Below are 110680 nucleotides of genomic sequence, written 5' to 3'. Positions count from 1 at the left end.
TCTCACGTAAAACATGTTTGTACACGCAGTCTCTCTCTCTCTCACCCCGAGGTAGGACCCCTAGAGAGGCTGGCGGAGGCAGACATGAGAGGCTCATTGTGATGCATGGAATGGAATGAGGAATGGTATGAAACATGTATGTTATTCCATGCATCACAATGAGCCATTGTCATCCTCCGACAGCCTCCCCTGATAACGACACACCCTGGCGTAGTACCTAGTAGTGGTGGTACGCAGTTATACCCTACATAGTGTTAGAACACAACAGAGCCACGCACACACGCACGCACGCATGCACGCACGCACGCACGCACACACACACACACACACACACACACACAGGAACGCCTGCACGCACACACAGACACACATGCACACACGTACGCGCGCACACACACACACACACACAGGAACGCATGCACGCACACACAGACACACATGCACACACGTACGCACACACACACACACACACACACATACACTTCAATTCAGTCAACTCAGGAAGCTAGCTGAAATTCCAATTGAACAGTATTGAGCAAATGTGGAATTGGAATTGGAATTGGAAGTTCAGTTTACTTCCTGAATTGAAATGGAATTCGCCCCAAACCTGAGAGAGAGAGAGAGAGAGAGCGCAAGAGAGAGAGAAAAGGAGAAAGAGAAAGAGAAGATGGATGGATGAAAACAGAAAGAGGAGATACTTACAGGTATTTGTTATTCTCATAGACATCATGCAGCTTCAGAACGTGAGGGTGTTCTATTAGTTTAAGAATAGCTATCTCCCTCTCCACCTGGAGATAAAGAGAGAGGAGGAGAGAGAGAGAGGGCAGGGGGCAGGGAGGAGAGAGAGGGTGGGAGAGAGAGAGGGAGTAGGGGCAGGGAGGAGAGAGAGGGAGAGGGCAGGGGGCAGGGAGGAGAGAGAGGGTGGGAGAGAGAGAGGGAGTAGGGGCAGGGAGGAGAGAGAGGGAGAGGGCAGGGGGCAGGGAGGAGAGAGAGGGTGGGAGAGAGAGAGAGGGAGTAGGGGCAGGGAGGAGAGAGAGGGAGAGGGCAGGGGGCAGGGAGGAGAGAGAGGGTGGGAGAGAGAGAGGGAGTAGGGGCAGGGAGGAGAGAGAGAGAGAGACAGAGAGAGAGAAAGAGATAGGGAGAGGGCAAGGAGGAGAGAGAGAGAGAGGAGAGAGAATGAGAGGGCAGGGGCAGGAAAGAGAGAGGGTGGGAGAGAGAGAGAGAGAGAGACAGAGAGAGGAAGAGAGAGGAAGAGAGAGAGAGGGAGAGAGGGAGAGAGGGAGGTGGAACAACAGGGAGAAGGTGAGCGGTATGGCAAGGTGAAGTGAGAGAGATAGACAGAGGTCAGAAAAAGAGAAAGAAAGAGATAGCATGGGAAAAGGAGGGAGAGAAAGAGAGAAATCATGTTAAAGTGAGTGAGTGTTACATACAGAGAAGAGAAAGGCTGAAGAGTATCTAGGGACATACAGTAGGTTAGACTCCCAGACCCAGATCAAGACCAGGTTAGTCTCTCAGCCCCAGATTAAGACCATGTTAGTCCTCCAGACCCAGATTAAGACTATGTTAGTCCTCCAGACCCAGATTAAGACCAGGTTAGTCTCTCAGACCCAGATTAAGACCAGGTTAGTCTCTCAGACCCAGATTAAGACCAGGTTAGTCCCCCAGACCCAGATTAAGACCAGGTTAGTCCCCCAGACCCAGATTAAGACCAGGTTAGTCTACAGAGCCAGATTACGATCAATTTTTCCCCCAGACCCAGATTAAGACCAGGTTAGGCTCTCAGACCCAGATTAAGCCTAGTCCCAAACTAAAGACCAGGTTAGCTTGGGTCTTCACTAGGGGTGTAACGGTACACAAACATTCCGGTTCGGTACGTCCCCGCGGTTTTGAAGTCACGGTTCGGTTTGGTTTTCGGTACAGCAGGAGTAAAAAATTCACAATTTCACTACTTTCATTTCATTATTATTTAACAGTGGTTTACTGAACAAACAGTGGGTTTTCCCTTTCTTAATTAAGAAAGCAGGCGCCTTGGAAAAGACGTACAACCCGTATAAAGGGCTGGTATGATTTGCTGTATGAAATGAGGATGGGAGGGAACTACGGAATGAGGCTCGACTTACTTTCAACCTAATGTTTAAAACCTGTGTTCTCAAAAACAGAGTATGGTCCGCTGCTATAAAAAACACCTATGGCATTTGTTATTGCTTTGGCCCGGTCTGAATTGTTAGTGAGAGGCTGGGGAGCTGGGTTTGCACTTCACTGTTTCCTTCTTGTACCTGTAATGTTCACATTCGGGTGAAGCCGTCTCAAATGAGTGAGCAAGTTCGACGTACAGCCAGCCGCATACCCGATCGCAGTTGAACAACGCCGGCGTATAGTTTTGGTCCGATCCACCTGTCTTTGTCCATCGTCATTGTAGGTAACTGAGAAACCGTAATTTTCCCAAACAGGAGACTTAAGAGTAACTTCAAGCTCTAGTTTAAACTAAAAGCTAAACTACTGACAATCTCTCTGTGGCGTGTGCGCGCATGCGTACTGGCTGAGATTGCTTCAACACACAAAAAAGTTCTGCAGTCGTAAAAGAACGATGCATTCGTTCGATACACACGCGTACCGAACCGAAGGACCCGTACCGAACCCGTACCGGTTCGAATACATGTACTGTTACACCCCTAGTCTTCACACAAAGGGGACCTGACTTCAAACCACGCCCATAACACATTGCCTCACACTTTATAGATGCCTGTAGTGTGTTGATATGTACTGTTCAGTGGAGGCTAGTGGAGGTAGAAATTGGAGGACGGGGGGGCTCATTGTGATGCATGGAATAGAATGAGTGACGGTATCAAACACATGTTTTCTATGCATTTACAATGAGCCCCTCCCGACCTCCACCAGCCTCACGTGTATAGGGTTCTATGTAATACCTTCATGAGGACAGATTCAGACAGCTTCTCTCTGTTCACTATCTTGATGGCCACCTTCTGGCCAGTTATACAGTGGACGCCCAACTTCACCAAACCTGAGAGAGCGAGGAGAGAAATAGAGGGAGAGGGGAGAGGGGAGAGGGGAGAGGCGAGAGGGAGAGGGAGAGAGGAGGTAAGGGAGAGGGGAGAGGGAGGGTAGGAAGCAGGGGAGGAGAGAGGGAAGTGAAAGAGTGAGATGGAGGAGAGAGGGAGAGAAGTGGGAAGGGGAGAGAAGACAGGAGGGAGAGAGGGAAGGAAGGGAGGGAGAGGAGGGAAGCAGATGGGAACGGGGGGAAGCAAAACAGAGAGATGGAGGAGAGAGAGGGAGAAAAGGAGAGAGTGAGCAAAAAAACCACGAGTTTATTTTGCATTTTCAACACATCAGAGTTGATCAGGTGAAACCGACCCAAGCGTGACCACAGAGGTGACCACGGTGAACCATGACCACAGACATACCAGTTAGTGACCACAACCGTCCGACCCAAATGCAACCACTCAGCAACATACTGTACATCCGCCGTCTAGGTAAACGATGATTCTATATGAATTATAGATGATGTGAATACGTGATTCATTGATGTCATGCGTTGCCTGTATCAAAGGTTCTACTGCATATTGAAAAGGAATTCTAGTATTCTGGTATTCACTGCAGCGGTCTAGACACACAGGGATGCATGCACACACACACACACACACACACAGACACACACAGACACACACACACACACACAGTACCTGCTACTGTCATACACCCCAGCAGAGTACTATAGGCCAACTCTCACACACATATGCAATAACTGTGTGATCAACAGCTCAGGACACACACGAACATGTGCACGCGCACACACTCACACACTCTCTCTCACACACACACATACACACACACACACACACACACACACACACACACACACACACACTCAAATCTCAATATACCGGTACAGAGAATATGGCCATGGGACTGCTCAGCCCCATTAAATTAATCACACTGGATTATAAACATCACAATCTCTTTCAACAGCCAAAACACGAGGACCTCCTCATTTAATAAATGCACCTTTTCCACATTTATAATAGCCTCCCTAGGGCTTACAATAAACACCTCAAAACCAAACGCAGCAGTCAATCCAGATCCATGCATGCAGCCTCCTCCTCCTTTGCCCTCTTAATAAACCGCTGTACCGTTATATAGCCTAACATTAAATACTTAAGATGTTTCACATCCCTAGTAGGCCTACATTTTCTCCTTCTAATCATTTATTGCAGTGAAAGACAGGTCCGTAGAGCCTAGAGGCGTTGACATAACACAGTCTGTGCACCACATCGAGGGAGGGAGCGGTGTGTATCCGTACCTGTCTGGCCCTTTCCCAGCGTCTTCTCCAACCGGTACGGCCCGACGTACTGGGCCGGCTGGCCCGCCGACAGCTCCTTGCTACTCATGCTGTCCGTCCGTACGTGTGCGTGTGCGTGTGCGTGTGCGTGTGTGTGTGTGTGCGTGTGTGTGTGTTTCAAAGGCTCAATGTTGTATCACGATCAGGCGATCAGATCAAATGTTTTTTCAAAAGCGGTTGATAACGATCGGTCCTTCGGGCGGAATGGCACCGCCGTAACGACATTACAGACGCCTATCGATGCACACGGGGAGGGACGGAGGGATGGAGAGAGAGCGAGAGAGAGAGAGAGAGAGAGGGTGGTAGTCGTGATGGCAATTCCGAGGCCTACTCCCATGGACGTGTTTTCGATGCGGCTACACTGTGACTGCATAGATCTCCTCCGTATTTGAAATGCAAACTTCTCTTGGGGCTGCTTGGAGGCAAAATCGCACTAACAATAATTGACTAAAAGCAGAAATAAAAATATTGGGGGGGGTGATATATAGAGAGAGGAAGAGGGAGACGGTTGAGGAAATGTTGACAGGTGCAAATAGCCCGTCAGATTAACCCCAAATATTGGTGTAGCCTAACTAACCACAGACAAGCTAGAACAGCGGTTGAAATTGCTTGCTGCTGCACAAAAAACCCGATTAATAAATGTATCTTTAATATCGAGAGACACCAGCTGTATGCAGCTGGAATATCAACATCTATCACAGTCAAGAGACCGAAAACGCTACACATAACGGCTTGGTTGCACAGAAGAATCATGCATCTCAAATATCCCACAATATCATTAAGCCTACTAAATCAATAATAATAATAATAATAATAATAATAATAATAATAATAATAATAATAATAGGCTATTGAAAAGTTGTCCTGCTGAACGCTTTCATCCAAATCTTTCCCGATTCATCTCCCGTTTTTTTTCCTTTTTCTTTTTCTTCCTTTTGGTCTGTTATCTAGACTCTAGAGGTGTAACGGTTCCCTTTTCTATCATAATAATCTGTTATTACAAGCCAGAGAGGACTCTAGAAGAAGGATGGTTTTGCCAATATCCGGTGCACACTTTAGTTCCACCCCGGCCCTGCATCAGGAAACTGAGAGGGGCAGCGCGTCATCACAGCCACCCTACTGTCCGCACCCGTCCAGCGCCACTCTCGATCTCCACGTCCCCCCCTTATCAACAATGTGTCAACAATTTAACCTGGCGTTTCTTATTCGGACTTCAATGTAATTTTCTTTTCTTAATTTTTTTCTTTAACTGTAAAACGCTCGATCGGATGGAGTGTCATTAAAAAATCGTTCTTCTCGAAAAAAACAAGCATCGTTAACTGTCGTAGTATTCTCCCCCCCCCTCCCTCTCCGACGTCTCTCCCTTGCTCTCTCTCCCTCCCTCGCTCTCTATGGACATATCACGGCAGCAGCATCTCTCTCTCTCGCACTCCTCCCGCTGACATAAGACTCATCCTTCATCTGTGTCCTCCTCGTCGTGCAGAAATAAATAGACGTCGCCTCAGGACCCGATTCGAGAAATATCTGCCTGGTCTGTCGGAGTTCTTTGCATCCACAATCCGTCACGGGATAGCCTCCCTTCTTGGTCGCAAACCCCCGTTTCTTTTTTCTCTCTCTCTCTCCTCTCTTCCTTCTCCTCATCCGATACGGGCAGCATCAGCATCCGGGTTCCGCTTGTTCTCCCCCCTCCCTCTCCCTCCCCCGCCCCTCTCTCTCTCTCTCTCCTCCACCCCATCCTTTCTCCCCCCCCCCCCTCCCCCTCCCCCTTCCTCCCCCCCTCTCTCTCTCTCCTCCGCCCCATCCTTTCCCCGTCTGCCGCTCCTCAAATCGTGAGCTTAGAATGATAAGGTTCTATCTCCGTTTAGGGCAGTTCAGAGATATTGAGCGTCAAAGTGTTTACATTCCATTATGTTTTGTGAGATGGAACCTTTGTATTTTATTAATTACTAACCAAAAAATGTCAACATTTAAAAAAAATAACACCACACAGGCATTAATAAACACCTAATGGATCAGATTATGTAAAAAAAACTCGATTTTGACAAAAATGGAGATAGAACCATATAATTTTAACATCACGAAATAGGTTTTAGTATCCCTCTGCCTCCCGTCCCATCAGCTCGCCAGTCCCAGACAGACAGCTTCAGTTCAATATCTCAACTTCCGATACTGAAGGAAAGAAAAAGGTCCAAATGTATTTACATTATGTAAAATAAATAAAATAAAAAAAAACGTATAGGCCTATGTCAAATATAGAAAGAGGCGACACAACTAATGCGTAATAAGTGTATGTCTGTCAAACTAAAATATATTTTATGATATGAATGATATGAAACACAAGTTTAATCTCTAACCTTTGAAGTAATACACAATTAGAAAATGTTGTCAGATTCCCATTGTTTGAAATAATAGTGTCTTCCTTCTCTCTCTCTCTCTCTCTCTCTCTCTCTAATTTAGGTCAGTCATAAAATGTGTTCTGCAGAATATCTTGATATGACATTTGCCTCTAAATCTTAATCCCTTAATCTTAATCTGTATATACAGACAGGTTGATATCAAAGTCACGGATAATCTCTAATGGTGGGAAGGGTTTGATTCTGCATGCTCTCTCTCCCTCTCTTTCTCTCTCTCTCTCTCTCTCTCTCTCTCTCTCTCTCTCTCTGTCTCTCGCTCTCTCTCTCTCGCTCTCTCTCCCTCTCTCTCTCTCCCTCTCTCCCTCTCTCTCTCTCTCCCTCTCTCTCCCTCTCTCTCTCTCTCTCTCCCCATCTCTCTCTCTCTCTCTCTCTCTCTCCCTCTCTCTCTCTCTCTCTCTCCCTCTCTCTCTCTCTCTCGCTCTCTCTCGCGCTCTCTCTCTCTCTGTGAATGTATTTAATGTGTTAAGTGCATAGACGTATTAATAAAATAGTTCAGTGTAGTCTGGGTGTTGTTTAAGTCATTAAGTAAACCGTTATGGAGAATTGTGAAACCCCTCACATTAATGTGTAAGCTTATGCATCCTACAATTCTATAATGCCATGTTGTTGACTGCTGGTAATTGGTTACTTAATAAAAAAAACTATTATTTTATCAAACAATCCTTTTATTGTGAAAAAACGGAAACATATATTATAGACGGACAAAATTAAATAGGATATTTTTCTCATTCAAACAGTCCCATTCCCCACCGTCACTGAAACCAAAATGGGAAAACAAACAACAACAACAACAACAAAAGCAACAACCACCCTCACCCCTCCCCAACACCCTATTGTCTATCATCAGACTACAAAAGAGTTCACCACATATTAATCTGTGTAGATACAGACCAAAAGAAGACACAGAGAAAGAAGATAAAGATCTTATCAAGCAAACTTTTCAATAGGCTAATACTATTGATTAGTAGGCTAATGATATTGTGGGATATTTGAGATGCATGATTCTGTGCAACCAAGCCGTTACGTGTAGCGTTTCGGTCTCTGACTGTGATAGATTTCGATGTTAAAGATACATTTATTAATCGTTTTTTTTTGTTGCAGCAATTATACAGTAGGCTATATATGATGGAGAAGGGCGGGGACGCATCTATAAATAATGATCACAGTGCCGATCACCACAAGGAAACACATCTCATGCAGTTCCTCATGTGTCCACAGGAGTGCAGCACTCACCTACGATCCACTCACAGGAATTCAACGGCGTTTCTCTATCTCCTCGACACGTTATCTATGATTTCGTGGAAAATACAATATCAATAAAAATATAATTTACATTATGTATCTATTTCTATTTCTATTTCTACTCCATCTCTATATTGATACATTAAAGTGTCTGTCAATTAAATCAAAGTATGATAAGTCTGTTCCTTCATCGGAGCAGGTGTAGGCCTATATCATCACATGGTGTAAATTCTGTTCATGACCACCAGGGGTCAGACTGTCTGTAGACTGTGGAATCTATAGGCCTATGTCATAGACACTTCGATTCAAAACTACTTTAGAGTAGAGTCTATCTATCTATATAATTATCTCTATATCATTTTAATATATATATATATATATATATTAAAATATATATATATATTCCCGCCGTGAAAGTTGAACAGGGGGGAATCTCAACGGCCTAAACAGGCTTCCTCCCTCTGTGTCCTCTGCTGTACGGGAGGGTAGAAGGTCGGAGGTTAATAAGGTAGGTTCCCTCCCTAGTCTGCCTCCTTCCACTAGGGGAGGCTAGTGGAGGCAGAGATCAGAGGATGGGCTCATTGGAACGCATGGAATGAAATGAGGAATGGGATCAAAACACACGTCCGTTACAACAAGCCTGTACGGTTTCTCCCTTCACCAGCCACGTGTGTTTGGTACCATTCTTTATTCCCATCCATGTGTGACACTCAGCCTGAGCCTCCGATTTCTACCTCCAACAGCCTCTTCCTTCCACCGTACTGGTTTCACTTCTCTGACAGGTGCTCATGGGACAGGGACTTGTCCCCCCTCCTCCCTCCCTCCCCCACACATGTGGTCCTCATGTTCCCCTGTCTGTATGAATAGCTCTGGGGACGGACACCGAAATATCTCCTCCTCTCCTCAGCACAATTCCACTCCGGCATCTGTTTGGGCGCCCCACTGAAGTTCGGGGGTCCTGTGAGGTTAGGGTAGGTATGTCTGGATTGAATGCTGACTGGCGTGTGTGTCTGTACGTGTGTGTGTGTGTGTGTGTGTGTGTGTGTGTGTGTGTGTGTGTGTGTGTGTGTGTGTGTGTGTGTGTGTGTGTGTGTGTGTACAGTATGTGTCTCAGGAGGAGAGGGTTTAGGTCCATCATTTCACATGGTGATACAAGAACATTCTTGGAAACGTGTCGACCTGGTCACAGTTCAGTTACACACACACACTCCCAACCAGTGGTGTAGTCTACGTGATACGCAGGACTACACCGTATACCCACTAGGAAAGGCCAAGGATTTCCGTATACCCACTTAAAAATGTGCGAGGATACGTAACAGCGTTTTGTGACAGAATTAAAATGATTAAAACTATTTTATAATCAAAATTAACATATTTATTTACTGATATGCATTGGACTCTCCCTTAAATGGCTGAATACACTGTGTAGTGCCCTGCGAGGGGTATAACCACAATATAGGCCTATTCTAATAGCAGGATTGGAACACAGCCATAACCTTTCACTCGTCTCGTTCACAAAGCCCAAAGTGAAGTGTGACCCAGTCCCATCGGTCCGTGTTCTCTGAGCTCCAACAGTGGATCTCCGCCCACCTTCTTCCGCTCGATGCAAATGTTTGTCAGTGAAGATTTCATCAACATAAAAGCGCACACGTTAAACTTGTTTAAGCATTTAGAAATTCCAAATAAATGGATAAAGCAACGACACATACATTATAATTGGTTGGGTTTGTTTTGGACAAATCATGCCCCTCAGCTCAAGAGACCGGTCACGTGTCTTTGTGATGTCATACTGTATTATAATATTATTTTTAAAATTATCTTTATTACATTCTATTAATGTTTTATTCATATTTGATCAGTTCTCTTTTACCCTTCTAATTCCTACTTAGTTCCATAACTGCTTATGTTACCAGTGAAGACAAGAGCAGGTGATCTCCAATTGATGCGGGTTTTATTGTGTGGCTCTGTGCGTACAGACAGACACGCAAAATGAGAGAAAATCATTCCCCTTAGGGAGGGGGGAGGGAGGGTGAGGAAGGCCCCCTCCGTCCACTCTCCCCTCCATAAGGGATGAATGATTTAAAGTAACACCGGCTCCTCCGGCCTCCCCTACCGGCTCAGTCTTACCGCCTCCTCCGGCCTCCCCTCCTCCACCACCGGCTAACCCTGGGGCGCCGGCGGCGACGGACGGGGCGGGAGGTTCTGCGAGCTGGTCTGCGGCTCATCACTGTGACGCAATCGGCCCGTTTTATCAAAACCACTTTGATGTCTGTCACAACAGAGTTGATGGGTTGTTGCTGGGGTTTCACATTTGGGTATTTTCTCCCGACAAATATTTAAACAAATACAAATAAAAATATGTTTAAGTTGAAATAGGGTGATATTCTGGGCCAGATACTAACTACTTGTGATATTACGTGGTCTGGCCGTTATCGGGCTGGTCCGAATTCGTCCAGGTCCGTCGGTGCTTGCTGGGGTATACCTATATATAATATAAACATAATAATCATCTCAATGTATAATATGTGTTTTTAAGGGTTCGTAATATCAAAATTAACCTTGCTGTACTGTATAGCGGACACATAATGGACTGTACTCAATATATAACAGATTCGATTAGATTAGATTCACTTTATTGTCATTACATAGTAGGCTACAAGAAAATGCAACAACATTATTGTGTGTCTAATCAGAAGTGCAAAAATAGCAATTATATTGCAGTGATAAGTAGCAGTATTTACAGCAGTATTTATCTATACAGTTAAGTGCAAATGGTAGCATGATGTGCAATGACATACAATGGTGACTGGATGTATATTTGCAGTGGTATATATACATTGAGATTATATACAATGTGCAATTTTACAGGCTATGATAAATATGTTGTATATAGTGAAGTATACAAAAATACAAAAATACAGGGTGTGGGCTATGATACACAACTTATTGTGAGAGTCACCTTAAACCAGTGGTGTAGTCTACGTGATACGCAGGACTACACCGTATACCCACTAGGAAAGGCCAAGGATTTCCGTATACCCACTTAAAAATGTGCGAGGATACGTAACAGCGTTTTGTGACAGAACTTTCACACTTTCATTCATAAAATTCACCATGTCTGTGTTACGAAGCACTTGACTTTTGGACCATTGGGACTGACTATAGCGTTATACACCATCAACGGGGGGAAATGCGACATGAAATATGTCAAAATGCAGCACTATCATGCACAGATCAACCTTATAACCTTGTAATGTTATGTTATGTAATGTTAGATATATAACGTTAGACAGGGAGCGCAGATTTATTTTTATGGCGTTCCAAAATGAACGATATGAGGCTGGGAGGGAAAAATCACAATATACCCACTAGAAAAAACTAGACTACACCACTGCTCCCAACCCCTGCATGTGCACAGGTGTTCTCCCTCCCTACACACACACACACACTCTCGTGAGACTTTTCCTTTAGCGTCGTTGATGGAACACCCCCCAGATGTCACCCTAACATAACTATGGTGTTATAAGCCTTGTCAGTGTGAGAGTCAGTAGGCTCTCCTTCTGCCCCCCTCCCAGCTCTGTCATCTGGCCTGGTGGTACTTCAAGGTCACCCTGCTCATCTCTGACAGTTGCTGCATCCTCTCCTGTCAGCGTTCTGTGGCAGTTCAGTTCTGGCCAGAGGGGGCAGACTGTAAACACTCAGGACATGCCATCACACCACCAGATTGGCCTTGCAGTCCACGCTCACACCAGAGGCTGGCTGTGTGTGTGTGTGTCTGGGGACGGGGTGTGTGTGAGTCTGGATACGGTGTGTGTGTGTGTGTGTCTGGATACAGGGGGTGTGTGTCTGGATACAGGGTGTGTGTGTGTGTGTGTGTGTGTGTGTCTGAATACAGGGTGTGTGTGTGTGTGTCCGGATACAGGGGTGTGTGTGTGTCCACCGCTGGACTGGCCATACAATCTTTCTGCCCGCTGGCAGATGGGTCGCGCTAGTTTTGGGCCGGTCGGCCTGCCCCCCCCCCCCCCCCCCCAAAAAAAAAAAAACTAGCTCGGCCCAAAATAGCGCGGCATCAACTAGCGCTGAATCAAGCGGCGGCCCCCGTTTATACTAACACATGGGCTGGCCCAATCACATGCTTAGGCCCTGCTGTCCATCGGCCCCCTCCCCCACTCTGATCCCTCGGCCGACAACCCAAGTACAGTGTCATGTTCGTAGATAAGATAGTGAAAGGGGGTGCCCAGAAAATTAGGGAGAAAAAAAGTAAGAAGCTAGCAGAGGATGCCTCAAAATGTCAGAAACTGACAGTTCTCTGCATCGACTGTGGGGGCTAGGCCTACTACAGCTGCGGCTGCCACAGCAACATCTTTACCGCTAACTAACGTTAGCACTGATGTGCCGTTAGCAATTGAGGAGGAGACAGAGGACACAGCTAGAGAGGTAAGCAATGTTGTTACTTGGTTTTACAAAAGCAAAGTTATGTTAGTCGCTTGCATTGGCCAGATTAAGGGAGCAGCAGCAGAGAATGTCTTATGACTTATGCTAACCCGTACAGGCAGCATGATTGCATTGCGCTTCACCAGGACTTGGCTGGAATTCATGCACACACAGTGATCTCTCTCGTGGTGTAACGTTAGTGCTGCTTGGCTGTGGACTCTATAGCTAACGTTAGATGGGGGTGTTCTGCATTTTGTGACTTTCTATTTTGTTGCTAGCTAGCAAGTTGAGGTATCACTGTCACTGACATAAATGCAATACCAACAATGGGTGTTAATAATACTTTTTATTTGAAAATAAACATATTTTAAAAAAGAAATCTACACTAGCCTAGTTCAGAACTAATGAATGCTTTTTAGTGCATGGAGAAATAAAACTCATGCAGTCTGCAACCCAATAATGTTGTCTTGCAACCTTCCATTTGAAATGACTGGGCTTCTGGTGTAACATAATGCAATCATGCAGCCTGTGTGTACATGTAAATGAGAACTTTGCTGATTTTGACAACCAGTTAGTTTACTTCTCTGTCCATGTCTTGTTGAACCAGGTTGAGCTGCTGCTGCCCTCCCCAGAAAAGCAGAGTGTCAGGGAAAGAGAGGAAAAGGAGAGAGAAAAAGATGAAACAGAGGAAACAGAGTGCCACGTTCAGGACTTCAATTACTTTGCCTGTCCTGAGCCTTCCATGCTAGATCACTTTTTAGATTACCACCCTCAGCAGAGAACCAAAAATACAGCGGCACAAAAGTATTTCACATGTGCAGATGGCACCAGTAGGAAGTGGCTCACATATTGCGAAGAACAGCATACATTGTTTTGTTTTGTCTGTATGGCATTTGGCAATAGCACTGACCCCAGAAAATGTATTACTGGAATGACAGGATGGAGACGTGCGCAACAGAATGTGGAGGAGCATGAAAAGAGTGCTACACACCGAAAGTGTGCTGAAGCCTATTTTCTAAGAAGTAGAAAAGGAGATATCCAGAGCAAGTTTGCTGGCAGTCAGATGTCTGCTCATAGGCAGCAAGTAAGAAAGAAACGCCAGGTTTTGGAGTGTGTTGTGGATGTGGTGAAGGTGATAGGCAAGAGGGGCTTGAGCTACAGGCATGTGGAGAACGAGGCAGCATACAAGTGGGACGACAGTACCCTGGATCATGGCAACTTTTTGGAGCTCATCCTTATAATAGGAAAGTGCAATGTTAGCCTCAAAGAGCATCTTGAGGAGTGCATTAAAAAGAGCAAAGAATTGCATGCATCCAGTGGAACAAAAGGTAGAGGGTCCCTCACTTTTTTCCGTTTGTGTTGGTTGATCTGGAGTTCACAGGCAGCGTTTTGACTTGGTGAGTATACACTATATAGACATGCTGCAAATCAGTTTTTTGATTCCCAGAAGATTCTGATCTGAATCAGTTATGTAATCACTTATCATGTCTTCTCACTCCTTGTCTCTTTATCTCTGCCCCTCCCTCTACTCTGTTCCTCTCACTATCTTTTCGGATATGGCCATTAATTGTCCAGGTGGAGATTGAAAGGGCTGAGCCTTTCGGAACTGGGTGAGTATCCAATCTTTTCAGCTATAGCCATCTTTTACATGTGTTGCTGTACCATGTCTCACATTTCTCTTGTGTGTGTGTGTGTGTGTGTGTGTGTGTGTGTGTGTGTGTATATGTGTGTGTGTGTCTTTCTCTCTCTTCCCTATTGCATTGTCTGCAAATGTTTTACAGTGGTGTTATATTGAGTGATATTTGATATTGTTTGTATTTAAAATGTTAATAAATAATTGTACTACTTAACAGTATTAGAATGTTAATAAATAATTGTAATTATTCCTATGACTGCCGAGCTTTTTGTTATACAACTACTTAACAGTATTGAGTATGGGTATTGTTTGCTCAGCACAGCAGCCATGTCTCATCACCGTGGAGTACGTCAACAGTGAGTGAGTACACTGGTCCACACTTGCATTGGTATACTTGCTGTCCATGTCACTTACTCCGCTCTATAGGGGGTTTTACAAATGGTATATTCAACAGACTGCCAGCATGTTGATCGGCGGTGTCGGACCGATTGTGTTGGGCCGGTCTGAGCCACATGGCAGGGCCTAATTTTTGTCCCAGTCCAGCCCTGTGTGTGTCTGTCTGGATACGGGGGGGGGGGGGGGGGGTGTCTGGATAGGGTGTGTGTGTGTCTCTGGATAGGGTGTGTGTGTCTGGATAGGGGGGGGGGGGGTGTGTTTGGATACAGGGTGTGTGTGTGGGGAAGGTGTGTGGTCCAGAGCCTCCCTTAACACCACACTGCATGGTATGGCAGCTCACCTGCATCTGGGATTTCAACCAGTCACACACACATTAACCCAGTGTTGTCAGGTCTGATGGACCCTGTGTGGCGTGAGGTCTGTCCACCCTCCATACTAGAGCAATCATGGTGTCAGGTTGAGTAAGAGATCACAGATTAACCCTTAATCCCCCCCCCCCCCTCAGGAGGTGGTAAACCCAGTAGAAAAGACCACCAGTGACTTTAAACACAGCTGGATTAAGGGAGAGACTCTTACCTTTCTAAGGAGAGCACACAGAGAGAGGGTATTTGGTAGGAGTTCTGAAACCCACAGGTCTTCTAGACCTTGGAATAGGGAGACTACAGGGCCCATCCTGACTAGGCCAAAACCTCAAATTGAGCCCAATCTGTTGGGAAGTGCAACATTGTCAGCAACATTGTCAGCAGTGTCCTTGGGCTTCCCCACAACAGGTCCCTGAGGAGAACGTTCTAATACAGAGAACAATTCGGTTGTTAAGTCATGACGTGTTTCCGGGTCCAAAGTTGGCTGAGGCGCTCTCTTCGAAACGCCTCAGTAATAATAATAATTCATTATATTTATATAGCGCTTCTCCGAGGGTCAAAGACGCTGACAAATATGGGAAAGGGAAAGTGCTGTGTCCCCGTATGAATAGAACCGAGTCTAAAAAACGATTGAACTCATTCTACAGCTTTAGTACACTGGTACAGGGAATTTCTGGTTTGGACCCGGAAATTGCTAAACGTCACGTTTGACGTCAGACTTAACAACCGAATAAGGGAGTCAACCCAAATAAGGGTATTCTAAAACCCAAAGCATAAAAACACTTTAATATCAAACCGACAGTTTGAGTTAGGAAGCCAGAATGACATTTAACGGGTTTGCGATTTGCCCAAAAATAAATAAAACCTTGTTCAGAGAACTTGTAATGACAGTTGAAATTCAAATAAAGGGCAAAAGCAGCAGAGTCACGTTTTTATACCAATCCTTTTACTTTTTTATTCCATTTAAATGTAGGCATCTCACGTGGACAATTGACATACAACCCGTCGCTCTCCGGAATCGTCTCCACATCGATGTAATCAGTCACAGTGGGAGCAGGGGTACATATCGGAAGACAGCATTTAAACTTTTACAGAGGGGGGGAGGGGGAATAGGCTAGGGAGGAGAGTGGGGGGAGGGGGACAAATGTGGTTTCTGCCGCCGAACCCGAACCCCGCTCGAATCATCATCATCATCATCTTCATCTTCATAGTTCAGTCCAGTGCTGTTGTGCAGAAGGGAATGCTGGGAAACGTGGAGGACTCAGTGCAGTGGACCTGGAGGAGGAGAAGCAAGAACAGAGAAAAGAAAGGGGGGTGGAGGAAAAAAAAGGAGGGGGGACAGAGGTTGAGAGAATGAACGAGAGGAGGAGAGAAGGTGGAAGAGGAAGGGAGAGAGGAGAGACAAGATCAGCAAGTCAGTCAAGTCGTTTTGCATAAAGGCTTAACAAACAGACCTCTGCAGCTCTGGCATCCGTAGAGGGTGGCTGGCTTGTTTACGCCAGGCCCGGTCGCCGCGGGCTACGCACATTCCTGCACAGCTTAGTATTTCAGTTAGTCTGCAATTCCCCAAAGTGCATCACTGCACTGACAATAGTCATTCTATGCACGCACTGCAATGCAACTGGTTTTGGATAAAAACCCACCAGCTAAAATGGCGTATTATTAATTATGAAGTCATACCTTCATGACCGCTAACTGTTGACTAGATAGGATAGGCTGCATCAATATTGAGGCCCAGTCCAGACAACAACTCGTGGCCCTCCACCCTTGTGTAGATCTGTTAGGATTGGATGGGTTTGATCAAGATGGCAGTTGCTCCATTTCACCCATCTGTGTACTCCATCGTCTGAACCACCTGGGTTCCACCCATCAAATCCTCTCAGATCAACACTAAGCGTCCAGGTGTAGGGGAGGAGCTAGGGCTTGGGTGTTTCTGGACAGGGCCTGTTATGAGGCCTGGTTTGGGGCAGGATTGGGACGCATCCCCAGTGTGTGTGTGTGTGACTCTTACTTACATTTCCTGTGAGTCGAGGACCACTCCTCACGACGCCTCCGCTGCACTCTTCACACAGGCGGCGAACGCCTCGATCAGATCCTTACAACCCTCCGCGCCACTGGCAGACACACTGGGGGGGGGGGGAGAAAAAATCAGTACAAAAGGCAAGGACCAGACTGTATGGACATACTATGGGTGCGTTCATAAATTCGCTCTCGAGCGCACTCTGGGTTCAACGTGATAAAGGGACCAAGTTATTTGATCGGACAAGAGGCATTCCGTGAGTGCTGATCAGATTTCTAGGAGCGAATTTACGAACGCAGCCTATTCCCGTCACCCCAAACCATCAATGAAGGAGTGAACCGTGTGTGTGTGGGGAGGGGGGGTTTAGGATTTAGGCTGCCCCTGCCACAACCCAATGAAACACAAGACTTCATGATTCATCATAAACACGCAGTCGTTCGTCATCCAGACCCCTCCCTGACCGAGGTGGAGGGAGAGAGAGAACGAGGGGTGGGGGTGGGCGGGGAAAACCGCTTTTTTCTTCTCCAGAGATTATTTCAGGCCCTCTGCCCCCAAGCGGCAGACACTGCCAGAGTGCATTAGGGTGACGGGGCGAGAGGGAGCGAGGAAGAGAGAGAGAGGATGGGGATAAACCCCCCCCACCCCCTACTGTGAAAGTGGATGTCAGGGAGCGATTGCGTGACAACACAAGAGGACCCTCCCGCCCCACCCACCACTTCAGAGAGCATTTCCAGGTTTCCCCCGCCCTTGTAGGATATCCATCACTATCTACAGCCACCCCCACCCCACCACACCTTCTCAGGATATTTATTAATCTCCCCCACCACCACAAAGTGCTGCTACACACAGCTGGTCTCTCTGCAGATTAAAAGTGGTTCGTCATCCCTGCCGAGCTAGAGACAGGGTGTGTGTGCAGAGATGACCCCTGTTCGTCAGATAATCCTACCACAGCCTCCTCGAAACCCAACCCCCCCCCCTCTTCTTACGAGAGTGGAACGACCCACAGTGCTACAGACTAGATGACCGGACTGTACCACGAGGGGGGGCGGGGGTGGGCGTAACAGCGGAAATTAAAAGTAAAAAAAACCGGCAGCCATTTTAATAAACAAATTACACTGAACTGGGGGGGGGGGGGGGGAGGAGAAGAGGGATAGATTGTAATCTTCCACTCCATAGGACTCACTAGTGCATACAGTGTAGCTCTGGGGGCAGTGCCAAGTCAACCAATTAAATGTGATTATGCAACACGAACAATGGCAGCAATGACCACCAATAGCAGTTGGGAGAGAATTGGGGGGGAGGGGGCACTGGGTGGACAGGGATGGCCAACTGTAGGTCAGAAATAGTTCCACTAGGTTCATATTTGCATTAACAAATCACCCTTCAGCGCGTCAGGATAGACCAGCATGCAAGAGTGCTCTGCAGTGCGTGCGTGATGGGGACGGAGGGAGGCATCATGACATCACCACCCCGCACTCAGGGTTGCGTTACGGCATCGGCTTGGTTGCCATAGCGACCCGCCGCCTCTGAGGCCCGCATCACTGAGCAGGTTAGGGGGGACGCGGGGAGGAGGGGGGCAGGGTGGCACAGGGTGGCAGTACGGGGCGGGGCTGACCAACAGCTGGTCGAGGGGGGGTGGGAAAAAGAAAAAACTCTGAACAATCAGGAAACGAAGGCTGAATTATTTATTAATTGAGCTGGGGCCACTCGTCATGGAAGTTTATACATAATGTATCACACACACGCGGCCAATAAGCCTCCCCGCATTAGAGAGCAACATTAGTCAAGAGCTTTGTCGTAGTGAACAAAGTCAAATCCAAATGAATCAAAGACTAAAAACTACACGTGGAAGTTCCCTTAAAAAAAAAGGAACTCCCGAGTGAGTATGCGTAACATTAGATCAGGCTCGCTTTGAAGTCTGAAGGACCCCCATCAACATCACCTACGTAGGGCGTTAGCTAGCATGCCATTGTGTTTCTGGAGAGACCAGTTGTTCGCAGCTACGTCAACGGAAGGAGTACCTGCAGAGACAGGTGGATCGCTCGAGCGCCGACGCTCGCGTTCTCTACGGCGCAGGGGACGAGGAGATCAAAGCTACGTTAAAACAAACACACGAGCGCCATGAAAGACTAGTATGGCTGAGTCTGACTCCCTGGGCCTGTAGTGAGCAGGCAGGGATGTGGCACAAGGGGCTCCAATTGCAGAGACACAGCATTCCTGCCTCGACGTCAGAACAGCTTCCACGAGGAGGAGCGAGTACATGCATGTCGACATACAAGCCAGAGGGAGGGTTGTACCGAGGGAAAGAGACATCTCAAAGTACAACAGGCCCCAACACTGAACGGTGACGGTACAGCTCTGTAACATGCATGGTTAATATTAAACAGGCTGTTAGCCGTACAAGTCACACATTGACATGTATAATCTATACATTCGGGGGCCATCATGACTAGGACATACTAGCCTAATCTAGGTAACAGTGGCGTAAGGCACACACACACACTCTGAACCAAGGACAAAGACACTCAAAGAACTCCTGAGGCGACATCTTTCCCCCACGTCGACTCGTCTGCGGCGGCACCTCAGGTGACTTACTACCGGTACTTCCTGGAAGTAGCTGTGCAGGCCAAGTGTTGATTTATGTACAGGCACAACAGTTTGATAAAGTCAATTCGTGAGAGCTGTGAAGGTGACCTTGGTGGTGGGGGGGGGGGGGGGGGGGGGAGCCTACCATACTCAAAATAATACACAATCCATAATGTTCTGTTCCATTATGAATGGTCTTTATTGTCATTGATATAGTACAGGTACCAAACAATGAAATTTGGGAGGGGGGCTGGTGCTAGGAAAAAAAACTAAAAACAAGGGAAAAGAGCTGGTTTACATAAATAAAGGCTATGTACACTATACTATACAAATAAAACACTGTGCTGTACTCTATGCTATGCTATTCTAACATTTCCTATCTCTGAACCTTATGTACCCGAGGGTTGTCATATTGCACATAGTGTTATTGCACATTCATTTAAAGTGTCGCAGTTTGCAGGTTTGAAATGGTCACAGTTGTGTTTCAGTGTTGCACTTGATTTCAATCTAGTAGCTGCCATCAAATTGTCTAGATTGTCCAGGGCCTAGAACCTAGGTCTTTGCTGTGTTCAGGGGCCTGAATGGCCCTGGGGTAGAAGCTGAGCTTCAGTCTGTTTGTCCTTGCGAACATGGTCCTGAACCACACTCACACTAGAACACACTAACACACTATCCACACTAGAACACTAAGGTGTAAGCACACACACTGGTTCATTCTAAATGGGATACTAGTGTGACTATTGGAACAAGTTCCTCTTCAGTGGGTAACAACCAGGCCAGGCAAAATGGCCGCCGTCTCAAACAGCCACCTCTGCGTAAAGGTGACTATTTGAAGTCGGGTTGTCAGGAAAGGTTTCAGGTTCAGCAGCAACATGATCTATGGAACATGTTATCCAACACAGACCCACATGAGGCCGCTTGACACACACATCCTCCCCCCCCCATGGTTCATGCATGACTATTTAAGAGTGGGGGGGATCTATAAATACTCTGAGCCGGTGGTATACATTACCCAGAGTCAGCCTTCTTGTAAAACTACGCTAGCTTCAGCAGGTTAACGTCACATGGAGGTTGACAGCTACTGTAGTTAGCTACAGTGTGGTCCCCTCAATGAAAAGCTCTTAAGGACCATGTGGCTGGGGTGAACAGGCCTACAGGATCAACATTCACCATATTAGACCCAACTTTCACCACAGAAGCACCCTTGGCTAAACCTCAACGTGCATTTCACTGTACTAGTGTAGAATTCAGCCAAATACCATGTACTCAAAGACTAACTATAGGCCAGATAAGTTTGTGGTTTGGTCAATAGGTTTAAAAGTCCACTTGTCAATCACACCTAATTTAAAATGATAGGTGTAAAATGACTGCCATGTAGCCATCATAAAATGAAAGGCCCATTCTAAAGTGTCCCAAAGACAACATTTCAGGCAAAAGTAACCCTTGACCGAACTTCAAAGTGCCCTAGTCTGTAGCCACTGTGGCATTGACCAAAGGGCCATGTACTCAAACATCAACACAAGCTGTCATAAAACACCAGAGTTTACACTACACTTCAGAGTGCCCTACATTGCAAGTACAGTAGCAGCATTGAGCAACCGGTCAAGTACGCAAACATTAGCTGACAAGGCACCATAGAACACCTGAAGTCACCACAACAGGTAACACAACCCATGTCTCGCATAGGCAGTCTATACTCCTAAGTGCCCTTGACCTGTCTTACAGGACATTGAACTGCCTTACACCCGAAAAAGTACCACTCCATCAAACTCCATTCATTCAGACTACACAGTGCCCAGACTCAAAGACATTACGAACTTGCAAGACTGAAACCAAATGACTACTGTCACGTGTAAAAAAAACAAAAAAAAAACTCTTCCCTAGCCAGTGATCCTAACCCAACCCTACCAACGCCCCCCCCCCGCCCGCCTTATCTTCCTCCCACTCTGGTGGGCATAGTGATGAGGCCTAATCAGGGCCTGTGCAGCCTGCTAGCCATCGGGAAAGCCCCAGAAAACACCACAGGAAGGGTCTGAGCGTACTGGGTGGCAGGGTGGATGTAGAGCGAACATGGGGACTGACGACCTAAAAACGCAGACGGCGACAACAAACGCGTTACATCAGACATGGAACACGGCTGTGACATTGACCTGTCATTGAGCCATCGTCGCTAACACACCGCAACCCCTCAGCTGTGTTTTCTGTTGCCTGTCGCAGAGACCCACAACACTCAGCTAATCCTATGGTGGGGGGGAGGAGGATGGGGGGGCAGGGTGACGGTGAATGTGCACACAGGTCAGACAATACCGCGGTGAGTTAGCACACACGACGATGTTGACACAGCAAGGGCCGGGGACGCAGAGAGGACGGCCATGGCGAGCTAACGAGGGGCGGTGGGACAGGGCAACGTGACGTAGGCAAATTCCCTGCCTCCATTCAGGCGTGTGCAATAGCGTCCCCAACCCCACCGACCCCAACCTCGACCTGCACCCCATGCACCCACACTGAGGTGTCAAACGTGGTTACATTTTGAAAGCACTCAACTCAGTGCCCGCCGTGCTCTGCGCTAACCAACAGCCCCTCCATTTTAGCAACACGACGATGCCGCCGCAACCACCCAACGCCGCCACATCCTGCTGCGCAATAACCCCCGCCCCCCCCCCCCCCCCCCCCTCCGTCCCAACCCTGCAAAACAGGACAGCGGATGTCAAACGTCACAAATAAACGTTCTTGAACACCACTGACGCCTGCTTGGTTGCCTGGTGGCTCTCAAGTGTCGCCTCAGAAACTGTAACGCGACGCACAGAACGTGGCACAGCGGTTCTCTTGACCGTTGACCGTCTCGAGAGGAGGTGGTTGGGCATCCTACACTCGCCACGTTTGGGTAATGGCGAAAGCAGACACACTGTACAGTACACACACACACGCTGTACGTACCATTTGTCCAGGTCTGCCTTGATGCCGGCGCAGGCAGCGGGGACGGGGGCCTCAGCCGGGGCAGCAGCGGTCTCGGAGTCCGACATGTCTAAAGTGTTGCTGTGTGAGTGAGTGTGTGTCTGCCGTACGCCTGTGGGTCCGTGTGCCAGAGAGGGAGGGAGGAGAGAAGAGCGCGTTAGCGGGAGGGGAGGGAACACACATGGGAGGGAGGAGGGAGAGAAAATGTGAAAGGGCAGAACACATGTGTACATAAGGTAGGGTGGGGGTGAGGGACAGTGACCCAGACAAAGTTCATAGGGAAGATAAGTCAACTGGAAATACATGGGGGTTATAGAAGTCAAAGAGTAGTTGACAGTAGAGCAAAAATGTCACCTTAAAATACCATTAAATGCCAAGTGGATAGTGCACAGCTCTTTCACCATGCTGGAAACATGTGACAGACTAACTTAAGCGACCTCATTTCATTTAGGAAAATACATTTTTATTTGTACGGAAAAATTAGATGCGCATGTTTCGGTGGAATAACAGAGCAGAGCGTACATGTTGGATAAATTGAATGCATCCGTGGCAAAAAAAAAAGACGCCAGACACGACCTATGAAAGACTGCCTACTAGTGGTGGCATTGAGCATTACCTCACATCTACATCAGCGCACACTGGGTCACCCCTGCTAAGACCGATGTAAACTGGAGTGACACATTCCAAACTGGTCGAAACACTTTCAAACTGATCAGATCCAATACTAGTTTAGATATCATTTGAATGTAAAATACGTTATAGTTAATACTAGAAGTTGCGTGTCTACGCACATACACTTTTAGGGTAACCTGCTATGAACTCCTGAATGGATGAGGGGTGAGGCCCACCCGCGCGCCCTTGCGTGACCAAATCCATGGAGTTCAAGGGCACGGGTCAGCGCGATATTTATGTCATCTTCAAAGCCCATCAGCAGGCTGATAAAAAACGAGCCTCAGTAACCCGTAAACTATAAGTTACCATTATCTTTCTTAAGTCACTGTTGCAACGTAGATAAGCGATGACGAACACTTATGTAATATTATGTCGTACCCAAGTAACGTTGCGCAACTTGCCCAGTGCAGTTTGCAAAAGTATGCTAGGTGGAACTGGTCGGAGTTCAAAGAAGACATATGATATGGTCTTAATTTAGTTCACAGTAGTACGAATATTCATACCGAGAAAATATTAATCTTCTACAAATGCTGTCAACGAGTTCGAATAGACTACGCCAATGAAATAACTCCAGTTTAACCAATACAACTCGACTCTCAGGCAGCCAAAAACACACAGCTAAAGGCTATACAGATGCACTAAGCATGCGAGGGCACATCAGAACTTGAAGCCTGCCGCAATAATCGCTCCTCTAGCAGCACGAATAAAGAATGTGCATTCACTCCATTTCAGACACAGCAACTTATCTGAATACGCAATCACCCCCCAAACCGCTATAACCATAAACGGTGTCGGCTACAGTTGCAATTCTATAAAGGACTGTCGCATGATCTCACCTGGTCCCCGTGTAGTCAGTGTCAACAATGCGCTCTCAGCTACGCTTTATATCTGACGCGGGACCCTTGCATCCATAATACACCTGTAACCAATTGTAAGCAAATGCGATTTTACGACTGAAGGACTCTGGGAAATGAAGTCCTTCTGCCGTAGCCTGGTCGCATGGCAAATACCACAGTAACCCAACTTTCACTAAAGTCTACATTTTGCGCGGTGTTTTACTGAACCGCGATCAAACGAGACGTGTTCATCCCCCCCATCCAAACAAACACATCAAAGTACGATAGGTACGGAGGAAGAATTCGAGCCTACCTTGTATCCGTGCAGAACTAAATGTTCATGGAATAACGGTGCCACCGCCCCCTGTGCCCAACCCCCCCTCGCCTCTTCTCCAAGACACGGCGTTCAGTGCGCCCAAAATAGATGCGATTCCTCTCCATTCATATTCAGTTAAAACACTCGAGAGGCTGAAGTCGCCGTTTAATTACATTTCCATTAAAAGCCACCTAATTGCACTTTTCCTGTGTGGGGAGGACAGGATTATACCGGAACAAACCGGAGACTTCCATGCATAAGAAACTCTTTTTTTGAGAAGTCTCTTTTGTACAAAATGTTCTCTCCGGACAGAGAGTCTCGGCTTGAGCACATGTGCAAAACACCCGTTGAGACGCGTTATATGGGTTTGGATGAACGGAAGCCTTGACGAAACATAGCCACGAAGAAAAGTTAGTGCTTGTTTGGTGAAAAACACAATTTCTTTTCTACTCTGTTCTATTCTATCTATCTACCATCAACATGTCTTCTTTTTTGAGGGTGGGGGTTTGAGACTATTTTTGCCTTCCAACAGCCCCAACATTCAATGCATGTAGTGTTGTCTTCTCATTAAATCTCTCATTAAACCTCCTGTGTGAGACCGCAGCATAGCAGAGAGATCATTGTGGCTTGCAATTAAAAAGTGCCCCCGAAGACATGTGAAAACTGACTCCAGAGCAGATTTTCATTCCATGCATTAAATCCTATCTATCAGTGCAGGAGACTGACCTTAGTCCTGTATGAAGGAGAGTATGTCGAGGAATCGCAGAGGCTGTCGAAAACTGCACAGGGGGACTTGCAATTCTATGGACTGAGGGGGGCGTGTGAGTGTGTGTGTGTGTGTGTGTGTGTGTGTGTGTGTGTGTGTGTGTGTCTGTGTGTGCATGCGTGCATGTGTGTGTGTGTGTGCAGTAATGTATAGAGGCCCTAAGGGAGGGCGGCAGAGGAATTTCCTTTACACAAACTTGGCAGACATGCCGATCCAACCCTTTTCAACAGAGAGAGGGGGGCCATACCAACCCCTTTCAGATAGAGGGAGAGAGAGAGAGAGGGAGAGAGAGAAAGGGGGGAGGGGGAGAGCAAGAGAGACAAAGAAAGAGAGAGAGAGACAGTGCAGACAGGGAGAGATAGAGGCAGTGCCAACCGTTTTGCAGTTGGAGAGAGAGTGTTGTGGAAAAAGAGTGAGTAAATTAACGAGAAAAAAAACAACCTTGTAGAGGCAACTCTGACAGAGAGAGAGAAAGAGAGAGAGAATGGGGGGAGGAAGAGAGAGGCCCTATGGAAAGATTGTAAGCACACAGACGGGACATGACAAAGAACTGTTTCGTCATGGCAGGGGGGAGGGGAGGGGTGTTAACATGTGTGTGTGTGTGTGTGTGCATGTGTGTGTGTGTGTGCAAAGGGGGTGGGGTACACCGCCGTTGCGAGGTCAAAGTCCCACCCCTGCCTCTCCGAACATTCTATGTAACAAGTATGTTTTTTTTCAGGTCGCCTCTCTTTTTTGTTTTTTTCTTCTTTACTCGACCCCTCCCTCGTTTGTCCTCCTTTTATTTGCCGTTTCATCACCTGCTTGCATAACATGAGACAGGCCGACACTCCCTCGGGCTCTGCGCTCTGTGCTCTTCCTGACAGGGGAGGCTGGCGGAGGTAGAAATCGGAGGACGGGCCCATTGTAAGTCCCACTGGAAGGGAATGAGCGATGGTATCCAACACGCGTGTTTAAATGAACAATGGTATCATGGTATGATTCCGTTCCATGCATTACAATGAGCCCGTCCTCCGAGTTTTACCTTCACCAGCCCAACCGGCTTCTTTCCTGAGTAAATCCATCCACACCTCTGTTATGTATGCCCCCACATCTCTACTTCTACGCTTCCTCTAAAACAAGGCCAGCACAGCAGAAACACTGATGCACAACAACCACACACTCACACACAACCACACACTGACACACAACCACACACTGTTGTAGAGGCAACATACCAAGTGTGGAAACTTGCTGAGGGGGATGGAACATTTTGAAAGGAGAGAGAACTGGGAGTAGTTTATGTGCGTGTTTGTGTGTGTGTGTGGGTGTGTGTGTGTGTGGGTGTGTGTAGTGGGAGGGGGGGTGTTGCTAGCTTTGAAAGAGGCACCTCAGAGGGATAGGAAGTTAGATTCAATGTCAGATGTGTAGGTCATATGTATGTGTGTGTGTGGGTGTGTTTGTGGGTGTGTGTGTGTGTGTGTGTGTGTGTGTGTGTCTGCGTGCGTGTGAGACCCGGCATGGTGAAAGAAAGGAGGAAGTTGGGAGGAGGGCACCAGGAGCAAAGGCTTGTGGGTAATGTATAGGGTGAAGGTCCATGTGGTGAGACCGGTCGTACCAGACACTATCTGTGGACTGTATAGACGTGCTACAGCGCAGAGAACTCCATGTGTTTGTCTCGTAAACACGCCTGCCACAGGCAAGGAGAGCGACATGTGACATGTGTCACTTTGAGTTCTCTATCAGCACACACACACACACACACACACACACACATAAACCTTCCCTCCCACATGCACGCACGCACACACACCCACACACACACACACACACACACACACACACACACACCTTCCCTCCCACATGCACACACACACACACACACACACACACACACACACACACACACACACACACCTTCCCTCCCACATGCACACACACACACACACACACACACACACACCTTCCCTCCCACATGCACACACACACACACACACACACACACACACACATAAACCTTCCCTCCCACATGCACACACACACACACACACACACACACACACCTTCCCTCCCACATGCACACACACACACACACACACACACACACACACACAATGTACAAGAAGCAAGGAACAAAGTCACATGCATGTACACACTTCACATATGGTCACATACTCTCCTAGACCTTTCACACACATAACAGACAGAGCACAGGGATGGGATCAATGTCAAATACATACCATAGTCCAGGGGGCGGGGTATGGTTACCCAGGGAGACCAGACACCATTCCATGAGGACACCAAAGCCCTCGAGAAAAGTAACGCACGAGAACACCAAACATCGGAACGCTGTCTCACAGTGTGGAGAGATTACCACCATCTGCTGGCCAATGGAGGTATTACAGTCATATAGAATTCAGACAGAGCCTATGCAGGTTGTGTCTTACACTGAGGTCCGTTCATGTCTCATACACATTGTCATGATCACACACGCTCGCACACACATGCGCGCACACACACACACGCACACACACACACACACACACACCTCCCTCTCCCCTCCCTCATCCATCCCTCGACCCCTCCCTCCCTCCATCCCTCACCCTCCCTCTCTCACCCATCCCTCACCCCTTCCTCACTCATCCCTCACCCCTCCCTCCCTCCCTCACCCAGTCCTCACCCCTCTCTCTCTCCCTCCCTCACTCGACCCCTCCCTCACCTATTCCAAGTCCACCTACACCTCCCTGTGTGTATTGATGAGAATCCTGAACACAACCTTCAAACAATGTTTCTCATTACTGATGGACAGGACAGGAGAGAACTAGTTCCTAACAACACACACACACACACATACACACCAGGCTGATGCATACCCAAAGACAAAGACAAGGACACTATAAAGTGGAGAGGAGAGTGAAAGGGAGCCAAAGAGTCGAAGAAGAAGCAGAGGAGACAGGCAAAGACGACGAACGACAAGAAGAAAGAAAGAAAGAAAGAAAGACAGAAAGGAAGATAGAAAGAAAGGAAGATAGAAAGAAAGAAAGACAGATAGAATGATGGCTCGGAGATCCCAGGGTACCAAGCTCCACTTAGCAGGTGAGATGAGCCGAGTTTTACACACACACACACACACACACACACACACACACACACACACACACACACACTCACACTTGTCTGTTTGTGAATGTGTTAGACGCAGACGTGTGTGTGAGTTTGTCTGTTTGTGAATGTGTTAGATGCAAATGTGTGTGTGAGTTTGTCTGTTTGTGAGTGTGTTAGACGCAGATGTGTGCGTGTGAGTTTGTCTGTTTGTGAATGTGTTAGACGCAGACGTGTGTGTGAGTTTGTCTGTTTGTGAATGTGTTAGATGCAAATGTGTGTGTGAGTTTGTCTGTTTGTGAGTGTGTTAGACGCAGATGTGTGCGTGTGAGTTTGTCTGTTTGTGAGTGTGTTAGACGCAGATGTGTGCGTGTGAGCTTGTCTGTTTGTGAGTGTGTTAGACGCAGATGTGTGCGTGTGAACTTGTCTGTTTGTGAGTGTGTTAGACGCAGACGTGTGTGTGAGTTTGTCTGTTTGTGAATGTGTTAGATGCAAATGTGTGTGTGAGTTTGTCTGTTTGTGAGTGTGTTAGACGCAGATGTGTGTGTGTGAGTTTGTCTGTTTGTGAGTGTGTTAGACGCAGATGTGTGCGTGTGAGTTTGTCTGTTTGTGAGTGTGTTAGATGCAGATGTGTGCGTGTGAACTTGTCTGTTTGTGAGTGTGTTAGATGCAGATGTGTGCGTGTGAACTTGTCTGTTTGTGAGTGTGTTAGACGCAGACGTGTGTGTGAGTTTGTATGTTTGTGAGTGTGTTAGACGTAGGCGTGTGTGTGAGTTTGTCTGTTTGTGAATGTGTTAGACGCAGATGTGTTTGTGAGTTTGTCTGTTTGTGAGTGTGTTAGACGCAGATGTGTGCGTGTGAGTTTGTCTGTTTGTGAATGTGTTAGACGCAGATGTGTGTGTGAGTTTGTCTGTTTGTGAATGTGTTAGACGCAGATGTGTGTGTGAGTTTGTCTGTTTGTGAGTGTGTTAGACGCAGATGTGTGTGTGAGTTTTTCTGTTTGTGAGTGTGTTAGACGCAGATGTGTGTGTGTGAGTTTGTCTGTTTGTGAATGTGTGTTTGCTCTCTCCCCCATATCTCTCTCTGCCCCATCTCTCTCTCCCCCATCTCTCCTATGTCTCCCCATCTCCCCCCCCCCCCCTCTGCTGTAGTTCTATGTCTGGTAGTCTCCTGTCATGCCATTGGTCTGAGCGACCTCCTGGACAGAGCCTCCCAGCGCTCCGACAAGCTCCACTCCCTCAGTACCTCCCTCACCAGCGAACTGGTCAGTACCAACCACTGTGTGTGTGTGTGTGTGTGTGTGTGTGTGTGTCTGTGTGTGTGTGTGTGTGTGTGCGTGCGTAGGTGTGTGTCTGTGGGTGTGTGTGTGTGCACACGTGTGTGATGAATGTGTATGTTTAGCTTATAAAGATTGTGAGTATGCATTTGTCCGATTGTGTTCTGATTATGTTCAACCTCCATATCTCTCTCCCTCCCTCCCTCCCCCTCTCTCCCTCCCCCTCTCTCTCTCCCTCCCCCTCTCTCTCTCCCTCCCTCCCTCTCAGGACTCTCATTTCCCGCCCATGGGCAGGGTGTTGATGGCCCGCCCGTCCATGTGCCACACCTCCTCCCTCCAGACCCCCAAAGACAAGGAGCAAGCTCTGAGAGTCTCAGTCAGTACAGCCCCCTAACCTCCTCTGGGGAGGCTGGTGGAGGTAGGAATCGGAGGACGGGCTCATCGTAATGAATGGAAACTGAATGAGGAATGGTACCAACACACGTGTGTTTGAATGAGCAATGGTATCATGGTATGCCATGCCTAACCCATGCATTACAATGAGCCCGTCCTCCAATTTCTACCTCCCCCAGCCTCCCCTGTTTTCCTGCTTTGGGGCAGTTGTTCAAAACTTTTAATCTGGAACAGAATGATCCTGATTCTTTTTTTGCTATCCAGGATCAGATCTTATCTGGCTGATTTTGAGTCGTTTTGGGGAAATCAGCCAGGTCGATCTGATCCTGGATAGCAAAAAAAAGAATCAGGATCATTCTGATTCAGATTAAACGTTTTGAACAACTAGAACTATCGTCAGAAAGAATCAGTGATGCATGACCAAAAAGCAATTAATTAATCTGGACACATTTGAAAGATCTTAAAAGATCTTCTGGCTAAATAGGGATGCTGTACTTGCTATTCAGTTGTTAAGTCTGACGTCAGGCGTGACGTTTAGCAATTTCCGGGGCCAAATACAAAATTCCCCGCACCAGAGTACCAGTGTACTAACGCGGTAGAATGACAGTTCAATCGTTTTTTAGACTCGGATCCATTCATATAACAAGGGACACAGCACTGCGGCATTTCGAGCGCCTTAACTTAACAACCGAATACCTGTCTGGTCAATACATGTCTGGTCAATTAACCCCTGACCCCCGACCCAGCCTCTGACCCCTCTCTTCCCCAGGAGTACGAGCTGCTCTCTCTGGCTCGTTCCCTCCTGCATGCCTGGGTGGACCCCCTGGTGCTGCTCGCCTCAGAGGCCCCCTCCCTGCCACACCCGTCCCACAGCGCCATCTCCAGCAACATACAGGAACTGCAGGAGCACTCCAAGACTCTGAGGGATGGCCTGGACATACTGGTCAACAGGGTAGGTGACGGATACTGTGTGTGTGTGTGTGTGTGTGTGTGTGTGTGTACAAGCAAACATTTCAAGCAAACATTTTACTACTGTAAATTGCCCTTTCTCTGTATTCATTCTCTCTCTCTCCCTCTCTCTCCCTTCTCTCTCCCCCCCTCTCTCTCTGCCATTCTCTCTCTCTCCCTCTCTCGCCCTCTACCTCTCTCTCTCTCTCTCTCTCTAGATGGGCCCCTCCTCCCAGAGCATCTCCCCCCTTCCCTTCAGAGGGGGAGACCTGGGCCAGGACAAGACCTCCCGCCTCGTCAACTTCAACTTCCTCTTGTCCTGCTTGCGCAGGGACTCCCACAAGATCGACAGCTTCCTCAAGGTGCTCCGCTGCAGAGCTACCAAGACACGACAGGAGACGTGCTAAGTGTACAACGGCGGCCATTTTGGCTCTGAGATAATATGGTTGGAGTCAGAGCCCAAATGGTTGTAGAATCGATTTGCATTGTCTGATTTGGAATGTTTACTGTAGCTATGATGTCACACACCTTGACCGATAGGGTATTGCACAATTTGATATCTGACATTATGGCTTATGCTTTGTGTTATTAATATGATTTGTGTTTTTGGGCTATACTAAAATGAATATGCGTGAATATTTTGCACAAGTCCTGTATTGTTTAAGCTAAGGGACCTAATATTGGCAATTGAAAAAAAGAAAGAAAACAAAGCATCATTCAATTTAGATGATTTACAGGGCTATGTTTGACATTCCCAAGAGATGACTCCTGTATGATATTTGCACTTTAGAGGACTTCAAACTATCTCTCAAATTACTCATAGAACTTCGTTTACATAGATACAATATAATTGTTTCACAACAAAATCAATAAAAAAGATTTCTTGCATAACAATTCATTGTCAATTTCAATCATTTCACAAAACTGTCCAGGAATTATTTTCTGATCTCCAGTTCTATGATGTTGTTGTTGTTATGTCCACATTGTTGTCCACATGGCGCGAATTAATCATATCATTGATGATGTATGTGAGTATTACATTTTGATGTCACCTTTATTTATACACGGTAACACACTGAGACTGATGTCTCTTTTGCAGGTGCAATACATATATATAAATGCAATTTCTAAACAACACAGTAAAATACAGAAATCAATACATCGTATAAAACCACAGCATGATGTTATACCAAGAGAAACATTATTATATTATTTTAAAATTATCTGTATTACATTCTATTAATGTTTTATTCAGATTTTATCAGTTCTCTTTTACCCTTCTAATTCCTACTTAGTTCCATAACTGCTTATATTACCAGTGAAGACAATAGCAGGTGATCTCCAATTGATGCGGGTTTTATTGTGTGGCTCTGTGCGTACAGACAGACACGCAAAATGAGAGAAAATCATTCCTAAGGGGAATGATTTAAAGTAACACCGCCTGCCGCCTCCTCCGGCCTCCCCTCCTCCTCCTCCGGCTAACCCAAATAAAGTCCATTCCATTCCATTCCATTCCAACCCTGGGGCGCCGGCGGCGACGGACGGGGCGGGTGGCTCTGTGAGCTCGTCTGGGGGACCTCATCATGATAAATATATAATTTTAATGGGGTGGTATTGTGTCTAAATAAATGTAGATCTTGTAAAGATCAGTTGGCCATAATACTGTCAGGATACTGACTCAGCATTGCTTGTTTCACACGAAGACAAACGTGTCTTATACAAGAGGGAGCAACACAGACATGGTGCCAGCGAAATTGAATAGTGAAATGGGAAGATTTTTATTTTTACACTGCGGCAGTACTGTGGAATAGTATACCTGGAGAGCTAAAAACTATATCTAGCCTAATGCACAACGATTCAAGATAGGAGTAAAGAGATCAAATCAAATCAAAGCCTTCTTAGTAGCAAAATCTTTAATAAGATCCTTGAAATCTAGTGATGAAGCCAACTTGCTGTGCTGCTGTCATTGTCCTTTGTTACTTCTTGCTCTTCTTCTTCTGCCTCTTTACCTCTTATTTTTTTTAATTTTAATTAATTTTGCCATTTAGCAGACGCTTTTAATCCAAACAATTACGAATTACAGGGACATTCCCCCTGGAGTAACTGAAGGCTAAGTGCCTTACTCAAGGGCACACTAGTAGTGGTGTGGTTTCAGGCGGGATTTGAACTCGCAACCTTCCGATCACAAGTCCAACTCACTATCCACTAGAGTCTAGACCACCACTACCCCCCCACCTCTGCTCTCCTCTCTGGCTGCCTTGCTTGAAGAGGGCCCTGGCATGGAGTATCCATAGGTACATAATTCATAATATGTCCTATAATAGTATTAACATAATAATACATACATTACACCAGATTAGCTAACTTAAATGTTATCTAGCTAGCTAACAATATTATTAAGATGCCAGTGGTCAATGTTATTGCAATTACTGGAAGAACTATTTACTAAATATGAATATTAGCTAAAGTTGTATTCAATGCTTGCATGGTAATGCAGCATACATTAAAATATTCAAAATCTGTTTGTTAACCCCAAACTCCTACTGCTCACCTCCTTCTCCTTCAACTGGGAGGCTGCATCTGTGCATGACGTCATTAGCATGTAACATTATACTAGTTAGCTAGCTAGCTATAGCAAGAGTGCATAGCTGCTGGATACAAATTCACTGAGCTCTAATAACCTACAGTATATTTGGACCAAAATTTCACTCATCTCATACATTTAACTGAAATTATACTGACAGTGCACTGTAAGTTAACTATACTTGAAGTTAATGTTAATTAGCTATAGCGAGCTAACTAGATCATCCACGCAGTGATTAGATCACTAAACCACTGTTTTTAGTGATTTTTTTTACTTTTCTGTTTTGAGACCCTGACTTTGGCTTTGCCTTTCACGACATTCCACGCACGCACACGCACATTTGATGCATTTCCAATCTGGCTGTCCTCCATCTGTCCCACACACACACTACAGCAGGACGTGTTGGCCATGGAAACCTTGTCAGAATATTCGCGGTAACGTTCCTCTAGTGTCTAGTCTAGCACTAGTCTACCACTAGTCTACCACTCTCAAAAAAACATTTACAGGAGGCTGCAATCCGTAACTGGACCCTCTAAAACAACAAAAACCAAAACAAAAATCAGATTAAAAGACCCGAACTACCCACTGTACATACTTTGTGTTTTGTCCCCCGCCCCCACCTGTGGTGTATGTCCCCACCTGTCCTACCCGATACCTTATGTTTTGTTGTATTGTTCTTCCCATGATGGATGTACGTTTATATTGTAGATAGTAATAGTTATTTGTCTGTATTATCTTGTAGATAGTACTAGTTTTTTTTCTTATGTCTGTCTTACATGTAACGATGAATTGAAAATCAAGGACCCCAATTGAAATAAGCCAGTGGCTTTCTTGGGTTTTTATCCTTTTAGTTGACCTTGTATGTAATATGTACTTTCATGTACCTACTTCTGCAAACATTCTAATAAAGTTTTCAATCAATCAATCAAGCTCGCGCGCGGTGGACTGAACCATGCAGTGAATAAATAGAGGGGTAAATAATAAGGCTTAATTTTGTTAAACATAGAGAAACAAAACTCCAGTTTGTTTCTTTTGTGACTTTTTTTAATACATAGAATTAGAATTTGAATTCGGCTACATTAACGTCCTTATGATAATAATAATAATATTATTTATAAATATAATATAAAAAATAAAAAATAAATCCCATGGGCCCCTGTCAGTGCTGGGCCCTTAGAATCGTCCTAACTTACCACCCCCTAGCGGCGCCCACATGCAACTATGTTCAAACCTACTCTCTAATCCAAACACATGTTCAAACAAATTGCTTTCCATACGACAGGAATTCTGTCTCTGCTTACTGTTCCACCAGCAACTGTTTGATGTTTTAGTAGTTAGTATTGTCATGTAAAATCCATAAGATTACAATCTTATTATCACTCGATGGCATAACCCTGCTGCAGTATATGCAAATTTGGAGAAAACCACTCCACTAAATGAATTCGTCATTGTGATAGAGGAGAACAATGTAAACCTTATGAAATCAAATGTCTCTTGTGTATAACTGTTAAATCCAAACGAGTTCCATTCCTTTTGAACAAAAGTAAGGTGTAGACATTCTTCAACATCTTTATTAGCACATCTTGTTCTATGTCACGTGGGAAATGCTCTTTAGTAGTCCTTGTAAAAGTCAATCCCCACCAGTACACCTTTCCCTCCAGCATGGGAGCCCCTCGTACATAACAGAGGACCATACAAACACACTTCACTGGTTTCATACAGACCAAGCATCGTTCACAAAAGCACGTGTGTGACCAAGCTCTCTCTGTGTGGGGATTTCAATTAAGTTTTAGCGTTATAAAAAAAAAAAAAAACATAGGAGGAGGGTGGGCATGACACGCTATGAGTGGACATGTGCCGTATTCCAAATCCTCCCCTAGCTCCCCCTCCCCAGGCAATCCTACCTATCAGAGGAGTGGATAGATCAACGCCATATGGTGGTAATAATAACAATCACGCCCCCTGATTGGTTGCTTGGTCGGAAAATTTGGCCCTATCACCATACACCACCAATCCAATCCTCTTATACAGCGCCGACGTGAGTACATGAGGGGTTTGGGGGGGGTCAGGGGTCGATTTGGAATGCGGCAACAAACGCTTTGCGACGTTATATTATTATATACAAACAGGAAGGACAACAAATAGCGTTGAACGCTTCAGAACAGGATGGTGCTGTCCACTTCCTGTAGCGTGTTCCAAGGCGGACGTGGGTCAGGCGTTTCTTTGTTGCCACGCCGACGGACGCCGGCTGAACCCAGCACGGCGTCTGGGTGTGGTTGGGTCCGGGTGTGGTTGGGTGGGGTCAGAGGTCAACGTGCCCAGAGGTGGTGGTGGGGACGGGGGCGGGGCAGGACGAGCCAGTGTTTCAAACCGTTCATCTGGTAAGCTGGTAGGTGTGTGTGTGTGTGTGTGGGGGGGGGGGGGGCAGGGAGGAGGGTCTCAGCCATAACAAAAGATTGAGGGACAGGTATTTGGCCAACAGAAAAATAATCTTTGGGCAGGGGAGCCCACCGATCATACTCTGAGACAGACCTCTTTCTTCATTGTTATTCTTTACAAGTTTCCCTGATGGCCAGCAAGAGAGGGAGGAGGAGGAGGGAAGGCTGCCCAGTTACATAGAAATCTGATGAAGAGGAAGAGGAGGAGGAGGAGGGGAGGGGAAGGAATGTCCGTTGTTGGGGAGCTTTAATGTCCGTTGGGGAGCTCTTTCAGAACCCCCCCGTCCCCCCCAGTCAGAGTTTGAAGGGGGACAGGGTGGTGGTGATGGGGAGAGGCTGGAGGGGGAACAGCCCATCCCCACCAGGTTGTGAGATGCTTGGTTGCTTGGTTGGTATGTTTGCTTGCTGGGTTGTTGAAGTCCAAACACTCCCTCCTCTTCTTCTTCTCTCCCCCCCCCCCCCCGCATCACTGAGGAGCTGCACAGACAGGCTGAGTGCGCTCTGAGCTGGGATACTGGTGGGCACTTCTGTGGATGAGAGAGAGGGGGAGAGAGAGAATGAGAGAGAGAGAGAACAAGAGAGAGAGTGAGAACGAGAGAGAGAGAGAGAGAGAGAGAGAGATAGGGAGAGAGAACGAGAGAGAGAACGAGAGAGAGAGAACGAGAGAGAGAGAGAGAGAGAGAGGGAGAGAGAGGGAGAGAGAGAACGAGAGGGAGAGAGAGAGAATGAGAGAATGAGAGAGAGAGAGAGAGAGAGAGAGAGAGAGAGATTAGGCAGGAAATGTACACGCAACTCTCGCTCAATATCCAAACTGGGAGCTGGATATGTTGTGTGGCGCCTGACTGGCTGGCTGACCTATGTGAGCTTCTTGGCTTTGTTGTAGAGCGAGTCGACCACTTTGCTCATGTTCTGAACCGTCTCCAGGGCTGCTTCGTACGTCTTGTCTACTGGAGGCTCGTCAAAGATGATCAGCACGCCCTCACCTTGGTCCAAAATACCTATGGGGGGGGGGGGGGAGTGGGAGAGAGAGAGAGGAGGGGGAGAAAGAGAGGGGGGGAGCATGAGAAAGAGAGTGTAAAAGAGAGTGTAAAAAGAGTGTAAAAGGAGAGAGGCAGAGTGAGAGAGAGAGAGAGAGAGAGAGAGAGAGAGATCAGAAGCCGGGAGAGAGGGGGGGGGGGGAGAGAAAGAGAGGAAGAGGGAAACAAGGACAGTGAGGGAGAGAGCGATAAGAATGATAAGGTTTGTGGGCTTGATCGTGTTGTTATGAGGCTATTAACACAGGCAGAGAGCGCTGGTCTCTCCGCCCACAGACTGGCGGTGCTGTGGCCTCACACAAACCTACCGTGAAACTTCTTGTCCAGAATCATCTGTGACAGCTTCCTCTCAACATCTCCCTGTGGAAGACACATAAGTCATCATCAACATCAACAACAACAACACTTATTACTACTATAGCTACACTACGCAAATGCTGTGTCAATAAACATGGGAGACACTTCTGCCTCTGTCAACAGCTAAAGCAGGAGGGCTGCTGCAGACAGACACCAGTTCATATCTACATACGGTCTCCATGTACATCATTAGACCTCTCTGTCTCTATTAGATTCCACCTCAATGGTCCAGGGCTCAGTTTCTCAAAAGCTTTGTAGCTTAAACAGTACTTAATTTCTCCCGACAACCAATATGTTGTGACAAATGTAAAAGTAACGCAAAAATGTAAAATGGAACAATTGAAAAAAATCTGTGTTTACAGGTCAGTCTTCTGAAAGTACGAGGCCTGGGTTTTCAAAAGAGACACCTGTAGAGACGAAGCTTTGGGGACACTGACCCCAGATCTCAAAGCAGAGAAAGGTGAGGTAAAGGTTCTTACCTCAGAGAGTTTTATGAGAGTGGAAATGTGTTTTATCTGCGAAGGGACAGAGAAGCGGTAGTTAGAGAAGAGACACACCAGTTAATCACTTTCTTAAACATTATTATTATTATTTTTTATGTTAACGTTCCTGACGATCATAGAACGGATAGTAGGGATGCACCGAAGGTTCGGCCACCGAATGTATTCGGCCGATTAATAGCGCCAGAGCGCACAGTGGGTTCAAAGTCATAAAGGCACCAAGTCATTTGATTGGACAAGAGGCATTGCATGAGTGCTGATAAGATTTCCAGAGAGAATTTACGAAAGCAGCCAATGAAACGATAGAATCTAGCAAAGTAGTAATAGAATGAAAGAATAGAATCGAGTAGAATAGAACAGAATGAAACAACATAATAGAACACAATGAAACAGAATGTTCCAGACTGGAACACAGTCCACTAGCTGGGGGGGGGCTGAGGGGGGAAGGGTGAGTACCTGGACCCTGGAGAAAGGCTCGATGTCGCGGATCAGGTTCTTCTCCAGCAGGTTGTCATAGAGCGTGGTCAGGTGTGTGCTTATGATGGGGTCGTCTCTCAGCTCCGCTCTGTACTCTGTCAGGGCCTGGGGGAGGGGGGGGGAGGGGAGGGGTATGAGGGAGGGGAGGGGAGGGGAGGGGGGTGGGTAAGAGGGAGAGATGGGTTAAAGAAAGAGGAGTGGAAAGTTAAAGAGAGGCACAGGAGAGAAGGGGGGTTGAGGGGGGTAATGGGGATGTAATGGAGGATCAAATGTGTAAATGGAAAAAAATGGCCTAATTGTGCGCATTGTAACACATTGAAATCTAGAACACAAAAACAACACACCACCCACCTTTTCAAAGTCTGCCAGTGACCTGTTCTTGCTGGCTTTAGCCACACATTTCAGAGACTCTGTCTGCAGAGAAACAGACAGCAGGGGGCAGCAGTGAGCAGCAGAACACCAACAAGAGCCGGAGGTTCTAACAGGCATGGCAGGACGAGAGCGGTGAGGGGACATCAGCGGAGGGAGAAATCGGAGGACGGGCTCATTGTAATGCACGCAACGGAATGAGGAATGGCATCAAACGCCACACCCCACTCCCCACTCCCCACTCCGTTCCAACGAGCCCGTCCTCCGATCCCTACCTCCGCCAGCCTCCCTTGGAGTACATACCTGTCTGCCAGCATGCCGCAGGGCTAGTTTACCACTGGTCAAAGCATGGACGTCCTCCGGCCTGCAACACAGAGAGAGGGGAGGGGGGTGAGGAAAGGTGAGGGGAGGGAGGGTGGGGGAGTCGGGTTAGACTTTAACCTCTGATGTGATACACTAAATAAGACACACGTTTTGTATTTTGTATGAAGACATCGATGTCTGTGTATTGCACCTGTAACCTATTGTGCAGTTGTGGGGTTCAAATCCAACCAATTAGAGCATCTTCTAGGTGAATACACCTGGACGCCATTATTACGTGTTGTTATATCCTGCCAAGTGGTTGTGGACACAGGAGATTATTTATGTAAATGTTGGGGTCACAGGACAAAGCAAGTTTGGGAACCCCGCTGCACCTAACGCTTATTTACACTACAGAGTCCAACTAGGCTGAGCTCTACTCAGCCTGGTGGTCCGGTTACACACCTGACAATCAAGTGCAATTTCAGAATTTCGGTTACTCTAGCACCCCCCTTGGGCCAATCAGTGTAATTGCACATCATATCCTATCAGGTGATATGTTTGCTATGTTTCCTGTGTTTGCACACACACACACACACACACACATACACACATACACACATACACACATACACACATACACACACACACACACACACACACACACACACACACACACAGTTACGTACGAGTTGAGCATGATCTTGCAGAGCAGCATGTATTTCAGAGCAGTGATGGCTCTGGGGTGGTCCACCGAATCGTAGCCCTCAAAGCCCTCATAGAAGTAGGAGTAAGCTGTCTTCCAGTCCCTCTCATCCGCCGCATGGATGATCCCTATGGAGGGAGGGAGGCAAGGGGGGAGAGGGGGGGGGGGAGAGAGAGAGAGAGAGAGAGAGAGAGAGAGAGAGAGAGAGAGAGAGAGAGAGAGAGAGAAGGAAGGTTAGAATACAGAATAGAACTGACCAAGTGAATAATACAGTAAAAGGAGTAAGAGATGGAAATGGAGGTGTGGGGGGGGGAAAGATGGAGGTGGGGGGTGGTGGGGTGCATGCAGCGTACCTGACTGCATGTCCAGGGCTGCCTGGAGCTTGGGCGGGCAGTAGATGGCGTTGGCGGTGGTCCTGGCGGAGGTGAGCGCGGCACGGGCCTTGGGCAGGTTGCTGAGGGCGTGGTACGTCTTACTCTCCAGCAGCTGGACCTCCACCAGCAGGGCCTTGTCATCCATCTTCTTCAGCTCCTGCAAGAGCTGGGTGCCTGGGGGAGAGACAGGGAGGGAGGGAGGGATGGAGAGACAGGGAGAGGGTGGGATGGAGGGAGGGGGGAGGGAGAGATGGGGAGAGGGTGGGAGGGAGGTAGGGAGAGAGAGGGAGGGATGGGGGGAGGGAGGGAGGGGGGGGGGGGAGGGAGGAGCGGAAAGAGGCAGGGAGATGGAGGGATAGAGAGAGAGAGAGAGAGAGAGAGAGAGAGAGAGAGAGAGAGAGAGAAGGGAAGAGGGAGATTGGAGAGAAAGAGAAAACTAAATAATCCCATTGATTGATTCTTCCATTATGAAGCCTGGACTAAGACTATATGACTATGGGCCGGTTTCACAGACAAGGCTTAAGCCTAATCCTAGACTAAAAAACATCTTCAATGGAGATTTTACATTGAAAGTGTGATTTAGTCCAGGACTAGGCTTAAGCCTTGTCTCTGAAACCGGCCCTATAAGTCCTCTGATAGGCTAACGGTCAATCCAGCTTCACTGAGAAGAGAGGACACGATAGGTCCACACACATGACGAAGGGAAGGGGACGCAGCCGTTGGTCAGTCAGTGCAAAGAGGGAGGGACTTACCTAGGGTGAGCGCTTCCTGGTAGCGCTTTGTGTCGAAGTACAGAGCGATGAGACGAGCCTAGAGAGAGAGAGAGAGAGGGGGAGGGAGGGAGGGAGGTTAGGCAGGAAATGTACACACAACTCTCACTCAATATCCAAACTCCTGTCTACATTTTCACATTATTTCTGGTTAGAACATGTAAAACAATAGCAGAATGCATTTCATTCTGAGAGAGAGAGAGAGAGAGAGAGAGAAAACTTCACTGACGACTTACACATCATCATCATCATCATCATCGCCATCAACCACCACCCATAACTCTCGCAGCCAAAAGCTGCACGTCTCATTCTGTCAATCAAGCTGAAGAAGAACCCAGTACGTGACCAGCTAAAATCACCAACCACAACGCTAATGATTGACGGAGGAGGATTCAATCATCGCCTCACCTCCAGCGCCTGCCTGAGGAAGGTCCTCTTCTCGGCCTTGGCCCACTCGATGCACTCCAGACACAGCTCCACCTCCTGGCCCGTGGCCGCCTCCATGTCCAGGAAGAGGTCCAGCAGGGAGCGCACCAGCCGGGCCGCCTTGGCCTTGCTGATGGAGCAGAGGAACGGCCGCACGTACTTCAGCAGGCCGCCCAGCTCTGATGGAGGGCGGGGGGGGGGGGAGAGAGGGAGGGAGGGGGGTGGGGAGAGGGAGGGAGGGGGATGGGGAGAGGGAGGGAGGGGGGGGAGAGGAGAGAGGGGGGTGGTGGGGAGAGGGAGGGAGGGGGTGGGGAGAGAGGGAGTCGGGGTTGGGGAGAGGGTGGTGGTGGGGAGAGGGAGGGAGGGGGGAGAGGGAGGGTGGGGGGGAGAGGGAGGGTGGTGGGGAGAGGGAGGGTGGGGGGGAGAGGGAGGGTGGGGGGGAGAGGGAGGGTGGGGGGGAGAGGGAGGGTGGTGGGGAGAGAGAGGGAGTGGGGAGAGGGGGTGGGAGGAAGGGAGAGAGAGAGAGAACAAGGAAGAGGGGGAAGAACAGGGATAGAGAAAGGCATTGAGAGCTGATCAATTGTGTTCTTTAAAATGAACTCTGCAGAAACTAATTCAGCACCGAATTCTGTCAGGGCTGGCAGAAGATGACAGGTAGCCCTATGTTGTTGGTTCTGGCATTGCATCTGTCAGCAACACTCTAGCAGCACAGGTTAGACACAAGATTCCACAGCATGGGGCCCGGGGTTACACATTACAGGGGGCAACATGACAGATACTGAGCTTGCTCTGAGGTTTTCTATCCACAATGTCCATTTCAGAGCTGTTACAGAAACTATTTTTGGGTGTCTAACCAGGCCAGCCCAGCCCAGCTCAGCTCAGTCCAGCCCTGTAGTAATAATAATAATAACAACTTATATAGCGCCTTTCAGGGGACCAAATGTCGCTTTACAGAGAAACAGAAAGTAACAAAAATAGTCAGACAAACAGACATAAATTAGGATACATGCCGCCGCCGCCACCACCGCCACCACCACCACCACCCCCCCCCCCCCCCCCCCATACTCTGGAGTCAATCAGGACCGAGAACCAGGATGGAAGAGGAGGGACTCCTCATCGGAGGGTTATCTGGGGATTGTTACCTGCAGCCTGGCCTGTCTTGGCCAGCAGAGCACCCAGCTCCAGGATGCTCTGCTCTTTGACGCGCACCGCCTCCTCATCGCTCTCCTGGATGTCTCGCTTCACTGGAACACAGAGGAATGTCACGTCAGCACGGGGAACAAGTCCCACTTCACTTATACCCATAATATACCTAACTTTATGGGGTGTTGTTCCAGGAACATGTTTTGGCTTACTTGGTGAGACACAAGACAACTGCAAACGATTTAGGTTTAGGATACAATAGAACCACTGCTAGGCGTCTATAGCTGAAAATAAATAAATAAATAAAAACACTTGTCGATATCAGGCAACATGAGAATCTAACCTAGATGTGCAGTGACATTCAAACCTGCACTCTCACACCTTTTGCACAGCCAAAGCGTCAGTAAAAGATGCTCATCAATGAGTCTTCGCTTTCGGTTGACAATAATAACAGATGGTGGATCTAAAGCCGGTGTTGTAGGGGTCCATTTACAAGCCGGGGGGCAGAGAGGAGACGCCAATGTCTTCACAGACGCAGAACACGAGTCCATGTAGAACGACAGGCACAAAGTGGGACAGCTGACCTCACCAACGCCATGCATGCGGTCATAACAATACGAAACACAAACACACTACTGGAGTTAGCTAACTTTAAGTTAAGCTATAGCTTACAATGCAAGATTAACTTGAATTATTGGAAATTAAAACTTAAACAAAATTAAAACAACTAAAACTACTGGCGCGGCCAGAGATGCTATAAACACAAGATGTCAACTTCGTAGCTATGGACGCGTCTCTATTCCGCTAACTATGCCTTAAGTCATAGATTCGGAATGGTTTACATGTGATGCCTTATTAGCTCGCTTGGAAATCGTAAGCTTAGCCAGTTGCAACATCATATATTTGCTGCCATCCATTAACAGACAATAAAGCAAAAAGCACCGCTAATTTAGCAGCAAACTGGCTAACCATCTTCAATCAATGAGCTAGCTTAGCTTAGCTACCGGTGTGTCCCTGCTGCTGACTCACTGTGACCGACGCACGGGATAGGCCGGTAAACTAGCCGGGGAGCTGTTAGCTCAAGCTAACGAGCGAGCTAATGTTTTAGTCAATCGCTCCCAACAAAGGGTTAGAGCCCAACTTGTTTTAGCTGATCGCTTTACACTTTCGGGTCACACCTTAGCCACTCGCAAGACCTTGCTGTAAATATTACCCACCGATTGAATGCAAAATATCGATAGACGCGTTCCGATCTGTGCCGAGGAGAGACTGTGCTCTTTGAAACTCCACTGCCGCGGCTGCCATCTTGCCTACTCACTCCTCCTCGCTCTGACTTGTTCCGGTTGGCTCAAGAGCATCAAATCTCTGCGCCGGGGGGGGGGGGAGGTGTTGTCGTAGTGAAGCCAAGCTGTGCACCTGAGTTTGCAGGCAGTGCACCTTTTTTTCTTCTTCCCGGCATGGAATAAAACAACTTAAACAAAAGTTATTTCAAAAGTTTGAAAGAATGTTAAACTTTTTTATTTTATTTAATTTTTTACATTTTATTTCAGGCTCCACCGATCACATTTTGGGCTATGTATGTTTTCTGTTTTTTTTGCACATGGCAAAAGTTACCCACAGGTTTCTAGGCTATGCAGCCAGATTTATAGTCTTGTTTATAGGTTATAGGCTAGGTTGGTGATCAAAGGGTTAGGGATAGGATTTAGTGCTCCTCCGATGTTGCCTACTTGTAATGGATACATCATGAATAACCATGTATGCTATGAATGTCGTTCAGGTTTATAGCATAGGCTATTCTCATCTTTGAAATTAACCTAAAATCATCGGTGAGACGACCCTCTAGCAGCAGGCCATAAAGGCGTAGCAGCGCGTATTCAAACATAAACATTTTTTAAAAACCGTGTACAATTCACTTTGCATTATAGGGATTTTCTCAACGCATGCAGTGAAGTGATCGCCTGAAAATGTTCCGTTCCAGCCAGACAGACAATTAAGCCGCGCGTCGCATTATGATTATTTATTATCCATCCTGTCTCTGGTTTAATGTATATCTGGGGGAACGGGATAATCTCGAGCTAACAACGACAGCCGGGTTCACAAGGTCCAGAGTCCTCCACACTGACCAATGCATGGCCGGGCTGTAGAACAGCTGGAGACAGCAGTTTCAGCACCATGGACAGCCCAGCAGTAGCCTCCTCTACGGGCCACAGTCAGTCAGCCAATACCCTCGCAAGAGCACCACGATTGCGACAGCGACACAACAGCAGCAGCATCCCAGCGTCGACCAATGGGGTCGCTTCATATCATCCTCGCAACCAACCCGAATATCTGCAGATGCCTGCATCAAAGCGTCGGGATTTTTTGCTGGTTTGCTTAAAGGATAGCCTAAGCCTTCTATTTTTAGAACTCGTAGTAGCCATTTTTCCTCGGCGTTTTCTTTTTTCTTTGTTTTGATCTGACTTTTTCTTCTGGGGCTGCTTATCCCGGTGGCGTGTTTGAGAGAGATAACCCGCTGTCTATAGCCGTCGCGGGAACCGACATAACAGCCGTGAGATATAGTGTTGCTCTTCAATGGAAGACATTTTTATACTAATAGTGAGTGTCACACATTTCGCATCCACTGTGCACCTGTGTTACCCTGCACGAGCGAGAGATTTCCATTACTCGTAACGGGAGGAAATCATCAGGGAAACGTCAATCTGCCTATAGACTACTGTAATTACACCGTTGCGACCCGTCTTGCTCCCACCGTAGACGCCCCAGGACCTTGGACAGCGGATGCTAAACTCGCTCGTGTCAGCGGTCCCAGTGTGAAAAATAACCATCATCGGTTGAAAAACGTCACTTGTACAAAAACATTTGCCAACAGTAACCTAAAGGCGAGGAGTGGTGCTACATGGATTATACTGAAAGACTAAATTGATTTGAAGGTAAGAAATCATATCATTATGCCATGATGTTGTTATTTTGCAGCTTGTGTTTCATTCCAATAGAATATTTGTTGTAGATGAATAGCCAACATTGTAGGATATTTTGTCTTTTTAAAATCAATAATTATATTCCAACCTTTTAGAAATTATAGAGCTTATAGACCGATTTAGAATAGATTTCCTACTGCATTTTTGGAACGGTTTATTTAGGGAAATATGATTTAAATGACACCACAATACACCACTGATAAATCATATATAATTCATAACAGTATAATTATGTATTGTGGAACAATATAATATCTATATCTATAGAGCAGCCGTGTGCTGAGGGGGAGGGTGTTTCATTCAAGGCTTCCATTTTAGAGCTAAGATGGATGCTTGCGCACATTTCTTTATCATGCTTCTCTGGCCTTATCTAGGTCCTTATATAATAATGATGAGAGCATAGTGTGTAGAGAGGCCCGCTGAGTTGGCTATGATAAGGATACAAAAGGATAAATAACTGATGTCGGCCTATTACGCTACATATCTGTAAAAAAAAGAAAAAAGAAAAAAGAAAAAAATCTTTTACACATTTTTCTTTTTTAACACAGTTTATGGAAACATTTTGAAGATCTAGCAGTGTGAAAAAGCCGTTTTAGGTCTACTTTTCATTCATAATCTGTGGCAAAGAAAACAACAACAATAACAGCCACATTGCTTCACCTGTTAACATGAAACCTGTTCATGCAAACACTAAGGGACTCATTTGGTAATGAGATGCATTTTGGAAATCACTGTTTGAAAGAAGGTTTTTTGGAAATTTGATCAGATGTGAATCGACTGAATACCTGCAAAGTTACATTATGACTCTAAACATTCATAGAATTAATATTATCCTAATACTGTGCGCCTATGCTCTTCTGTCACTGCCATGATGATGAATATGCTGTAAAAGATAGTTTGCTTTATAACTAATAGTTATCAACACATTTCCAAGAGCAGCATATCCTTTTGAATATACTGCAGTTGGAAAACTACGAACTATAGTTTCAACATCAGCAATCAAACCATCGTCTAATTTTCTAAACCTAAACTATACAATTCAGCTCTTGCTGTGTGTTTTCTTCCCCAGGTTTGATTTCCTCACCCCGTGAGTGGCCATCTTGGTTCTTCCCAAACACATCTGGTTTGACCTGACCCCCCCCACAGCACCACTAGCCCAACCCCAGCCCTCCCTTCGCAAACCCAGAGGCACCATGGGTACGGTCCTCTCCCTCTCCCCCAGCTACAGGAAGGCTGCTCTGTTCGAGGATGGCCCGGCGACAGTCGGCCATTACACAGCCGTGCAGAACAGCAAGAACGCCAAAGACACCAAGAGTCTCAAACGCCAGTCCCTCATCAGCGTGCTGCCATGGAAACGCATCGTGGCCGTGTCCGCCAAGCGGAAGGGCTCCAAGAAGCTCCCGCCCGACGACGGGCAGAAGGGCAGCGCCGAGCACACGCCCCTGTCCAACAGCATGAAGCTGAAGAAGTCCCAGTCCTGCGCCAATCTCTCCACCTTCGCCCAGAGCCAGGGGGGGGACACCACCACCTCCACCACCGCCACCACCACCATCCCCACCTCCAAGACCACGTCTAACGTGGCCGCGGCGGCCAAGAAGAACTCGCTGACGGGCTCCGTGCTGGGCCAGGCCACCAACGCCGGCACGCCCAAGCGCGTGATCGTCCAGGCCTCCACCAGCGAGCTGATGAGGAGCCTGGGGGAGTTCCTGTGCCGGCGCTGCTACCGTCTGAAGCGCCTGTCCCCCACCGACCCGGTGCTGTGGCTCCGCAGCGTGGACCGCTCCCTCCTGCTCCAGGGCTGGCAGGACCAGGGCTTCATCACCCCGGCCAACGTGGTCTTCCTCTATATGCTGTGCCGCGACGTGGTCTCGGCCGAGGTGGCCAGCGAGCGGGAGCTCCAGGCGTCTCTGCTCACCTGCCTCTACCTGTCCTACTCCTACATGGGCAACGAGATCTCCTACCCGCTCAAGCCCTTCCTGGTGGAGGCCGAGAAGGAGGTCTTCTGGGACCGCTGTTTGGAGATCATCAACCGCATGAGCGGCAAGATGCTGCAGATCAACTCCGACCCGCACTACTTCACGCAGGTGTTCGCCGACCTGAAGAACGAGAGCAAGAAGGAGGAGGAGAAGACGCGGTTGTTGATAGGGCTGGACCGATAGGAGGAACATTGGATTGTTGTTGTTTTGCGAGGGGGTAAGTGGGGAGGGGGGGCGGAGAGAGAGAGTAGATTAGTGCTCGAGTTCAAGGAGAGAATAGGGTTGTCTGGCGTTTCCGTCTTTTTATGATATCGAATTTGATTTAGACGTGTGGCCCTGAAAACAAGTCAATTCAATTCAGTGAATTAACAAGACTTTATTGTTCCAGAAATGCAATTTGGTTACCCTAGGTTACTCACATCTGGAGAGGACATAATGTCATACAATACAATTGAATGACTGAACGATCGTAAACGTTCTGTCTTCGTGTATCACTCACAGTAGACACTGGCAGCAACTCCCAGATATACAATTACTGATTATATCTAGTAGTGTGGTAGTCCTACAACGCACATTTAAACACTGGTTAGTCGGCCTGTAGAGCGTTTGGTGACAGGGAGACACTGTAGGGCGTTCTGGGGTTGGACACACACACGTCCTTGTCACAAGTCTAATCTGACAAGATTACACCTGATTTGATTTGAAAAGCATCAACTCCAAATGGACACGAAAGAGCCGTGGCTCAGCAGAAAAATAAATAACATTTATACGCCTGGAACTCAAAGAGCTCTTTCCTCTCTCTCAAAGCAGGAGCAGTATCTTCAATACACAAGGGGAGGCTGGTGGAGGTAGAAATCGGAGGACGGGGCTCATTGTAATGCATGGAGTGGAATGAGGAATGGTATTGTGTTTGATACCGTTCCTCATTCCATTCCATGCATCACAATGAGCCCCGTCCTCCGATTTCGACCTCCTCCAGTCTCCCCCTGATCAACAGTTACTCACTGTCACTAAACAAAGACATAGAGGATGGAAACGCCAGATAACGTTACTGTAGTCTACTCATGTACATACATAAAGAGAAATGAAAATAATACAGGAGAATACAGGATACAGAAGAGGCAAACGAAACGAAACGACTGACGGCCGTGTGCCAGGGGGACCCCTGTGGATCCAACAGGGACGTTGGGGGTTCTGGAGAGACGTCTCCATGATACCAGTCCACACGAGACCACGTTGTTACATGTCTGCAAACTATCACCTGTCACCTGCTGATGGCCCCTACTTCGCCAACATAGCCCTGTCCTACATAGCCCAGCTACCAAACCTGTCCAAGTCCTGTCCTAGCCCAGCTACCACACCTGTCCTAGCACACCTGTCCAAGTCCTGTCCTAGCTCAGCTACCAGACCTGTCCTAACCCTGCCCTAGCCCTGACCTAGCCCAGCTTCCAGACCTGTCCTAGTCCAGCTTCCAGACCTGTCCTACTCCTGTCCTAGCCTAGTTCCTAGCCCAGCTACCAGACCTGTCCTAGCCTAGTTCCTAGCCTAGCTACCAGACCTCTCCTAACCCTGCCCTAGCCTAGCTGCCGGTGGCCCCTACTCGCCACCATAGCCCTGTCCTAGCCCAGCTACCACATCTGTCCTAGCCCTGTCCTAGGCCAGCTACCACATCTGTCCTAGCCCTGTCCTAGCCCAGCTACCACATCTGTCCTAGCCCTGTCCTAGCCCAGCTACCACATCTGTCCTAGCCCTGTCCTAGCCCAGCTTCCAGACCTGTCCTAGCCCAGCTATCAGACCTACCCTAGCCCAGTCCTAGCTCCTAGCCCAGCTACCAGACCTGGGTTCATTTCAAAAGCTTATCTGTGCTTAATTGTGTTTGCCTGGTTCAAATGAACCAACGGAATAGTCCCTAAAAGGCTAACACTGTCCATCAGGCACTCAAGACCAGATTCAAGCAAGCACTCAAAGTATTTGAAAGGATTTCAATTACTATTTGCACCCAGATCTGGCCTAAAGCCCACAACACTGGCTCTAGGGGTGAAGAGGCCCCCATAGGCATCAGCCTACCCTCCATGAACCTTAACCCTAACCGTTAAGTGGGATACATTCAATACTAAACCCAGATCAGTGTTTAGGGGCAACAATCACTCCACAGCGCTCCACAGCACCACACCTTTTTCCACTCTACTGCCATACATGTCTGTAAACCAATCATTTCTCCATTGACAGGGCTGTGTGGCTACTGTCTCGGTGGACCATAGTCAAACATGACCGTTACAAAGGGAAAATTGCCATCTCCGCCCCACACCACTGACCTGAGTGTTGACATGGTGGAGAGGCTAGCTAGGCCTTGTCCTCCTGTAGCAGAACATGATATGGTACGATAGGACTCTGGAGCACATAGTGCTGAGTTGAGCCAAACAACAACAACAACAACAACAACAACAACAACAATAACATCAACAACAACAACAGCAACAATAACCACAACAACTACAACAGCAACAACAACACCTCGATGTTTACACTTGAGGACAACAGGAGACTATTATTGTGACACATCAAGTGTCGTCCTGAGGTATTATCTTACCGCTGAGGATCAATAAAATGGACGGCCTGGTCTCCCTGAAGAGACGGGACTTGTCCACTCACCGATGGTTGTTTATTTATCGACTTGTGTTGACATGCATGTGTGCTTCTACTGCTTCCCTAGCATGCTTGCTTAGTATCGGCACATCACATGTTTCAGAGGGCAGCAGGCCATGCTGCACCAAACCAACCAATCACTAATAAGTCTTCATTTTAGAGAACATCACGAGAGAGGGGTTGGGATTGGCGGGGTGGGGTGGGGGGGGGGGTGGGGGGGGGGGGGGGGGTTGGGTGGGGGGGTGAGAGAACCTGTGCCATATCGTTATAAAGATGATTCTGTTTTATAAAAACACAAACGTCACCACTGTTGGATCATGCAGACCAAGGAAGACTTAAAAAGCAAGAGCAAGAAAGACTCAAAAGCAATCATGTTACCTTTTTTTATGAGTTTTCATGCGTTGGAGACGAGAGAACCAGTGATAATCCTACATACCCCCATAAAAGCTCCAGTCTGCCATGAATGTCCACTAGTGGCGCTAGTGAGTAAAAAAGGGAACTTTGAAAGCCAAATAATCCCATGGCACAAGTTATCAAAAACAAAAGAAAACCTGTCCATTTCAGGTGCAGACATCCACATGAACAACACAGACTAAAAGCTCCTAGAATAATATGCACAGCATAACAAAAATCACACCGCAGCGCTTCTTTACATGTTCTTCCCCTTGGATGTTGTTGGTGGATTGAACGGTAGATAGCTAGCATCAAAGTGACTTTAAGAAAAACAAATACTATAGCATAGCCAAAACTTGTTCTTTCCAGTCAAATGGAGTTGTCTGTAGAGGTTCTGTAGAGGTTCAGCGCTAGGGGTACTGCACTGCCCTGTCCTAGTGATACACCCTTTACTGATACTCACACACTTTGATACTCTATGCTGTGGAAATGCACATGTGAAAAAACAGTCCATAATTAGGTCTAAAAGGTCTGTACTCTCTCTCTGACAGATCCAGAAAAAAGTGACAGAATATTTTTTTGTTTCCATCGTTTTTCTTCCACTCATTAGTCCTTTTAGCTCTGCGAAGGGTGAGTGGTCAAGAACAGAGGGAAGGAAGGAAGTGAATAGAATGGAACATATTCTAGATCTCGGGTGTTTGGAAAAGAACACATTCTAGAGCTTGTGTTTATAATGGAACATGTTCTAGAACCCTAGTGTTTGTAATGCATCACAGAACGACTGGGATTCTGGAGAAGGGGTGTTGGAAGTCACCCTGCATCCTCTTCTACGACTAACTCATCATAACTATGTGCCATGTTTTCTCTTGCAACACATACAAGACAAAAAAAAATGTGTAACATATTAAGCTAAACGACGTTATTTACATTTATCCCTTTTCATTTGTGAATCATGTTGTGTATGACTTTGTTGAACAAATCAAGGCAAATACTAGTGTTATTATTATAGTAATGACGCGGCAATCTGTGACTATGTGGGTGTATGACTATGTATGTGAGAAGTGAGAAGAATTTGATCAACTGTTACAGTTACTTTATATAAAAAAAACATTTGCAAGCATTTTCTCTCTTTTTTTGTGTCTGGTGACCTATGTACAAATGTATTGATGAAGCATTGATGAAGCATTAACACCAGGCCCATTAGCCATCTGTACTTTACATTACTGTATGTATTCCACCTTTTGAAAAAGTTGAGCAATTAGTTCACAATGTATCAACAGAGACAATACAGCCCAAAAAGACTTATAGATAGATTAGATTTCATAAGATATGGCGATTGCAAAGGCTGTCTAGCTTTCATCTCAATAATATTGTTTAGGCCAAGGTGAGCTAAGGCCACTCAGATTCTGCGTATAGACTCACCACTGGCATTATACACTGCACCTCCCCACTCTTGCCACAGCACGGCAACAGAGAGTTGTTGTTCTGTCATGAGGGCCGCGGCGTCTGATCAGCTTAAAGCGGCTCTCGGTGAAACAGATTTGCACGGCTATAGTCTAACATGACCTAATTCCATCAATTGCAGGTAGAGGCAACCCGCAATGGGGTAAAACCGAAACACATGGCAAGGTGTTCCTCTTGGAGACATGCCCATTGGATATCATAGCAAAATCACATCTGTTTTCCGAATGAGACCCACCCACCATGCATGCAGATTTAAACCTGCAAAAGATTAGGCTACATTTGGAGAACACTTAGCACTTAGCAACATACATACAGTGGTGTAGTCTAGTTTTTTCTACTGGGTATATTGTGATTTTTCCCTCCCAGCCTCATATCGTTCATTTTGGAACGCCATAAAAATAAATCTGCGCTCCCTGTCTAACGTTATATATCTAACATTACATAACATAACATTACAAGGTTATAAGGTTGATCTGTGCATGATAGTGCTGCATTTTGACATATTTCATGTCGCATTTCCCCCCGTTGATGGTGTATAACGCTATAGTCAGTCCCAATGGTCCAAAAGTCAAGTGCTTCGTAACACAGACATGGTGAATTTTATGAATGAAAGTGTGAAAGTTCTGTCACAAAACGCTGTTACGTATCCTCGCACATTTTAAAGTGGGTATACGGAAATCCTTGGCCTTTCCTAGTGGGTATACGGTGTAGTCCTGCGTATCACGTAGACTACACCACTGGTTTAAGGTGACTCTCACAATAAGTTGTGTATCATAGCCCACACCCTGTATTTTTGTATTTTTGTATACTTCACTATATACAACATATTTATCATAGCCTGTAAAATTGCACATTGTATATAATCTCAATGTATATATACCACTGCACATATACATCCAGTCACCATTGTATGTCATTGCACATCACGCTACCATTTGCACTTGAATGAATGGACTTTATTGTCATTGCTACAGTACAGGTACCAAACAACGAAATTTACACTTAACTGTATAGATAAATACTGCTGTAAATACTGCTACTTATCACTGCAATATAATTGCTATTTTTGCACTTCTGGTTAGACACACAATAATGTTGTTGCATTTTCTTGTAGCCTACTATGTAATGACAATAAAGTGAATCTAATTTAATCGAATCTGTTATATATTGAGTACAGTCCATTATGTGTCCGCTATACAGTACAGCAAGGTTAATTTTGATATTACGAACCCTTAAAAACACATATTATACATTGAGATGATTATTATGTTTATATTATATATAGATATACCCCAGCAAGCACCGACGGACCTGGACGAATTCGGACCAGCCCGATAACGGCCAGACCACGTAATATCACAAGTAGTTAGTATCTGGCCCAGAATATCACCCTATTTCAACTTAAACATATTTTTATTTGTATTTGTTTAAATATTTGTCGGGAGAAAATACCCAAATGTGAAACCCCAGCAACAACCCATCAACTCTGTTGTGACAGACATCAAAGTGGTTTTGATAAAACGGGCCGATTGCGTCACAGTGATGAGCGTGACGTCACGGGACGAAAACGCCATAACTAGCGGAGGTTCTCCGTTGTTCAGACACTCCCCTTACCACCATCATGTCCCGCAGACCAGCTCGCAGAACCTCCCGCCCCGTCCGTCGCCGCCGGCGCACCAGGGTTAGCCGGTGGTGGAGGATGGGAGGCCGGAGGAGGCGGTAAGACTGAGCCGGTAGGGGAGGCCGGAGGAGCCGGTGTTACTTTAAATCATTCATCCCTTATGGAGGGGAGAGTGGACGGAGGGGGCCTTCCTCACCCTCCCTCCCCCCTCCCTAAGGGGAATGATTTTCTCTCATTTTGCGTGTCTGTCTGTACGCACAGAGCCACACAATAAAACCCGCATCAATTGGAGATCACCTGCTCTTGTCTTCACTGGTAACATAAGCAGTTATGGAACTAAGTAGGAATTAGAAGGGTAAAAGAGAACTGATCAAATATGAATAAAACATTAATAGAATGTAATAAAGATAATTTAAAAAATAATATTATAATACAGTATGACATCACAAAGACACGTGACCGGTCTCTTGAGCTGAGGGGCATGATTTGTCCAAAACAAACCCAACCAATTATAATGTGTCGTTGCTTTATCCATTTATTTGGAATTTCTAAATGCTTAAACAAGTTTAACGTGTGCGCTTTTATGTTGATGAAATCTTCACTGACAAACATTTGCATCGAGCGGAAGAAGGTGGGCGGAGATCCACTGTTGGAGCTCAGAGAACACGGACCGATGGGACTGGGTCACACTTCACTTTGGGCTTTGTGAACGAGACGAGTGAAAGGTTATGGCTGTGTTCCAATCCTGCTATTAGAATAGGCCTATATTGTGGTTATACCCCTCGCAGGGCACTACACAGTGTATTCAGCCATTTAAGGGAGAGTCCAATGCATATCAGTAAATAAATATGTTAATTTTGATTATTAAATAATTGTAATCATTTTAATTCTGTCACAAAACGCTGTTACGTATCCTCGCACATTTTTAAGTGGGTATACGGAAATCCTTGGCCTTTCCTAGTGGGTATAAGGTGTAGTCCTGCGTATCACGTAGACTACACCACTGCATACATAGCACATTTAAAATGCCCATGCATTCTCCATTGTGGCATAGAAAGCCAGACCTAGGTGTGACAGTATTTAATAGTAAAACATGAGCGTGCCGTCAACAGGCGCAGCGGCAGGGGTGACAAGGAGGAGCTGTCCGTGGTGATGGAACGGAGTGACGCTGAACCGATAGGAGTCGTCGCTGTCCATGGTCCTGCATGGTCCGGACGTTGCTGTTCTAATCTAGGGTGCTGAACGGACAGCACCGGGGATGTTTGTCTGTAAACAATGAGTTTGCCGAAACCTTCATTACACTGCGACCATCTTTCCTCCACTACCTAGATTGGATTTAAGATGATCTTGGTTCAAAGCTGCTTTTGGGAAAGTCACCCTTGAAAATGCTTAGTTAGCGCCACAATGAGAACAACTATTGCAATTGAAATGAATAAAAAATGCATCCCTTAACAACCGTTGCCCCATCTCCATCTAACATGAGGGGAGTACATTGCACGAGATCATCAATGGTGGAGGAATGTTAAGCAAAGGTGGAGGTAGTCGCTCTATGTGTAGAGGGCTGCAAGCGAATTTTCCTGGATGCACACAGTGTACAGGTTTTTTTTGCCCGTGCCTGCTTGCGTGTTCTGTCATCATGTGATTTTAAATGTCCATCTTAGTTGTTGCTTTATCTCCTTTCTATGAAGCGCATTTCATTTGGTCACATTTTTGTGAGAAATGCGCTATACAAATAAAACTGTACAGATTAGCAATTTTTTTAATTTGATTTGAAAGGTGAAAATCGATGCTATTTTGCTCGAGCGCCTGTTATTGGCCAATCAAAACGGTCTGCGTTGCACTCGTCGTCGGCTGGGCTGTGTAGCTGGATGCAGTGCGTGTCTAGCAGCGAATCCTCCCTGCGCAGGTTGAAAGCCAATCTGCTGCTGTCAGTTCACTATTAGCGCTGCCGTGTGAACTACCTCCCACAACTGCATCTCCGAGAGCATCACCAAACGCGAAAATGGCGGCCCGGGTAAGATATTTCATCGTTCAACCAAGTCCTTTGTTTTATAATAAATTGTTGTAAAATTAGAGAAATTATGAACGTAAAATAGGTCGGGTGCCTGTTTACTCGAAGGGCTTTGACTGGCTTGGAATGGCAAGAGATTTAGCTGTTGTAACGTCGCACCTGAATGTCAGAGCAAGACAGCGTCTCTTTTATCGCTCTCAATGCAGAATATACAAGTTCGATATCGGACGGTCACCGTCACGTCTTGTGGACAACATAATAGGACAATAATGTTTTGACATGTCTCAGATATACATTTCCAAGGCTTGTAATATTCAGTCCACAGTCGCTAGCCAGCTAGCTTATAAGCCTCTGCTTTAGCTGAGTGAATTCGTAGCTAATCCTGGATTTCACATGCCCTTGAGCCGACGTACTGCTCCTAAAAGGGCTATAGAAACCGTGTATGTCTATATACAGTGGTCGTAATAATTCAAAATCAAAAAAACAAAACAAAGAAACGGAAAAACAAACGGAGAACACCGTGTCCGTTCTGTGTGGATTCCTACGCTATAAACCGATACACTGGATTCTAGAATCCGTGGTCCTTTGCGTTGACGAACTGTTCCTGCGCTACCTAGACGCAAGTATGCAGTGCTTTAAAGCTACAAGGTAGTAAGCTGTCAGCGGGGGGTGGAGATGCCAGCCAGTCTTCCGCCACGAACCTCTCAATTCCGTCAGCCAACACTTGGCATCACTTGCCCAGGCTGTGTGTTCGTGGTAGGCTTTGCTATTGCACACACGCAGCCAGATTAAATCATGGACAACATTTTCCATATCTATACCACATTGTAAGCTATTTAGGCACTGGATAGAGAGAGTTAGGTCTTGGCATGGCAGCCTGTCCACAAAGCCGAGTTAAGCTCTTTCCTGTCACTCTCAGCTTGAAGCCATGATGAAATATGGAGACACACGCTTGTCATGCAGTATTTCCTTTGACCAATAGGCTACATTTGAATTGTCAGAACTATACTTTGTAGGCCTACTCTTAGGGGGGGGGGGGGGAAAGATTCTAGAACCAAAAGAGTCCTTCAAAGGGTTCTCCCACGGGGTCTAAGAGTCTCTATCGAGACACATCTGATGAGACAGCACAGAGCTGTCCACAGCAGCAGAGCAGCCCCCGCCCCACAGCGAGGCACAGACTGGACGAGAGCAGCCAAGCCTGACCGCAGCTGTTTAATTCTCCACCTCTCAGCTGTGTATCTGCCTCCCTGTAGCAGTCATGCCAGGGGAGGCTGGTGGAGGTAAAAATCGGACGACGGGCTCTTTGTGACGCATGGGATCGTGTCCCATTCCTCACTCCATCCCATGCATCACAAAGAGCCCGTCCTCCGATTTCTACCTCTACCAGCCTCCCCCGGTTAGCCTAGCGACGTGACGAAGCATTTTTTCCGGTCAAACCAAACAAGTTCCGCTCCAGTGCTCTGTCATTAGACAGCAGGCCAACCTGTGATTCTTTGCAGCATGAATATAGCCTAATATAAATGGCCTTCTTTTAGATACTGTTATTATACTGGTACTATATTATACTGGTAGATAGTGTTAATATACTGGTACTATATTATACTGGTAGATAGTGTTAATATACTGGTACTATATTATACTGGTAGATAGTGTTAATATACTGGTACTATATTATACTGGTAGAGATAGTGTTAATATACTGGTACTATATTATACTGGTAGATAGTGTTAATACACTGGTACTATTATACTGGTAGATAGTGTAAATATACTGGTACTAGCCTATATTATACTGGTAGTGTTAATAAACTGGTATTATATTATACTGGTAGATAGTGTTAATATACTGGTATATAGTGTTAATATACTGGTACTATATTATACTGGTAGATAGTTTTAATATGCTGGTACTATTATACTGGTATAGAGTGTTATTATACTGATACTAGTATATTATACTGGTATATAGTCTTAATATACTGGCACTAGTGTATGTAGTGTCATTATGCAGGTAGCCTAGGGGTTAGAGAGGCTGGCCAGCATTCGGTAGATCGCTGGTTCGATCCCCACCCCAGGAGGAAGGGTTGGAGGAGGGTTGCTGGCATCTGTCATACCTACCGCTGCTGTTGTGCCCTTGCGCAAGGCACTTAACCTTGCTAACCCTAACTGCTCCAGGGGGACCGAAAGATGGCTGACCCAGTGCTCAGTGCCCGGAGCTCTGTCCTCCCTGGGGGAGACGTGTGCACCAACTAGGCTACATTTAGGTTGTTACAGTACTTGTGCTCTGTTCAATGACAATTACATTTGAATCTCATCTTATGTTCTGTTATTCTCATTACAGTAAGGGAATGGGGAATGTGTAGCTCTACGTGGTGCTCTCTGTTGGAAAAGGTGGTGGCCGGTGGTGTTATTGACAGACACACTTGTAGCTATTTAGTATCACCAGTCGAGTCAACAAGGTGCATTTGATTTTCGTCTACGCAGGCTTGTATAACAGCCATGAGACCTACGCTGAAATACGTGCCCGAGCCAAAGTGTGTGTGTGTGCGTGTGTGTGTGAGAGAGAGAGACAGAGAGAGAGACAGAGAGAGAGACAGAGAGAGAGACAGAGAGAGAGAGAGAGAGAGAGAGAGAGAGAGAGAGACAGAGAGAGCGAGACAGAGAGAGAGAGAGAGAGAGAGAGAGAGAGAGAGAGAGAGAGAGAGAGAGAGAGAGAGAGAGAGAGAGAAAGAGACAGAGAGAGAGAGACAGAGAGAGAAAGAGAGAGAGAGTGATGATACAGTCTCTCGGTCACTGACATGAGTCAGACGTGTCCACTGGCACCCTCCTTCCACCCCCCCCCCCCCCTCTCCACCCTCCACCCCCCCTCCTCCCTCCCACTCCATCCCTCCCTACCCCCTCCATCCCTCCCACTCCATCCCTCCCACTCCATCCCTCCCTCCCCCCTCCATCCCTGCCTCCCCCCCTCCAACCCTCCCACTCCATCCCTCCCTCCCTCCCTCCCTCTATCCCTCCCCCCCATCCCTCCATCTCACCCTCACTCACCCCGGCAGAGTGTTCACAGTGTTGTTGGCTACAGACAGTCGTCAGAGGTGCTTAGAGGAACATTGATAGTAACAGACACTGACAGGCACAGAACACACTGACTCTGCCCGAACACGGGAAACAACTGACAACACATTTTAGGTTTTATTATCAGTTTTATTTTTGGACCTAGCCGGTCTGTCGGACTATGCACAATTGCAAACAAACCGTTCATTTCAGAAGCTGAAATCTAGCCCGTTGTACCAGATATAGCGCAACAGCAATTTTTCATCTGCAGTCCCTGGGCTATTGATTAGTGTGGAGGATGTGATGGTTGACATCTGGTGCGTCTATACGGGTAGGCGGAAAAATACTATAATTATGCCCGTAGGCTTGGAGCAGCATCCATCCATACTATTATAACACAATCCATCCAAATCAATCCTTAGCCCCTATGCCCTAGTCCCTAGCCTCTATTCCTTAGCCTGTATGCACTAGCCCCTAGCCCATAGTCCCTAGCCCATAGCCCCTAGTCCATAGCCCCTAGCTCATAGCCACTAGCCCCTAGCCTCTCGTCCCTAGCTCCTAGACACTAGCCCCTAGCCCATAGCCCCTAGCCCATAGCCCCTAGCCCATCACCTCTAGCCCCTAGCTCCTAGACACTAGCCCCTAGCCCATAGCCACTAGCCCCTAGCCCATAGCCACTAACCCATAGCCTCTAGCCCCTAGCCCCTAGCCCATAGCCCCTAGCCCATAGCCCCTAGCCCCTAGCCCATAGCCCCTAGCCCATAGCCCCTAGCCCCTAGCCCCTAGCCCATAGCCACTAACCCATAGCCTCTAGCCCCTAGCTCCTAGCCACTAGCCACTAGCCCCTAGCCCATAGCCCCTAGCCCATCACCTCTAGCCCCTAGCTCCTAGACACTAGCCCATAGCCCCTAGCCCCTAGCCCATAGCCCCTAGCCCCTAGCCCATAGCCCCTAGCCCCTAGCCCATAGCCCCTAGCCCATAGCCCCTAGCCCCTAGCCCATAGCCCATAGCCCCTAGGCCCTAGCCCATAGCCCCTAGCCCATAGCCCCTAGCCCATAGCCCATAGCCCATAGCCAATAACCCCTAGCCTCTAGCTCCTAGCTCCTAGCCCCTAGCCCCTAGCCCATAGCCCCTAGCCCCTAGCCTCTAGCTCCTAGCTCCTAGCCACTAGCCCCTAGCCCCTAACCCCTAGCCCATAGCCATTAGCCCCTAACCCCTAGCCCATAGCCATTAGCCCCTAGCCCCTAGCCCATAGCCATTAGCCCCTAGCCCCTAGCCTCTAGCCCATAAGCTCCTAGCCACTAGCCACTAGCCCCTAGTTGCTTGAAACAAACAGATCCATTCTGTGTTTTGTCTCTTTTGAAAACAGCATACCATTTTATGAATGTAGAATATTCCATAGTTATATCATCCTCATCCTCTCAGATCAGCTTCAAAGGGTTGTTGTTCTCCTTGAAATCTGTGTCATGTATTCTAGGAGTAAACACTCTGGGTCACGCTTTATCCTACGCGTACACCACTGACTATTTATTTCAGCACTGTTGACAGTAAAATACAGTATTGAGATTAGGCCCAATTACACACTTAAAGTATACAGTATTACAGTAATTGCATTCATCCTTAATTTGGGATTTTAGTTCAGGTTAGATTAACTAGCTATTTGAATATGAATGAACCATGGTCATTGGTCATAAAACCTACATACTGTACTGTAATACTGTCAAAACGTCAACAGGTGAATAATGTTGATAACAGCTAATGCTAAATGGCACATTTAACACAGTTGTGACACAAACAGTTAGCCTAGGCTACATCCAGTAAGGTGAAGGTCTGGGAGTTTTTGGCTCCTACCTTGGCCAAGTCTGAGGCATGTTCCTTAGACCAAAGGTAAACCTCAGTTTACTACAGTTGGACAACAGATTGACGCAGGTTGATACTGTATATCATCCATCTTGGCCTACTGAAAATAGCATCCTAATTCCGATAGCAGTATCATTCTAATTCCAATAGCAGTAGCATTCTAATTCCAATAGCAGTAGCATTCTAATTTACAATGGAACTTTTGGTGCCAACATGTAATCCTTCATCTCAAACAGTCCAACCCTGTTTAACAGGCGTAGGAGGTCCAGTTAGAGGAGGAAGCTTAACTAGCCTGATATGACACTGTGTCAATCAGATGAGAGAGATTCAGGGGAATCTGATAGATGATGATTTAAGTAGTGACTCATGTATGAAAGGCTTTCGAAATTATCCTGGTGCTATTCCAAATATTACTAATGCATGAAAAGATCTTTTGGGGGATAGCTCCAACATTTAAAATGTAGATGATCTCTATAAATAAATAAATAAATAAATAAGGCCTCAGAGAGGGGTTAGGCCCTCAAGGCCGTCCTTCTCAAACAGAATCAGTAACTCCAGCAGCAACTCTTTCATCTCAGAGGATCTCAGAGGAGCTCTAAATCAAACAGCAGGCAGTAATAACTCACATCTGGCCCCAGGCTGAGAGACACACAGCCAATAGACCGATACACAGCCAATAGGCCAATACACAGCCAATAGACCAATACACAGCCAATAGACCAATACACAGCCAATAGGCCAATACACAGCCAATAGACCAATACACAGCCAATAGACCAAAACACAGCCAATAGACCAATACACAGCCAATAGACCAATACACAGCCAATAGATCAATACACAGCCAATAGACCAAAACACAGCCAATAGACCAAAACACAGCCAATAGACCAATACACAGCCAATAGACCAATACACAGCCAATAGATCAATACACAGCCAATAGACCAATACACAGCCAATAGGGCAATGTGTGTACATCTCCACCAATTACCAATCCCATAACAGTCGCAGAGTTCTGTCTGTATTCTTATACGTGTGTGTGTGTGTGTTCATACTTATGTATGTGGATGTGGATGTGTGTGTGTGTGTCTGTGCATACTTATGTATATGTATGTGGATGTGTGTGTGTGTGTGTGTGTGTGTGTGTGTGTGTGTATCAGGGTTTCCGTTAACCGGTAATTCCCGGACATTGTCCGGTATTTTTTTTTGAAGTCCGACAAATTGAAAACTCGTCGGACATAAATGTCCGGTGAAAATAATTCCCTCTAAGCACAATTTGAATACAATTCGCTAAAGTTCACATTCTGATTCCTTCTATTTTAAAAAAGACGAATATATAGGCTATGTATTTATTTTATTATGATATGATTTGACACCGGCATGATGATGACTCCTAATGTGTAGGCTGCCTATGCGAAACAGCGGTTGTTTCCGGTGTGCGCTATAACTCGTGCACAATCGAGTCGAGGCAGAGAGGAGGATAGCGATGTTTCTCTCTGTGATAGTGTGATTATGCAAGCCTTTTCTGAAAGGGATGAGAACCCGATTGTTTCAGCTTCTCCCAGGGAGAAAGTGGTAGAGTTACCATCCTCCCCGAGTCCTACCATACCATCCGCTGACAGCCTATCTCTGCCTGTAACCGGCGAGCGATTGCGTGTCGCTCAAGTAGCTGATCAGTCATTAAACAAATGTTTTTTACATGCAGCTAGTGAGGAATCTGAAATAGGGGGCAACGTAGTTTATTTCCTTAACGATGGGATATTAATGCGTAAATGGTCTCCTCCTAATGCAAATGGTTGTGAGTGGAATACTGTAAAACAAGTGGTTGTGCCTGTGGGTTATAGACAACAGGTGTTATCTGTAGCACATGAGAGCCAGTGGTCAGGACATTTAGGTATAACTAAAACTTATCAGCTGATATTGAAACATTTCTTTTGGCCCGGACTGAAGGCGGATGTTGCCAAGCACTGCCGCTGTTGCCATACTTGTCAGATGGCGGGTAAGCCTAATCAATCCATTCCACCCGCACCATTGCATCCCATTCCTGCTATAGGGGAGCCATTTGAACGTGTAATAATTGATTGTGTTGGACCTTTGCCTAGGACTAAAAGTGGAAGTCAGTATTTGCTCACTATTATGTGCGCTGCTACTCGTTTTCCCGAAGCTGTTCCGTTGCGTAACATATCAGCCAGCTCAGTGGTGAAAGCTTTAACAACGTTTTTTTCCACATTCGGTCTTCCTCTTGTTATACAATCTGACCAGGGCACTAACTTTCAGTCTAAGCTTTTCAAACAAGCCCTAAGAACGTTAGGGGTACGATGTCACGCCAGAAGCCTACATGCTTGCACTGTTCAATAAAATGTTATACATCTAGACATTGTGGTATTTCTTTATATACGTATCCCAGCCTGCCTATTGTTTCTCAATAAACAGTTATGTTCTCCTCATTGACATACTCCCGAGTCCGATTAAGTATGATTTGACAGGCAGCTAAACGAAATGCCTTCCCAACCAGCGAGACCTGGTTATAGAAATGACATTGTTTTATTGATAAAAAAAAGGGTAAAACTGGAAAGAGAAAATAGAAAACTCACATTAATCCCAAACAATTTAACAAACTTCAGTTAACGTAATGTGGAGTCTGTTCATTGATCGATGCTGTCTGTTCAGTTCCCAGTGAGGCGCCCGTTCAGCGCTGGACATAATGGCATAGCGCGCATGCGAATCATGTTATATTATTATATATTATATAGCTCGCATCTAATCGTATCGGATGAGAAATAGACATTAAATGGCATATATAGGCCGCTACACAACAGTAATCACCGCGACAAACAGCTATAAATTTTTTTTTTTTTTTTTTTTTTTTTTTTTTTTTATATTTTAATATGATGACCGGAATATATCACGTTTGTCCGGTAAATCGAAATCTTCCCGGACACGATGTCCGGCGGCAATTTTTTCTAACGGAAACCCTGGTGTGTACGTGTGTGTACTGTATGCATATGTTTGCGTATGTGTGGGAGTGTATCCTCTCATCAGTAATCTGACTGTGTCAGTTCAGGGCTTGGGCCTCTCTGATGGTGAGCTCTGAGCTGTAGCTATATTTAGAGAGCGCAGACCCCTGCGGGAGTCAGTACAGCTAGGGAGTCAGTACAGTCAGGGAGTCAGTAGAGTTAGGGAGTCAGTACAGTCAGGGAGTCAGTAGAGTTAGGGAGTCAGTAGAGTTAGGGAGTCAGTAGAGTTAGGCAGTCAGTAGAGTTAGGGAGTCAGTAGAGTTAGGGAGTCAGTAGAGTTAGGCAGTCAGTAGAGTCAGGGAGTGTAAAACACCCTCCCCAACCTACCAGACAGACAGTCTGACAGATGAACAAGGTTATGTCAGATGAACAAGGTTATGTCCAGACTAGAGGAGAAGAATTCTTCCTAGTCGACCGCTTGCTGGACGGGAAGTGAGTGACCTTCAGATCATATGTTGTCCTCTTGCCTAGCCGTGACACACACACACACCACATGGCACTCTGGTGATTGGTCAGCCTGGGCTGGGGGAGGGGGGGGGGCGTGGCCAGAGAAGCAGTCATGGTGTTAAATCAACCAATGTGAGTTGAGCTTCACATACGCTCACGTGGGTTTAGTTTGGGAAATTAGGAGCTGTAAGTAGGCCACTGGTATACAGCAAGACAGCCAAATATATCTGGTAGTTTGGAAATGTATTTACGATATATTGAATTTGTTATCCCTTTGACAATTTCTATAAGAGTGCACGTCAAAGTGTGCATGTATAGAGGACGAACATTGAATTCTTTATCCTTCATGGCAGATGTAATGTTTTGCCTCTCATGTGCTCCTCAAATACAGGCAAATGAAATTCCAAGACACACCAAAGAAAGATGCACATTTACAATCTTCAGACACACAAGAAACAATTACATTTATTTGTATTCTTCCTGACATTCTAAGATGGAGTCTTTCTCAGCTGACAGAGCCATGCATGCCAGCAGCTTAGCTACGCCAGTGTAGGCTGGTGGAGGTAGACATCAGAGGACGGGCTCATTGTAATACATGGAATGGAATTGGGAATGGTATCAAACACGTGTAAATGGTCAAATGGACTTATTCCAAAGCGCTTTACAATGGCCTCTCATTCACTGGCCTCTCATTCAATGGGGTTCAGTGTCTTGCCCAAGAACGTCCGATCTGCTGACCGTGCGATCATTAGACGCTAGCTCTACCTCCTGCGCCACAGCCCCCCCGTGCGTGTTACAATGAGCCTGTCCTCCGATGTCTACCCCCACCAGCCTCCCCTGGCGTAGAGCTAACTGGCCCTGTGCAGTGGAGCTGGCCTGCATGGCACTCTGTCAGGAAAGTATGAAACCTCTCCAGTTTTGATTGAATGTCTTCCCGGGAGGGACGACAGACAGCCAGGGAATTAGTTCAAGTGTAATTCGACTGGATGTTTAAAGGAATGAGTTTGCTCTTTTAGCCAACCTATTACCTCAGAGATGCCCTTAGGTAGGCCCCATCATGAATGAACCAATGAATGTATTGGCTCTGAATGCTCTGGTAATGCCTGATCCTGGGCCTGCTGGTTGTCGAGTGTTATTGATCTATTCTAGTTAGTAGAAAGGCTGGTGTTAAGGAGAACTGATCCCAAGTCAGGTAGTGAAGGAGATGAGGCAGTACAGTCACGTTCACATTTACATTTTCAGCATTTAGCAGACGTCTTTATCCAAAGTGACTTACTACAATATACATGTGTCTAAGTAGGCTCAGTGAATCATCTATCCATCAGTCACAGCAGGAACATTTTGTCCAGCTAGAGAGGAGCTAAACACACTGCAATTGAAGCCGTAAGGTTTACGTAGAGAGCACACACACTCACGCACGCATGCATGTACACACACACATTTTAATCATTTATTTCTGTCCACATAGAAACAAGTATACAGGGACACAAATACTGAAGGCACAGATGGGATGCATTCACAAACAGACATGGACAATGTCTTTCACATACAACAGGACAAGACTCACGGGTACAAGTAACACCGTCTCCGCCATATTTGGCGGCTGCCAATAATCGCAGAGACAGAGCAATACTTGCTGAGCCTTTTTGCTTCTCCCTTGGACATTCCCAGTAGACGTAGTCCTCTGACAACCAATCTGTGCACATGTCCTAGACTGCCAAATATAAAGACTAATAGCGTACACCTATAGCCTAGCTCTGAGATGGTGTCTACAAGCTGCTGGTATTTCATGACCTTAGTCATGAAGGCTTCCTCTAGGCTTATATCAAAGGTGCATGCTACCTCTAATACAGACACCTCTCTGGACTCTTCATTAACAACAACAACATCTGGTGTGTTAGCAGACAACTGTGAAAAGTGACATTGGTCATTACAGAAATTGAACATGGATGCATTGACACACACACACACACACACACACACACACACACACACACGCATGCACTCACTCACGCACGCATGCATGCATGCACACACACGCGCACACACACAGACACAACCACACACATAAATACTACTGTATTGATCGCCAGCAGAGACAGCTCAATGGACACCTTTCCTGGGACTCCACCTCGTGAAATATTGATTAAGTGGTGTGAGAATGGAGATGGATGCAGCGCAGAGAAAAGACAGACAGGGGAGAGGTTCTGGTTCTGGTGCGTTCTGTACTTTGGCCTTGACGGGGGGAGAGAGCTGTCTCTGTGTGTGTGTGTGTGTGTGTGTGTGTGTGTGTGTGCATGTGTGAGCATTCGTGCGTAGGTGCATGCGTCTGTGCGTGTCTGTCTGTGTGTGTGTGTATATTTACATTTACGTTTTTGGCAAACAGCAAGTAAGTGACTCATCACTATCCCTCAGTCATCGCAAGAAAAGTAGTCTCAGCTCGGGCCAGGGGCCATTGGCAGTCAGAATGCTAGATGAAGGAAGATTTGTTCGTTGTTGTATACAGTAGACAAACTGAAGAGGGGGATGATGGGAAGGTTTCAGGAGGGACAGTTAAGGTGTAGCCTAAAGAGATGGAGGTCTTCAGACTATGGCGGAAGATAGGGAGTGGCTCTGCAGTCCTGTGTGTGTGTGTGTGTGTGTGTGTGTGTGTGTGTGTGTGTGTGTGTAACCAGGATATGAAGCAGTGACTTCCCTGTATTATCAGTCCCAGAGTAGGCTAGGTGTAGCAGAGTGTGTTAGTACACTGCTAGACAGACAGAACATAGAACATGAACATAGAACATAGAACATGTGTCAGAACATGACACGCTGTGTCACTGTATCCGGTATGGTCGTAAATGGTTCAAGTGCATTTTACTGTAATGTCTGTACTGTCTGTATGCCTGTCTGTGCATGCTACTTCCTCCAGCCCCTATGTACAGTATGGTCCCCTCCAATCCTCTTTGATCCCATATTTGAAGGACACCTTGCGGTGTGGTGGTTGGGGAATTACTTTCAAGCTCACGACACATATACGGGGTTAGTATGTATCCTGTGTATGATAACCAAAGTTATCGCTTTACAGGAAAAAATATGATTTTATTTCTACATACCTACATACATGTATACATACATACATACATGTATACATACATATAAATACATGTATACATACATACATACATACATGTGACATACATGTTACATACATACATACATACATGTGACATACATGTTACATACATACATACATACATACATGTGACATACATGTTACATACATACATGTGACATACATGTTACATACATACATACATACATACATACATACATACATACATGTTACATACATACATGTTACATACATACATACATACATGTTACATACATACATGTTACATACATGTTACATACATTAACCACTCAAATACACCTTGTTGTCTTTGCATTCATCTGTTCATACTTGTTCTCACATAAAATACAAAATCATCTGTTTATAATGTGAAGAATGAATGTAAACCTGTATGTAAGATGGACATCACACTGACAAGCCTATACGGCTGACATATCACCCATCTGTCAGATTTGGGGCATGTATAACTTATGACTAATAACTCAAATATACAGTATCTTATTACTGGACATTGACATACAGTAGTAGCTAACAAATAAAACATTTAATTATGCCAATCTTAGACACAAACCAGTGTGTTTTTGTAGTGTGAATTGAATTCAGATGAGGCTGTCACCAGCTTTGTGAATAAATAAATAAATAATAAATAAATAAAAAAGACCCCAACTCTGCCCCGCATGTGCATCTCTCCATCACTGTCACTGTGCTCCACCTCCGACTGTGAATGCCCTCCCATGATGCCCCATGCTGCCCCATTCTAAACAGTGGACAGTGGTCCTGGCCGTCTCAACTCTCTGTCTTCTGTCCTCTTCCCCCCCAACCCCCCTCCTCTCCCCGACCCCCTCTTTGCTTGCCTGCGTCGGCCCCCCCCTCAGGTGGTAATATTTTTCAAGGTATGTATGGATATTCTCTTGACACAGAGTCATTTCAGTATATATTTCTTCTCATGTATATAACCCCCGTCCCCCTAACCCCCTAACCCCCTCCGCTAAACTTGTTAGCGTAATTGGACAGTCGGCTTTAATGAAAGTAGCTTCTATCTGTCTCCGTCTCTGGATTGCCCCACCCCCCACAACCCCCCCCCCACCCCCCCGCGCCCCGCGCCAGGCCTGTGAGCGTCTCCTGTGTGGGTCTCTCACCCCCCTACTAGCTTTGGTTTCACCTGTAGAACCAAAAGGGTCTTGTCCCTGTAGGAGAACACTTCATTGGAAGAACCCTCGTTTGGGTGCCTTGTAGGCCTAGAACCCCAGGGTTAGCTGGGCAGCCTTTTTGTTTTCTAAGAGGGTAGGCTATAGTGTCTCTGTATAAAATATATATATATTTAAAAAAGGCTAGGTTTAGAAGAAGGTGATAGAAGAAGGCTTTTCCTTCTATCAATGTGAAGCCTGTGCTGGATTACTCTTCCTGCTACGACTGGTGGATTGATGATTCACTTGCTTAGTTAAATGTATTGATTGTAAGTCGCTTTGGAATAAGGCGTCTGCTAAATGCCAAAAAATTGTAAATGTAAATATCTCAGGGGAACGTGAGCCAAGCCCGTTTCTCGACAGTGCCATCCGTCCACAGAGGGGGAAGACGAGACAGAGGTCGACTGCCCAGAACGGTTCATTAGCATCCAGCTCACTCCTCGCTGCAGTCGCTTTCTCCAAATTCTCCAAATACGGGACAAAAGATGGCTTGCCACTGCAAGGGGTACGGGGGCGTTTGCACGTTTGCACGTTGCACGTACACTTGAGGGGGCCTGAGATTGGATAAATATACGGGACAAGGGAGATCCCGTATATTCATCCAACCCAACATTTCGGGACATCCCGGCTAATACAGGACAGTTCGCGACCCCTAACCTCACTGCAGTCCACTGAGGGTGCGACGCCACAAAGCTACGTTTTTTGGGACTTTGATCCAACAGAGAAGCGTGTGTTTCTGCTCTTGCTGAGCGTTTGGTGAGTGTCAGTAGATTAATAGTCAGTCTAGGCAGTTATGTGATTCTGTAGCCGGGTTTTATAGCCGAGGCGAGGCAGCGTGCCAGGACTGCAGTGGGTCTGGGCGGCACCATGTCTCTCTGTAAGCCTTCTCCTCGTCACACACACACACACACACACACACACACACACACGTAATAATAATAATTACATTAGACATTAGACTTATATAGCGCTTCTCTAGACACTCAAAGACGCTTTACAAACTGAAAAGATTGAGTAGTAAAAAAAAGAAAAAAAAAAAAAAAGTATAGGGGTCTAATACATTTTTAGATGACTAAATCTAAATCTAAGTGTCTTTGTAGGACAATCTACTCTGTATACTGCAAGTATATCTAGATTTCGGGCGGAGAAGTAGCGAACAAGCAACGCCAGTGTCCTCTCTCGACCGGCATTTTTGGAAAAGTGAAAAGTCTTACGAGTCTGATCAATGTAACATACCCAAATCTCCCCCTGGTTGCGCCCAAACATGGAGGTGGCCAGCAACGCCCGCTGTCTGCTCGTGACCCTATGTAGCGGAGGTGGTTTGGAGTCACACTACTTGTGTCTGAGACATGTAAATTCACGTGTCACCCTCTCTGACCTTGAGGATGTCCTCCTGGTTTAATGGTAGATGTTTGTGTCCTCCATTTGGGAGACCCAGGTTTGAAGCCCGCCCCAGCCATTCACACCTTAGACAGGCGATGGGTCAACATACTGTATGGGAGAATGCTTGAATGATTGTGCCAAATCACCGTTTTGATTGTGCAAATCACTATTTTGATTGTGCAAATCATCATCACACGATACATACATGATACAAAAATGTTTCGTCCTATTTTTTGAAAATGTCTCTGTCTAGAAATTAACCACTTGGAGCATAATGGAGTCAAGACAGCTGCCTTCAAGACCCAGACCCAGACCTAGAGGCCCAGCCCCAGCCCCAGCCCCAGCCCCAGTCCCAGCCTCAGAAAAAAATTATATATATACCAAAAAGAAAGACTATATTGGTCACGAAGGTCCAGACACAAACCACTTTCATGTGGTCTCATGTCTTTTCATATGGTCTCATGTGTTCTCATGTCTTTTCATATGGTCTCATGTGTTCTCATGTTCTCACGTGTTCTCATGTGTTCTCATGTGTCTCATGGTCTTGTGTTCTCATGGTCTCACATGGTCTCATGTTCTCACGTGTTCTCATGGTCTCACGTGGTCTCATGTGTTCTCATATGGTCACGTGTTCTCATGGTCTCACGTGTTCTCATGTGTTCTCATATGGTCACGTGTTCTCATGGTCTCACGTGGTCTCACGTGTTCTCATGTGTTCTCATGTGTCTCATGGTCTCACATGGTCTCATGTTCTCATGTGTTCTCATGTGTTCTCATATGGTCACGTGTTCTCACGTGTTCTCATGTGTTCTCACGTGTTCTCATGTGTTCTCATGTGTTCTCATATGGTCACGTGTTCTCATGGTCTCACGTGTTCTCATGTTCTCACGTGTTCTCATGTGTTCTCATATGGTCACGTGTTGTCATGTGTTCTCAAATGGTCACACGTTCTCATGGTCTCACGGGGTCTCACATGTTCTCATGGTCTCACGTGGTCTCACATGTTCTCATGTGTTCTCATGTTCTCATGTGTTCTCACGTGTTCTCATGTGGTGTTCAGACTGAGGCTGAAAAACACAAGATGCAGAGTTTGCTTCAGAGCTGAAACAAACCTAAGATTCACCACTGAGACCTTCCATCATGACGTGTTGTCATGACAACCGGTTTTCTGTGGTTTCACTGCTGTGCTGCTTTTCACAGGACTGTTTTCCATCAGCAGAATTTTCTTCTTGCTTTCAGTTTCCACCCTTTTCTCTTATACTGAAAGGAACCGTTGGCGTTTTTTCTTTTGTACCCAGTGGATCCCAGCGTCCTTGGCTGTGATGTATGAAAGGCAGGCTTGTCTGAAGGAGCTACATACAAAAGGTGCAGTCTGACCTGCACATCGATCTGATGTGCTGGTGGATGGCTGCTCTGTCTAACGTACTGTATACTGTACTGTATGTGACTAATGTACTAATCATACAAACCAGCTGTTATAGTCACTCTCTCTCTCTCTCTCTCTCTCTCTCTCTCTCTCTCTCTCTGTCTTTCTCTCCCTTTTCAACACCTGTGTTGTTGTTATTGGGGGTTATTTAAAATCTTACACAGGATCTGGAGAACAGCCTGGTATCAGACAGAAACTGTCTGCACGCGTCTGCGCTGTCTGGCTTCTGAACACGCTAATGGAATCAACGGAACCCTGCATGATGCGGCTTTATTCTAATGAGCGGGCTCTAGAACGCTGGGAGGCTGGGAGGCTGAGCTCCTTGGCTGCAGTGCTTATATTAGCTAATAGACAACGGAAAACAAAAACAAAAAAGCCTGCACGCAATTATTTGAGCAAATATCTCTTCTTTTTTTGTGTGTGTGGGTGTGCGGGGAAACCAACGAACCCGGACCCAAACCCAGTGTTTAATACTGCATGAGTGTGCAGGGTTTTTCTGTTTTTTCTGTGTTCTCATTGGCCCAGCAGCACCCACCTGACTGTAATGACAGACAGCTGTACACCCTGAAACAGCTGCTGACCAGTGTTGCCAGATGGGATTGTTTTCCAGCCTAAATCACAGTCTAGTAAAAACCATCCAGTGTGGTCATAAGTAGCCCAATTGGGCTGGAATAGTAGCCCAATCTGGCAACACTGCCAGCTGCTGAATGCCCCTCTCACTCCCCGTGTGAAGGCACTGACACAACACTTCGGTCTGACGTTCTGTCCGTCCGTGTGGTTCTGGGTTGAAAGTGACTTTGAGAAGGGTGACATTAAAGTTCCAGAGCAGGTGGATGACATTCTAGTCCTCGCTCTAATGGAGGATCGATCGCCAAGATTAATCGGGGGCTCCTCGGTGCTCTGGAGGAAGCATGTGCTGAATGATCATAGTGGATGAGGGACTAACTAAAATGCTGGGTCATTCTCCTGCTGCAATGTCTCCCCTCAACCTCTCCCTTTTCTCTTCTCTTCTCCCCCCTCCCTCTCTGTCTCCCCCACCCTCTCTTTCTCTCTTACCTCTCTCCCTCTCTTTCTCTTCACAATTCCCCTTTTCTCTCTCTCTCTCTCTCTCTCTCTCTCTCTCTCTCTTTCACCTCTCTCCTCTCGCTCACTTCTTCGCCCTCTCTCTCTCCTCTTCACCTCTCTCTCTCCCTTTCTCTCTCCTCTTCACCTCTCTCTCCCTCTCTCTCTCCTCTTCACCTCTCTCTCTCCCTCTCTCTCTCTCCTCTTCACCTCTCTCTCTCTCTCTCCTCTTCACCTCTCACTCTCCCTTTCTCTCTCCTCTTCACCTCTCTCCCTCTCTCTCCTCTTCACCTCTCTCTCTCTCCTCTTCGCACCTCTCTCTCTCTCTCTCTCCCTCTCCCTCTCTCTCTCCTCTTCACCTCTCTCTCTCCCTCTCTCTCTCCTCTTCACCCCTCTCTCCCTCTCTCTCCCCTTCACCCCTCTCTCTCTCCTCTTCACCTCTCTCTCCCTCTTTCTCTCCCTCTCTCTCTCCTCTTCACCCCTCTCTCTCCTCTTCACCTCTCCCTCTCTCTCTCTCTCTCTCCTCTTCACCTCTCTCTCTCCCTCTCTCTCTCTCTCTCTCTCTCTCTCCTCTCTCTCTCTCTCTCTCTCTCTCTCTCTCTCTCTCTCTCTCTCTCCTCCTCTGCAGACAATGCAAGCGGCGCGATGCCCGACAGACGACCTGTCGTTGACAAACTGTGCTGTCGTGAGCGAGAAGGACCTGCAGTCTGGCCAGTAAGTAACCACTCTGGAGAGACCTCCACCTCTCCTCCATCTCTCCACCTCTCCTCCTCTCCTCCACCTCTCCTCCACCTCCACCTCTCTACCTCCTCTCCTCCACCTCTCCTCCTCTCCACCTCTCCTCCACCTCTCCTCCACCTCTCCTCCTCTCCTCCACCTCTCCTCCACCTCTCCACCTCTCCTCCACCTCTCCTCCTCCTCTCCTCCACCTCTCCTCCTCACCTCTCCTCCCCCTCTCCACCTCTCCTCCACCTCTCCTCCTCTCCTCCTCTCCTCCACCTCTCCACCTCTCCTCCACCTCTCCACCTCTCCTCCACCTCTCCACCTCTCCTCCACCTCTCCTCCACCTCTCCACCTCTCCTCCTCTCCTCCACCTCTCCACCTCTACCTCGTCCCAACCCAAGCAGACACCTCCACCACAAGGCTCTGTCCACACCGTCCACGCCCCAACACCTCAACAGCAAGGCTCTGCCCACACCTCCCACCCACGCACCTCCCATGACACTCACTCTACGCCACTTACCGTTGTAACGCGTGGAATTCGAACGAGGAACGGTATCAAGCACACGTGCCTTATCAGCCCGTAGTCCGGTTTCTACCTCCGCCATCCTCCCCTGCCACAAACCCAGTCGTCAGTGAGAGACCGAACCAAACACAGACATTATTATATTATATACAGTGACAGGTGGTTTGTTTTTTACTGGAAGGAAACTATAATCTAACAGGCCACAACAACAAGGCCAGAGTAATCACTCTGTCACAGATTTGGGTCTGGGTTGAAAATAACCCAAAATGCTGCGAGCGTGTTGTTTCAGACAGCCCACAGGACACCACATACACGCCACAAACCCAGATTAATCACTCTGGAGGGCCAGATAAATCCAGTCAGACATCTTTCCCCTACTGCAGAATGAATGTCTCTCTCCTGCCCTTTGAGGGAGAGCACATAAAGCGTCATCCCAGGCTAATTTGGGATTAGCCTCCCATGGAATCCTCTTGGATTGTCAGGGGGGGGAGGGGGAAGGGTGGGGGGGAAAGGATGTTGTTTTGGGAAGGCTTTGTTTACGTGGCGCCATAAGACCTACCCACAGCCCCACTCCCCCTCCCCCTCTCCCTTTCCCACTCCCCCCAATCCCCCCATCCTTCCTCCACCCTCCTCCTCCTCACCCAACCTCCCTCTCCTCTGTTCATGGAAAAACTAGGATTATCGTATTCCTGTCAGAGCCGTTTCTCCCTCTGTAAAGCTATCTTCTTCTCAGCGATTAAATATTAATGCCATGCAGCGAGCCCCCGGCGGTGGGGATGGCGCTGAGTATCAGGCAGCTGTTTTCCACAGTTCTTCATCTGTGTGTAGGAGTGCACCAGTAGCACCAGGCAGTATCTTCAAGAAGGAGAAGGAGTGGTCCTAAAGTGCTTTATTCACTTGTACACAGAACATCGAATTGCAATGACAATAGTTGAATCTAATCTAATCTAATCTAATCTAATCTAATCTAATACAGACCATCTCTATATACACTCTCCCAAAGTACAGTACAGCTGTCACCATCTGTTTTTGCCCAATAGCCCATACTTCTAATCCTATCAATTTTCCTCATTTAAACATGTCCACCCTCTCCTTACCCCTCTGTGTTCACCCCTTACCTCCTCTCCTTACCTCCTCTCCTTACCTCCTCTCCTTACCTCCTCTGTGTTCACCCCTTACCTCCTCTCATTACCCCCTCTCCTTACCTCCTCTCCTTACCTCCTCTCCTTACCTCCTCTCCTTACCTCCTCTGTGTTCACCCCTTACCTCCTCTCCTTACCCCCTCTCCTTACCTCCTCTCCTTACCCCCTCTCCTTACCTCCTCTCCTTACCTCCTCTCCTTACCTCCTCTGTGTTCACCCCTTACCTCCTCTCCTTACCCCCTCTCCTTACCTCCTCTCCTTACCCCCTCTCCTTACCTCCTCTCCTTACCCCCTCTCCTTACCTCCTCTGTGTTCACCCCTTACCTCCTCTCCTTACCTCCTCTCCTTACCTCCTCTGTGTTCACCCCTTACCTCCTCTCCTTACCTCCTCTCCTTACCTCCTCTCCTTACCTCCTCTCCTTACCCCCTCTCCTTACCTCCTCTCCTTACCCCCTCTCCTTACCCCCTCTCCTTACCCCCTCTCCTTTACCTCCTCTCCTTACCTCCTCTCCTTACCTCCTCTCCTAAACCCCCTCTCCTTACCCCCTCTTCTTACCTCCTCTCCTTACCTCCTCTCCTTACCCCCTCTGTGTTCACCCCTTACCTCCTCTCCTTACCTCCTCTCCTTACCTCCTCTCCTTACCCCCTCTCCTTACCTCCTCTGTGTTCACCCCTTACCTCCTCTCCTTACCTCCTCTCCTTACCTCCTCTCCTTACCTCCTCTCCTTACCCCCTCTCCTTACCCCCTCTCCTTACCCCCTCTCCTTACCTCCTCTCCTTTACCTCCTCTCCTTACCCCCTCTCCTTTACCTCCTCTCCTTACCCCCTCTCCTTACCTCCTCTCCTTACCTCCTCTCCTTTACCTCCTCTCCTTACCTCCTCTCCTTACCCCCTCTCCTTTACCTCCTCTCCTTACCCCCTCTCCTTACCTCCTCTCCTTACCTCCTCTCCTTTACCTCCTCTCCTTACCTCCTCTCCTTACCCCCTCTGTGTTCACCCCTTACCTCCTCTCCTTACCTCCTCTCCTTACCCCCTCTCCTTACCTCCTCTCCTTACCTCCTCTCCTTACCTCCTCTGTGTTCACCCCTTACCTCCTCTCCTTACCTCCTCTCCTTACCTCCTCTCCTTACCTCCTCTCCTTACCTCCTCTCCTTACCCCCTCTCCTTACCCCCTCTCCTTAACCTCCTCTCCTTACCTCCTCTCCTTACCTCCTCTGTGTTCACCCCTTACCTCCTCTCCTTACCTCCTCTCCTTACCTCCTCTCCTTACCCCCTCTCCTTACCCCCTCTCCTTACCTCCTCTCCTTACCCCCTCTCCTTACCCCCTCTCCTTACCCCCTCTCCTTACCTCCTCTCCTTTACCGCCTCTCCTTACCTCCTCTCCTTACCTCCTCTGTGTTCACCCCTTACCTCCTCTCCTTACCTCCTCTCCTTACCCCCTCTCCTTTACCTCCTCTCCTTACCCCCTCTCCTTTACCTCCTCTCCTTACCCCCTCTCCTTACCTCCTCTCCTTACCTCCTCTCCTTACCCCCTCTCCTTTACCTCCTCTCCTTACCTCCTCTCATTACTTTTACATTTACATTTACATTTTTGGCATTTAGCAGACGCCTTATTCCAAAGCGACTTACAATCAATACATTTGAGTGCTAAGCATGTGAATCATCAGTCCACCATTCGTGGCAGGAAGAGTAATCTAGCTCAGGCCCGGGGCCATTGATAGAAGGAGAAAACCTTCTTCTACCACCTTCTTCTAAACTTTTTTTTTTTTTTTTACTGGAGGAACAGAGAAACAGTACAAGGGGGGCGATAGAAGTTCTTAGGGACACAGTAGAGGGGAAAGCGGGCGTCTTTAGGAGACGTAGTGCTGAGGGGCAGAAGATGTCTCAGGAGGAGCAGTTAAGGTGTAATTACTTCCTCTCCTTACCTCCTCTGTGTTCACCAGTGTGTGGTTAGTGCTATGGGCTGGCTTGGGTCAAGCAATAAGTAGCCAACATTGATAATTAATATTGTATATATAATATATATGCCATTTATCTGACACCTTTATCCAAAGCGATTTAGATTGCAGTGAGTGCATTCATTTTTCAGTATATACAGTATGGTGGGAATAATAATTAAGTCATGAGAGTACTATCTTCTGTACTTATTTATAAAACATTGAATAATGTATTAATACAAGTTACCAATTGGTTATAACTAATGAATAACACCTAAATGATGAAATGTCACCTTAATGTGAACTGTAACACCATTAATCGTGTTCTAATGACTTACAAACGTGTATTAATGAGTTAACATGTGTAACTCATTACGTGTCCCCTTAAAGTGGAACACTGTTAACCGTTTATTATTAATGAGTTACCAACATTTGTAACTGAATTACAAAGAAATCCTGTTATTATTCAGTTATAAACCATTCACAAACAGTTATAACTCATTAGTTAGAGAGATTAGATTGTTGCAAAATCGATCAAATTACATGAATTACAACATTGTTACAACATCAATCAAAAACAGTGGCAGCTTATAATGAAAACATGAGAAAGCACAGCAGTGGTCCCCTGGCACAGTCCTAACAATAAGCCCTTTTACTAAGCTATGGGGCGGCTGTGGCCCTGGCCGGCCACATGTCGAGGTGTCCTTGGGCAAGACATTGAACCCCCAAATTGCTCCCAGTGAGCGGGCCGGCGCCTTGCATGGTAGCTTGCTGCCATTAGTGTGTGAATGGGTGAATGAGAGGCCATTGTAAAGCGCTTTGGAATAAGGCGCTGTATAAGTCAGTCCATTTACCATTTAAGCTGTGCTGATCAGGTGCTCTCAAACTCAGTTATAGAAATCATGTTACAACATCACGGCACAACAACAACATTACTGGCGCCTGACTGCCAGCACCAAGTGAAGATGGAACAATGTAAACTAATGAGTTATATAACAAATAACTGTTTGTGAATGGTTTATAACTGAATAATCAACTTGTTGTACATCATTTATTTAACTAATTATAAACCATTTTATGAACCCTTTACAAATGCTACCATAATGTAAAGTCTCTTTTCTCTTCTTTCAGACTGAGGCTATATTCATTGTGGTTATTTTTACTGTCATTCAGTATCTTTTTACCCCTACGGTTTGTGCCAATTATTCCATCTGAATAATCTAGGCCAACATCCCCAGCATAATGAGTGTCTAGAGTAGTGTCAAGATACCAATTGTTAATGTGATACTGTGTACAGTCATGAGGTAGTGTGTGTGTGTGTGTGTGTGTGTGTGTGTGTGTGTGTGTGTGTGCGTGCATGTGTGGAGCCTATGAGTCTTGGCCAGCAAGACCAGTGTGTGTCTGTGTGTGTGTGTGTGTGTGTGTGAGAGTGAGTGTGTGTGCATGATGTGTGTGTGTGCGGCCAGCAAGTCCAGTGTGTGTGAGTGTGTGTGGCCAGCAAGTGTGTGTGTGTGTGTGTGTATGCGCGTGCACGTGACCAGCAAGACCAGTGTGTGTGTGAGTGTGTGAGTAATAGGTGCCCGTCTCTCTGTCCCTCTCCTCAGACATGTGACTGTGAAGACCACGCCCACTCACAAGTACGTCTTCACCGTGAAAAGCCACCACTCCGTAGTCCCCGGCACCATCGCCTTCAGTCTGCCTCAGGTAAACAACTAAACACACCACCTGCCTCAGGTAAACAACTAAACAAACCAGTCTGCCACTTAAGCAATATCACACGAGAGGGAGTGCTGATATTCAGTTCTACAGCGCCATTTAATAGTTAACAGTAATAAGCGACAACAGATTATGATTTGTTTGTTTATTTAATCATTTATTTTGGCTCCGCCATTGCCTAGTAACCTGAACACAAACATGTGCGGCGGAGTGATACATATAGTTAAAAGTCCCAGTGCTGTTATACTGTATATCGGCACTCATGGAATGCCTCTTGTCCAATCAAATTACTTAGTCGGAACTAACTGTTGTATAAAGGTAAATAACTAAACACACCAGAAGCCACAAGTAAATAACTAAACACACCAGAAGCCACAAGTAAATAACTAAACACACCAGCCTGCCACAGGTAAATTACTAAACACACCAGCCTGCCACAGGTAAATAACTAAACACACCAGCCTGCCACATGTAGATAATGATACACACCTGTATGAATGTTTACCTCAGAAGGACACCTGTATGAATGTTTACCTCAGAAGGACACCTGTATGAATGTTTACCTCAGAAGGACACCTGTATGAATGTTTACCTCAGAAGTACACCTGTATAAATGTTTACCTCAGAAGGACACCTGTATGAATGTTTACCTCAGAAGGACACCTGTATGAATGTTTACCTCAGAAGGACACCTGTATGAATGTTTACCTCAGAAGGACACCTGTATGAATGTTTACCTCAGAAGGACACCTGTATGAATGTTTACCTCAGAAGGACACCTGTATGAATGTTTACCTCAGAAGTACACCTGTATGAATGTTTACCTCAGAAGGACACCTGTATAAATGTTTACCTCAGAAGGACACCTGTATGAATGTTTACCTCAGAAGGACACCTGTATGAATGTTTACCTCAGAAGTACACCTGTATGAATGTTTACCTCAGAAGTACACCTGTATGAATGTTTACCTCAGAAGGACACCTGTATGAATGTTTACCTCAGAAGGACACCTGTATGAATGTTTACCTCAGAAGGACACCTGTATGAATGTTTACCTCAGAAGTACACCTGTATGAATGTTTACCTCAGAAGGACACCTGTATGAATGTTTACCTCAGAAGTACACCTGTATGAATGTTTACCTCAGAAGGACACCTGTATGAATGTTTACCTCAGAAGGACACCTGTATAAATGTTTACCTCAGAAGGACACCTGTATGAATGTTTACCTCAGAAGGACACCTGTATGAATGTTTACCTCAGAAGGACACCTGGGCCCTATTCCATGAAGCTCGATAAAGGTCTAAGCCTCGATAAAGTTTTAAGCCTCGAAAATGTTAGCTTGCGTTCGGTGCCATCAATGTGGCTCAAATAATTCGCTGCTTGGTTGAGCTCCTTCTGAGTCAGATATAATTAGCCTGGTCCCGACCAGGCTAAAACACAGGCTATAGTCATCCGTGCGTCAAAAAAGGCTCACAGGCGGAAACTAAACCCTGAACGAAAGTTCCTCATGTGTCTTTTAGGAAATATTAGTTCCCACTTCACATGAGATAGATAGATTAGATAGTTTGACTGTGTGATAGATAGATAATTTGATATTTTGAAAGTGTGATCGATCGATAGATAGTTTGATTGTGTGATAGATAACTTGATATTTTGAAAGTGTGATAGATAGATAAAGAAAAGAGTGTAAAAAAAAAAAGAAGTAATTGTCTCAACTTGCATTGCCGTCATGACAGCGGTCTAGCTAGCGTAGTGGTTAAGGCTGTGGACTCGAGTTCCAAAGGTTGAGAGTTCGAGACTTGACTAAGTCATTCATTTTTTTTTTTTTTACATTTAACCGAAGATTTCATGCAAAGGTTTCAAACACCATTGTAATCGTGTCAGTTCTTGTAAATTAGCCTGCACCATAATTTTATAGCCTACAATACTTTTTTAGATGAGATTTTAGATTAGATTCAGACAACGAAATGCAGTAAAAAGTGCGCCTGAAGAGGGATTCGAACCACTGATATAAAATGTCGAATAAATCCTATGGCAGCAGTCAATACCACTACGCCATTGTGGCGATATGATGGTTTGTAGCCTGCTGCGGATATCACCACAGTAGCAATATTCATTTATTAAAATATGAACATATAACAATAACTGGGGCTAGTATGACCTACGCATTTAATCGGTCAGCAATTTCTTGCCAAACCATTTCCCTCGCCTTGTTAATTGCGGCAGTATTGCACTATTTTACATCTTATTTTTCCGTCTTCATAAAAATCAATAATTCGGAATGCTGCGCAAATGTAGTACCCCTGCAGAGTGGAGTATCTTCATTTCGACAGATCGACACTTCAGGGCTTTTTATGTCTGCGTGCACGCGCCCATATCGAAGATTTGTAAGCCTGTCTTCTGTGAACACTGATGACACAAGGCTGATCCTCATTCGAGGAATCACCTGAGGCTTGAATACCAATCTCGAGGTCCCTGAGCGCCGCATTTAATTATAGCGCCGCTATATTAAGCCACCGTTAGTGAAACGGACCCCTGTATGAATGTTTACCTCAGAAGGACACCTGTATGAATGTTTACCTCAGAACAGGGTTTCCGTTAGAAAAATTTGCCGTCGGACATCGTGTCCGGGAAGAATTCGATTTACCGGACAAACGTGATATATTCCGGTCATCATATTAAAATATAATATTTTTTTTTTTTTTGCAAAATCATATTTTTTTTTTCTCCAAATCTAATATAGCTGTTTGTCGCGGTGATTACTGTTGTGTAGCGGCCTATATATGCCATTTAATGTCTATTTCTCATCCGATACGATTAGATGCGAGCTATATAATATATAATAATATAACATGATTTGACGCATGCGCGCTATGCCATGCGTCAAATCCAGCGCTGAACGGGTCCAGCGCTGAACGGGCGCCTCACTGGGAACTGAACAGACAGCATCGATCAATGAACGGACTCCACATTACGTTAACTGAAGTTTGTTAAATTGTTTGGGATTAATGTGAGTTTTCTATTTTCTCTTTCCAGTTTTACCCTTTTTTTTTTAAAATCAATAAAACAACGTCATTTCTATAAGTCTCGCTGGTTGGGAAGACATTTCGTTTAGCTCGGGAGTATGACAATGGGAAGAACATAACTGTATAACTGAATGACAACAAATGTATGAGTAATGAGTAAAACAATGTCACTTTTATAGTATGTTGTTTAACTTGCCGTTCGGTCGCCATGGCTCTAGTGTGTGTAGCAGCTTCAGCTAGCTGGCTAGAAACTTCTAGGGGTGCGTTCGTAAACACGCTCTGAGAGCGCCGGAGCGCACGCTGGCTTCGATGTCACAGAGCGACCGAGTCGTTCGATTGGACGAGAGGCGTTCCGCGAGTGCTGATCGGATTTCCAGAGCGTGTTTACGAACGCACCCATAGATGGGAAATCAAGAAACCGTATTACTATGGTGGACGGGTTGGCAGGGTTGCCAGATAGGCATGGGTTACCGCCGAATGGGCTACTGTGTTTAAACGGTAATAGACTGGTTAAGCTGTAATCCCATCTGGCATCAATCCCATGTGGCACCTGTGTGCTGTTTCGCATAGGCCGGCCTACACATTAGGAGTCATCATCATGCCGGTGTCAAATCATATCATAATAAAATAAATACATAGCCTATATATTCGTCTTTTTTAAAATAGAAGGAATCAGAATGTGAACTTTAGCGAATTGTATTCAAAGGGAATTATTTTCACCGGACAATATGTCCGACGACTTTTCAATATGTCGGACATCAACAACATTTACCGGACAAAGACCGGTAATTGCCGGTTAACGGAAACCCAGCCTCAGAAGTACAAACACCCTGGTCTTGGCTCATTGCTCACTCTTATTTTCCTCTCTTTCTCTCTCTCTTCCCCCTCCCCTCTTCCTCTCTCTCTCTCTCTCTCTCTCTCTCTCTCCCACCCCCTCTTCCTCTCTCTCTCCCCCCTCCCCTCGTCCTCTCTCTCTCTCTCTCTCTCTCTCTCTCTCTCTCTCTCTCTCTCTCTCTCTCTCTCTCTCTCTCTCTCTCTCTCCCACCCCCTCTTCTAGAGGAAATGGGCAGGCCTCTCTATTGGACAGGAGGTTGAAGGTAAAGTTCTGTTCTTTTTTGACGAGTCTGAGAAGAGAAAACTCATTAAGTCATTAAGGCTTACTGTAGATGGCACAGTATCTTACAGCCCAGACAGGGGCGAGACTACACCCACCTAAACCACGCTCTCTTCTGTCCTCTAGTGGCCAACTACAACTTTGACAAGTCCAAGCAGTGTGTGGGGGCCATGACCATAGAGATCGACTTCCTCCAGAAGAAGAGCACTGACACCAGCCCGTACGACTCAGACAAGATGGCCAGCGAGTTCATACAGCAGTTCAACAACCAGGGCTTCTCCATCACCCAGCAGGTCAGAGGTCAACACACACAAACGCACGCAGACAACACACCACGTACACGCATGCACGCGTCCACACAAGCATACGCACGCAGGCACATGCACACACGCAATCACACACACACACACACACATGCAGGCACGCACGCACACACGCACACACACACACACACACACACACGCACACGCACGCACACACACACATACACACACACACACACATACACACACACACACACACACCAATACCCTCTCCTTTGGATTCATCCAGGTGCACAGTGGGCAGGTGCAGCACTTTGAATGAAGTGGTGCTTCATTCCGACCATGATAACATGAAACAACAACAATCGTGTCATGTTGAAACAAGTAATCCATCATGTCCTCCTCCGCCTCTGCTCCACAGATGGTGTTCAGTTTCTGTGACAAGCTGTTCGGTCTGGTGATCAAGGACATCGAGGCCATGGACGCCAGCATCCTGAAGGGGGAGCCGGCCGCAATCAAGAAGTCGAAGGTACCTGGAGATAACACTAGAACAGCCGTGCCTTATTTACCTACTATAAGAGCTGCCTCGGGGGTCAAATGACCATAGTCTTTACAATGGGAAGCTGCTATTTACACACCACGACCACTAGTTGGCCGTCTTCTAAATTAGCCTGCTTCCTACATAGAAAAACTGTAAAATAGCTTTATACTAGCTCATCCTGATGTGATTTTGAAAATGTAAGGATACTGGGTGGTAGAACGCACATATCTAGGAAAGGTCATGAAAGGAGGGTTCTGAAATTTGATCGAGTGCAAAGATATAAAAAAAAAAATATTCACAGAGTCAAATAACCCCACCCACGGCTGTTCTAGTGATAACGTCACGGCATGCTACAGTTTATAACCTCGACTAGGCTGTTATAAACACGTTATATATAACTGTTCTTTCTGGAATCGTTGTTATTGCATGTGTAGAACAACAGAGAGGACGCACCAGCATTCGACTGACCGTTTCAATATCAGTTGAGTTGAGTTGGTTGTCAATCATTTAGCGGTAAGCTAAAACCTCCACCAAAAGATGGCCACCAGTACACCCGACATGGAATGTTGATTTGGATGGGGAATGTCCACTGTTCTACTCATTCTATTTCTATGTGTGTACCTCTCTCTGGACTGTTCCATTGAGCCTCTGTGGGGGGGGTGTTGTCTTCTCTCCTCCAGATTGACATTGGACTGCTGGTGGGGAACAGCCAGGTGGTCTTCGAGAAGGCTGAGAGCTCCTCCCTCACACTAGTTGGTACGTTCCACCTCCAGCCACGCACGTCGTAAAACAGGTGGTCAAACGCTGGTGTATCCAGATAATACGATGTCTCAGACCTTATTTCCTTGATCTGCAGAAACGACCCCCCCCAGAACGTATTAATTTGAGACTACGTTGTAGTTTCCTGTGTGGCATGATGTAGTGGCTATATCACTCCACAAGAGGGCAGCACAAACCTATAGGTCAAAGCAAAAGAATGGAATCCTATGACATACTGTTCATATCTGTGTCACCTCTCTCCCCTCTTTCTCCCTCCTCCCTCTCTCCCTTTCCTCTCCCCCTCCCTCTCTCCCTTTCCTCTCCCCCCTCCCTCTCTCCCTTTCCTTTCCCTCCTCCCTCTCTCCCTTTCCTCTCCCCCCTTCCTCTCTCCCCTCCCTCTCTCCCCTCCCTCTCCCCCCTCCCTCTCTCCCCTTCCTCTCCCTCCTCCATCTCCCTCTCTCCCCTCCCTCTCTCCCCTCCTTCTCCCTCCTCCCTCTCTCCCTTTCCTCTCCCCCCTCCCTCTCCCTCTCTCCCTTTCCTCTCCCTCCTCCCTCTCTCCCTTTCCTCTCCCCCCTCCCTCTCTCCCTTTGCTCTCTCCCCTCCCTCTCTCCCCTTCCTCTCTCTCCTCCCTCTCCCCCCTCCCTCTCTCCCCTTCCTCTCCCTCCTCGCTCTCCCTCTCTCCCCTCCCTCTCTCCCTTTCCTCTCCCCCCTCCCTCTCTCCCCTCCCTCTCCCCCCTCCCTCTCTCCCCTCCCTCTCCCCCCTCCCTCTCTCCCTTTGCTCTACCCCCTCCCTCTCTCCCCTTTCTCTCTCCCCTCCCTCTCCCCCCTCCCTCTCTCCCTTTGCTCTCCCCCTCCCTCTCCCCCCTCCCTCTCTCCCCTTGCTCTCTCCACCCTCCCTCTCTCCCCTCCCTCTCCCCCCTCCCTCCCTCTCCCCCCTCCCTCTCCCTCCTTCCTCTGTCCCCTCCCTCTGTCCCCTCCCTCTCTGACCTGCAGGGAAGGCCAAGACCAAGGAGCAGAGACAGAGCATCATCAACCCTGACTGGAACTTTGAGCGCATGGGCATCGGTGGTCTGGACAAGGAGTTCTCTGACATCTTCCGCAGAGCCTTCGCCTCCCGCGTCTTCCCTCCAGACATCGTGGAGCAGATGGGTAACTAACTACTAACTAACTAACCACACCCTAAACAACTAACTAACCAACTAACTACTAACTAACTAACTAACCACACCCCAAACAACTAACTAACCAACTAACTACTAACTAACTAACTAACCACACCCTAAACTACTAACTAACCAACTAACTACTAACTAACTAACCACACCCTAAACTACTAACTAACCAACTAACCACACCCTAAACATCTAACTAACCAACTAACTACTAACTAACTAACTAACCACACCCTAAACAACTACTAACTAACTAACCACACCCTAAACAACTACTAACTAACTAACCACACCCTAAACAACTACTAACTAACTAACCACACCCAAAACAACTAACTAACCAACTAACATCTAACTAACCAAACCCTAAATAACTAACTAACCAACTAACTACTAACTAACTAACTAACCACACCCTAAACAACTACTAACTAACTAACCACACCCTAAACAACTACTAACTAACTAACCACACCCTAAACAACTACTAACTAACTAACCACACCCTAAACAACTACTTACTAACTAACCACACTCTAAACAACTAACTAACCAACTAACATCTAACTAACCAAACCCTAAACAACTAACTAACCAACTAACTACTAACTAACTAACTAACCACACCCTAAACAACTACTAACTAACTAACCACACCCTAAACAACTACTAACTAACTAACCACACTCTAAACAACTAACTAACCAACTAACATCTAACTAACCAAACCCTAAACAACTAACTAACCAACTAACTACTAACTAACTAACCACACCCTAAACAACTACTAACTAACTAACCACACTCTAAACAACTAACTAACCAACTAACATCTAACTAACCAAACCCTAAACAACTAACTAACCAACTAACTACTAACTAACTAACCACACCCTAAACAACTACTAACTAACTAACCACACCCTAAACAACTACTAACTAACTAACCACACCCTAAACAACTAACCAACTAACTACTAACTAACTAACTAACCACACCCTAAACAACTACTAACTAACTAACCACACCCTAAACAACTACTAACTAACCACACCCTAAACAACTAACTAACCAACTAACAACTAACTAACCACACCCTAAACATCTAACTAACCACATCCTAAACATCTAACTAACCACACCCTAAACAACTAACTAACCAACTAACCACACCCTAAACATCTAATTATCCAACTAACCAACTAACTACTAACTAACTAACCACACCCTAAACATCTAACTAACTAACTAACCACACCCTAAACAACTAACTAACCAACTAACTACTAACTAACTAACTAACCACACCCTAAACATCTAATTATCCAACTAACCAACTAACTACTAACTAACTAACTAACCACACCCTAAACATCTAACTAACTAACCACACCCTAAACAACTAACTAACCAACTAACCACACTCTAAACAACTAACTAAACAACTAACCAAACCCTAAACAACTAACTAAACAACTAACTAACCAACTAACCACACTCTAAACAACTAACTAACCAACTCACTAACCAACTAACCACACTCTAAACAACTAACTAACCAACTAACTAACCAACTAACCACACTCTAAACAACTAACTAACCAACTAACCAAACCCTAAACAACTAACTAACCAACTAACCACACTCTAAACAACTAACTAACCAACTAACTAACCAACTAACCACACCCTAAACAACTAACTAACCAACTAACCACACTCTAAACAACTAACTAACCAACTAACTAACCAACTAACCACACCCTAAACAACTAACTAACCAACTAACTAACCAACTAACCACACTCTAAACAACTAACTAACCAACTAACCACACTCTAAACAACTAACTAACCAACTAACTAACCAACTAACCACACTCTAAACAACTAACTAACCAACTAACCACACTCTAAACAACTAACTAACCAACTAACCACACTCTAAACAACTAACTAACCAACTAACTACTAACTAATCACACCCTAAACATCTAACTAACCAACTAACATCTAACTAACCACACCCTAAACAACTAACTAACCAACTAACTACTAACTAATCACACCCTAAACAACTAACTAACCAACTAACATCTAACTAACCACACCCTAAACAACTAACTAACCAACTAACATCTAACTAACCACACCCTAAACAACTAACTAACCAACTAACATCTAACTAACCACACCCTAAACAACTAACTAACCAACTAACATCTAACTAACTAACTAACCAACTAACTAACCAACTAACCACACCCTAAACAACTAACTAACCAACTAACTACTAACTAACTAACTAACCAACTAACTAACCAACTAACCACACCCTAAACAACTAACTAACCAACTAACTACTAACTAACTAACCAACTAACCAACCAACTAACCACACCCTAAACAACTAACTAACCAACTAACTACTAACTAACTAACCAACTAACTAACCAACTAACCACACCCTAAACAACTAACTAACCAACTAACTACTAACTAACTAACCAACTAACTAACCAACTAACCACACCCTAAACAACTAACTAACTAACCAACTAACTAACCAACTAATCACACCCTAAACAACTAACTAACTAACTAACCAACTAACTAACCAACTAACCACACCCTAAACATCTAACTAACCAACTAACATCTAACTAACCACACCCTAAACAACTAACTAACCAACTAACTATTAACTAACCACACCCTAGACAACTAACTAACCAACTAACATCTAACTAACCACACCCTAAACATCTAACTAACCAACTAACTACTAACTAACCACACCCTAAACAACTAACTAACCAACTAACATCTAACTAACCACACCCTAAACAACTAACTAACCAACTAACTACTAACTAACCACACCCTAAACATCTAACTAACCACACCCTAAACAACTAACTAACCACACCCTAAACAACTAACTAACCACACCCTAAACAACTAACTAACCACACCCTAAACATCTAACTAACCACACCCTAAACATCTAACTAACCACACCCTAAACATCTAACTAACCACACCCTAAACATCTAACTAACCACACCCTAAACAACTAACTAACCACACCCTAAACAACTAACTAACCACACCCTAAACAACTAACTAACCACACCCTAAACAACTAACTAACCACACCCTAAACAACTAACTAACCACACCCTAAACAACTAACTAACCACACCCTAAAAAACTAACTAACCACACCCTAAACAACTAACTAACCACACCCTAAACACCTAACTAACCACACCCTAAACATCTAACTAACCACACCCTAAACATCTAACTAACCACACCCTAAACAACTAACTAACCACACCCTAAACAACTAACTAACCACACCCTAAACATCTAACTAATCACACCCTAAACATCTAACTAACCACACCCTAAACATCTAACTAACCACACCCTAAACAACTAACTAACCACACCCTAAACAACTAACTAACCACACCCTAAACATCTAACTAACCAACTAACTACTAACTAACTAACTAACATCTAACTAACCACACCCTAAACATCTAACTAACCACACCCTAAACATCTAATTATCCAACTAACTACTAACTACTAACTAACCACACCCTAAACAACTAACTAACCAACTAACATCTAACTAACCACACCCTAAACAACTAACTAACCACACCCTAAACAACTAACTAACCACACCCTAAACAACTAACTAACCAACTAACCACACCCTAAACGTCTAATTATCCAACTAACTACTAACTACTAACTAACCACACCCTAAACAACTACTAACTAACCACACCCTAAACAACTACTAACTAACCACACCCTAAACAACTAACTAACCACACCCTAAACAACTAACTAACCACACCCTAAACAACTAACTAACCAACTAACCACACCCTAAACATCTAATTATCCAACTAACTACTAACTACTAACTAACCACACCCTAAACAACTACTAACTAACCACACCCTAAACAACTACTAACTAATCACACCCTAAACAACTAACTAACCAACTACAATCTAACTAACCACACCATAAACAACTAACTAACCACACCCTAAACATCTAACTAACCACACCCTAAACATCTAATTATCCAACTAACCACTAACTAACCACACCCTAAACATCTAACTAACCAACTAACTAGTAACTAATCACACCCTAAACAACTAACTAACCAACTAACTACTAACTAATCACACCCTAAACATCTAACTAACCACACCCTAAACAACTAACTAACCAACTAACTACTAACGAACCACACCCTAAACAACTAACTAATCACACCCTAAACAACTAACTAACCAACTAACTACTAACTAATCACACCCTAAACATCTTACTAACCACACCCTAAACAACTAACTAACCAACTAACTACTAACGAACCACACCCTAAACAACTAACTAACCACACCCTAAACAACTAACTAACCAACTAACTATTAACTAATCACACCCTAAACATCTAACTAACCAACTAACTATTAACTAATCACACCCTAAACATCTAACTAACCAACTAACTATTAACTAATCACACCCTAAACATCTAACTAATCACACCCTAAACAACTAACTAACCAACTAACTACTAACTAATCACACCCTAAACATCTAACTAACCACACCCTAAACAACTAACTAACCAACTAACTACTAACGAACCACACCCTAAACAACTAACTAACCACACCCTAAACAACTAACTAACCAACTAACTATTAACTAATCACACCCTAAACATCTAACTAACCACACCCTAAACATCTAACTAACCACACCCTAAACATCTAACTAACCACACCCTAAACATATTTAAATCTAAGCTAAAAACCTTCATGTTTTGCACCAGTTATGATTAAACACAAACACTTCTATCAATGTCTTTTTTCCATTAACTATTGTCTTTTTAAATGTTTTATCTATTTACTTCTTAGATTTGCTTTTATTCATTGTAATTTTTATTTTCTTATGCTCCTCTTGCTGTATTTTTAAATAATGCATGTAAAGCACTTTGAATTGCCCCTGTTGTATGAAATGTGCTATACAAATAAACTTGCCTTGCCTTACCCTAAACATCTAACTAACCACACCCTAAACATCTAACTAACCACACCCTAAACATCTAACTAACCACACCCTAAACATCTAACTAACCACACCCTAAACATCCTCTCTACCGCACTGGCATAGAAGGCTTAGAAGACAAAGAAGGCTCTTTATATTATATATATATATATATAATTCTATCTCTATTATTCTCCATTGCTATTCTCTTTCTCTTTTATTGTATTCTAACCCAAAAAAAGGATAACGTAAAAAAAAGCTCTATTTCGTGGTCCTATCTGAGCTGTTCCTGGTCCTGAGAAACGATGCGAGCAAAATGTTGAGTTGCGAAACGTTCCATTACTCCATGACTATGATGTGTGACTGATTTGACCTGGCTCTCTCTCTCTCTCTCTCTCTCTCTCTCCTCCCAGGCTGTAAGCACGTGAAGGGCATCCTGCTGTTCGGCCCCCCCGGCTGTGGTAAGACCCTCATGGCCAGGCAGATAGGTAAGATGCTGAACGCCCGCGAGCCCAAGATCGTCAACGGCCCCGAGATCCTCAACAAGTACGTAGGAGAATCCGAGGCCAACATCAGGAAGCTGTTCGCCGACGCAGAGGAAGAGCAGAAGAGGGTGAGGGGCGGCGGACATCTTGTTTGTTTATTTATATAACGGAGGATAACTAACATGTATAGAGACTGTACTTACTGGGGATACCGTACAAACCAGTCGTGTTGAGGAATACAATCATAAAGATATGAAATCTCGCCCCTTAGTTTCCAGAACTGACTTTCTGATGTTGAAATCGATTATTTATGTCCATCTTTCTCTCTCCTTCCTCCCACCTCCCTCCCCCTACCCCCACCACCCCCCCATGTCCTCCCTCCTCCCCCTACCCCCCCCCATGTCCTCCCTCCTCCCCCACCGTCTTCCCCCCTCCTTCCTCCCTCCCCCTACACCACCGCCCCCCCCCACGTCCTCCCTCCCTCCCCCTACCCCACCGCCCCCCCCACGTCCTCCCTCCTCCCCCTACCCCACCGTCCCCTCCTCCCTACCCCACTTTCCTCCCCCTCCTCACCCCTCCTCCCTTCACCTTCCTCCCCCTCCTCATCCCTCCTCCCTTCACCGTCCTCCCCCCTACCCCACCTTCCTCCCCCCACCGCCCTCCCTCCTCTCCCCACCTCCTAGCTGGGAGCCAACAGTGGACTGCACATCATCATCTTCGATGAGTTGGACGCCATCTGTAAGCAGAGAGGCACGGGGGCCAGCAGCACGGGCGTGCACGACACCGTGGTCAACCAGCTGCTGTCCAAGATAGACGGAGTGGACGAGCTCAATAACATCCTGGTCATAGGTAGGCACACACACACACACACACACTCACACACACACTGCGCACACATGCACACACGCGCACACACACACACACACTGCGCACACATGCACGCACACGCACGCACGGAAAGACACACAGACACACAGACACACACACACACACACACACATGCACACACACACACACACACACACACACACACACACACACACACCCACACCCACACACGCACTGTCTTGGCAAACTCAACAAAGAAACCAAGTACAGTGCCATTCCTTCACAGACAGGGAAGGAGAGCCCAATTTCCCCTCCCTAGAGAAACTCAGCCATCCCAACATGGGTTTTGGCCCCCATTTCCCCCCAGAGGAGAGACATGAGATGACAGTCATGGCCTGCACAGCTGAAGTCAATTCACTAATCACCCAGCAGCTCACCTGAACAATCACCACTCCCTATAAAGGGCAGTCTCACAGTTCAACAAACACACTGTGATAGGAACATGTACTATTGCAGTGCTGTGCTGTGCTCAAACCAACTGTTTACAGAGACCAGAGTGGCTGACGGTGAGATGACTTGGCTGTGTGTTGTTGTTTGTTTGATATCTTGGATTTGTTTGATAGCAAATTGGTTGCTGTTGGGTGTTTGATATAAAGTTCAGTTTATGGTAAAGTTAAAAGGGCGGTACATAATTTTGGGAAAACTATTTCATTACTTGTAAAAATGTTTCATTGCATTGTAAATTCCTTCATATTGTTTCTTAGCCGCTTATTTTGTGTTTATACCTTTTCAAAGGTTTTTCACCTGCTACTACTACTGCTAAACTTATAAATCTAATGAAAAAGAGACAAAATTAAGTCCAAAAATAAAAGGAGAAAGATAATTACTGTCTGGTCATTGGATGCAGAAAGAGTGGAGTCCCAGTGAAACTCTGGTCAAACGGTCAAAGCCCTTTCAAGTTAGGGGAAGCACAGAAACCACAGATAACTTGACACGCACACACACACACGCACACACACACACAGACTGACTGGACACATTCCTACAGTGGCCATCTTATGTTTCTCAAATAGAGACAAACTACTGCTTTAAGTTACTATTTAACCACTTTTTCTCTCTCCTCTCCTCCCTTTTCTCTCTCTCCTCTCCCTTTTCTCTCTCTCCTCTCCTCCCTTCCCTCTCCCTCCTCTCTCTCTCCTCCCTCTCTCCTCTCCTCCCTTCCCTCTCTCCTCTCCTCCCTTCTCTCTCTCTCCTCTCCTCTCCTCTCCTCCCTTCTCTCTCTCCTCTCCTCCCTTCTCTCTCTCCTCTCCTCCCTTCTCTCTCTCTCCTCTCTCCTCCCTTCCCTCTCTCCTCTCCTCCCTTCCCTCTCTCTCCTCTCCTCCCTTCCCCCTCTCCTCTCCTCCCTCCTCTCTCCTCTCCTCCCTTCTCTCTCTCTCCTCTCCTCCCTTCCCTTCTCTCTCTCTCCTCTCCTCCCTTCCCTCTCTCTCTCCTCTCCTCCCCACAGGAATGACCAACAGACCTGACCTGATAGACGATGCCCTGATGAGGCCTGGCAGGTTTGAAGTCAAGATGGAGATCGGTAAGACACACACACACACACACACGCACACACACACACACACACACACTCTGCCCCCCACCCATCATGTTGACCCTCTCCTCCTCCCTAACTGTACTTAATTCCATTTTCTCTTTCTGTTTATTCCCCCCCCCCTCTCCCTCCATCCCTCCACCCCCCCCCCCCCCCTCTCCAGGTCTTCCTGATGAGAAGGGGCGTGTCCAGATCCTGAACATCCACACCAATAAGATGCGCGGCTTCGGCCTGCTGTCCCCTGACGTGGACGTGAAGGAGCTGGCCGCAGAGACCAAGAACTACAGTGGCGCTGAACTGGAGGGCCTGGTCAGAGCCGCCCAATCAACGGCCATGAACCGCCACATCAAGGTTAGACCGGCCAATCATAGGCCGTGAACCGCCACACAGGATGATATCTCTCTCTGACAATATCTCTACTGATATTTCTGTTAATATCTGTATTTGATATCTGTTCATATCTCTGCTGATATCTCTGTTAATATCTCTGCTGATATCTCTACTGATATCTCTTTTAATATATCTTCTGATATCACTGCTGATATCTCTGTTCATATCTACTGATATCTCTGTTAATATCTTCTGATATCTCTGTTAATATCTACTGATATCTCTGTTAATATCTACTGATATCTATGTTAATATCTTCTGATATCTCTGTTAATATCTACTGATATCTCTGTTAATATCTGCTGATATCTCTGTTAATATCTACTGATATCTCTGTTAATATCTACTGATATCTCTGTTAATATCTCTACTGATATCTCATTTAATATACTGTATCTGCTGATATCTCTGTCAATATCTCTGTTAATATTTCTGCTGATATCTCTGTCAATATCTCTACTGATATCTCTGTTGTCCAGGCGACAGCCACAGTGGAGGTAGACACAGAGAGAGCAGAGAAACTGCAGGTGACCAGAAGTGACTTCCTGGGCTCCCTCAACAACGACATCAAACCTGTAAGTAACCAGTCTGTATTATATTATATCAGCCAATCAGAGACTTCTGAGGCTTCTATAATCAGACAGACCAGGAAGTGACCACTCTACTCCTTTCTCTCCTTCTCCTCCCCTCCTCTCCTCCTCCTCCTCCTGCTCCTCCTCTTCCTCCTCCCCTCTCCTCCCCTCCTCTCCTCCTCCTCTCCCCTCCTCTCCTCCCCTCCTCCTCTTCCTCCTCCTCCTCTTCCTCCTCCTCCCTTCTCCTCCTCCTCCTCTTCCTCCTCCCTCAGGCGTTCGGTACCAACCAGGAGGACTACGCCAGCTACATCATGAACGGGATCATTAAGTGGGGCGACCCGGTCACCAGGGTTCTGGACGACGGGGAGCTGCTGGTCCAGCAGACCAAGAACAGCGACCGCACCCCGCTGGTGGCCGTGCTGCTGGAGGGTAGGGCTGGACACACACACACACACACACACACACACTGGCATATACACACACACACACGCACTGGCATATACACACACATACACACACACACACACACACACTGGCATATACACACACATACACACACACACACACACTGGCATATACACACATACATACACATACACATAGGTACATACATACACACACACGCACGCAAACACACACACACACAGGCATATACACACACACATACTGTACATACATACACATACATACATACACACATACGTACATACATACACACATACTTGAGCATGCACAATACACACGCAAACACACATACACACACACACGCAGGCATGCACACACACACACACACACACACACACACACACAACCTCTAACCTTGTCCCCCCCCGCCCCAGGACCCCCCCACAGTGGTAAAACCGCCCTTGCAGCCAAGATCTCTGAAGACTCTGAGTTCCCCTTCATTAAGATCTGCTCCCCAGACAAGATGATTGGCCACTCTGAGATCTCCAAGTGCCAGGCCATCAAGAAGGTAACGTCTCCATGGTTACGGCACTCACACAGTTCAGTCAGTTTAGCCTCTGCTGTACCAGGTGTGCTGACTGAGAACATACTCACAACATGCCCTCTCTCTCTCTCTCTCCCTCTGTACCATGCCCTCCCCCCTCTCTCTCTTCTCTCTCTCTCTCTCTCTCCCTCTGTACCAACCCCCCCCCCTCTCTCTCTCTCTCCCTCTGTACCATGCCCTCCCCCCTCTCTCTCTTCTCTCTCTCTCTCTCTCCCTCTGTACCAACCCCCCCCCCCCTCTCTCTCTTTCTCCCTCTGTACCAACCCCCCCCCCCCCCCCCCCCTCTCTCTCTCTCTTGGTACTCTCGCTCTCACATGCTCTCTCTCTCTCTTCTCTCTCTCTGTACCCCCGCCCTGCACTGCCTCTCTCTCTCTTTTTCTCTCTCTCTTTCTCTGTCTCTCTGTACCCCCTCTCTCTCTCTCTCTCTTTCTCTCTCTTTTCTTTTTCCTTCACTCCGTCAGATCTTCGACGACGCGTACAAGTCCCAGCTGAGCTGTGTGGTTGTGGACGACATCGAGCGTCTGTTGGGTACAGTACTCCACCTCCTTTGACCTTTAACCCCTAACCCTGACCATCGCCTTCTGGGGTTCTCCCCCAAACAATGGAAGAGTGGCATGTTGACACGAAGAGACGCAGGTTTAACAGTCGGGTTTGCAATCCAACACCCTGGGAAGAACCCTGCCTTTTGATTGGCCGAATGCTTTGTGTGTGTACGGCTGTAGCAGGGGGAGGCTGGCGGAGGTAGAGATCGGAGGACGGGCTCATTGTAATGCATGGAATGGAATGAGGAGTGGTATCAAACACGTGTGCTTGATCTCTACCTCCCACCAGCCTCCCCCAGCGTGTATGCTGTACCCTTCTGTATTTGATTTATAAAAAAAAAAATATTTAACCTTTATTTAACCAGGAGGTCCCTTGAGGTTAAAATCTCTTTTTCAAGGGAGACCTGGCCAAGAAGGCACACCAGTACAGATATTTAGAAGTTACAAAATTGGGTAATAAAACATAATAAATAACAGACAAGAGAGAGCAGAATAAATATTATCGGAAAAAAAAAATAAGAGTAAAAATGTGTAGACTAACATGTGGTCCTCTCCTGTAGACTAACATGTGGTCCTCTCTGTAGACTGACATGTGGTCCTCTCTGTAGACTACGTGCCCATCGGTCCTCGCTTCTCCAACCTGGTCCTCCAGGCTCTGCTGGTGCTGCTGAAGAAGCCCCCACCCAAGGTGAGCTACCGTGGTGTGTGTGTGTGTGTGGGGGGGTGCGTGTGTGTTTGTGTGTGTGGGTGAGTGCGTGTGCGTGTGTACGTGTGTGTGTGTGTATGTGGGGTTGTGTGTGTATATATGTATGTGCGGGTGCAGGGTTGTGTGTGTGTGTGTATACTATGTGTGTGTATGTGTGTGTATACTATATGTGTGTGTGTCTGTGTATACTATATGTGTGTGTGTGTGTGTGTGTGTATACTATATGTGTGTGTGTGTGTGTGTGTGTGTCTGTGTATACTACTGTATGTGTGTGTGTGTGTGTGTGTATACTATATGTGTATGTGTGTGTGTGTGTGTGTATACCATATGTGTGTGTGTGTGTGTGTGTGTGTGTATGTGTGTGTGTGTGTGTGTATAACCCTGTGGGCCCCTGCAGGGCCGTAAGCTGCTGATCATCGGCACCACCAGCCGTAAGGACGTGCTGCAGGAGATGGAGATGCTGGACGCCTTCAGTACCACCATCCACATACCAAACATCGCCACAGGAGAACACCTGGTGGAGGCCCTGGAGGTACACACACACACACAGACACACACACACACACACACACATAGTATACACAGAGTATACACAGACACACACACAAACACACACACACAGACACAACCCTGCATACGCACGCACACGCACACACACAGACACAGACACAGACACAGACACAGACACAGACACAGACACAGACACAGACACACACACACACACAGACACACACACACACACACAACCCTGCATACGCACGCACACACACACACACACACAACCCTGCATACGCACGCGCGCACACACACACACACACACACACACACACACACACACACACACACACTCAGACACACATACACAAACACACACAAACACACACACACAGACACAACCCTGCATACGCACGCACACGCACACACACACACACACACACACAGACACAGACACACACACACACAGACACACACACACACACACAACCCTGCATACGCACGCACACACACACACACACACACACAACCCTGCATACGCACGCGCGCACACACACACACACACACACACAGACACACACGGACACACATACACAAACACACACACACAGACACAACCCTGCATACGCACGCACACACACACCGCACACGCACGCACACACACACACACACACACACTTTAATCATTTATTTATGTCCACATAGAAACAAGTATACAGGGACAAAAATACTGAAGGCACAGATGGGATGCATTCACAAACAGACATGGACAATGTCTTTCACATACAACAGGACAAGACTCACGGGTACAAGTAACACCGTCTCCGCCATACATGGCGGCTACCAATAATCGCAGAGACAGAGCAATACTTGCTGAGCCTTTTTGCTTCTCCCTTGGACATTCCCAGTAGACGTAGTCCTCTGACAACCAATCTGTGCACATGTCCAAGACTGCCAAATATAAAGACTAATAGCGTACACCTATAGCCTAGCTCTGAGATGGTATCTACAAGCTGCTGGTATTTCATGACCTTAGTCATGAAGGCTTCCTCTAGGCTTATATCAAAGGTGCATGCTACCTCTAATACAGACACCTCTCTGGACTCTTCATTAACAACAATAACATCTGGTGTGTTAGCTGACAACTGTGAAAAGTGACATTGGTCATTACAGAAATTGAACAAAGATGCATTGACACAAGCATGTGTATACATTTTCACTGTAACTGGGAAGTGGAGTGATATGTCCTTTACTATAAGGCTCACAATTCTGTCATGACGTGCTATATACATTCCTTTGTAAACATAACAGCCATTCAAGATGTGTGATAGTGTTTCTGTAACCTGTTCTGTGGTGTGGTGCAAGCAATGAGGAACCTGAGTGGAAGGAAACCAAATAGAGAGGTTGAGTCTGGTAGGAAGGACTTGTAATCTGGCCTTGGTTGTGAATATGACAGTCCTCATCGAGTGCAGTGTTTTTTTAGAAAAGAATGGGAAACAGAGTGATCAGCTGTGGGAAGACATGCCAGTTTTCCCTGGAGTTTCAGACCAGTCCAGTGTTGTTGTTGTTGATGTTGATGAAGGTCCATGAGAGTCCGTCTGGCCCCTCTAGATGTTAGCTGGTGGCTCTGACCAGCAAAGGAGGCTGTTGCCCTGACCTGTGTGAGAGGGTCAGATATACAGTTCTCTGAGACCCGAACAGTCTCAGAGTCAGACCGCACCCACTCCAGGGACACCCCGGCTCGGACACAGAGGTCATTCAGGTCTGGCCAATCAGACCAAACTCCAAAACCAGCGGAATGAGTGTCCAATTTTCCGCTGGGTTTCCTCTTGAACCCAAGGAAGTGGGGCTCCGCCCCCCTGGCAACTGGGACCTTCCTTCTCCTCAGGTCCAGGAACATGGAGGAGCGGGCCAGCTCCCTGACGTCCTTGTCGTCGTTGTTAAGCATCCTGAGAAGATGGGAAATTCTCATGCTGGTGTAGATCCATTCTACATTGGGGACCCCTAGCCCTCCCTCCCACTGGGGATGAAAGATGATGTCACGGGTGCTGTGTGAATTGAGTCCAAGCCACCTGCGCACTACGCTCACAGTCTTGTTGTTCATTTCACACAGCACTTTCTGGGGGATGTGGACATTGGAGAAGAGGTGCTGAACTTTGGACAGGGCCACCTGCCTGATGGCTTCTAACTTCATAGTTAGTGGCAGAGGACAACTGTCTATCAAGTCCAGCCTGGAAGTGAACTCAGTCAGGATGTTATTGACTTGCTCCTTCCACTCTCCTGCGATGTTAATTTTATGTCCAAGATATGGGTATGTCTCATGAAGAGAATTTACACGAATGGGCTGTGTTGCTAAAGAGAACACAGGGGGTGTGTCTGTTTTTGAGTGGTACTACCTGTTCCCCCCACTCCGCCTCTCATACAGGACAGCGCATTTGCTGGCTTTGACCTCCAGGCCAGACCATTCCAGAAAACGATCCGTCCTGCAGAGCATGTTCTTGATGACGCTCTCCTCCCTGGAGGCCAGGACAACATCATCTGCGTAGCCCTGCACTGGGTTGGGGGAGATGACACCCTCAGGGGCACACTGACACAGCCACTTAATCCACTGGTTGATGGCAATTATGAAATTAACCGCGCTCCATGGACAGCCAGTTTTAATGCCTGTCTGAAGTGGTGTTGGGCGAGGGAGCTGCTTCCCACAGATTACTTGGATGGTGGAGCTTCGGTACACATCTCTCACAATGTCAATGAATAGCTGGGGTAGCTGTATCTCTTCCAGTGATCTAATCATTATATTGTGAGCTAATGTCCCAAAAGCATCTCTAAAATCAAGAAAGACTGTAAAGAGTTTACATGACTGATGTTTAAAGTCATCTATCCCTGTCTTAAGGCAGAACACATGCTCATCCATACCCATCCTGCTGATGTAAGCCTTCTGTTTGGTGGACAAGATGTTAGCATCCACCAACCAGGGCAGGACTCGGGCCAGTATGCACTTCATGAACACCTTATAGATGGTAGGGAGAAGAGAGATGTCCCTCCATGTTGTTGGATCTTCAGGGATATTGCCTTTCTTTGGGATGCGATGTATCAATGCTCCTTTCCATGAATCTGGAACTCGCTTATTCTCCAAACACACGGACACACATACACAAACACACACACACAGACACAACCCTGCATACGCACGCACACACACACCGCACACACACACTAATGCAGCTCTATCCCGTGTGTGTTAGCTGCTGGGAAGCTTCACCGAGGCAGAGAGGTGCACCATCGGTCAGCAGATCAAGGGCAAGAGGGTCTGGATCGGCATCAAGAAACTGCTCATGCTCATCGAGATGTCTCTGCAGGTCAGTCGCTCACAGCCAATCAGAGACGAGTATTCAACCTCCTATTTCATTTTTCAATGGCCATGATAAAGGGTAAGGGTTAGGGGTATCCATCAAGGAATGAGATCATAGGATTGTATTAGTCAGACAATTTGTTTCCTAAAATGTGGTGCCGGATAAGACACCACGGCCTTTACGTGCTTATTTCAAGTTCGGTTTATTTATAAGAATATGTATATGTTTTGTATGCTGTTAGAAAATGTCTTATATATGTTACGGTACATGTGGGAATACGGTACATGTGGGAAAACTAGGGTTAGGGTTAGGTGCTAGGGTGACATGGTGCATGTCTAACCCTAACCTTAACCCTAACCCTAACCCTACCCCTAATCCTAACCCTAACCCTAACCGTAGCACCCTAGCACCTAACCCTAACCCTAGTTTTCCCACATGTACCGTAACATATACACGTTTTAAAATGTCCAGTGTGGCCAGCGGGGGGCAGCAGACTCTATGCTGAACCCTTATGGGGGTCAAGGGTCATACGTGTCACTGTAAGTCACTGGTGTCATCTCCTCTCCTCCTCCCTCAGATGGAAGCGAAGCACAGAGTCACCAAGTTCCTGTCTCTCCTCAGAGACGAGGGGGCGTGAGTACAGTACCTCGCACCAATCACCTACGCCGCCCTGCATGCCCCTCAACCTCAATCACCCAATCACCGCCTCACGTTCACTTTAGACCCCTCCCTCTCTCCGCCTTGATTATGTAGCGTCAGGACGCAATTCAGGATGCTATGCTAAAACACCATGATACCGATGGCGTAAAATGTAACAAATACATAATGATATAATCACATAAATAATATCGTTAAATGTTATTATATCACATTTGCTATCAAAGTATGTTTCTTACTTGATTGGTACATGACAGACACAATACAGTTAAATATCACATGGTTGTGTCTATATAATAGACAATAGAATAATTGTTATAATTGAACTATTACACACTAAACCCTCAGAGAGGCAAGACCACCAGGACTTCACCGCTTCTGGTTTTGTTTTGACTTGACCGTTAATCGTTGACCGTTGGTTTCATCTTGGTTTCACCAGGTTGGGAGACGCCAATAACATCAAAGTTTAAGCTGTTACTGATGGTAAGCTAGCTACCATAGCTACCATACTAGCTAGCTTAGCACCCAGAGGTTTAGCTACCAGACTAGCTCGTTTAGCACCCAGATGTTTAGCTACCAGACTAGCTGGCTTAGCACCCAGAGGTACCCTGTAGTCAGCCATAGGTTGTTGTAGTGACACCAATATAGTAGACCTCCTTCATTAGAAAACCACCTCAGCTTTACCGTTATGCAATGAGAGAGCAAATTCTTGTTCATTTAACTTAAAAACAGTAGATAGGTTTTCCTGGTATAAACAGGCCAACTACTTACTAAGCATACTCCCCCATTACCATTAATGAATGAAGCCTTGGTAACACTTGAACCCTCTGTTAAAAACCCTACTGTACATAAGTATCCATGACTTAGCCACGCACGCAACCACCAGTCGTAACCATGACATACATTTTTTTTAAATTAACAAAATGTGACACATTCTAATGCTTTGGTCCTCATGTCGGGATCCGATATAATGAGCTGACTTTTCTTTCGAGAAATGTGAATACATTTCTGCGTTGTTGAAAATCAATGACACATCGCTAGTCAACACAGCTTGTTTTGTGAGCCTGCTAACAATGACAAGTAGTGTTATAGTTAATTAGGTAGCAGTGGGGATTACTCACCAAATCCATTTCGTTGCAGTATTTTGACTTGACTAGCGAGTTTGTATTGTGATTCTCAACAACGTTGAAACGTAGTTCCGTGTTTCAAAAAAAAAGTCTGAACATTTTGATTGGTTGCCGACATTAGGACCTAATGATCGGACTGTGTCACAAATGTGTTTACGTTTATGTAATGTGTTGCAAAGTCAGTTGCCATACACCGACTTTAGAAGATATCATGATCGTTATGTTATCACAATACAGTAGTTGTTGAGGGTGTTACCAAGAATTCATATGCATGACATGATACCTGCCACCCCTGTGCCTCATGTCCATGTTTATAACAACATGACATAGGAGGAGCTTATGTCACTGCCTCTACTATAATGCATTATGATCATGCTAAATGAGCCTGATTCTATTCTATTCTATAATATCCCCTTCCTAAATTTCCTGGAAAGAATTGGGTTTGGTTCTTTGGTTGTGGGGTCTACAGTATATGTGTTTAACCTGCTAGTTAAAGGTTAAGGTCGAAATCCTAACTTCAGTTCTATGCACATAACTCTGACTGTCACGTCAGTCAGGCATTGAGACTTATGCTGAATCTTGAGTTACGTGCATGGACCTCAAATTAGGTTTCCACCCTAAATGCTAATTGAGAGTGCTTGTTCTAACAGTTACATTTAAAAGCAGAGAGTGATTACTCATCATTCATATTACTATAGTATAATTAATATAATTCGTAATCTATAACAATACCATGATGGTTCTCTCCTTGTTTTATAGAGCACATTTAAACCCTGAACACCATGCTACCTATTGTGGGTGTTGTGTGAGTACAGTCCACTAGGCTGGGTAGAGCCCAATCTGGGTCAAAATATCACAATACTAGAGGTGCGCTTGACTAAGTAGAACAGTCCCAAAACAGCACTGCAAACTGCAAGCTAAATCAAGCGCACCACATGCTAGTTTAACAGACCCAGAATAAGACTAATCCCCGATTTAAAAAAAACAAAAAAACAACAACAACATCACAATTCAATCGGTAGAAGAAACTCTATTGAAGGTGTGATTTAGTCCTGGACTAGGCTTAATCTGAGTCTGTGAAACAGGTCCAATTTGTCGAATATAAACAGGTCCTTGACCCAGGTCCGGATGTGGCTTACCATGAGTGTTGAAGGAAGGGAGGTTGAAGCGTTGTCTCCCTGAAAGAGGCTGAGTACCTCTTTCCCTCTTCCGCTGTTGTTTCTCCCCAGTGAACGCAATAACCGCGCCGACCGCAACTTCTTTGAGTAGAACAGAGGGGCGTGGCGGACCAGGAGAGGAGAGGAGAGGAGGAAGATGTCCCCTGTTCATCATCCGTCCATCCAGAGATGGTGAAGACAGAAGTTTCCCCCTGCCCATCCACGCATGTTTCAGTGGCAACGACAACCAACGTCATCTTTATCTTCATCATCATCAACAACAACATCATCATCATCATCATCATAATAAACAGCAGTCACTCTCGACATATCACAGAAACCTATTGCAAGTTATACTGTTATGTTGATTGTATCATCATCAATGCAATATGGATTGCGGAGTGTTGTCTAGTGCATTGTGCGTATATATATAAATATATATTAGCCCATGTATGTTTTAAGCTTCATGTAAATGTGGTATATCTTTGTCTTGCTAGCTGTATTTACACCAGTCCACACCAGCATAGAGATATAAACATGTCGGTCTTGAAAACATAATATGTATGCTCTATTACATATAATACACAAACATACAGTATGCATATGAAACCCAAGTCAACAAGCCGTTTGAATATTCTGATGTGAAAAACAAAAGGCTTTTAGTAAGTGTCTAGTGGACGCACAACGTGTCGTTTAGCGTGAAAACGTGTTTCCTTCCCGACTGTGCTTTTTATTTATTTTCTGTATATAGTATATATATATAAAAATACAGTATGAATCATTTCAAATCGTTCTATTGACTATTGAATTAATATATCAGTATCGTTGTTCATATCTCTCCAGATCAGGGGAGGCTGGTGGAGGTAGAAGTCAGAGGATGGGCTCACTGTAAGGCCTGGAATGGAATGAGGAATAGTGTCAAACACGTGTGTTTCCTCCGATCTCTTCCTCCACCATTTCATCCTCCCTTGCTCCGGAGGTTCTGTTAGGCAGCAGGTCGTGGTGGTGGAGTCGAGCTTGGTTGTTGTCGGTCTATATACAGTACAGTACAGTACGGTAAGGTGTAACTGCTGTGTGTGTATGAAACCAGTGTTAAACAATACAGCACTTTGGAATGGATTAAAAATGTTATCATGAGAAACTTTTATTACGTATCAAATCAGTTCTACATTTCAGTGTTGTGTGTGCGTGTGTGCGTGCGTGCATGTGTGTGAGAAAATGGGTGTTGAGTATGTTTGCAGTTTGTGGCTGTATGTGTATAAGAGTGTTTGTGTGTGTGTGTGTGTGTGTGTGTGTGTGTGTGTGTGTGTGTGTGTGTGTGTGTGTGTGTGTGTGTGTGTGTGTGTGTAATGTGCAACTGAATCCAAATGGGACCAGTTTATTGGTGTGACAATGCATTTTGTTGATTTATTGTGTCATGTGAGCAGTGCTTGTTGTTGTCCAAAGTTATTTTTATGTTTCTGACCATTGACAATGTGTTTTAACATGCAGATGTATTATTGCAATAAAAGCACAGATACACAGGTAAAAGAAAACACACACACCCTCTCTCTCTCTCTCTCGTCTTCTGTTGAGTTTTCTTACTTGCTGCTGGTGTAAAAAGGGGGGGGGGGGGGCAACTGTTAAACAATCCAAATACATCTATAGCCTCCATTACATGTTTAACCAGCGGGTTTTGAACCAAGGGCCATGCGCGCGGATGCCACAGACGTTAACCGCTACACCAAGAGGACATCCTCGTAGGAATAAGGGCTACAGTACATCCCAGGCAGGGCTACCTGGTTCCAAATCACTTCCGCTCCACATGCATTAGGTATAAATCAACTTTTATAAAGTGTGATGTTGTTCTTACTTGACCTGGATCAGGACTCTGGGTCAAATCTCACAATGACTTCCAGATGGTCTACAGGCCAGGGGGAGGCAGGCGGAGAGAGACATCAGGGGACCGGCTCGCTGTAATGCATGGAATGGAATGAGGAACGGTACCAACCACATGTGTGCGCCTTTGCCAGACCACCAGCACCATGGGGCCTGTCTGAAACTATTACTGTACTGGCTGTCTTAGTGTCCATGTTGTATCGCTGTGTTGATTGGTTGTGTCCCAGCGCTTATTGTTGTATTATTGTCTTTCCTGACTGTGTATCAGTGCTTACTGCTGTATTGTTGTGTTTGCTTGGCTGTGTCCCAGTGCGTTTTGTTGTATTGTATTGTCTTGTGTTGCCTGTCTGCTTTTTGTGCTTACTGTTGTATTCCATTATTGATGTCCGTTAGTGCTTTTGTTGTATTGTTTGTGTTACATGCATGTGTTTAATGCTTATTGTGCTTTGTTTTTAACATGTTTTATCTTTCAGCCCCCCTCCCCTTTCCCCTTATTGCAGGCCGGCATTGTAAATAAGAATGTTGTTCTTAATTGTCTCGCCTGGTAAAATAAAGGTAAAATAAAATAAATAAATAATGAGGACAACCCATTATTTTTCCAAAGAATATTTCTAACCGTGTCTGCCTTGGAGGGACTTCATATTATCGGAGGGGATTTTAACTGTGCCCTCGATCCACAGATGGATAGATCCACCCAAATTGATGCAACTCATGTACAAACTAGAAAAACTCTGACTACCTATATGAATGATCTAAGTTTAATTGAAGTATGGAGGATGCAGAATCCAAATAAAAGGGAATACTCTTGTTACTCAAGTTCATATAAAACTCACTCACTGATTATTTTTTAATTTCTATGGAACTACTGTCTAAGGTCAAAAACTGCTGGTACAATAGTATAGTAATTAGTGACCATGCAACAGTATCTATGGAGATACATTTAGGTCGGATTGAACATTGCTCAAGATGGAGGTTACAGGTTTATTTGCTACAGGATCCAGTCTTTGTTAAATTTGTGGAAAGTTGCATTGATAAATATTTTGAACTAAATACAGACGAAACTACGGCCAGCATCAGATGGGAAGCATTTAAAGCCTATATAAGGGGTGAAATTATCAGTTACACAAGTTCTAAAACCAAACGTCACAACCAAGAATTACGAACATTAGAAAACCAAATTAAGAAAGCTGAGATCGAAATTTACAATAACAATGACCCTGAAAAATTACATAATATATCTGTAATGAGAGCTAGCTATGATAAATTAACAACTGACAGAGTAGCTAAAAGCCTAATGTGGACTAAACAAACATACTATGACCAGGGGGAAAAAGCTGGTAAACTATTGGCCTGGAGGATAAAGAAAATGCAAACTGAAAGAACAATCGCTAGTGTCAAATCTATGTCTGGCAACTTAACCAGGGACCCATTAGAGATTAATAATAACGTTAGGGATTTTTTATAAATTGACATACTTATACAGAAAATGGAGAAGCTCAGAATATATTTTGCAACCAGGGTTGCCAGACGGAATTTACAATTTCCAGCCCAACCAGTCTAAAAGCTGCCGAATCCACCCGTCCAGTGTGACCAAAAGTAGCCCAATCTGGCAACACTGCTTGCTACGTTCTAAGACTTACATGCAGCTCACGTGAACACAGGTTCTTCCAGCAGCGCGCGCCTCCCGCTTCGATTGCAGACTCAAGTTAACGCACGTGCAGAAAGATGCCACGAAACTCGTGTCCGGTAGCTTTATTTAAAGGAATTTTAAAAATAAAAGCCTTGGCAGCTCTGTATGATATATTGGCGGAATCACGCAATGTGGGTGGATTGAAAATACGGAACAAACAGCGTTCCGTATTGGTTCAAAACGGGACGCATCTTTTAACTGTCAGATACGGAACGATTCCGTATTTTAAGGGACGGGTGGCAACCCTAAATTATCAGCCCAATTGAGCTCTCAGGTCTTAAGGCCGATTTAAGCTTCTGCGTCGAATTTACGCGCGTAGCCTACGTAGCCTACGTAAGGGGTCTCCAAGTTTATAGTTCTACGTTCTAGTTCTACGCGGACCGCGTTGGTCGGTGTACTCATAGCGGCATAGAAAAATATGCTTTTCTTATTCTATCTCGTTAACGGTACATTGATTGATTGATTGAGATTGTTTATTTAAGGTAAGCCCCTTGAGAAGAATCTTCTCATTTTCGAGGGGGTCCTCACATGACGATACAAACATAATCGTAACACATAACAAATAACAATACAAAGCACCTACACACACACTCACACACACAGCCCGTCATCACTCCACAACCCACCACTACAACCCAACCGCAATATATACATGCAACAGTCAGATACATACATAATATAATTATCAGAAGACATCAGCAAGTAATCGAAATTGGCAACAACAGAAAGCACATTTAAGGAAAATACAAATACAAACAACCTGAAAACTAGCCGGTCCAAACCCCCCACATAATTAATAGCATGAGCAGGGCTTTTTTAAATAGGAAAGTAAAGATGATTTAAAGGATTGAAAGGATGTGAGGGACCTTAAAGGGGAAGGGAGATTGTTCCAGTCACTAGGGGCCTTGTAGGCAAATGAATTACGACCTAATTTTTTTCGGTATCTGGGAACACAGAAAAATAGGTTTTGATGTTGTCTGAGTGGATAGGGAGAACTACGGGGGACCAAGTAAACTTTTAAATACATGGGATATTTAAAGTAAATACATTTATAAATAAATTGTAACCAATGGGATTGCCTTCTGTCTTCAAGTGAAAACCAGTTGAGTGAATCATACATTAGACAGTGGTGTGTAAAATAATGACATCTGAGAACAAAACGACAGAGGGAGTTGAACAAGACATTTAGGGGACGAAGACAGGTCTCAGAGGTACCCTGGTACACAATATCAGCATAATCAATAATTGGTAAAATAAGCTGAGAAACTAATCTTTTCCTGATTTCAAAAGTAAAGCAATCAATAGAACGATATAAAGAACCAAGGCAACCATAGGCTTTTTTAACAAGATTATCAATGTGTGGCTTGAAACAGAGTTCAGGGTCAACCCAGAGACCAAGATATTTAAATAATTTAGCATTTTCTAGGGGTGAACCATCATCATAAACAATATTTAAATCTAAGAGGTGGGGACGCCGATAATGTGCACCAAACACCATACAACAGGATTTGTTCATATTCAGAACAAGGTTATTATTAAAGAACCAGTTCTGAACAGATGCAAAATCTGATTGCAAGGAGCTTTGAATTTGTGTTAGATCTCTGTGAGAAGTATAGATAACCGTATCGTCTGCATAAAGATGAATATCAGAGTTAGAACAAGACTTAGGGAGATCATTAATAAATATAGAAAAGAGGAGTGGTCCCAGAGTAGAACCCTGAGGAATACCCTTGTCCACAATTAAGTAATCGGACTGAGAACCCTGTAAAGAAACATATTGACGGCGATTATGCAAATATGCATTAAACCAAAAAAGAGCCTTCTGAGAAAAACCAATGGAGTACAACTTATCAAGAAGAAGATAATGATCAATCAAATCAAAAGCTTTAGATAGATCGATGAAGATGGCACCAGTCAGTTGGTCTTTGTCACAGGATGAGAAAACATCACTAGTAAACTTGAGGAGAGCAGAAGTAGTTGAGAAGTTGGGTCTTAACCCAGATTGAAATGGTGAAAGAATATCAAATAAATTAAGGTAGTGAGACAGTTGATTGTAAATCAGTTTCTCAAAAACTTTTGCAGTGAAACAAATAATTGAAATTGAGCGATAATTATTCATGTCAGTTACATTTCCGTTCTTGAAAATAGGGGTAACACGGGCACATTTCCACATTGAGGGAATTGAGCAGGTAGAAATTGACAAATTAAATAAATCTGCAAGAGGATACATTAACACATGTGCTGCTAGTTTAACAAATTTATCTTCAATACCGTCTGGACCAGCACCACCACCTTTGAAATCAAAGATTGCATTATAAACATCCATAGGCATGATTTTATTAAAGGAGAAAGTAGTAGTAGGCCTATGTGTTGTGGGGTTTGAGGAATCTGCAAGATCCGAGTATTTAGTATTTATAACATCACAGATAGAAGTAAAATGTTGGTTAAAGGCCTGTGAAATATGTAGGGGGTCAGAAATTATATCATCGTTAATTTTTATTTGAGATATGAGGCCTTTGTTAGTTTTATTGAGAGCTCGATTCAACTGTTTCCAAAATTGTCGAGGGTTATTAAAGTCTTGAGAAAGACTATCACGGAAGTAACTGGATTTTGCGTTACGCGTTTTAGTTTTGCAAGAGTTCCTCAAACCTTTATACATATCCCAGTCAGCAGGATCATTTGACAAACGATGTTTGGCCCAGGCTTTATCTCTCTGTTTAAAAAGATTGAAACATGAACGTGAAGGTGTGGCCAGTGGAGGTGGGCTGCAGAGGCTTTGTAGCCAGCTCCACCACAAGGCTCCTGAGGGCAGTAGGGATCAGAGGACAGGCCCAACGGAAGGCAATCAGAGAACTGTCCACTGCAGCAGAACGGAGCAGTCACTGGCTGTGGCTGAAACGTAGGGACCCAACATGGGCTCCCAAATGACCACGTGGTGCCACCGTGCGACACACACCCAGGCCTGATCAGCCTGTGGTGGGCCAACCTCGGCAGAGGGTGTCTTGTGATAACTGGCCGAAACACCCAATGAGGTCGGGGACCACAACTGAAGATGTGTCGTACTGGTGGCACCAGGTGATCATTGCCAAATTCCACTCCACCCAAGAGGACATCTCCAACTCCACTCAATTGTTGTGCTGAATATTTAGGGATTTTAACAACCAGTCCTATTAAGAATCCTTCAATAAGCTTTTTATTTCCGTTATGTACCCATGTGGAAAACTGGGCCAGGGCAGTATGGGAGCAAGGGGTTGGGTGGGGGCCATCAGTGTAAAGAGTTCCTATTGGACAAGACAGCAGCAGAAGAGAAGTCAGGGTTGTGTAGAAAGTTCTATGTTCATTCCCCACCCATCCCACCCACCCACCCCTGATCATTGTTGCTGTTTCTTCTCTTTTTGTTTGCTGTTTTCTTTTTTTTCCTCTGAGAGGCTGGTTTTAGGGAGGGTGGTGTCAGGTGTGTGTGAGGGAAGGGCAAGTGGGCGGGGCGAAGGGTGACGGACAGACGGCAGCGGACGGACGGACCTGGGGATGTGAGTGGAGCTGACGGCAGCTTGGAACCTGTGAGGGATTTCCTTGGAAAATGATTTTTGTTTTTGTTTAGTTTTTTGTTTGTTTTTTAAACATTAGTTGAAATCCTGTCACAGTGTGCAACTTGCATTAACAAAATGAGGACAAAACAAGTATGGTGAAATAAAGATCAGGTTCCCCCTCGGGTATTTTGTTTGTGTTCATTGTCCAAGTGTCATTGCCATATTAGTTCTTTATTTTATAATATATCCGTTAATATCGTTACTTTATGCTGTATGCTGTTTGTGTGTAATCATTTGATTGTGCATAGATTACATTTATTTATTTTGTATTTTTATTTTTTAAAATGGCTATTTCTAAGTCATGACATTCTTTCAAAGACAGTACATATTTATTGATAGAATATTTAATTTGAGTCAGGCTGAAGGTTATTTCCAAGGAGAGTGGCAGGGCTGATCCTTGATGGGGTTGGTCCGTCTCTGTTCTGTGTCCCCTGGACTGGTGTTACCACTGGCCCTGGCCATGATAACCCTGCAACCAAACCACTCTGTTACCATTCACAACTTCACTCTTCTCTTGTCCTCACCAGCTTCACCCTTTTCACTCCGCTGTAGTTCCCTGTTCTCTTCCATTAAACACCCTTTTAAATGTCTCTCACTCTATCCTCCATCCTGTCACAATTACTCCCCTTTTCACTGAAGTGTGTTCTTATCTACTATCCCACATGGATTCAATAGCATACAGTTGGTGTAAGAGCCTGTTTTACCTGTCTTATGCTTGTTGTCCATGTTGTGGAGTGGACGAGTCCACACTTGAGTGACAAGGGTCAAGAATTGTGACACTAGGCTAG

At 45.9% G+C, this 110680-nt stretch overlaps 5 protein-coding genes and 1 long non-coding RNA gene across 7 annotated transcripts in view; 3 read left to right on the top strand and 3 right to left on the bottom strand.

Annotated features, from left to right (window-relative positions):
• LOC308150702 (serine/threonine-protein kinase BRSK1-like) overlaps nucleotides 1-4406 on the bottom strand; it is a gene marked incomplete at both ends in the record, with an annotated part of 15051 nt that extends 10645 nt beyond the window's left edge. The window contains 4 exons of the mRNA XM_080523506.1: nucleotides 577-607; nucleotides 703-788; nucleotides 2928-3022; nucleotides 4319-4406. Coding sequence (XP_080379632.1) covers nucleotides 577-607; nucleotides 703-788; nucleotides 2928-3022; nucleotides 4319-4406 — 300 coding nt within the window. The remainder of the gene's footprint in view (nucleotides 1-576; nucleotides 608-702; nucleotides 789-2927; nucleotides 3023-4318) is intronic.
• An 11359-nt stretch (nucleotides 4407-15765) lies between these two features.
• LOC308151119 lies at nucleotides 15766-22520 on the bottom strand. Its single transcript, XR_013937279.1, has 3 exons — nucleotides 22385-22520; nucleotides 16857-16967; nucleotides 15766-16116 (listed from the first exon to the last, which is right to left on the bottom strand). It is a non-coding gene; the product is annotated as an uncharacterized lncRNA (long non-coding RNA).
• A 5504-nt stretch (nucleotides 22521-28024) lies between these two features.
• prl (prolactin) lies at nucleotides 28025-31094 on the top strand (the record flags this gene model as incomplete). The annotated part of the gene is made up of 5 exons (XM_080523724.1): nucleotides 28025-28064; nucleotides 29222-29334; nucleotides 29615-29722; nucleotides 30509-30691; nucleotides 30906-31094. 5 exons carry the CDS (start codon nucleotides 28025-28027, stop codon nucleotides 31092-31094), a joined length of 633 nt encoding a protein of 210 aa, XP_080379850.1.
• A 5061-nt stretch (nucleotides 31095-36155) lies between these two features.
• Nucleotides 36156-43492, bottom strand: LOC308176059 (26S proteasome non-ATPase regulatory subunit 11A). 2 transcript variants are annotated; one of them, XM_080550655.1, is made up of 13 exons: nucleotides 43383-43492; nucleotides 42165-42266; nucleotides 41005-41201; nucleotides 40579-40636; nucleotides 39806-40000; nucleotides 39436-39580; nucleotides 38750-38810; nucleotides 38429-38491; nucleotides 38057-38182; nucleotides 37580-37615; nucleotides 37052-37103; nucleotides 36565-36707; nucleotides 36156-36236 (listed from the first exon to the last, which is right to left on the bottom strand). In XM_080550655.1, the coding sequence occupies exons 1-12, from the start codon at nucleotides 43468-43470 to the stop codon at nucleotides 36565-36567; spliced, it is 1266 nt and encodes a 421-aa protein (XP_080406781.1). In that variant the 5' UTR covers nucleotides 43471-43492; the 3' UTR covers nucleotides 36156-36236. The 2 variants fall into 2 exon arrangements, with proteins under 2 accessions (XP_080406781.1, XP_080406782.1); XM_080550656.1 differs by lacking the exon at nucleotides 37580-37615.
• Nucleotides 43493-46336: 2844 nt separating this feature from the next.
• LOC308151160 (cyclin-dependent kinase 5 activator 1-like) lies at nucleotides 46337-47302 on the top strand (the record flags this gene model as incomplete). The annotated part of the gene is made up of 1 exon (XM_080523983.1): nucleotides 46337-47302. One exon carries the CDS (start codon nucleotides 46337-46339, stop codon nucleotides 47300-47302), a length of 966 nt encoding a protein of 321 aa, XP_080380109.1.
• A 25134-nt stretch (nucleotides 47303-72436) lies between these two features.
• nsfa (N-ethylmaleimide-sensitive factor a) lies at nucleotides 72437-100430 on the top strand (the record flags this gene model as incomplete). Its single annotated transcript, XM_080524898.1, has 19 exons — nucleotides 72437-72519; nucleotides 77735-77834; nucleotides 81934-81973; nucleotides 82117-82283; nucleotides 82675-82782; nucleotides 83475-83550; nucleotides 84547-84702; nucleotides 90236-90435; nucleotides 90991-91156; nucleotides 92640-92714; nucleotides 92890-93077; nucleotides 93596-93691; nucleotides 93961-94117; nucleotides 94528-94661; nucleotides 95159-95225; nucleotides 95848-95927; nucleotides 96343-96477; nucleotides 99686-99799; nucleotides 100371-100430. 19 exons carry the CDS (start codon nucleotides 72437-72439, stop codon nucleotides 100428-100430), a joined length of 2202 nt encoding a protein of 733 aa, XP_080381024.1.
• Nucleotides 100431-110680: the final 10250 nt, after the last annotated feature.

The sequence above is a fragment of the Nansenia antarctica genome, assembly GCF_963989245.1.
Source record: "Nansenia antarctica genome assembly, chromosome: 2".
In the NCBI taxonomy this organism is placed as follows: Eukaryota; Metazoa; Chordata; class Actinopteri; order Argentiniformes; family Microstomatidae; genus Nansenia; species Nansenia antarctica.
Note: the sequence above shows the minus strand (reverse complement) of the source record. Positions and strands in the feature narration are given on the sequence as shown.

Bases quoted from the DNA above. Each gene is read 5' to 3' on its own strand.
- LOC308176059 (XM_080550655.1), bottom strand. From the start codon at position 43,470: ATGGCAGCCGCGGCAGTGGAGTTTCAAAGAGCACAGTCTCTCCTCGGC. The intron at 40,637-41,004 runs GTGAGGCGATGA...CTCTCTCTCTAG, and splicing joins TCCTCAGGCAGGCGCTGGAG to GCTCGTCTCATCGCTCTGTA. The intron at 37,104-37,579 runs GTAAGAACCTTT...TGTCTTCCACAG, and splicing joins CTCTCATAAAACTCTCTGAG to GGAGATGTTGAGAGGAAGCT.